The sequence below is a fragment of the Centrocercus urophasianus genome, unplaced genomic scaffold, assembly GCF_019232065.1.
Source record: "Centrocercus urophasianus isolate 14NV4802_14NV808 unplaced genomic scaffold, USGS_Curo_1.0 seq_36, whole genome shotgun sequence".
Classification (NCBI taxonomy): Eukaryota; Metazoa; Chordata; class Aves; order Galliformes; family Phasianidae; genus Centrocercus; species Centrocercus urophasianus.
The window spans coordinates 4,276,937-4,402,816 of NW_024884933.1; the positions used below are offsets into that span (position 1 = coordinate 4,276,937).

The following is a 125,880-nucleotide window of genomic DNA, read 5'->3' on the forward strand; positions in this document are numbered from 1 at the left end:
CGCTCGTTCTGCATGCAGTGCCAGCTGTCACAAGGCACGCTTCGCCTCCTTTGGCTTTGTGCAAAACTTTTATTCTCCTTTTTCCCCCCCATCCCTTTCCCTGATGGTGCCGTCAAGTGAAGCTCGCTCTACAGCGGCGCTGCTCTGTGCTGCTCTAGCATCTTTCATCTCAGGATTCAATGCTGTACTCAGACATTCCCTGTGAACCGACTGCATTTTAATTTCTCTTCATTTGGTGGTTGGGCGTGCTCGTGTTCCTTAGGTTATTCTGAGATATTCAGTCTAAAGCTGCGCCTTCGGAGACTGTGAATGAATTTCCCTCTGTGAAGGAGTTTTCTACATTAGCAGACAAAGGACCACTGTAGTTTCTGTAGCAGTCTCCAAGGCGGTGGCTTCCAGTGCGGTGTAGGACCACAGCCACGATGGAGATACAAGGGCAATTCATTTCCCAAGTCACTACGTTGAAGGTTCCTGGAATGACAAATCTGTGTTGCAAGAAAAATAGGTCAGGTTTTCCCTCAGTGTAACGCCTTTGGGACAGGCTGACATCTGAGATCTGTACGACTGATGTCCTTTATAACAATAAATTGTTTCTATTGGAAAGAAGGATCAGCGTCGGTCTCCCGCTGGAGAGCTGAGAAGTGTAACTTTGCTAAGCACACCTCTAATACTGAACGTGCAGTTTGTAAAGTCTATGATTTCCTGACATCTGCCAGGTTGGAGAAGATATTTTGTGTTTTTACTGTTTCTGCTATTTGGCATTCAGATGTGCAGTCAGCGAAGCACTGCTTGGTTTCCTCATTTGAATGATCCATGCAAAGTTGATCTCTGCTTTACAAATGGCATTTTGCTCACTCTTTGCTGGCTGTGTTGGTTCCAGAAGCTCCTGTAGAACTGCAGAGCTGCAGCGCATGCTCTCTTCCTGCAGGCATCATCCACGCTACGTTTAGGCCTTCTTTCAAGGCTTTCTTTTTTGACCCCTTCTCTGAGGACAACGCTTGATACCTCTTACCCTGACAGAATTATAGGACCGCTCAGGTTGGAAAAGATCTCTAAGATCAACCAATCCAACCACCCACCTACCACCAGTACTGCCCACCAAACCATGTTGCCCTCAGTGTTATGTCCACCCTTCCCTTAGACACCTCCACAACAGTGACTCCCCACCTCCCTGGGCGGCCTGTGCCAGTGCATCACTACTCTTTCAGAGAAGAAATTCTTCCTCCTATCCAACCTGATGACACGCTCACTGTCCCAAAACTGTATAAAACAGATCTCAAAGGCACCCTGTCAGGTAGCGTGCTTGTCCCGCTGTGTACCTGCCTTGCTACTGCTGTTCCATGGCAGCAGGCAAGTCTGTGTGGAAGAGAAATGGTCAGGATAATTGATCATCCATTCATGTGTTTTCGGAGTTACTCCACATCTCAGGAACTCTTTCGGGATTCCAGAATTGGTTGGCCTTACCTAAGCCTGCTTTACCTATTCAAACAGATGCTGTTGCCAACAGCGTGGATAGCAGCAGGTAAACCAGGGTTCATATGGAAAGAGAGGCCTTCTCCCATCTCCATCTTTACATTACAGGGAGGTTCAGATCAAAACTCTCGTTAGGATCTCAACAAAGTTCAGTCACCAGCCATGAAGCAGCGCCTGCGCTTGATGTTCCCGAGTATTCACAGCATAAAACCTCTGCCTGTGTCACACAAGCAAAGGGACTTGGCAGCAGGGCCCTTGGACTGAGCTCCAGCTGGTCCCTGGGCACAGAGCAGCGGCTGCACGCCGTGATGCTGAGCCACAGCAGTGGGATGCTCTGAGCCAAACAGGTTTGCGTTGCTCAGCAAAGTGACCTGCGACTGACCCCTCCAGACACCGTCTCTGCTCTGCATGCTCACAGATTAATGTTGTTTAGAGATTGGCCGAGCTCATGAGGTCATCTCATTTTTACAGACGCTGTGCGTGGCACTGGCAAACGGGCTTTGAAATACCCCTTGCGTCCCACTCCCATGAAGAAGGCTCCATTCCCAAGGCCAAGTTCTCTGCACTGCTCTGTGGGTTCCCTTTCTGATGGTGGCTGCTCCGTGGCTGCTTGCCCACCCAGATGACTCCACGGACGTGGATCTGCACCGACCTCTGCCTCAGCGTGCAGGTGAGTGCTGCAGCTTCTGCAGATGAGAAGCATAAGGTCTGCTCAGCTCTCATGGCTCTAGGAAAACCCCAGCATGGCTCAGGAGGCTCGGATTGGGCCACTCACTGTTCTTGCAGAGCCCTCCTGCCCTCGCCACGCAAACCCCAGCTCAGCATGACAGCACCTTTCCTCGCCCCAGACCGGTAATCAAACAATCCATGTGCATATCCAGCCCAACCCAGAAATAATTTGCACAAAACAAAGCAGCGGAGTCACCTGTCCAATAAGGCACGGCAGACGGTTTGGATTTCTTCAGTTTTAAAGCGCTTCTTAGCAGTTAGGGCTGAATGCAGTTGATTTTTGCTCATCGAAACAGGAGGTAGGTCAGGGTGTTCCGTCTGTTTTTGCTACGCAGTGGTCTGTTGTTTTAAACAGCAGTCTGTTGTATCAGACCTGAGTGAAAAAACCACCAGGAAACAAGAGGTTTAAAGCTGCTGAGGAAGGCGGTGTGTTTGTTCAGCACTGCGTGGATTTCTGTGTCAGAGAAGACACAGAAATCTGGCTCGTTGCACGCATCGAGCCAGAAATCAGATGAGGTTTTGTTTCTTTTGCTGCCTCATTTTATCATCATTACTAATTGCAGGGTCAGAGGTTTGAAATCGCTCAGTTGTGTTCTGTTGCAAGGGACAGGAGGGAGGTGCGTTTCTTTCAAGTAATGCAACTGGTTTCTGCACCTGGTGCTGCAGAGTTGGGGTCAGGTATTCCTGCAGCTCTGGAAAGCTCTGCAGGTACGTCTAAGTGTGATGCAGGCATCGCCTTCCGCTGTGGCTTGGCATGTGAAAGCGGCACAGCCAAAATCCTGGCAACACAGACCAGCAGCTTAGAGATAATCCTCAAGGACCCCGTCTTTAAGAAAGGGGTTCATTTTTCCTCTCAGTTGGTTCCTGCAGGTAGGAAATACGGGGAATTGCATATCAATGACAGTCAACCGTGTTGTAAGTGTGAATCACGGCTCAGCAGCGCCCAGGATGTTTGCTATTTGAACAGGGAAAAGAGCAGGGAACTTCTCAGAACCCAGCTTGGCAGACTTGTTGAGGACCTGTCTCAGTGCAGCTGCCAGGGCCCTTCCTGCACGTTCAGAGCTGCTCCAAACAGAGGAGAGAGCTTCTGCGTGTGGTCTGAGGAAACCTCGGCGAGGAAGGTGCAACGAGCCTTTGAACTTCGTGGGAAAGATATGGAAAAAAGCAATGAGGGACTGAGCAATGCCACGGCCACGAACCAAACTGCAGTGTGCAGGGAAGGAAGCAGCCAGCCTAAGCTGGCCATCCCCAGACGTGCTTTCCTAAAGATAACAACCAAACTCCTGCAGTCCTCAGAGGGAGCAGGTTTGGGTGTAATAACGCAGCCAACAGCGTTCAAAGTAAGATTTCAGGTGGGCTTTTTCCCACTGGTCCCAACAATCTAGAGCTGTTTGGGGTCTTTTTGTACGTTTTGGATCTTGCAGTCGGCTCTGCATTGCGAGATTCTGCTCCTGCTCTTGCTGTGATCTGGAGCTTGCCTGCTCTCGGGAGTGAAAATTATGCCCATTGTTCTACTTTTGTGGGTACTTGTGCTGCAGTTCACTGACTTGATCTGCAGCAAACCTGTTTTTAACAGCAGATCTCAAGTGGAAGATTGTTCAAAAGGAAAGGCGTGTCTCTCTGATTAGCTGAGTTGAAGTCACCTGACCCTGAACAAATAGTTCCTGACCTGCATTTTATGTTGACTTTATTTACTTAATATAGAAACGTTAAAATTGGGCTGCAGTGAACCGCGTGTCTTTAACCGTTTCTTTTCTTGGTACTGTTCGTAGGCTGATGGAGGATCGTGGTGCTGTGCCGGGGATGCGGCGATGTTGCTGCCGCATCAGTTTCCCTCCATGGATTCATCAGCTTTGCCAGGTGGGGGGTTTCAAGAAAGCAGGTACATGCAAAGCTGTTGCAACATGTAATGGAAGCCCAATGGGAGGGAGCCGCTTACTCATGGAGCCGTACCATGGGCTGATGATTCAGAAGCCCGCATGCCACCAGCTCTGCACAGCGAGAGGAGGAAGGTGCTGACTCTCCTGGTAGCACTGCTGGCACGAGGCGGTGGTGAAGTCAGGGCTCTATTTGCTCTGTCACGCGATGCAATTAGGAAAGATCTGCTCCTTCTGTGACTGCTGTCTGAACCAGCAAGCGCATATTGGAATGGAAACCGTCTCTGTGTGGGCAGAGATGTTGACAGTGCCACTTGGTTGCCCAATAGGTTCCTGATTACACATTAAGCTGGTGCACAGGGAGAAGGAATACTGCTTGCTCTAATGAAAAGATACAGTGGGCGAGGAGAAGGTGAGGAGGAGTGAGGAGATCAATGTTCAGAGTTTCTTTGCTGGATGTGACAGCTGGAGGAGCTTGGCTGCTGCTGCTAGCTCTTGATAGGCATGTATAGACAAATAGCATGTGAGCCATTCTTCCTCCTCGTGTGATCTTAGCTAAGTTTTCTCTCAGCCTCCCTGCACCCGTAATACTTGATATAGTCTTTGAGGAAGTCAGCCCGTCACTCCAGTAGTAGCATGGGATTTGCAGCTGTTGCCTGCATTTAGACCGCGGTCCTGGGGTTTGTCCACATGCCCTCTTGCAGGCTCGCCCAGCCCTGCCAGACTTGGCCTGTCCACTTGAGCAGCTCACAATCTCACTTGGTTCTAGAAATCCATATTTTCAGAGCAAAGGCCTGTGTGAAGAGGAAGAGTGATGAGGGAGACAACGCAGACTGGAAGAGCACACAGAAGGGAGAACATTTGTCAGCGCTGCTTGCAGAGGCGCAGCCGTGGCCACCAGGCTCCATTTACCTGCCCAGTTGCTGGGCCTTCCTGAATGTACTAGAGATTAGCAGGGCAGGAAAACACCTGCTTCCACTTAACCGATCCGAGAGGAAACAAAAGGCAAGAAAAGCTATGGCCTGTACAACGCAGGACTGGATGAAAGGTAATATGCAGCTTCAGATTGGCAGTTGGCAGCCATAACCCTCAATTTAAAGCAGCTGAGAGTCCCAGCTCTTTAGATCTGAAATCTTGCTGCTATGAAGATGAAAGACTTTGTTTTCCCTCCTTTTTTTTTTTTTTTTTTTTTTTTTTCCCCTCCTCCCTTTTTTTTTCTTCTTCTTTTCATTCAACTGTGGCCAAATGATGAATAGGCAGATGGGAGTCCGGGCAAACCCAGGTGCCAGGCTGCTGCGCTGGATAATAGGCATCAAGGAGGGGCAGGTAACTGCCAGAAGGAAAGACAGAAGCACTCAGATGCTCATACGCGAGCACAGGGACCCCTTCCACTTTCCTCTGGGGGAAGATGAAGTTGGTTGGATGACCACAGAAAAGGCTTCAGCGTAGACACGGGGCTGACATTCTGGTGATAGAAAAGAAGGGAATTGAGTTTGGCGAGGGTTGGTTGCTGCTCAGTGCCTCCGCAAGCAAGGCTTTGAGGAAGGCTTTTCAGGTTTGATTCTCAAAATTCACGTGTCAAACTGACCATTCAGAAGGCGAGCAAACCGGGGCTTAGCATCGTTTGAAGTACACTGTCAGCAGGCTCTTGGTTTTCCTCCGTTTGCTTTGACTGGAGCCAGAAAGCTTCTCCTGGCTGTTAACAAACTGGTTACACCAGAGGTACCCACCACAACACCGCAGACTGGGCCCCTTGAAACGATTAAAGGAAGAGCCCATGGGGCTCTCTTTGGTGCCAGGGTAAGGTTTTTATGCTTGTGCACAGGGCAGGGCAGGGAGGACGCCTTACCTTTCCCTCTTTCACCAGCTTGTGCCCCGCGGAAGCGTAATTTAAACCCAGGAGATCGGACGGTTGGCCTTAAGTTGGTGTGTTTACAAAGAGGGGGCAAACGGAAGGTAAGGACTGCAAGATTATAAAACTTTCTTTCCGTGTTCAAATAAACTCGTGTGAGCCCGACTCGCCTGCCCACAGCCTGTGTCATCTCTGCAGCAGTAAAGAAACTGTGCAACGTACCTGTGACCTTACGCACCACCACTGGCAAAACGTGTTTTAGCTGCAGCGTTTGGCTGCATGCAAGCTGTCCCTCCAGGTTATTGTACCGCTGCAAAGAGCAATGCACTTCTCCCCTCCTCCTTTGCTTGCTCAACTTGTTAAGACATGGAAGGTTCCTCCTGCTATGACTCCTATTCCTGACCTGACAGGTGGTGCCTTGAGCTGAACTTTGCTCTCGCAAACACGGCTCAGTTTCACGTATCAGCCTCCAGTGGAGTGGGCTCGCCCATCTGCCCAGAATTTAGTGATTCCAGCAAGGTGTGCTGCAGCAACCGTCCCCAGTGCTGGGCCGAGCACAGGCACTCGCTGCACAAGCAAACGAGGCGCAAGGATTCCGTGTGCTCAATCTCGTGCCTCTAACTCCATGGATTGTGCAACGAGCTGCTGAGCACAGGTACCGAGATGAAAGAGATGGAGGCCATGCAGGAAGTGATACTGCTGTCTACAGCCCTCAGATGAAAAGAGTGAACACCTGTATGGATCTGCCCCGGGGTGACCCCTTCCTGCAGAGCTGCGCGAGGAACAAAGAGCTGTAATATCGGATCAGAAGTCCAGGGTGCTTGGCAGCCTGTTTTCCACAAGTACATAATTGGGACTTATCGAGAAGAAAGAGGAACGGGCTGCTAAGAAGAATGGCTGTGAGATGGTTTGTTGACAGGAGACGCTTCTTCCCAAAGCAAGCAGTGCTCCAAGTTGAACTGCGTGGTGAGGAGCGATTGCATCCTTTCATTATCCGGTCCAAAGCCATTCCCCACAGCAGTGGTTTGTGTTTTCATGGGAGCATCTGCTTCCTACCAAACTTTTGGTGTCAGTGACATCCTGTGGTGTAGGGCTGTATGGATCTGTATCTGAGTTTGGGGTGATTTTCGGGGCAGGGTTCCTGTCTGCTTTAGCTTATCTGCATTTATCTGAGGAGGAATTATTCATGTGAGCATTTGGTGTGCTTGCTGCCCAGACAGAGCCCGTTTGTTCCAACAACCACAGAAACAAACGTTTCAGCAGTAGGTGTAACAAGCTGCACATTAATCTTTTTAAAGATGAAAAATATGCAACAAGGTCTTCTCTGCTGTGCTTCATGGAGGTTTATGAAGTGGGGAGCCAACACCTTCAGCAGGAGTACATCATTACAGCGTGCCAGGAATCAAATCCCGTGTCTTAGGTAGCTTATATTTCTGGAATTGTAATAAATGAATAAATAGATACAGAAGGCAGGCAAGGGTTTGTCCAGCCTGGTGGGGTCACCTCTTGTGTTGCAACTTGACTTTCTGAGGCCATACAGCAGTTGTGAAATCTCACTTCAGCATACATGGGAAACCATTTGTTTACTATTGCTGCATTAGAAAAGAATAGGAGAGGCTCAGCTGGCTGGATCATTATAAGGCACCAGTGGGTATTGAATGGCTTAGTCCTCTCCTTCGTGTTCTTACGCTGTAAATCATTTATTGGGAAGTTGGGTACGTCTGAGTCCAGCCAGTGCATAACTATTTCTGATATAAATGGACTGTTTGGAGTGAAACAACTCCTGAAGAATAGAAATGAAAACTGTTTTCAGTTTCACAGGCTTATATGGCAGTGTAATCCTCTGGCTGTAAATAGCTCTACTGATGGAAATAGGAAGGTATGAAAAATCAAAGCACTGGGCTGGAACGTAAAATCGCGTGGATGTTCTGCTTCTGTATGATGTTAAGCAAGCCACTTCAGCTCTGTTAATCTCTCTGGTTCAATTCCTCCCACAGAGAACAGTGTGCTCGTTCCTTACAGACGTCTTCAAGCCAACATCATGACTTTTGTGAGGTATGCAGCCGATGGGCTGAATAACACCCCAGACACTAAGCTGAGACTCATCCCAAAGACGGATCAGAGGTTCGTGGCATTAACACGCATGAGATTGTCAAGGGGGATCTTCAGGGATGTCAAAGAACAGAATCACCATCGGTCTCATTACAGTGCCAGATGAAAGTCTCCCTGGCGTGCAGCTTCTAGTGTGCAAAAGATGAGAGGATCACCAGCCTGAAGCAAGGTACAACAGCCACGCTCGGGTAGGACTGAGATGATAGAGAAGGGTTTAGGATTACCATCAAACAAGTATGTCACATGTAAATATTCTCTGTTTGCAAACAAATGGCTCTTGTGTACTAACCAAGGCCAGGGTGTAGATTGTTGCTGATAATAAGTTTTTTGGTGCTGTTGTTGTTGTGATAACAGAGAGGCTCGCTTGCAGGCGTTTCTGCAGAACGATATGGTTGATTTATTCTGTCACAAAACTCAGTCTTCTGTGTTACCCCTAGAGGCCAGGTAGAAAGCAATAAATGAACAGAGGACAGAAAAATGCAATCGTGGGGAAATGGGGTTTGGGTGGCAGAGTGGCCAAGCATCCCAGTCTTTTGGGTTGGAACCCTGAGGAGTTTATTGACCGTCACTCAAACCTCGGATTGGCTTTGATAGGACCTGAAAAAAAAAAAGAGAATGGGAGTGTGTGGCAAAAGAGTGCTTTTCCAGGCTTTTAAACAGATAGGATGGAGATGGAAGGGGTGGCTTGTGTTGCACAGAGGGGGGAAAGATGTGAATTTGGCTTGGTTGGCCTGAGGGGGGGTGAGATCCAGGTTTGCATCACACCTGCTAACAGAGCTCAGCCATGCCCCAGGGCCTGCGTCCCACCTCCCAGTCACGGTGCATTTATCCCACTGGGGAACAGTGCTGAGGAGGTTGGTAGTTTCCTATAGATTATAGATGCTATCTATGCTAACTACCCCTGCCAACGAATCGGATGCTGAAATGCTGTATTTGGAAAGCTGTTTATTAACTTCGGCTTTTAAATTCTTCTTAGAGTGCACAAATGCAGGATCAGATACTGCAGGCATAAATTTCTCCTCCAGATGCTGTGGGCTAGATTCGTCCCAGCTGACAACGTGTGTCCGGAAGCTCCAGCTCCAGCAAGGGAGAGAAGAAAAGGAAAAAGGCAGCTCAGAAGCACAGCCAAGAGCATAATCAAACTGCAAACTGCAGAAACCCTTGCAGGATAAATCAGTCTTCTGCATCTAAAGGTTTCCAAGGTTTCTCTCGAGTTAGCCGTGAGGAGAAGTCATTTCTTAGGGGAATTCTTCTGCCAGTTGGGTTAATTAACATGATAATGTGTTGTTTCATTAGCTACATCTTTCATGGGAAATATGAGTGCTTCCTTCATAACAAGGAGAAAACATTTCCCTTGTTTTTCTTTTTTTCACAACAACGCTGCTGAGAATTCATGGAAAACTTCCTTGAAAGGAGCTAAAAATGCTACGTAGAAAGTCACTGTTTGGCTTTGTTGTAAGTGCTGTTAGCAGTCAGTCCTAATGCTCAGCCCTAATCATGTAAACCCTTTCTGCACATCCCACCACACTTTCAAAACAAGGTTATGTCGTGGAAGAGGCTCCACTTGTCAGCATCCCCTGTGCAGGGAAGGGGAAGCAGGAATTTCTGTCAGCCTTGAGAATGGAATTTCTACCTGACTGATCTGGGAGTGAATACCAGCAGAGCTGATGTGTGCTGAGATCGTTGGGTTTTAAGTCACGGTACCCCTGAAAGGATGTAGGAATTCAAGGATAGGGGGATGGGGCCCTGGGCAGCCTGAACTGGTGGCTGCATCCTTGGTTGGAGCCGCCTGATCTTTAAGGTCCCTTCCAACTGAAGCCATTCTATGATTTTATGAATCCAGCTGTGGGCCTGTGCTATTACTAGCCTGCATAGCAGGGCAGCGGAGTTCTGGGCAGATTCTTTGTTAGTTTCTGGAACTATTCCTTGTGCCAAGACTAGACGGTGGTGGGATCCACGCCGCTGTTTTCAAAGATAAAGATATAATCAGCTCTTGTGGATTCACCAGCGAAACCACGGCTGTGTCCTACAGAAAGTCCCTGCACCTCTTTGTGCCTTAGGCTGCCCCTGAGTGCACGTCGCATCCTTCCCTCGGGAAAGCGATCGCCAACCCACCCGATGTGCTGCTGCTGCAGGCGAGGTGACCCAGGTGGGTTTCGGTTAAATAATCGAATCTCTCATTCAACAGGTTGACAAACAGTCCTGCAGTATTTCTCAGCACCGAACCGGTAGCTCCACATCACGCCAACATTCGGGGCGCCGGGGAGGAGCACGAGGTGGAGCAGGAGCACCAGATCGGAGCCCACGCTCGGTAAATAATCGATTCTTTGTTCCAGACAGCAGCGGGGAGGCTGAGTGCCCCTAGAGAGGCCACCTCGGCACAGGGCTGAGGCCCGGCCGGCCGCTCCCCACGGAGGACACACCTGTTGGGGGCCAGCGGCCGCAGATTGGCTGGGCGCAAGGAATGCACCTGCGCAGGGAGGGGTGAAGGACTACATGTAAGACGAGCCCGTAGACACTCGCCGTCTCTTCTCAATTCCAGCTTAAACAAGCAGCAGAGCTCTGGGCTGCGAAGAAAGCCACGCGTGGTTTAATCCTTTTTTGCTTTCCTTTTTTTTTTTTTTTTTTTTTAAATTCGGTTAGGTTTCGGTAGGCTGATACCATTTTGAGTTGTGTTGGTTTTTTTGTTTTGTTTTGTTTTGTTTTCAGGTTTAGTTCTATTTTATTATTACTATTTTTTTCCTCGGTTCGCTGCGAACGCCTCTCGCTTCGAGTTCGTCTCTTCCAGGACACGGGGAAGATCAGAAGATGATGAAAGCCCTGCCCTGCACCCGCGATGCTCTCTGCGTCCCTTTGGTTGCCCTCTCGAAGGCTGGTGATCTTGGTTTGGGAAAAGGTGCTGTGCGTTCAGCACCGAAGTTGCATGAATGCTGTGTGTTCATGGTACTGGTAAGCCACGGTGTCCAGGTGCTGTGGTAGCAATGATCTGAGTAGCATGCGGCATGACTTCTGCAGTGCTTTTCCTGCCTGTGTTCGTCCTCTCCACTTTTTCGCAGGGCTCTGTCCTCTTTTCTCTTCCTCCTTTTCTCCCCAGGTGGATTAAAGAGGGTTTTGTTGTCGGGATCAGGTTTTGTCTGCTCAGTTCTGGGGGAGGGGGAGCGGCGCATGAATCCAGCGTTCATTTTCCAACCAGCCAAACCAGTCAGGGCAGGCAGAGCAGAACCAAGAAACCAAATAGGAGGGAGCCATGGGGGAAAGCCAGTTTCACCCAGGTGTCCTGGAGAGCTTGGAAAAAAGACTCCATTTGAGAAGGCTTACGGGAACTGAAAAGTGATGGTGTAAAACTAGAGAGGTCCATCCAAGCAGACTCACTGCATTTCAACGAGGACCCAGCTTGGGCAGTGCTAACGGTGACCTTTGAAATGCAGCACGCTCTGGGCTCCTTTTCCTTTTCTTTGTGGCGATGGCCATTTTTCAATTTGATTCTAAACCATCTGCCATCTTAATGTCTTTTATTGCATTTACAAAACGCCCGACCCTCTTGTTTTAGCCGTATGTGTGTTGGCTCTTGGGAGCCAGAATTAATTCCTCAGCTTCTGCGCTGCAAGTGAAGGAAGGAGATTTGGAACTTTGCAGACCACCTCGTTGAGGTGGAAGGAAAGGGAAGGTCTCTCTCTGCCTCGCCCATCGGTTTCCGCTCACGGAACACAGGAGCCATTTTAGGTTCGTTTTGTTTATTCTTTTCTTACCCGAGGCTTTTTCGTGTGTGCGTGCACGACCAAACGAGCACCATTAGTGCTCCTCGCTCTTGCTGCAGAGGGCCTGGTGCCAGCCCAACCAGCCCCTGCTTGCACTGCCTGCTCGGACACCGGGGAGCAGGAGACAAAACAAAGCTCTTGGCTGCCTGGTGAGGCGCGAGCTTGCTCGTGGGCTGCTCCCACAGACAGGAAGATGGAGGCACCCAAAAAGCTCCTTTTTGACTCGTCGTTGGGCTGGCAGCTGGCGGGCGACGCTGTTGACGTGGTAGATTTGGATGAGGAGAGAGAGGGGTGTTGTAAGCAAGCAGGCTCCGTGTGCAATGCAGCCGCCCGGTTCAGGAAGAGGCGCTGGGCTGGCTTTGCAGACACTTCGCAGTCAGCAGAAAATGTTTGCTCACGCGGTCCCTCCACCCCTCCAGTCAAACGGCCTTCGAGAAGGTTCTGTGAGGCACCGAGCTGGGCCAGCCAGTGCCAGGGGATGGGGCTTGACCGAGCCAGGGAGCTGAGCCCACTCTGACTGAATGCTGCCAGATTGGATTGGTTTCTAAAAGGTCTTGAATTTCTGAAAAAATTTGTCAAAATTGCAGGAAATGCTGCCTGGTAACTTACCCCTCTGTTTCACTGAGGCTAATTCTTGACTTTTATTTTTTCTTCTTGCCTATATCTTCTCCTTGTAATTGCAAATATTACCTAAATCATATTCCTTTCAAAGAAAAAGTTAGAGGGCTTTGCTTTGTTCTAGGCTGCTCTGACAGAAGATTAGCTTGTGCTTGCTGGAGTCTCAGGGAACAGCGTTATGACTGAAAAAAATCATGCCATATTTATGCACAAATACCAAGCCAGATATGAGCTTTTATTCATTTCCTATTTACTTTTCAAATTCAGTACCAGTCTCAGTCCTTTTAATTGGTTTTGATCCCTTTTTTAATTTAGCTGGCATTGCGGCTCAGCCCCCACGTGGAGGTGGAGGTGGTACGTGCAAGCCTTCTGCAAGTACCTTCACTCGTGGGCGTCTTAAGGGCTCTCAAAATTAATTAATTTAATCACTGAATTATTAGAACTCATTACTGAATGAGAATCTGAGCTCTTAAAAGGCACCGTTTGACATACGGGCAACTAAATTGAAGCAACTAGAAGAAAAGCAAAGGAATGCCAGGATTTGGGAAAATATTAGCTATATATGAATTCTGTCACCTCTTCCCATCCTGCCCTACAAGCAGTGAGCCTGGTGAAGGCATAGTAAGTTCTCAGAATAATTCTATTACTCGCCATTACGATCACGGCTGTATTAGTACATTTCAGGAATGCTAGCAGTCAGAACATACAAATCTGGCACCTGAGAGCTGGGGCTGGCCAGCAGCAAACTCCATCTGCCAGACAAAGTGATGCCATACAGTATTTCCAAAAGATCAGGGGCTCAGTGCTCCTCCTGCCCTTGTTAACACCAACTGCAATGCTGCTCTGTGCATGGAATGAGAGCTCAGAGGGCTCTGGGTCCCGCAGCTGGCCTGACCTGCTGACACAGATTCACCAACGCAGGCTGCTGTATAAAAATGGAGCTAAGCTTCATTTCAGAATGAAAAGAAAAATCCTCCCCAGAACACTGCTTTTAATTTAAACAGGCCCAAAGTGAATGAAAGGGCACATTAAAATAAACTTACATGACCACATACCAGCTGATGGTAGCATTTTGAAGTCGCTTCCATGAGATAGCCGTAACGCTGTAAGAACTCTCCTAGGCTTTCCCTTTTGTGTGGAGGTTTGCTCACGTAGGAAACAGGGTTTTCTTTCTATCCTTAATCTGGGGAAAAAAAAATGTAGAAAGTGATAATTTTCTACATTTCTAACAGAATAAAGCATGTAATGGGATTTCAAATTGAAAATAATAATAATAAAAAAAAGCAAACTGGACGTAAAATATGAGCGCAATCAGATGTTAATTCGTTAGACGTTTTGTTTGCAAAACGAGTTAATTAGAATCTCCTTACCATATTTCGGGCAGGGGAAAGTGGCCTGAGGAAATCACATTTTACAATCGGGACGTGCAGTTTGCGTTCATTAGTTTTTCTTTTAAAACTGTCTGTCGTTCAGAGTCTGATAAGTCAGCATTAGAGGCTTACTTTTGTATTTTAATCTGTGGTGGCGGCGGAAGGAATGGCGATCAATAAGCCAAGTGAGCTCCTGAAACAACTTGGATCGTGCTGATGCGTTTAAGCTCCCAGCTAAGCCTGGCTGTCCTTTCCAGCTCCAGGTACAGCTTTTATCTGATGGAGCTCGAGATATAAAGGCTTAAGTTTCACATGCTTTGTTCTTTTCATCGTCCGTGCCTATTGATTAAGGCTCACCCTGCAGGTTAACCAACAAGTAATTTTTCCCCCCACTGGAGCTGCATTCCTTTCAGGACCTGCAGCTGCCCGGGCAAAGCCGGGCACCTCCGTGTCCCCCCTGGCATATCTGATACCCGATTAATGGATACCCCATTGTTTTAGGGCTGGGGGAACTTTGAGAAGCAAGTGGGGGAGGCGGTAGGAAGCAGAAAAGGGGAGGAGAAATAGAGGTAATGCAGGTACAAACCTTATTGCTCCTGATGTGTTAAAAAAAAAAAAAAAAAAAAAAAAGGGGGTGGGGTTCTCTTAAGTTTCTTGTTTTCCACTCCTCTTCAGTCATTCTTTCCTTTTTTTCTCAAGGCCTGAACATTGGTAATAGTGGTGATGATTAACTAAATGAAGTCGGTAACCTGGGCGACCATGAGGGTGGTTTTATATTTCATGGGTACCGCATAGCCGGAGGAAGCACTCTACCGAGGGCTCAGGAGAACGCGATGGGGCGTTTGGGGTTTTTCGGTGCTGGTTTGGATTTTTGTTCTGGGCTCCTCTTCGGATTGCGCCGCGTTGCTTTGCGTCTTGCGCCCGCCTGTTTCACAACGGTAAGGTCCAGCCGCCTTCCTCCGCGCTTCCCTTCCGCTCCCACCTTGCTCCTTCCTTCTCTTCACGACCTGTTGCTTCTGAAAGATCCTGGCTATGAGCAAAGCGCTCGGGCCCACTCAGAAAATACTATCCAGGAGAGAAGGAGGGAGGATTTATTTCTCAATAGATCAGATACACGGTAGATTAATCGCCTTGGAGATAGATTTATTTCTGATGATGCGCCTCAGACTGGTCCTGCCTCTGCTGTTACGAGTCAGTGCTATTCTCTCGGGACAAAGCATTTAATTTCGTGCTGCCACCACGTTGCCTCGAGTGCACTGAAGGCAGGCGTCGTCTTCTGCAGAACAAGAAGTTCTCCTAACTCTCAGGAATTGCTCGTTGCACCGGCAGTGGTAATGTAAGCAGCAAGCTGCTGCGATGGCTCACACCATTATTTGGTAAATGTAAATAATTTATGTGCTCTGCAGGTACTAAGTAAGTCTTGCTAAAAGCAGACAAGAAAAACGAGCCAAAATTTATTAGTACCGTGCGGAAGGAGGAGGCTATCAGTTCCTAACAAACTATTTCTATTTCGTGAACTAGACAGAAAAAAAATGCGTGGGATTTTGCATTTTGAGCTGGTCACGAAATCCCTGATTCTTCTGAAATTTGGGCCGTGCCTTTTGGGGGCTCTGGCCCCATAGCTGCTCATTGCGAGCGCCGTGTTGGCTGGAGCAGATGGCTGTGGTGTGCATTCCAACCAGGGCCAACTGCTGGCAGCTCTTGTAGTAAAGAAAAAGAACTGTGAATGTTCTCTCTGTCCTGCAGACAGGTTGGCGCATGCTGAAGTGAAGATCCAAATGCGTTTATCAAAATATCACACAAAACTGCACTGAATCATTTCAGCCCGTTTTTATAAAACCATTTTCCTAACTCGTATTTGTTGCTATTAAACTTCTGCAGTAGCAGCTACTCCAGGCATTAAACCCACGATAAGGCGATAAGTTAATTTTTGGCTCTCAGATCTCTGATGATAAGAACTGTGTAACCTCTTTAGCTGTTTTGAATATCTTATGTATATACGAACACTGCCTTTAGTTTGATGCTGATCCTTTGACTGCCACTGCAGCCACAAAATCCCCACATTTTTACAAAGTGGATATTTCCTTTGCACTTGTTCTCTACAATTCACTTTTGAAACTTGTTTTCTACATAAAGTTTCTCTAATGGTTCTAAGGAGGAAAAGAAATGTATGCAGTATTGGGTAGAAGGAAATACAAGGATTGCTTTGCATCCCATTAGTGGCAGCTCTTGGGCAAACCAAGCAGACTACTGTTATTTTAATGGTGGTCTCGGAGATTATTTCACATTTTTTGTCTTCTACAGCGTTAGATTTTCTTTTTTTTCCCCACAGCACCTCCCACCTCCATCACACAGTGCCTATGAGTAGGTCATAAACGATAGAAAGTTTTAACAAGAAAATTCACCAACCGTTGTTGGGTTGATCAATGATTAACACCAGATCAAGGCATGAGGATTGTGTATTAGAACTACATTATGCAGCTAAGAAAACTGTGCCTTTCTGGTAGTCATCCAGGCATTGCCCAGCTTGTTTGTGAATGCTATGCAGGGCAGCAGAATTTCGTCGGCTGGGTTTTTGTCTGTTGAAGCCCGGGTGTGTTGTGCTGGTTGGCTCAATCTGCAGGTGTTTGGCTGTGGTGGAAGTGACTGCTGAGGATGTCAGCGTAGCACGGGGTGATGCGTGGTGACTGCGGTGCCTGCTGCTCCATTGGAAGTGCCACGTTGACAGAGTGTGCCGACAACGCATTCTGTTGATACACTGCGCCCCAGCACAGTCTGTGTTTTTAGTAGAAACTGAGCTGGAGGACGTTACAAAGAACATACGTAATGCAAGGGCTTTCAGGATCCCAGCCTAAGGCATCACAGGACTTTTGAGAATAGACAGCAGATATGAAAGAGGCGTGCAGGAAGGGCTGCATGGCTTCACACGTCTGCTCCAAGTTCTGGCTGCATAATATTGCCCCTTAGTAGTACTGGGAGTCGAATCCTGCTCGGGGCCGACATTCCTGATGTGGAATGAATAAATAGTAGCAGAGCTGGCATGTCAAGAAAAGGATTTTAATTAAAAAATATTTTCCCATTCTTAAACGGAGAAGTAGGAAATCAAATAGTGAACTGGGGCTTTTCACTCCTCCACGGCAATCCAAACTGGTATTATGTCTTTTACCTTGTGCAAAGGGAATTGGTTGATCCAGTTGTGTTTCTTTAAGGATAGGTAAATCACAGCAGCACTGCCCTCACAGACTTCTTAACCTTCTGTTTGCAATTGCAAAAAGGAGGGTAAGAAATGAGGGAGCTTTGAATGAAGGGGGAAAGCCAGAGCTCTCCCCAGGTCCTTGGAGAAGTGCCCGAACACCTCACTGCTATCTCCGCTGTGCCATTGCCCCCCTCACACACCTTGCTCCTGTGGCCCTGAACACATCCAATGCACTCACCTTGCTTTACGGAAGAAACTTTGACCTTCTGAGCTGCATTAGTGAAAGGGCAGTTCTAGTGAGAGCTGGAGATAAGCTGAGAGCTAGTTTGGCCTCAAGGAGCTTTTTTTTTCCTTATTGGGAAACGTGTCAAAGTCAGGAGGGTGAAAAAGGCTTTAAAAGAAGTGGCCTTGAAAAAATTCCTCATTTCCTGTCCCCTCTGACTTTCCTCTTTGCTTACACTGTTGTGGAGAGACCCATCCCTCTTCATTCTGGATGTGCTCCATCTCTGGCAAGCAGGAGGGATGTGGGAGCTGACATAATGCCGCTCCCCAGGTTCCATCGACACCAGTTTGTACATCTGGCTACTCAAAGAGGTGTCCTGTTGAATCTCATGGCGAGATTTGGACTTTATACTTTTTGAGGAACTCATTCATGGCATTTATGTGCACATCTTCTGGCTTGAACACGTGTCTCACTCAGCGTAACGTCTCCGAGATTGTTGGAAGGTTTCAGCTGTAAGAAACAGGCTTGGGAGAGATCCACTGAGCCCAGGAGCACTGAGTTGTTAGCTCAGAATTTCTGGTATATCTCTTGTGCAGTTTTGCTGTTGGAATCACAATATGTTACCTCGTGGCTGGGCCACAGATGAAAATCTTCTGGATCAGGTTAAAACATCCCTGGAACCTTCAGAAAATGACAGGATCGCACCAATGTCCTTTCCTGCTGGGTTGATTCCCAGAGCATCATAAATGAAATGCTGACTGACTTGAGTTGTCCTAATGGCATCTCCAGATGGCATCAGAAACACAAAGCAGGGCTGGCAAAGGCCACCGAGGCTGACGCAGAGTGAGAGGGGTGGACTGGGGCCTTTTCCAGCTGAGCGCAGACAATCTGCAAGGATCTCACCATTCTGTGTAAATTCCAATATGTGATTCCATCCCTCCCTCTGAAATGATAAGACACATCACATAACAGTGCATATTCGTGCTCACGAGCTTTGAGTCTGATTATCGATCCCTTTCCTTCTCTGAGCAGTTTATGAAATCAATGCCATTGAGTTTTCCCCCCCCCCTAATTATAACCAAGCGTCAGTTCTCTAAACTGTGGTCATTCAAGAAAATTTTTGCTCTAATATCAAACAAGCACAGTTTTGATGCACAGCAACCAGATCTGTTAACGCAGCCTAAGGTTTTGTTGTCTGGAAATCCTCCATTCTAACTATGACATCTAGGCTGCTTCAGACAAAGAGCTATTGTTCAGTTCCTCTTGTTGACTTTCTCCATACCGTGTTATCGAAGCAGAAAAGACACTTTCTTTTGTAATGGTTAAGAAGAGCACATCTGTTTGCTGGCTGCCTCAGGGAAGCTTTACCTTTCCTGACACCTAATAGTGCTGCCTTGTTAGAAATAACAGAAAAAAACCAAGCACAAAATGAAAAAGCGATCCCAACCTTCCTCCATTCCCCCAAATTCTTCAGCAGCAATTTTTTAGCAATTCCTAGAAAGTCAAAATGGAAGAGGGAACCACAGATGTAATCGTATTCAAATGCCAATACAGGGGCACGACCTACAGAACAAGACTCGAGAAGTTGTGCAGGGCAGTCTCAGGTTAAAGCTCTTGTAACGCAACTTGTTTGCATCAGACTTCGACTTGACTTTCTCTTAAAAACACCCTGAGGAGATGTTAAAGGAGCTACAGTGCAGTGACCCACCTGTAAAGTCAGCTGATGTACAGAAAGACGTGACAGATGGGCGCATCTTAAACTGATTCCAGTTGCCACAGTGGCTTCCTCGATCATTTCATCATGTTTTGGTCCAGCTGTTTTTCTCTTCATTTTCACCACCTTTCTGTTCTGATGTCCGGTGGTTGCAGTGCTGCTGCGAGGTTGGGAATGGCTCTCACCTTCCTGAGGCTTTGAGATCCCTGGCAGGTTTCAAAACGCAATGGAAGGTGGTTTGTCTTGGCTTTGCAAAGGTATTCCAACGCTGAGCCTCTTTGTGCTGAAGAAGCACGATAGTGGTGGTGCATTTGGCTGCTGCAGAGATCTTGCTTGAGAACTCGGTGTGTTTTTTAACACTCGCCTGCGTTGTATTATAAAACTCTACACCTGGAAAGATCTCGTGAGCAGGGAGAGGACGGAAGCTCTCTCAGTGTTTAAAACAACATGGTTTCCTTGTAATAACTGTGCTCTGTAAGGTCTTTGGATTTCCTAAGAGAAACAAACCTGATTAAAAGGTGACTGAAAGAATCAGCAAACGTTACTTGCGTAATAAAAACGTAGATAAAGCTTGCACAGTTGGAGGTACTGGAAAAAAGGTAAGAGTTACATATGCCTAAGGTTGTAAGGTTGCGTTGCTTCCTGGATTTTGCTTTTCCCCACCTTCTTAATTTGCTGTAGCAGCGAGGGCTCTGACTGCCCAACCCTCAAATGCCACCTTGTGACAGTTGGCAGCTGATGGGCTCGTGCCATTAGGTGCAAATAGAAGTGAGGACTCTTCTTGGTAAGTGACAGCATTTGATAATTGAGAAGATCCCAAACGAAGGACAGCTGTAGGTTGTATTCTTTTTTTTTTTGTTTGTTTGCTTGTTTTCCCTTTCTCTTTTTTCTTCTCCAAACAGCGAGGCTTTCTAGCTTGTGCTATATCTGCTGCTTGCAGACCATGATCCTGAGATGCCATTACCATCTTACTGGGCAGCATTGGATGTTCTCTGTTTTTCTAATACTGCCTGGTAATGATGATTATGGTGTTTCGTGTACAACGTGGAAAAGTTCAACAGCGAATTTGGAAGCAGAGGTCAGTGGCCAATAGAGAAACCCAAGTGTGATTTACTGCCCATAGCTGGGGAGATCTGACAAATTTATGGTGAAACGCTTCAGGTTATAGAAGAAGGGGTAAAAGCAAGTATAAGAAAGTCATCTTCCTGTAGAATTATGAATCTCAGAGTGAGCCTGGGAACAGAAAATCATGCAGAATACAGAGCATAGCACGTGTTTGATGTTGCAATGATAGAATACATTCACATGAAAATGCTGAGCATTGTAGCATTCGGAGAAATGCAAGTGCTTTTCTCCAATTGTGTTCTATTTACTTCCAAGCCATGTTAGCTTTCCAGAGAACAAAAGCAAACATTTTATGAAAATTACCATTTGAGTTTTCTAGTTTATAATTTTCCCTCCAAACCAAAATGTTTTTCTAATCTAAATATAAGGCAATTTAAGGAACAGACAGCCGGAATCAATAGCGGAGTTCAGTTTTTCAGCCTTGCTATTGTCATTTGCTCTGTCCTTTTCACATCAGCTCCTCTAGACTTCTCTCCTCCAGTCGAATGCTCCAATAGCAAAACCATTTGTTTTAAAGCCTTCAGCTTATAAGTAACGGGTTTTTATTTTTATACACTATATATATTTATACATTATATATATTTTAATGCCAATTTCTAACTTCCTGGTGAAAAAGTGGGGCTGTTTTAAGTACCATTCTCCCTGATTATTTTCATTATTTTGGTGGGCTAACTTAACAATCTGTTTTAAGGCAGGGTGGACCTGACTCTTACTCTGCTATTTCTTTCCATAAATCGATGACACTGCTTAAAGCCATTTGGAAAGAACTAGCTCAGTCTAAAAGAACTTACTGTGAGAACGTTGTCTTCAGTGGTTCACAGACGCTTTTTGTTTCTTCCTGAGAATTAAGGCAATACAGGAAGCTTTACTCCCCCAGTTATCAGATATTGGAGGCGCAGCATGAAAGCTATCGCCAAGGAAGGACATCACTGCTGATAGGTGCTTTTGTCGGACACGGGGTGCTGTGGGCAGGTGTGTCAGCGTCCCTGGCAGGTAGGAAGCACTCCAGAACACAGCAGCCCCACACACATCCCCAGGCTCCTTACAGCTCCTGGCGTGCTGTGGTGTTTAGATCCTAGCACAGAAGGCTGCTTGGTTTGTGAACGCCTATCGGAGTGCAAAGCCATCCACAGACACACAGCCCGGGTGAGACGTGCTGTGTGACAGCTCAGATCTATGCAAAGCTTGCACGTACTGTGTGAAATGCTGCTACTGTGTGAAACGCTGTGCTAGGGCCACAAAGGCTTGCAGGTACCTCAGGGCTATGATAAATATGCATGCAGCAGAGCAGCACGGCTCAAAGCAAAGCACTCCTGCTATCGAACCACAGTGCCTGAGAGGTATAGCCAGCTCCAAGGGGACAGGGAAGGAGCAAACCCTGCTGCCCCTCCTGCATGGGGAGAGGGTCAGCAACAGCCAGAACCCCAGCATCCCTACCACAACACAGAGCTCTTAGGTGAGGGAACGCCTCATGGCTCAGAGCTGGGCCAGATTTCTGCTACAGCAAACTTCTGGAAACAATAACATGAAGAAAAGCAGGCAGCTACCCTTCATCTTCATCATTAGCATTCATTGTGCTTAATTACACCACCAACAGTTGCAACCAACAGTTGTCACTTTGATTTAAGATTCAAATTTGTCTGCATCCCTTCAAGTCACGCCGTACAACAAAGGATCATCAATGAACTGCATTGAACACTGGCCCACCTCTGACACTTTTTTGTGCCCTTCTTAGTGCTGATTTGTTTGTACACCAGATTCCAGTTTGTCATCTTAACTGACTGGAACGACTTGGAGTGCTGGTATTTCTGTGAACCAAAAGGGAGAAGGGAACGAGGAAACTGAGAAACCAAAGGAAGGAAATCTGCCTGCTCTTACACTGTAATGAAACAGGACCTAATCTTGTGTTTCTATTTTAGATTTTTAATACATCAACTTTCTGCACCATCTTTGTCTCCTGAAATCCACCACGAACTTCAAATTGTCTTTTAGTACCAAACATCTTCCTTCTGCCCATCTCCTACCTGGTAAATTATTGACGAGCCAGGTGATGTAAGGCAATCTTTCTCAAGCCACTTTCATTAGTTTTTACGGACCACTGACATCGTGAAGAATGTGGAATCATTAAAATAGATGCTCCATTTCTCCAGCTGCTGGACAGACAATGGTCCTCTGTGGGCATCTTACTAGACAGTGCTGGATTTCTTGGATCTATTCTAACACTGTCTGGTAACGATGTTTAAAGGGTGAACCAAACAACACCATGCATCAGGAGGAGTTCTCAAAGAAAGACACTGTGCCACAATTTAGGTCGAATTGGAACATTTGGCCAAGAGGGTAAGGATGTTGGCTATCGTATTAGTGAGTATTTTTAGACTTCTGAAATGGTTATGATCATAAATACTTATGACAAAGAAGCTGCTGCAAACCACCCTGCTGGGTGCTCCTACTGCAGTAAAGGAGGTGAGAAGCACGCCAGCTCTAGCATCCAAATGCACACCTCCTCAGAGGCACAGCACTGCACAATCCCTCCAAACAGTGGGGTTAGGGCTATAGGGTATTTGCATGGCCCAGCTCTTGTCCAGGGGACTGACAGATTTGCTAGCAGCCAGCCGTGCTTGGCTGTGAGAGGTGCTCAGGGCAGGACGCTGGTGGTAAAGGTCGTTCTTCCCAATTACAGTTCAATTACTTCCACGGCTGAACAGCCTGTGAACTTTCAACCTTCTAACCTGCCCCCATACAGGCAGCGCTGGCAGCATATGGAGCAGGTGGGTTAATCACTCTAATCATCCCATTAAGAAACAAAGCAATTTAACCCAGGCAAGGAACTGAATGCTTACCCTGCTCTACCTAACCAAGCAGAGGGACATGAACACATGTCACAGCCAATGTGAGTTAATGGTACTGCAAGAACACGTGCTGATGTGCAGCCTCGTATCTCTGCTTGGGTCCTGCCTTGACACCCTTAGTTGTACCAGTATGATGGGGCAACTGGACTGGGCCCACTCAAAAATGAAATTCAGTCTGCACTCAACACAGAGAGAAGGTGAGTCTAAAGCCTGGAGCTGCCCAGACCTCAGGATCATATCCCACATGATCCTTCCACATTTAAAGCACTGATTTCCTTTGAAAGAGGATTATCTAGAGCAGTAGAGTTAACAAACCAGTAACTTTGATATAATTCAAATCTGGATGAAAATTGGAGCATGGTTGACCTTCAGAGAATAAGAATTCACATCGGGCCTCATTAACAGGGCACTGTATGAGCTGACACTCACCTTTTCACAAGGATGGTTGGTGCCTCTCAAATTTTGGGGTTCCTGGGGACCCGCCCTGGTCTGGGACAGTGCACAGACCTCATGCTGGTTTTTCAGAATTGCACCCACTGGTTTTCAGCTCCCTGCTGTAAGAAACATAGGGCAACATTACACACAAGCTTGGACCGTGCTTCTCCCCCCAGTGCTTTACATAGGCTCGCAGGACTGCTCTATGCTGGAATCACAGCACTGAAACCTTTTCCTCATCCTCAGCTTAGTGCTAATCCCCTCCCTCCCTCCTGGATAAAACAGGTACAGCAGCCCAGAGGCACGCAAGCGAAAAACTCTCCAACCTTTCCTTTCCATGCCTTTCCAACCCTGTCCAGTGCAATGCCATACAAAAACTGCCATGTAATATAGGAACAGCAGAAAAACAAACCAAAGGCAGCTCCCACAGAGCTGCTCTTGCCCTTGCACGTTGCAGTTCTCAGGAAAACAAGAGCAGGAGGGAGCAGAGGAGCATTCTTTGGTGATTAGCCTCTGTGTGACTTATTAACTGGCTCACAAGGGATTGAGGAAATGGTGTGAAATTTGAGTGGTTCTGCAAATTAGCTTTTAACAAGCATTTAAATAAGATGAATTGGAACACGCACCCAACTCCCATCCAACTTCTCTTCTTAAAACTCAATACGGATGCTAACCTTGGATGGATTAAAAAAAAAAAAAAAGATGATAACAATAATTGGGCATCCCTGGCATGCACAGGGATGTCACCTTAAGTTAATAAAAAAGGAATGGAACCAAGGAAATTCCCTTGCCCTCCCCCAGGCTGATTTATGCTTAGGAAAGCGTCCGCTCAGCCTTATCTAGGCAAGAACAGTGAGTCATGGGAGTCAGGAGCAACCCAGCGAAATCCCCTCGGCCTCAATATCTTCCCCTCCCTCCCCATCTCCCACCAACGTTCAGTTTGCTTAGCTCAGTTCCACAGCAGAGCGATTCCATGGGCAGCACTGATGCTCACTGCAGTAGAAGAGCTAAGACCCGGCCTGCCCTAGGCTGAACTCCATCTAGGGGTTTAATATCGATGAGAGCACAGCTGTGGGGTGCAGCTGAACCACTTCTGCATCCCTGCTGGGTGACGGAGCTGCAGGACACGGGGATGGTGAGCGCCTCACAGCAACGTGGATGCGGAGGATGCAGCCGGCGGTAAGTTCAGCAAGTACTGTTCAGTATTTTTTAGTTCTCATGCCAGAGAACTGCAAACAGTTGTGTTCTCACGATTGTACTGCCTGTACTTCAAGTTAAATATTTACTGGTTACTGATGTGTCTACGGGAGAGGCCCTCAGCCTTTCCCCGCCCCATCACTTTAGCCCTGGAGCTGGAAGAAGTGCTCTCACGTTGGTTTCCTTTAGCTTGAGCGCCTGCTGATTGCTGTCTTACCAGGCAAAGTTAGATCTAGCTATTTCTGTCTAATACTGTCTGGTAATGCCGTCAATCGCATCGGCAAAAGTCTTCGCCTTGAGAGAAACACGGAGAGAAAAGCTTGCTTGGGTCAGAAGAACCAAGGAGGTTTGGTGCCTGGGCTGGAGGCTCACCCACACGCACCGCTTCTGCTCACAGCCGAGGTGTGCTGTAACAAAGTGCAGGGAGAGGAGGAAAGTCAAAGAGCATGCAGTCAGCACGCAGGCAGGGCGGGCAGGCAGGCAGGGCAGGCTCCTGTACAGCTAACTGTACGTTGGTGACTTTTGGACCCGTTATCAGGTCTCTCTGAAAGGCGATGGGCAGAGCTGCACCAAGCCTGGAGCACTGAGAAAAGCCTTTCTCCAGGAAGGACAACCTGTGAGAGCATTGCTTGAGGACGCAGTGAGCACAGCTGGGCTGAGCGCTCCCAGGCTCAGCACAGAAAACACCAGGAGGTGCTTCAGACATTTGTCTGGGTGACTTCAGGCCGATTTGCCATCTGACTTCACTCTCTGTTTAAGCGGCTGCTTCTGTTAGGAAATCATTTGTTAAATGAGCAAAACTCCACGACAGATCAGTCCGTCGTGGTACTTCTGATAAGGGTTACTTAATTTTTATGCCGATAGAAAAGTGCTTCCTAAAAGTGCCGTTAAAAAAGGGGTCTGCAAAGCCCTCAGTTCAGCACATCTTCTGTTTGGGATGCGGTTAAGCTATAAGGTGAGCTTCCTGAAGGGTGCTCTGGTTCTGCTCCAGCCAAAATTCGCTCTGCCCCCAGTGAGAGCAGCCATAAGCCGTGCCAGCAGCAGCATTTCAGAGCAGCACAGCAGGATGCACTCCCAACCTCACCTGAGCAGCACTCTGAGGCACGACAACGAGGATGGCACAGCTCTCTCAGTCAGCCCAGTCTCACTCAATGGTCAGGAATTTGCCATGAGGAAATCTCCTTACCCCAAACTGCTCAGACAGTGCAGATGGTATCTCCGTCCTGCTTACCGTGACTCATGCTGGCAAGTCTCATTTTGCAGGGTACTAGTGATAGCCCTCTCCACAGCACAGCTCTTTCACAGGAACTTGTTGCTTCCTTTGATATATCGCAGCGTCTCCTCAAGACAATTTTATACACTTGCAGTGCTATTCCTGATCTGCAGCTGCTGGACTCTTTGTTTTCCTTTCGTCTGCGTGCACTCCTCATCCAACACCTCTACATGTCAGAGGAGTTGGAGTTTCTTATCGAGGATCCCATTTCTGTTTCTCTCTGGTGCTCAAGCGTCCTTTTGGAGTTCAGGCATTTTCCTTGAAGTGAAACAAGCCCGATTTCAGCAGCACTGCCCTGGGCTGGTTATCTTTAAAAGAACTGAAAACAAGAACTACCTCCTCTTCACAAAATGGGTTCTTGGTAAGTTGGTAATAACAAAAACCAAACAACACAATGTCCTGGTTAGGTGGTTTCAAAGGGTGACTATGGACAACACGTTCTCAAAGAGAATGAAGATACAGCTACAGTCCTTACTGCTCTAAATACGTTCACATATTTATGTTACTAATTACTGTAATCACAATGATGAGTTTTTTATCATTAGAATCCACATGTGTGGATAAACACTCCAAGATTTTCTGCACAGAAGCAGGAATAAAAGTTTCTGGCTGCTATCACATAAATGCAGGCGCATATCCTACGTGCCACTGAACTTGCTCTTTCAATGCCTTAGAAGTTATGTTGTGTTTTTAAACTCTATGTTTAATAAAAGGCTTATTTGGAAACAATACAGAATTGTGCTTCCCTCCCACCATGCATATGCACTGGTGATGCTTCCTCATGCTGCTCATCACCGGGAAGAAGGGCTCAAGAGCAGGCTGTGTTTGCTGTCACAAGGCCATGCAGAATGCCCTTCATTTCACCAGACCAACACACTGCACACATTGCAATCAAACTGCCGAGTATTACCTGCATGCTACATCGGGAAAACTCAGACACACACAGCAAATAACTTGTTCAGGCAACGGCAGGAGGAAAGAACCAAGAGACTTTGTTGTAGACTCCAAGTATTCAGGCGTCTCATTTGGCTTTAACTTACCAACATTAATGTTTAACGTACTGCCATGGCAATGCGTGCGCTTAAAAGAAAGTTCTGCATCTCCTTTCCCCTCCTTGTAATTAAGGATTTTAAAAGCAGGTGAAAGTAAAACAGGGATTTCTAAAAGGCAGCTGAGAAAAGGCAAAGAAAAAGCGTTAATTACCCCAACACTTTGCGTGAATCAAAACATTTAACTGGAAAAACAGCTTGAACTCTGCTAAATACTCGGTGACTCATCATGGAGCAATAAAAAAAAAAGTTCAGTTCGTTAAAAACAGCTCCTAGCAACCATCAGCACGGGGAAAGCCCAACCAACACCAAGCGCTGCTCTCGGTAGGGCACACGGGCATTTCAGAACCCAGAGCAGCCCCAGGCTCCCTGCAGGATGCTGTTTGGATGCCCGGTGCCATTAATGCTCCATGCCTCCTTCAGGAGCTCTGCTGGGAGAAGCACTTTTCTTTTCCCTTTGTCAGTTTATTTCAGGTGGGTGGGGTGAGCTGCCAGGGCTGTAAATTTAACGAGCACCTCTTGGCACAACCGCTGCAATCCAAACTGATTCGGGAGCAAAGTTCAGGACATTTACACTACAGAAACTCCAAGTGCATGATATGATTGTTTCGCTCAACTCAAGTAGATTCAAGCACAAGTTCCTTAAGAAATAACGTGCTTTTACCAAACTATCTGCCTTTTTCAAGACAACGGTGTTTTTTTTCCCCAAACCAGGTAGCACACAGGATCAAAACTACTCCTAAATTCAGGTTACAGTGCCCCTGGGGCCAGCAGGGCACACAGGGTGGGTCTGGAGGGACCAAAGGGTCTGATATGGAGAAAGGTTCCCCTTTAATCTCGGTGTCTGAAGGCAAATCACTTAATGGGCTGTGTTAAACCATTACCTGGATCCCTGCAATTGGAAGCCAACACTGGGGAGAGGCTGAGCAAACACTCTGGGGAGAGAAGCAGCCTCATTTGGATTGCTAATTTTATTTGCATACCAAACACCACTTTAAACAAACCGTTTGGATTTCTGTGTGCGAGCCTAACTCGTTATTCACTATCTGCTATTTGATGACTGTGAGCCTACCCTTTCAATAAACACTTGCAGCATGCGAGAAAAAGCTCTGGCTATAGGGAGCCATGAACAAAAGTGGGACACAAAGTTAAAAACACATCGCTCAGCTCGCTGCCTCCTCCTTGGCCTTTATCTCCTCAAAACAGGGCTTGGAATCAGGGCTCTAGAACTGCTGGAAACAAAGGCACTGCCTGTAAACACAGACAACAGGCAAAAGACAAGAGGAAGCTTGAGCTGACTGCAGTAGAACGCTCAACAAAAGGAGCCAGCACGTGTTTAACTCTTACCTAACAGCAACCGAGAAGTTGGGAGTTCCTGGGTCGGTGGAAATAGATGCTGAAGTCATTTTTCTCCCAGCTCAGAGGTGAACAGCTACTCATGAAACCCACAGCCATTCCACATGGAGGCTATCCGCTCCCTTTGGCCTTTTATTGCTGTTTAGTGACCAGCTGAGCCCACCGTGGCCATCAACATGTCCAGCTGAGCTGATGGGGGCTAACTGAGCATCTTATTAAGATGCATAACAAGGGGATCTTCCTCATCTGAAGCTGCAAGAGGCAGGGTGAGCGGTTCCAAATGACCAGCTATGCCGAATAAATGCTTTCCGTGGTGAGAAAATATAAATAGCTCTCAGCACGGCCCGTGGGATGGTCCTTGTGGTTTGTGCAAGTGGTGATTGACAACATGCATGAAAATTTGGCCCTGTCTGACGGTGTGAAGCAACTACTTTTGTAGCCCGCTTTGCAAGGAACTCACAGCAACAGATGGGGCCCTGTCAGGGTTTGAAGAGCTTCACAAGGCAGAGAGAGAGAAATAACCAGGCTGACACGGAGCCAACAGCAATCAGGTTGCCCCTACACTCCGCTTTAAGGGCTTTTTTTCCATCTTGAAATGCTGTCCATCTTGAATTCTGTAGGAATTCTGGAAGTCATCTCTCCTGGCAGGAAACCAGCACTGTGCTCCTGTGATGGGTTCCTCCAGCTCCCACTGGTTTCTGTGAGTTACTGCCTGCTGCTGTTTCCTGGTTTTTCTTCTGGCACAATGTAAGGCAGGCAGGGTAAACAGGTGGCAGGTAAAAGGCTGATCGATACTGGGCTTTGTTGTGTGGCACAGAACAAAGGCTGTGCTCACAAAGGCTCCTATCCCTGGCGCATAGCAGTGTCACCAAGCTTCAGGCTTTCAATGGTTCTGTGGCCTTTCTGGGAGGTAGGAAGAAGTGCTGGAGGCTGGCCCTGGAACGAGGTCAACGCTGTGTTTCTGTATCACTGGGATAAAACGTTGGTTCAAGGCAGCAACACTGTCAGCAGTGGTGCAGAGCAGAAAGTAGGTGTGTTAGCAGAGTGCAGCGGGCAGAAAAGCGAAGAGCTGTTCCTCCTGCCTGCGCCACTCCTGCTTTTGTTCAAGCAGAACATTCACAGGGCTTACATGCAGCCTCGTGTCACTTTTGCCCCATGGCCACCAAACGCAGAGGGTCTGCAGCGTTACCAGCTGGTTCCACTGAGCTGCAGAGCAAACATCCTGCCCTCAGCAAAGCACACTCCTCCTTCATTGCAAGCAGCCCTCTGCTTTGTTCTTCACAAAGCCATCTGCTACGCAGAGAGAGCTCCAACACAAGTGGATTTTGTGTGCCACTTGCAGCCAAGCACCTGCAGCAGCAAAGAGCATCCACAGCACGGCCAACTGGGAAAAAAAATGCAGTGGGCTCCCTGCGGTCTTCCCACAAAGGATCTGGCAGGTCTTCTGCAAGCCCGGGGACCAGGGTAGGTTGCAGGACCTTCCTCGGATGCTGTGCTCAGGAAAGGTCATGCCAATAAATGGGAAAAGCCAGGGAAACAGGAAAGGATTTCGTGTTTATCTGGGTGGGAGCTGGAGGTGTCTGGAAGGAAATGGCTGGAAGGTGCTCAGGTGGAACCCTCAGTCTATTTGTGGAAAAGGTGAGCAGACTGTGCCCTGTCTTCCTTGACGCCTACCAGCAAGTAATTGGCCAAAGTCACACACAAGAGCTGTTTGCTTTCCTTCTTTCCCACCTTTCTTTCTGCCGCTGCCACACCTCAGGGGCTGGATTTGGCTGGAGCCACCTGTCCCTTCTTAAATCACAGCTCTGAGTCAGAACAAGAGCAAGATGTCAGGAATGGGTCAGCACAAACGCAAAGCAATAGCAATAAAGCAGAAGAGGAAGGTACATTTTCTAGGACGTATTGCCAGTTTTCTCAGAACACCAACACAAAGCCAGCTGAAACCCAGGGAAGGTTCCCTGGGCTTTGAGCCAACCTCCTTTCCCCACAGTTGTAGAATCTGTCCCCTTCTGGACCACTGAGCTCACGCCTTTGCTGCTGCTCTCAAGCAAGACTGCAGGTGCCCAGCAGTCATGGAATCATAGATGTTGGAAAAAACACTAAGGTCATCCAACTCTCAGTGCCGAAAGATAGCCCTGCTATGGAACTATAGAACCATTTAGACTGGAAAAAAAAAACCCCTTAGATTATTAATTCCAACCATCAACCTAATGCTGTGATAAATCTGGAAGCGCTGTGCAGAGAATTCACCTACACAACATGAGTTCTCATTCAGCAGCCAGCACGAGAGCTTGGATTGTCGTCTTCTCCCTCCACAGCTCTGCTAAGCATTCAGTCTGGGGTTAATCATTAATTCCCCCAAGTCTGCAGCCCACATGCCTGCTGTGCTGGGAGCTGGGAGCAAGGCAGGGCACAGCCTCACCTGTGCTTTGTTTTGGGGTGGGTGGCACAAGGATGCATTATTTAATAAACACGTCAGAGTAGTTCACAATTATTCATTATTGTGAAAGTCTACAATACAGAAATACCTTTCCATCATACAGGTGAGAAGACCAAAGCTTGGAAAAGTTGTATGCATTTCTTCCACCTCATGTTGGCTTCTCCTTTCCTGATGGTTCTGTAGCTCCTTGGCAAAGCACCGCTACTGCTCGAAAACAGCAATGAAACATTAGGAGGAAAAAAAAACCCCAACAATAAAGACCATACAGATCAACCACATCTTGGCTCTATGGATACTCTGGGAATTGTTTTGTGTGCGAGAGCTTGGGGGGGCAGCAGCCTCCCAAACGTTGTTTGCTATTCTGACCATCAGCATGCAGTGGCAAAGGGCGCTCGGTGCACACAGCAGTGCATGAGTCACTCCCCAGGCAGCTCCAAAGGCAGGAGATCGCCCCCAATGGAGCCTGATCCCACGGCTCAGCACCGTCCCAGCAAGACAGCCTCAGGCCTGCACACCACAACCAGGAGCCAGGGGAGCTCCAAGCCTTCCCTCCTCAACTAGCTGTAGGTTTCCGCCCTCAGGTTGCATCCATTTATAGCAAGAAAAGCCCAGAGCAGAGGGTTGGAACTGAATGATCTGTAAGATCCCTTCCAATCCATGCCAATCTATGGGTCTATGACAAGTGTGACGTTACTGTAGTAATACTCACTGCCACGTTTGTGCATCGTGCACTCTGGCAGATGCAGCCATTGGGTGGTAATAGAGGAAGATGCAAAACCTCCAAGCTCTGCACTTGCCAAGATTGGTTCCCTGTCCTTCATGTGGTGCCCATAGGGTTTCCAGAAACCTGATTCCCAAAACCGAGGACTCAAATGCTGTTTATGTAGCAAATCACAGCACAGAAACTCCTTTGGCAGAAGAACTGCCTTGAATTAAACATGTGCAGTCTTAGCATAGCTATAACCGTACCTGTGCCAGCGACACGCGTTCTTTTCTATTGCACATTAATTTTTGAGAGTGGTTTTCCACCATCACAGAGGATTATGCAGTCACTTTGGCTGTCATTTCTGGCGTTTAAGCCGATTGGGCAAGTTGTGAAAACTCAGCAGATTTTGGAGGCATTGCATTCCTGCAGGCTGAGCGACAGCAGGGCTGAATGCCTCCAGCTTGCCCAAAGCAGCAGCCACAACTCTCCCTGCACTATGGTTAGCACTCTGGTCCAAACAGCAAAGAGCAGGAAATCAGGCCTCCAAAGTGCATTTAAAATCATCTGTGTTAGTCTCACAAAATACAGAGCATAAATAAATCCTCCAGGTTCCTCTGGTCATAACCTTTTAGTTCAGCGCCTCCTTCATTGCAGCCTCTCCCTTCCAACAGTGAGGCAACATTTCCTAGAGGGTGTAACGATGGTTGGAAGCATTGCAACACGTCCACCCTCCTGCTGCACATTGCTCCCTGGGTGACTGAGCTGGATGCCAGAAGGAATACAGGAAGGTGGAAGAGACAGCCAGGACAGGACCCTGCCCTGCTCTGCGGGAGCTCCAGAGGCATTGTGTGCATGAGCAGGAAAATACAGAGAACGTTCCCGAAGGTCGCAGTGACACCAGGACGAGTGCCAGTGTATTCACACTGCCTGGAGAGGGGCTGACACTGAGCCAAACCCCACCTGCCACCCTTTTTATTCATCCCTTTCTTACCAAGGAGGCAAGGAGAGGTGTCCTTACATGGAAATACTTTTTTTTTTCCTTGCCTCTCTCTTGGTTTTTTTGCTTTTTGTGGCACTGCTGTTCCATGGGAGCCCAAGAGCAGAGCTGTTGTCTGCATTCAGTGCAGACCTCGCGTGGTTCTCTCTGCTGGTGCCAACCCTACTCTAGCTGAGGTCACAACAAGCAGTCATTCTTTGCTCCTACATCTAAAGGACAGAGAGGAGTTTAAGGCTACTTAAATTGGCCTTTCTGTCTTGATGCTGTTAGCTGAGGCTCTGCGAGTGCCAAATGCTGTTATTATTGCTGGTTTTGTGGCACACAGCAGCTGCCCCCCCAAAAAAATAATCAAGGGCCCCATTGTGTCAGCCACTTTTCACTGCACTCAGACAATTCACAATTTAATAAAAACAAAAACGTAAGGGAGGAGACGCTCCTGTGGTAACAGGGATTTGCCAAAGTCACAAAAACAGGTCATTTCACCATAAAACTGGCAACTGCGTTTGGTTAGGACTTGGAGAAGAAGCCAAAACCACGGAATGGTTGCTTTTCTTTACTTATCCAAGCATTCCCAGACTCCTCGAAGAGTTTTGGGATGATGTGGGACTGCAGGACTCCTCTCTTCCTGCCTTTCTCTCCTCCTCCTTCCCTTTGCATCCCATTAATCCCCACTTACTGGAGGCTGCAGCTGGGTGACAGAGTACAACTTCCACAGGGAATCAGTGACCAATTCTTGGCAGTCCCTGGGGAGAAATGTCAGCTCTTTAGAAGTTTGCTCTTTAGAAGTTTGCAGAAGGATTTGCCTCCGTTCGCTACGGAAGCGAAAGGCCTAAGGAGGATTTAGAGCACTGATTTTGCCCTGCTGGCAGCTTTGATAATTTGATTTAAGTCCTGACAAATTAAACAGCACATGCTGCTCCGCGTATTTGTAGAACCCTCCAGGCATTCCAGCAGCAGAACCCCTCACCAGGCAGCTGTTGCTAGGAGCTGGGCTGTGTTTGTAGCACCGAAGGCTGCGGGATGGCGGAGCAGCGTGGGTGTCTGAGCTGCCCATGGGGCCCCACCACCCCTCCATCAATGCCAACAGGCCACCTGCGCTCCACTCCAGAACCTGTTCCATCCCAGGACTCTTTTGTGCTTCCCAAGCTGCTTACGACCTGTCCAGAAGTCAAGTGCACGTCCTCCAAGCTGAAGAAAGGACAGGGAGCAATTAAAGCACTCCTAAAATACTTAGAAACCGCTGAGCGCAGGTTAGAATTTCCATTATTTTTGGCAGCACAGGGTGTGGGTTTGGCCCCTGTGGGAAGGGGCTGAAAGGCAGCAAGGTGGGGCTGTGCAGAATGGCTCCCTGATCTCCGTGCAGCACCTTTTACACCTGTCCTTGTGTCAAACAGTTGCCAACCCTGCATCCAACAGCTTTCCTGGGTTGTGGCTTCTGTCTCCGCAAGGAACAACTCGTTTGCTGCTTTCACATCAATTGCAAAGACCAAAAAATGGGTTTTCAAGCTTCAAAGCTTCCTGTCATTGATCCCAAAGCTGAACACTGAGCCCTAGAGCTGCAAGTTGCACCTGCAGCCTGAACCTGCAGCTCAAAGCCACCCAAAAGCTGTAGGCAGAAGCTGGAGACATTCCCAGTTAACATCAATAACAAAATAAGGGGAAAAAAAATCTGCCAGACATGGGGAGACGGATCAACAGAGCAAAGACAAGGACCCCTCACTTCCCAAGTGCGGACCAGGATCTTTCCTCTTGCAGCCCGCGCTCTGCAATGGCCTCTGTGCCACCCAAGAGGAAGAGGAAGACCAGAGCCAAGCGACAGGGCCGTCACCAACAGCAGGCACCATCCTTATCCGCCAACAGAGGTAAATCTTGTGCCCTCATTTTTAACCATTAGGTGTTCTAAGTCTTATAGGTCGGAGTTGATACTGTGATCGAGAAGGTTACGTTTTCTGTACCTGGCCAAAGTGCTGGCCACCAACTTACAGCATTCTGGCACACAGTTTATACCTTTTTCAGGTAAGCCCCTTGAAAATATTTCTCCTACCTCTGAAGTGAAGCTTGACAAAGCCAGGCCTCATGAGAACAGAACGAATGGTAAGGCAAACCCTCAAGAAAAGCAGCCAGAAGAACTGATACGACAAGTTCCAATGGCATCAGGACCATATTTTTATGTCAGTGGATCTAATGGAGCAGGACTGTAAGTAGGTCCTCAGCAATATATGACCATACATCAAATTGCACTGCATCATCCATCAGCAAAGTCAAAAGGAAATGTTTCTATATGTACTGTCAGAATGACACATTCCAAGAATAGTTTAAGAACAATTCCGATGGAAAGTGCTTAATGGAAGACCAACTATAGTAAAGTAGCTAACTGTTACCTTTAAGCAAGAAACTGAACACTTCTACTTGTTTAATGGGAGTTCTCTGGGTTCCACGTAGCAAATCTGCCAGCATCATTGCAAGCTCTAGGCACCACTGCAGTCGATCGACCGTTCGTTGCCCTAAATGCACTACCAGCAAAAATAAGAAGACATTTATGCCCAAGAAAAATAGTCAGATCAGCAGTTCCATCTTTCACTTCCCGACTTCTTTCCAGTATATTGACATTCTTCTCTAGATGTTGCCACCAGCAAGCACCACAGAATCTCTATTGTTAGCAGCACATTCCTTGCTACTTTTCCAAGCTTTGCCCACCAGCTTTTCCTATTGCTATCTGTCATCTCTTCCTGCACTCAGCAGAGAGGCTCCTTAATGACACTGGACCATAATGCACAACATTCCTATTCCGTGGGTACCACTTGCATCCTAACTGAAACAACCCTGCTGAGAAGGTACAAGTTCTCATTAGCACTGCAGAATTACAGCATCCTGAGCACCCTCAGTCGTGAGTTCAGAGCAGCAGGTCCACTTGCAGCCACTCTAATTAATGTTTCCCCCCTTATTCCCCACCCAGGGGTTCTTGGGGGCGTTAGGTCAAACTCCCAGGGAAGTTGTTAGGAGTTCAGGGGATGTGAGCTAACTTCATTGCTGGAAAGGAAGCTATTTTGCTATTTTGTTTTCCATACGCAGTGTGAGCATCTATTGCCAGAGCAGAGGCTGGCAGCGTATCTATGACAACAGAAGACAGGATTACGCACTGAAATGGTGTGAGATCAAGTGCCGAGAGACCTATTACCATTTCAAAGAAGGTAGAGGTGCCAGTGGGCCTCGAGTGGGAGAGGGCAGTGGGAAAAAGGAGAGAATGCTGGACTTGTGGCTCCCAGGGCAGAGGTCACCTGCGGGGTAGGAGAAACAGGTAACCTCAACTTCTTGGCAGACCTCAGTGGGGATATTGGAGCTGGATTGCCATGGTGATTAAAGAAAGGGTTTTAGACGAGAGAATGGCTTGGGGAGAAAAGATACCATTGAAATGAACTGCGCACAAAGCATCCTAATCACTTTTGAAATGCAGCCCTCCCTCTGCGGGTTGGAGCTCGCAGGCAGCAATAGGGCTGACACTGTTCTGCTGCACAGCAGCAGCTGGCACCTCACCAGCCTGGTCAAGGTTTTGCATACATACAGAGAGTGCCCCACATACACAGGCACCCCCTGCTACTGCCTTCAAGTAAATTGGTGAGAGTCAGCAGCGCCCAGATCAGCATCAACCTCCAGGTTCTGCTGCGTGAGACAACGAGGGCAAGCTTTCTTTTCTCCTCCTCCAGGAGAGCAGCTGCTCTACCAGATTCCCAACAACAGTGTCCTCACCAGCAAGACTGGGCTTTTGTCCTGCCTGCGAGAGCAAGAGCGAGTGATGAAGAAGATCAACAGGAGCTCTAATCCCAGGTAAGAACTCTCACCTCATTGCACCTTGTGCAGAAGCACATGCCAAGCAAAAGAGAGAGTGTTAAAAAAAAGAGGACACAAAGGATAGAGGATTCTTTCTTATTGTCTAGAAAAATCATCTCCCCAGAGGAAAGAATGTGTCAGACAGGGTTTTCAGCCTGTATTTGATTCTTTTGTAGGTTACTGAAGATGAAAGAATTCTTTCCAGAATCTTTTCGCCTGGACTTAAAAGAAGAGAGAAATGCCTTTTTTGAGCTTTGCAAAGGTGAGTTGACTTAATCAAGGTAGCAACCAGCTGTTAAAGAGCTGTCTGTCCCTTAAGCCCATGAATATATACGGAGTGATACTCCTTGATACGAGCTGTGTCTATCGATGATGTACACGCAAAGCCCACTGACTGGAGCGTTTCACACCCCACGCCTCGCTGTAACAGACTCATTCTCTCTGCAGAAGAGGAGATTTGGATCTGCAAACCGAGTTGCTCTAACCAAGGGCGAGGAATATTCCTGCTGAAAAATCCCGATGCTGTCACCACCCTGCAAGCCAAGCTCTGCAGCTCTGAGAGAGACCTACCCAGTAAGAGGGTGCCCTGTGGGGCTCCCCAGACAAGAATAGTGCAAAGGTAGACATTGAAGCCTGGCAAATGGATGAGTAGCGTGCTTAATTAAGCCATTAAGCCTCCATTTATTATATTGTTCCGTCGGTATTTCATGTGTTTACACCACATCATCAACCTATACGATTTTGTTTAGTGGGAGACGCAATTTCTCTGGTTAGTCTGTCTTGTATCCACACTTCAGTCATTTCAGGGTGGATCTTTGCCATTAGAAAGATTTGTTTACCTTTGTCTGGAAATTTAAGGGTGACTTCAAAAGGCCAGGTGCTACTGTTCCGTGCATGACAAAAGCCTCGTGCAAAGTTATTTAAACTAGGTACTATCCCACCTTCTTAGACAAAGCAGGCATTTTACAAACCGTGCAGCTGTTCAATCCATTCCGCACAATTTAATCAAACCTCTCAAATATCTTCCAAAATCTGCCCCATTGCTATGGAAGCCTCGACCTCCATCAGTCGAGGCTAGCAGTCAATAGAACCCTGGATTTGGATTGTTTGCTTCTGCGTTCCTTGCAGGAATGAAAGAACCATCCAGGTTCTTCTTTGTAGAGCATGACATCGCTGTGGCCGTAAAAGCAGCAGTGCCACGTGCAGGGCTCTTTGCGCCCTGACATAAACTATGTTTACTCCCCAGCAAATATTAGTAAACCTTTACTTACCTTCCACTCCAAAGATTCAGCTCTATGCCTCTAGTCCATTCCCAGATGTTCTGGCTGCTCCTCTGGGCTCCGTCTGCACCTGAAAGAAGGACAAACAGCTTTGTTCTATGGTGCAAAACCAACTGGCTGCAGGGTTTTGTGTGAGCTTTGAGCTGCTATGTCTTACAGCTGTTGGTGACACGTCTTGACACCCTCACAGGTACATTGACCAACCTCTGCTCCTGGAAGGGAAGAAGTTTGACGTCCGTTCCTACCTCCTCATTGCCTGCACAGCACCGTATGTGTTGTTTTTTGCCCAGGGCTACGTCCGGCTGACCTGTAGCAATTACGATGCCACATCTGATGATCTGACTGTCCATCTCACCAACCAGGTAAACTCAGTGCATTTAGTTCAGAAGAAGAGCGGAGGAGTTGACAAGGAAGGGACGCAAAAGAGACTTTTGAAAGGCTGAAAATGTGCTTCGTGTAGGCAAAATCCATGCACCCAAGAAATGGAGGTGGGCTTACGGTCAGGCATGGCACCATGGCAATCCCCTACTGGAGGGGGTTCACTCTCTGCAATGACCAATTCTCTCTTTATGCTGACCATTTCTGTCCCTGGACCATTTTTCCTCCAATATTCTCTCGTAGACTATGAGTCTCTTAGGAGAAGCCTTTGCCTGTGGCCTACCTAGAACCAACCAACCTTAGTCTTGGCTGAAGATTTGGATGTTCCTCTTGTGCTAATTGTGATAATAATCATAATGGTGTAAGGTGCAGATGCGTTCTTCAGGAGCCATCATTCTTAAATCTCTGCCTTGGCTTCCCTTCCTTCTCTGATGAGGTCTATGCAACAAAACTGTTCTGGCTTATATTCCCATCCTACTTCTTAGGAAGCCTTTCTTATTTAAATCTACCTGAGTTTTTTGCCTTCCTGTGAGGCTCTCCAGTATTTAGAGAATCAGACAGAAAAATGGTTTGCTCGTAAAGCCCCTCTCCCACTATAATGCTGTGTTTGGGAACTGGCAAAATACTTCTAAGGGCAAGATATGCTTCAGACAAGCCCACTTCAATTCTTGTTGGAGTTTTATGGTTCCTGTACAAGTACAGTTCAGCACGGCAGATTATAGTTGCTTCCTGCAATATATGCTATTATCAGTGTGCTGCTTGTTTTCCTGGAATAGTTTGTTTGCTCAGGTAGAGAGCTATCCACACGGGAATTCAGGTGCTCGGGTAGGATCCCATGGCACAAGCCCTATTAAACAAAGGACAGGTGTTTATCAGCAGAACATGAATTATCTGGGAGGAGGGAAACAAAATCTACAGGAGCAGTTGGTAAGAGGCCAGGCTTCAAGTCACAGTTGATTCTGCCCCCGTTCCCTTCCTACCCCAGCAGTGATAAGTTCCATCTGACCTGCGGGTTAATGAGACAGAGGAACAGGCACCTGCTCAGGGTTAGGTCTGCTGCTGCTTCCCTCCACGTCAGTAACGTGATCCTGGCTCTCCCCAGCTCCATCCCTGGAACAAGGCAGGGTAGAGGGACGCCTGCCATCCATGTTTCCTGTTACTCTTTAATCCTCCCCTCGCTCTGCTCCCCACCTTGCAGTACGTGCAGAAGAAGAACTCCCTCTATGGCCAGCTGAAGGATGAGACAGTTTGGCAGATGGAGCATTTCAACAGCTACGTTAATGAGAAGTTTGGGAAAACCAATGGCCTCCCACAGGACTGGGTTTTCACTGTGTTTACTGTGAGTGCAAGCAAGTTCGTGGTGTGCTAGTCTGCCTAGCCTAATTAGGGTGATGGGAATAGGGAGAAAAACCTCCAGTTCAAGGGAGTCCCCAAGGAAACGTATGTACCAAGTGAGAAGGCATCGATGGTCCCATGGTAACTATTTGCCTGCAGATGATAAACAGAAGTCAAGACAGAGTTTAATTTCAATGGTTAATAAAATGGGTAAAGTGCTGGTAAAGGGAGGGGGCTTCCTTCAACTCAAAGTGGACAGACATACAGTTTCCAAAATACAGCCTCCATCCAAGTCTAGAGAGGAAGAAAAAGTGTCCCTAAGCCAAGAGAAGACCAATGACTTGCAGTGACTCCTGTGCCCTTGGCACTGGCAATGATTAGTTATCCCTGATCCCTATCTTTCAGAAAAGGATGCAGCAAATCATGTTGCAGTGCTTCCTGGCAGCCAAGCACAAACTGGATCGTAAACTGGGCTACTTTGATCTCATTGGCTGTGACTTTTTGATTGACGAAAACTTTAAGGTATGAGTAAAATATTGCCAAATACTAAGTATGATATTGGCCAGATGTCTAATGCCAGCAATGTAGGATGGTTGACATTGACTCTGGCACTAGAAATTAAACAGAGCATTCACTCAGCCGGCCATGAAGGGCAGGATTCATTTCTTTCTCCAGCTGCATTTTCCAACATCCAGATATGGCACCTATGCAGCCTGTACATGTATTGCACAAAGAAACCCTGGCATTAGCAGCTCAAGAGGGGAAGAAAAATCCTTAACTGCAGCAGAAATTGCTCTGTGCAGAATTTTCACAGGGAAATGGAGTAGTGAGAAATACAGGAATCTTAATATCTACTCAGTTCATAGAGAAAGTAAGGGAATTTTAATGCCATTCAATATTTTTCACTCTAGAAACCAAACATGACAGATAATCAGCCAGCATAAATCAGTTTGTAATGCCTGTAACGCCACACGAAGAATGCTGATTTACACAAGCTGAGAATCCAGGAGTGAATTTGCCATCACCACCCTGCGGAATCAGTCATTATCGATTCAGGTGTCAGCATCAGCACCTCCACATTCACTGCAGGTTTACCATTTAGCAAGAGGTTAGCCCGTCAAGGCTATAAAACCTGCTACGGAATTACAGCTCACACTCGTGAAGAGTGAACGAAACGCAGAGAAGGAAAGCCAGAAGAAAGGGAAATGTTCAGTGCAGTGATTGGACTGCTCTCAGTGCAGGCAGTCCTTCACAAGCACCTGGTCTAAACATAACAGAAAGCCATCTGGCAGATTTTGCTGTTGCTAAAGCAGAAAAGAACTCAAACTTATTCCAGCAAAGTGCAGTGGGAACAGCAAACCCAATGAAAGAATGGAATTAATGTATGCAGCACTGGGCAAGGCACGCAGACAATGGCCTCCTTTGTATGGGGAAGTCAATGGCAATGGGGAGCAAATGGGAAAGACACAGAAACTGGTGCTTCTCAAATTTCAGAAGCAATTGTCTTTTGCAATGTTGGCATGCAAAGCACTGGCTGTGCAAACTTGAAGCAGAATGGAAGATCCAATATCACTCTATTGTGGCAATCCCTACCTGGCCAGTTAAAAACTTCAGTAATTAAAGACCATTACATGCCCATGCATTTTACGTATGGAGAGAAAAACAAAATGTGTCTCTTGACAAGTATTTTGTAAAAACATGATGAGGATTTCAGGACACCTAGTGGTGATGTGGTCAGTTGGGACTGCCATCCTATTTGATGACACGTGTAGAATTTGCTTTGCATTGATTTTGCACGGCCTTGGGTTTGGTTCTATGCCTCATCATGCTATTCCCTCTTCTTTATTTTCCTGAGATAAAAGTGCCCCCTAGTATCACTCCTGATAATTTCTGCAGGCCCTGCAGCATTGCAATCTAGTTCTTGAAGGTGTTTTCCTGCCTCTCAGTTCTTAGGAGCATGGACCAAGAAAGCAGAGCCTGCAGAGAAACCACAGCTTACAGCAGAGCTTTGCAAACTTCATGTGCAGGATGAGAAGAGAAGGAAAGAGAACATGAATGATGGATGTGGTTTTACTGTTACTTTTTTTTTAACCCCCCCCCTTTCTGGTTTCTGGGGCTTTCCTGTGCTGCACTGTAAATGCCAAAGTTAATGCACAGCTTAGGACGCAGCCATTTAAGTGCCCAAGGAACCTGCCTTCAGAAAGCATTGCGTCAGCTGTGCAAAAGGGCTCTGCAAAGGAATGCTGGGAAGATAGATGCCTAAATTTTTTATCAGCCATAAAGGGATTCGGCTATCTATCACCAGACTGAACACAGATAAGCCATTGGCCAGTTTGTGACAGGTGCCTATAAAATAAGATAACCCTTGTTAAAGTAGGGATGGTCCCTTTGATTGGAATGACGCAGCTTTTCCCTCACCCCAGCACTATCAGACACCACATGGATGCTGCAGAGCTGGGAGTGCCACTGCAGGTCATCAGCATGAGAAATCTGACAAAAACCAGAGAAAACAGAACCCCATTGGTTACCAATGGCTTACCAGATGCAGGGAGGAGGCTCAGGTGCTCAAATCCTACATGAAATCCCCATGAATGACACGATATGCTGGATCTTGACTTTATTCTCTGTGTTCTTCCTGAAACAGAACAAAAGAGGTTAAGAGCATTTAAACAACTGTGACACGCTGTGGTACAATAATAGGGAGTGTAGGAGACAGACAGCATAATAGATGTGAACACCTCCTCCTGTTTGTTTTGAAGGAGAAGAAATCAAAACCTAGTCAAGACAATTACAAAGGTTCACTGAGTTTGTCTGTCAGCAGAAAACCTTCGCACTTCTAATAGGAAAAAGGAAATTTGCTCAGAAATAAGGGAGTTTGCCAAGAAAAATAAATGTGACTTAGGTGCCCTCTGTTGGCATCTGCAGAGCAGGTTATTTCTCAGCAGTTTCTCTCTGGAAAGAAAAAAAAGAAAACCCACAGACATTTCAGCACCCTCACTTACAAACCTTCTCTGAAATACGGTACTGAAACAAATGTGAAAATTCTTGTTGCATTTTATTCTCAGCAAAACGAAGTGCAAAAGTGAAAGCGGTCCTGTTGCCAAAACCTACCACCCACATTTCTCAGTTACTTGCAGGCAAACTCCCTGCTGCTTCAGGAAAAGAAAAACAACAAAAAAAGCACGACCGCAGTGTATGTGTTTTTAAACATCAATTAAAAGGGAGTAAAATTCGCTTGGGGCTGTTGAATGATTAAACATCCTTCCTGAAATAAACATCAAATAGTTCCTATACGTCGTCTTTGCAAGACGCAGCACCATATGGCAAAGGCAGGAAGCAAACAGATGAGTTTCTCTCGTGGCAGGAAAAAGAAATAGTAAACAGAATTGCATTGAATTCAACCGTTTGCTTTCACACAGACCTGCAACTGGGCCATCACGTGCCACAGCTCAGAGCTGCAGACTTCAGCGTGTCAAAGTAGAGCTGAAATGGGTGTTGGTGTGCAAATCACTTGTATGGCTTCTACCTAAAACCAAAGCTTACCCAGGAAATCAAGGCCAGGGGTTAATTGAGAGCTTGGTGCTGTGTTTGCTTGGTCTTGACCCCATGTCCACCCCGAATCAAAGACATGACTACTAGATTCCTTGTAACTTCCTATAGAAACTGGCACGATAAGAGACAGAACAGTGCCTTAGCACACCCACAGAGCAGGAGTCTAACCTGAAACATAAAATAATACGTGGCGTTACTCTAAAGTAATGAAATGTAATGATTCCTCCAGTCCTTGTGAAAATGCTGCCTCACCTGCACTCCGTGCTAGAGGATCGTGTTGGGATTTATAAGTACTCCTGCACTTCCACTGCTCACTAAGTCAATAAAATGGCATCACTGCAGCTCTGAGGAGATCCAGCCTGATTTCCTGGTTGCCATTCACCTTTCCTAGGTCTGGCTTCTGGAGATGAATGCAAACCCTGCATTGCACACCAACTGCAAAGTCTTGAGAGACATCATCCCCAGCATCATTACCGAGAGTCTCGGTAAGCAAAGAAGTCACAGAGCGGTCAGTAATGAGCAATCACATCACAACACTGCTTGGCAGAGGAAAGGCTCCTGTTGATACCATTTGTAGCTCCAAAATACAGAATATAGAGATCTTGCTGCCGAGTTTGTTGCTGATACAAAAGGCAGTGAAAATTCTACCCAACGCAGACACAGGAAAGCTATGGTCTCATTAGAAATAAGTGGTTCCTTTTTTAAAAAATATTATTTTTAGGAATAATATGGTGAGTTTGGGTGCATGTTGCCATCAGTCCACTTTGTAACTGCAGATCTCTTCCAGATCTGGTTCTCGAGATCTTCACCAAGTGCCTCAAGGGACAGAAGGTGCTGCCTTTGAAGACACTCTGCCACTTTGTGCTTCTCTACAATGAGGATGCTGCAGACCTGGGCCAGAAGCAACCTCTGAAGCTCAGCACCAGGTCGTTCACAGGAAGGTACCTGAGGCCACACACAGACAGCACCAGGCACTTCAGGTACAGCCCTGCCAAAACTGCAGGCCTGTCCCCAGCAGCTCAGCTGCTTCAGAAGAAAGAGTGCTTTGCTGCCTACAAAGGGCTGTCGGCGAGCTGTCCTAAACATGCTGCACGTGCAACAGTTTGATCTCCACAGATAACCACACTGAGTCACAGAGCAAGAGGGTTTTCACAACTTCAGGGAGACAGGAAGAAAATAAAAGTTAAGCTCTATGTGCTATGCATGTTATGCTCTTTTTCACCCGGTAGAAACAGACTGGTATCAACCTCAGCTAAGAAAACCAGTAACTGTGAGTGCCAATAGTTCTGTAGAAAGCAACGCTTCCATCAGTCAGCCAACAGAGAAGTTACAGAAAACGAGACACGCCAAACCCCATCCTTCCAAAAGCAATGCTGACCTGACCCTGCAACCCAGAACACTCAATAAAGCCCTTTTATGAAGAGGCAAGGAGAGCTGCTGAAAGACCAAATCCAAGGCTTAGCGCAGAACCCCCTCAGCTGGTCCTGCAGCTGCCCATAGCTTGTCTCCAGCTGCACAGCCAGCTCCTCCCTCACCAGATGTTCCTCACACATTTAACCTCATTTCACTAAGAACTCTTTCGGTTTTTGTTTGGCTGAGGTGACAGCTACACAGCAGCACACGCTTATCGCATCAGGCCATCGGCTCTGAAGGAAGCAGCGACGCCTGGGGGACCTAGGAGACAAGAAGGGGGGAGAGAGCTTTAAAAGCCACAGGAAACGCTTTCACATCCCGGGTGCTGCCACTTCTAAGCTAAGAAGATGTAAATGAACAGCAAGGTGCATGCGTGCTTCCTTCCTGTGCTCACCCTGCCTGCCATTCATGCCATCCCTGCGCTGCAGCAGCGCTTTGAAGACAGCGCCGGAGGACGAAGCGGCCGCTGAGCCAGCATGGGATGCTGCAGCCTGAGAGCCAGGCATGCTGGTTCTGCAGGAGAAAGCCAGGATGAGGTGGAGCTGTTGAAGACAGGCAGGACCAGGTAGGGAGCAGGGCTTCGAGGGGTGAGAAACACTGACGGTCTTTGCGCAAACAGAAGGGCATTTATTGCTGGCAACTGTGACCCGGTGGCTGTTTTTGCTTGCTAAATATGACTCGCTTGAGAGCTTTCTCTTCTTCCCCTTTTCTAGCCAGAATTTACAGTAATGCTAAATGTCAGATACTTCTTCTCAACAGAGCCTGCTTCCTTCTCCTTAACAGGCCCCATTAGGTGACACAGCCTCATCTCCTCCTGCCATGGAGGCAACCCTTCTATTGGGGCAATCACCACCACCCCCAGAGCTCGTGCTCTGTTGGAAGCAGATGGTTTTGGACCCCATCACACAGCAGGGTCAGCCTGCAGGCCTGGCAGGAGGCTCAGAGCCATCGGCAGCCTCAGCCCTTCCCACATCTTGCTTGGCAGATGCCCTGAACTTCCAGTCACAAAGGTTCAGCAACATCCCAAATAAGCCATGGTTTCTCCCCCTTAGCTAACCCCCAACGCAGATGAGGCCGTTGTCTGTACCTCCTTACCTACCACAAAGACAAATAAAACACATTTCCCCTCCTCTTTCTTGTGGTCTTTTACATCTACACTGAGCTGCATTTCGTTCCATAATTTCACCAGAAACTGCTATTAAGGCAGGTGCACAGAGTGCCCTCAGCATCTCTGCAAGTCCTTCCCACACAATGCCAGGGGAAAGCTGGGAGTCTAAAAGCTCTGATGAATTTTAGGCCATGATTCTTGCTTAAAGTAAAGGGATCTTTGACAGTATTTTCATTGTAACTTCAGCTTTGCTATCCTTGACATGCCTGTTTTCCAATTCTGCATCTGCTGCATTTTTTTTCCCCTAGATTTCACTGAGCTGCACCCAGCCGGCATTCCAGCTTAAAATAGAATACTCTGTAATACACAAAATTCACGCCAGAAATCCAGAAGTGTGTCTGCTGACTGAGCATGAATTATTCTCTCTTTCAAACAACACACGTAAATGCTTTCCTATGCCTTTCCACAATCTCTTCCATTACAGAAAATGGTCCATTTCAGATGGCCAGAGTGAGGGATCCCTCCAACCTAAGGACCCTGCAATTCCCACAAAGACAGAAGGGGTGAGTACGATACACAGGCAAAGATTCATATGTAGTACACCAGGGAAGAAATCAGTTTGTCTCAGTTTTTGCTCAACAAATTCACGTGCGAGAAAGTCCATCATCATATTTCCTAGGAGCGTGCTTTATCCTATTGCTGAGAGCATGCACTGAGAGAGGGAATGTTCTATAAAGGCACATATATATGTCAACATCCAAACCTCCTGTGGTCTGGACTGTAAAATTACCCATTCTCTCTTTTACCTTATTTATATATCAGCATCGCTTGACTCTAGATTCCATTTTTTCTCTTCTGATTTTTCTACAGCATGATTCCCAGCATGATTTCAGGAAGAAATACTCACTATTTTGTCTTTCTTTTTTTTTCCAGGCAGAAGCACTGTGGGGAAAAACACAGGAAGAACTGCTGGACTTGTTGATCGCTCAGCCCATCGCTGGCTGGGAAGGCAGGAAAATCCTTTCTCCTGGGGAGATTGTTTGGTCCTCCTGGGTTTTTCTGAGAAGTTATCACATGGAGGTAATCATCATGACACTACGACCACGGTAATGTGCAGGGGATTTTTCACTTGGGAGACAAAACATGAGCTACATTTGAATTTCAAGTATCCTGTCCAAATTACTGTCAAACCAATGCTTGACCAAAGCCACAATTTGCCCTGGCTTCCCCCTGTTCCCCCCAAAAGTTAACGCTGTTACATTCAACTTTCATTCCACCAGTGGCAGCAAGAGCTGAAAGGATCTCATAGCCACTTGCTTGAGCAGCATGACTTTTTGTTCATTCACTCTGATAAAAATGCCCTTCTTGTCAGAAGGCTTTTTTTATTCTTCTCCCCTAAGAGACAACATTGTGATGGTTGCAAATTTGTACGTGTGACGCTCAAGCCCCCTCCACGGGAACTGGAGCTGAGTGGTGACAGCACTGAGGTGTGACAGCCATTACAGTGGTGTTGCAACCAGAAGAGGGAACTGAGACCAGTCCTGACTTTGCCATGGACTCACGCCTCTTTTAAGCACATGCTCATTTATCTGGGAAGACAAAATAAAATTACAAAGAAGAGTCATAGAATCATTTGAGCTGGAAGGGACCTTTGAAGGTCATGTGGTCCCACTCCCCTGCAGGGAACAGGGAAACCCACAGCTAACTCAAGTGCTCCGAGCCTGGTCCAGCTCAATCTTAAATGCTTTCAGCCGAAGTGTGATGTAGTAGTGCAGGCCAACCCAGCAGTTAGACACTGCAGAGCTCCCCATCAACCTGCAGACAGCTGTCAATCAATCAGCACTGCATGTGGTGATGTACCAATATTGCATGAGGAGAGAGGAAGGGAAAGTGGAGAGCTTTGAAGAAATGCAATTTCCTTTTCCTTTAAAAAAAACAAATATTGAAATGTCGTGGAGGAAAGATGTGACTGGTCTTATTCCAACAGGAGATGTCTGAACGCTACCTTGTGCTGACCTCCTTCCACTTGCTGATTCTTTCTGTGGATCACACAAAGAAGGCATTTGTTTATGAGGTAAAGCACAAGAATCCTTCTGTGTCTTGCAGTCACGCTCACTGTCAAGATTTCCCAAATATCTCTTTGCTCACAGCTCTAGCATATGCATGGCAAAAGGAAAGCTTCCTTCTCGGTGCTGTGCCAAGAGCAAGGCTCAGGATGGAGCTCACATGTTCTGGCCCCATCAACTAAGGCAGACACTTCACTGGTTTCAGTGGAGTTTTGGCATATTTTCTAGGACAGTAGCTCAAAATTCTCTATTTTTTTTTCAGCTTATTTTGAGTAGGGAAGAGCGTCTGCTCCAGAGATTGAAGAGGAAGTGCCAGTTTCTATTTATATTATATTCTGTAATTTTAGCTGGCCTCTTATCACAGCCATTTTGCTTCCCCAAGGAGAGGGAGTGCAGCTCCCTACCAGAGAGCTAAGCATCAACCAGAAGGCGTCAAGAGAAGGTGATAAGAACAGGAGGCGACAGGAGAAGGAGAGTTAGGAAAGGTACAGGAGTGGGCAGGCACAGGGTAGCAGAGAGATGCATCCAGGAGAGCAGCCCTCAGCACTGCAGTGCCTCCCAGTGGCGTTGGTACATGTCCGTGGATCCTAAATGTGAGGGAAAAAGACAAATTAAGAGACTGCAGGAACTGAGCTGTGTAACAGTGGAGATGATAAAATTCCACGTCCAGCTGAGTGGAGCAAGAGGATGGCACAGAAAAGTGATCATGTAATGAAATAAAAGACAAAATGAGGACAAGGTTGCTTTGTCCTTAATATGAACAGCTTCTTTTCTGGCATGGCTGGGGAGCATGGAGGAGGAATTAAAGAGGCCGCAAGGCAGATGAAATCAGATCTAGCTCACACACAGTGCTTTCCTACATCATTCTTGGCTATTCTTACCAATTGACTTTTAACACCTTTCCCATCACACCAGGGTCTCGTTCCTCTTGCTGGGATGCACCTGAGGGAGGTTGTGACTGCCATCAGCTGCACGTTTGAAATTTCTGGTAAGCCTGCTGGACAGCTTCTGTAAGGGCTGCAACAGTCACAGAATTCACCCACTGGGTTCAAATGCCATCCTTCTTCAGAGGCAGGGCACGTTGTGTCTTTGCACAGGGCCCATGATGGAGTCCCGGCTCATTTGCTGCCAAAATTCAGCCGACTTTGACAAATGGATTCAACACCTCCAGAACCAAATCAAGATGGCAAATGCCAACTACTCAGCCAGTGCCACCAATAATATCTCTTTCCTGGTAAGTCGGTGGGGAGTAGATGTAAAGAGAAGGGGCTGAAAACAGGAAACTGTGGCAGCTCTGGAAATGGATTTTCAGAGATGTTTAGAATACGGGCTGAAACTGAACAGTAACTTTATTCAAGAATGCTGTAGATTCTATCTGGGCTAAAATAAACTTGCTACCCACAGCGCTTTATCACCAAACACTTGCAAATGCTGCTCTAAGTTCAGGAGAGGTTTTTGACACGCTGCTGATTGTTTTTCTTCATGAGATGTAGCTGCTACACTGCTAATATACATATATATAAATGTTCCTTTTAGTTACAGCCAAAAAACACCAAAAAGAAAGACACTCTTCAATACATGCTGTGACACAGACTTATAAATACATACAAAACACACTGCAACATCCACAAGAGTCACAAGATGGCAGGATTACGCTGCGGCTGAGGGTGTTCAATGCCCTCCCCAAAGCTTTCCTCGACGTTGTTCTAAGCTCAGGTTCCTAAAGTGAGCGAATTAATTGGAAAGGCAACTTGCCTTTCTCCCTCTTCCTCGTGCTATTTATTAACAGTGCAATTGAGGTTTCCCTCTTAAAGTATCCGCTCAGCTGCCCTTGATGTCTAGCATGGCACGGTCTATGGGGCAGCGCTGTACTTCAGCCATACCTATCTTCTGTTTTGGATAACCTAAATATTTTTATCACCCTATAATCCTGATAAACATCATACTTTGTCTTTTATCACCCTTTGCTTCATCTTAAAAAAAAAAAAATCATAATAATAATTGATGAAGGTGCCGTGCGATGAGCAGTGGAAGAAAAGAGCGCTGATGAGACATCTCTTGTGCAACACCATTCTGAAATGGGAAGGAAAACCAATTCAACACCTGGGAAGGATTCAGCATCTGACCATGGTGCAGATGGCTACTGGCTGCACAGAGGTAACATTGTGCTCTGATATTGGGTGGCTTTGGCCAGGTTCAAACCAGTCGAGGTTTCGTGTGGGACTGGTGCAAACAATAATAATAAAAAAGCTATAAAGCGTAGTTCCCCAAAAAATGTTTTGCAGCATTATGACTGTTGTTCCTGGTGCTGTTACGCCTTTGGCAGGCTACAGAAAAGGTAGCATAAGGTTAATTATGCTGAAAGTCCCGCGGCATTAAACAGACAAAAGGAAATGCAGAAGGGTGTTTTTCGGAGAGCCACTTCTGAGAACTCTGTCCAGACAGTTGCACTCAACTTCCAAAGAAACTGGGAGGGGGAGTCCATCCCCTTCCCATTACACAGGAAGGACAGAGTTTTCTAAACATTCTATTATGGGAATGTATTTCTGAAAAATATAAACAACACAGCTCATCCTGTGAGATCTTACCCAAGCTGACTGACACAAAGAACAGTGTCTGGCTGGCACAGTAGCTAAGGTGCTGCAGGCAGCTCCACATTTTGAGGTGTTGTCATGACGTCTCTAATCACCCCTTTTCCACAGGATCCTAAGGAAAGGCTGCTGATCCTGTTCCCAGAAGACCTGCTTTTTCTCTCTGTGGATGAGGAGAGAACTACAGTCACGTATGAGGTAACAGGAAACAGTAGAAATGGTCAAATAAGTACAGAACTGAGATCTGGTGAGCAGCTCTGGGTGATGAAAATAAACAGCAGGGAGAAAAAGGAAGAACGCATAGAAAAGCAGTGTTTTCTTTTCATTTCTGAAGGGAAAACTCCCCTTGACGGGAATCCAGGGAAAGGAGAAATCCACTGTGCTGGGGAGGTTACAGCTTGAAATTACAGGTAAGTCCAGTAGCAGTTTCTGGAAGGAAAGACTGCTTTTATAAGAAACAAAAAGCCTTCCAGTGCCCACAGATTCAGCACAGAATCCTCCTCACAGATGTGACATTTGGATCTACCACAAGAGACAGTATCTGGTTCAAGTCAGATTCCACTTCGAGCTGCAACCAGACAGATGCTCTTTACGGGCTTCTTAGGTTTCTGGCTGCTAAGCTGTAATAGCTCTCCACATTTCCCTGCTCAGTCCAGCAGCCAGCGCAATCCCAGACCTCCATCTTTTCTATCATGGGGAATCTCAGCCTTCTTGTGGTTAAAAGCCAAATCGACTTGGCAGTAGGATGCTGGCTGTAGGGAGAGGATCTAACCTTGTGTGGGAACAGCCCTTGTGACTTCCCTTGCCATAGGCGTTTGCATCCAGCTCCTAACTGCTCCCTGCTGATGTCTTGCAGGAAGCCTGACAGAACCAATCCTTATCAATTGTTCCACAGCAGAAGATTATGAAAAATTACTCTTCCACCTACAGAAGGTATTTTTTCAGGCCAGTTTGTGTCTCTCTAGTGTATAAATATTTGGCAGATAACAGTCACGTTACAAATAGTATATTCACATGACAAAAACATGTTCTGGCTATCTGTTCCAGCCAGAGAAAAACCTTGATGCTGTGACACTTCAGCCACCACCAGTCATCCCTAAGAAATCCTGGCATCATCATCAGGACGTCGGCATGCAGTGACAGGAAGAAGGTACCTGAATACGATCCCAATAGAAAGTGAAGAAGCTGCAACAATGAACAGGAGGCGATTAGAAATTGGAAACCAAGCTTCTTTCAGACTGAGAGGTGAATAAGGACCTGCAGATGAATGAGTCTTCACTGGCTGCTGCTTTGAATGAGCCACTGCAATTGATGCCTTGTGATTCTGACCTCAGCTGTACAGATGCCTCAATGAGAAACCTTTCTCAATTTGCTTGCTATATTTATTGCTTGATCCTTTTCAGGAAAAGAAAAAAAAAAAGAACATTGTAAAATACTCTGTAAGTAATACAAATAAAACCATGTGCTTAAACCATGCATAGAAAGCAGCATTCACACTTTACAACTTTCCAGCCTCATTCAAGTAGGCATTGCTTTGAAAAACCATGGCTTTTCTTTGGATGGCAGCACAGAGCTGTACTCTGTGGTGAATAATCTCTTGCCAATTGCTTTTCTTGCTTGCCCTAACCAAGGACATGTCCCCACATTCTCCTTACTGCCTTCTGCCCTCCGAGACAAACAACCCGAACACTTCAAGTGGGGCCAGGTCAAATTACATCTATTCATTTTGATCCTTTCACAGTATTTCATTTAGATTTTGAACACCTTCAGAATCATCTTTACACTCTACATCATTTTCCTGCAAGGAAAATGAAGCATTGCTGCAAACCAGAATAATTAAGCATTTCATTTCATACACGTGTTCTCAGTTAGCTGCAGGCTGATCACCCAGGGGATGTCTGCAAAGCCACCTGAAAAAGATTTGCATGGTCCCATGGTCCCTACTTTATCCCAGCTTTCCATCTATGCAGCCTACACTGGCCTCTTGTAAATCAAGAAAATGGAAAGCTGGCTATACTGTAAAACCAGATGCATTGACAGATGTGGGAAAAACGAAGAAAAGTATGTCCACAAGCAAAATAAATTATGCCTCTTTCTCATAAGCTTTCCCAACTTCTGCCATGTTGGACCGAACCTGGGGAAAAAATAAAATCAAAAGTTATTCAGAAAAACAGGTGTAATTTCCCTTTCTTTGAGAAGAAAACAAAAAGAAAGAAAGAAAGAAAGAAAAAGAGGAAGGAAGCCCTGTGAAAATACTTTCTTTTACCTTCTCCAGTTTCAAAATCCTAATAATTTGCAGAAAACACGAGCAGACAAGTCAGCATAACAAAACACCGCATGCACAAATCTTTAGTGACTTTCTGTTTGAGCAAAACCTGTGCTATGAGAATACATTTCTGTACCTCGGGCAATTCTCTTATCCTGTTACTCTTTCACTCTTTTTTTTTGGTTTTTTTTTTTTTTTTATTGCAGCTAAAATATTTAGAAATCCCCAGGGCTCAGTGGGGCCCCAACCACCTCTGATCATCTCTTATCATCAAATCTTTTTGAGCCTGTATGTGTAATGCACACAGCAGTTTGAGATTAAGCAAATGGCTGCAGTAAGGGGTATTACCTTGTCCTCCTAACTGCCACCCTGCGTTTCCTAAAACTGTGTGGGAAGGTCTTCAAGCCACTTCTAAGTATCAAACTTCGTCATAGTTAAAGTTTAAAAGCTTTTTGTTGTAACAGGGTGAAGTTTGTCACACATTTACACTTCTTCAGGGCTTTCTCTGTGTAGATTTAAGCGAAAAATCTAGCTGTAGACATTCTGTGGATGCGAATGATTTGAGGGAAAAGCCTCTCTTCAGCAAAGCCCACATCAGTGATCAAGCTGAAGCTCAACTGAGAGCTTGAGAAACTATAAACACTGGGATTGAGCTGAAAATTAGGCTACGGTTCAACCCAAATGTTACCAAAATGCTACAAGTGAGCACTGATAAAATGAACCTATGGTTCTTTCTGAATGGAAACTGAAACAGTGATTTCTCACAAGCTCACTCTTCTGAACTGGTAGCTTTCATTTTCTTTGATGCAAAGTACAGCTCCTTTACTGGAATGCTCCAAGGCTTAAATGATTCACACTTTGGGTTTTTCCCTTTTAATTTGAGCTCTAAGAAGTCAGGAAATCGGTTGCTTTTTCCATCAATTACCAGCCATGAAGGCAGGTGGTTAGGTAAGTATGAAGTAGAACTGCTCTTCAAGGTAGGCATAGAGAAATCAGAGAGGCCACTGTGCAAATTTCCCGTGCATATTATGGCTCTGTTCATCATGTTTCAGTATTAACTGGCAGCAATTGTTGGCTGTTCAACACCCACAGCCCAGGAAGTCTTCCACTCCTCACCAGAATTTGCCCAATATGTTGCCACAGGCAGGGACTTCATCTAGATGCTTGAATCTTTCTTCCTCCAGACGGTATCTTCTGTCATTTGTTTTGCCCATAATGTTGCTGTTTCTCTGGCATTGTCAGCAACAGAAAAAGTGGCCAGCAGAGTTTCCTGTTACTTTGGTCGCTGGTAGCTGAAATTCCGGCTTAGCCACCAGTCAGGAAATGTTAAGCCACTTACTGATAAAAAGGAGAAAACTCACAAGTTCAACCGTCAGAAATACGACAGAGGAGTTTGGGGATACGCTACTGCAATAGCCAAAGTTCTGCAAGACAGAAGTGAGATGGAAAAGTGAAACTGTATTACTGTCAGGAACTATGAAATGACCTAAAGATGAAAACCTTTTCTTTCCAGTTTGCTTAATTATATCGAGTACACACTTAATTCAATTGTTGAGTTTATTTTACCTTCACAAAGGGTCATCACCCAAAATCTGATTGAAAAACATGCTATATTAAAAAATGAAGGGTCCATACAGAGCAGAGAGTGAACATGGCCAGCACAGGAGCAGTAAGAAGAGCCTTGACCAGGAGTTCAGACTTCAGAAGTATATTAAATCCCATGGAGCACCTGCTTATAAGGCAGAGCCAATCTTCCACTTCAAACTAAGTGTAAAACTCACACATCAAACTAAGTCCTGTCTCATCCAGTCCAACGCTTGGCACCTTTCACGAATCTCCAGTTCACCTCAGTTAAAAGTCTGCATATTTCTCAATGCGATGGAAGAAAACACTTTTGAAATGAATTTTACATGGCAATACCTACAGGAAAAATTATCAGCAATGCACAAATTAACAGCAGAAGGATCAAAGAAGGCAAAAATACACTGAAAGTACTAATTAAGTTTCACAATAGGCTTTTAAGAACTATCACTCTTCCCATTTTATATGATAGGAAAGGTAAGGTAAAAGGACATCAGCTGTCCAACATGGAATAACAGGGAAGACAGAAGATTAAAACTGGAGCTATGAAGGAATGCATTACACTGGGTAAGGATAACCCTTTGCACTTCATTTCCCCCTACAACTATTTCACCCAGTTGTAAGATTTCATAGTGCACAACGACAGAAAGTAACAGCAACAAGATAACTCCTCTTGATACAATCGCTGAGGAAATGTTCAGCAACAAAAGAACGTCCATAAATCATGAAATTAATCCTTTAGGTCTATTCAAGCTTGCCAAGAAGCTCCTCCTTTGAAGAAGGCTTCAAGAAAGACCAAATGGAAATAAACAGCCTTGGAGCAGATTACATGATTACATGATTAGGTCAGGAAGGAAATATTCCACTGTTCAGGACCCTCTTTTCAAGAGATCATGCAACCCACACCATGGAGACAATACCTTGTAAGGGCTGCAATATGAGATATTTATAAACTTTCACTTGAAGGTGATTCAGACTCCTTTTTGACCAGAATTGGTTTAGCCACCAGCCTACTCCAAGCAGCTTTCTCCAGAGTATATTAAGTCTTGTCTTTCTCTAAACAGCATGATTCTCACTGGAGTCTACCAGAAGCCTCTTTTATTTAATTCATTATTCCAGGTACCAAAGGTTGGCTGAGCTACAGGGGAGAACAGGGATAAAAGTTACTTCTGTTGCAACTGGACAGTGGTCCATGGATTAAAATTAATGGCCCTTTGCTACCTAACAAGGAGGGGCCTATGGGTGATACTATATTTCCTGTAGCCCTGGAGGGACTGATGGTGGAACATCGGTCTTTTATGAACCTGTCAGTTCATGGGAGCACCACACAAGAATGTGCAGAAGATGCAAAGTGGAATAATAATGACAAAAAGGGCCCCTGGTCCCAAGCAACATTAAAAAGAGCATCAACAACAACAACACCAAAATTAAAAACAAACAAACAACAAAACCCACAGCTCAGATAAACTTTGCAAAGCAATGCAGCTGAACAGAATGTCGGCCTGACTTAGCAGGTTCTTTGTTTCTAAATGCTAGGTTTGTTAAGAAGAATCAAAGCAAAACATGGTCCCACACCACATCCTTATCTCTAAATTGGAGAGAGACAGATGTGAAGGGTAGACTATACACTGGATAAGGAATTGGTTGATGGTTACAGCCAGAAGGTTGTGGTCAGTGGCTTCATGTCCAAGTGAAGGCTGGCAATGAGTGGTGTCCCCCAGGGGTCTATCCTGGGACCAGTGATCTTCAGCATCTTCATCAGCGGGATCGAGCTCACTCTCAGCAAGTTTGAAGACAACACCAAGCTGAGTGGTGCAGTTGATATGGCAGAAGGAAAGAATGCCATCCAGAGGGACCTGGACAGGTTTGACAAGTGAGCCCATGAGAACTTAATGAGGTTCAACAAGGCCAAGTGCAAAGTGTTGCACTTGGGTCGGGGCAATCCCAGCTACGTGTACAGACTGAGAGAAGAACTCAATGAGAACAGTCCTCTGCAGAGAAGGACTTGAGGGGTCTAGTGGGTGAAAAGCTGGATATGAATCAGCAGTGTGTGCTTGCAGCACGGAAGGCCCCATCCCTAGAAATGTTCCAAGCTAGGCTGGATGGGACTTTGGGCAGCCTGACCCACTGCCTGATTTAGTGGTTAGCAACCCTGCCCATTGTAGGGGAGCTGGACTAGATGATCTCTCAGGTTCCTTCCAACCCAAGCCATTCTAGGATTCTTTGAAAACTTACCCCAAACCCATTCCTTATTTCTATGTACATAATGATGCTTATGCACCCAGTCCCTCCCTCCTGTTTGGTTTATAGCTGAGCTCAGCTCCTCATTCTCACAGCACGTTGCAGTTTGTCTGTTCTCAGTGGAGACTTGGAGGTTGGAAGTAGTAAGGTTTCTCTTCCAGTATTTTGTCTCCATGTTCTTCTTCTGGGAACTGGCAGCTGTAAGTCTCTTCTCTGTGGTGGGATGGTTGTGAAGCCAACGGCAGCCTAGAGATGTTACGTTCCACATCTGCAGTGAGAATAAGCAAAAACACTGCACATGCAAGAGGCCTTCATACAGCTCATTCGCCCCATTACCTTTTCCAGCACAGACCCACTCTGAGGAGAGGGGCAAAGATACAGCTGAGGCACTGCATCATAGCGAAACCAAGCAACTAGTCCAAAAATCATACAGCAAATCAGTATCTACTCTATTTATTCAACTTACTCTCTTCTAAATCTGGAGCACGCACTGTTCTCCAGTGAAAAACCACAGGGAGGCCCACAAAGCACACTTACTGTCAGCTGTGGGGTGTTTTTCTTTCTTCAGCGACCAGATGCAGAGATGCAAGAAGAAGGTCAGCAAGATGAGAACAAATAGACCCACTGCTGTCAGGATGGCCAGCATGGTGGTGTACCGAGAATCATTTGTAACATTGTCTGCAATTCAATATACAACACAGAATAAGAAAACGCGTGCCCAGACAAATGCCAAAGGAAAGGCTGTGCTTCCAAGGAAATTTCATCATTAACTTCCTCTTTCTGTGGAAATTTATTTGCCTGGGGTAAAAGCAGTGCAGTTGTTTGCAATAGAACTCAGGTGCTCCCAGGCAAAGGTGCAGTGGATCACTATCTGTGGTAAAAAGCATTCATGAAAAAAGCAGCACTGTCACTTGCTCTATCTACTCTGTTTTGATTTTTGCTTTTTAGGGGGATTCACCTTCAATGATTTCTTGAAAAGCAGTACAGTAAGCCAAATTTTCACACTTCTGACAGCCTCACAGAAATTAAAAGTAGCACCTTTCAGCAGTTTCTCTCAGCAGCACTAATAGCTTCTCTAAATGAAGGGCCCAGGGATCTGAAAGGTACCTCTAGGGATAGGGGAAAGGTAGAGACAGAAGCTTTCTCTGATATTCAGTACCTGCAAAGCTTGCAAACAGTCATTCCTGGGCAGTTTGATCCACGAAGAGACACACAGTTTCAGTTCTGAGTGTTGTGGACTGAACAAATACTTGTAAAGGAAGTGAATGACCCACTCAACTATTGTCTTCTGAGAAAAATCTAGCTAAGCAGCAGAGTTTCAGTGGAAAACCGAAAGTTTCCTAGCTGTGCTCTTAGGACAATTGCTGGTTGCCTGGGTCAACAACTCTAACCTGTCTTATACTGGCATAAACACAACAGTCATTTTCAAAGCAAGCTAGCATGATGGCAAGCTCTGGGTAGCACCTATGCAGGAGGGCAGCAACTGCAGACACAGAAAGAAAGAGGAGGCTCAAAGAAACAAAGCATTGTGAGCTGATACCTCGGTCCAAATATTTAACCAGGTAGCCACATAATGAATTGTGTGTGCTGTTGCCTTGCTTGATTGTTAGGAGGCCAGAACTTTCACAACTAGAAGAAGAAAGAGTCATATTTAGAATGCTGCTGCCCTTTCTTTCATTCCTCCCCAGCCTTCTTCCTTGGCTTCTTATCTTCCTTCCCACTGCTCTTTCCTTAGCTCATTTCCTTTGTTTCTTTTTCATAGCATTGCAGGTAAAATTAAAGCTGCCCCTTAAGAAGATAATACCAGATCAAAATTGTCTCCATATTTAATTTTTGGTACAACTGATGCCCATATTTGGCATAATTTTGCATCAGTTTGTGCTGGACTTAAAAGCAGGCTTAATACATAGCAGCTTACTTTAAGGTTTGCTTTGAGATTGGCTAAAAAGGCAGAAGATAAATTTGTACTGCTGAATTTAAAAAGCCCAATCATTTAATCTCACTGGTGATCTCGTCTCTGATTCAATTTCCCCATCTGACATATTTGTCCTGCATGTCATCATGGAACAAAAATATCAATACTTACTCAGTCCAGCTTTGGCACCAGCTGTTCTTACCATTAGAATAGGTTCCTGTCTCACATGGTTTACATGAATACGTATAGTGAATGATACCTAGGAGAAAAGAGAGCATGAATTGTTAGTGGTCAGTGCCTTTAACGAAAGACCCCGAGGTACAACAGCTTAGAGCTCTTTCTGCTTTATGAATCACACTCCTGGAGAGATGTACAAGCAGCTCTTGCCAGTTTTGCATCTTTGGGTGCATAGGGGTTTTAGTCACTGAAGCCATGATATAGACACCATTTCTCTCCTCTATATCGCAAGCATTCCCAAAAGTGGATTGAAATAAGTGAATGGAACTGTGGCTCAGCAAGCTATTTGTATTAAGCTTTGCCTTTTAGAGACATTTGTGTTTCTTTAGTTACCCAGCCTAATCAGCTCCTTGCCCTCTGGACATTCAGTTTTCTTGCAGGAGGAACAGGACCTATCAGTACAACTGAATCCCTGAGGACACTTGCAGTCTGCATCCTTTGCTTCTTCACATGGGCTGTTGTCCCCTGCAATGAAGAAAGAGAGAATTTAGAGTTGCCTTTTAACTGAAATGCATTTCACCATTAACCTGACTGGCTGATACACACGAAACACATTAATAACCCATCCAGTCAGCTCTCAGAATGCTGCCAGAGCTCTTCTCAGCCAAGCTCAACATCATTAAAGCGGAGATGCTCAAAAGACCATTGGCCAATGAAGACCAAGTTCCCTTTCCGTGCTTTTCCCAACAGCAGCTGTGACTTTCTACACTCTGCTGGAAGAAGGGAGTCTAAATCTGAGCCATAAAACCAACATGCTTCCTATTCTCTGTTTCCAGAGGAATTCTACTGTGAACTTTGCTTGCTCCCCACAAACGTCATCTCTAATGGTGAGGTTCCTGGGTTCATGAAAGCAAAGGAGTAATTGCATCTACTTGATCCCATCAGCAAACAGTTCTATCAAGCAGTTCTTTCAACAGTGGGAGACCAGTTAAAGGAAAATACTATTCAACTCAAAGGTTTTGTGACCCTAAAGAAAAAAATAAATAAATGAGGGAAACGTTTGAAAACCCACAGCAAGTTGTGAAGATCATTTCCTGAGATTGGTGATGGAATGTACGGGTCTACCAGGAACTGCCCACAGTTTCCTCTGCTCACCTCTGGCCTCCTCTTATTGGTTTTGGTAACGTAAGGAAGGCAGACAAAAAAAGAAATAGCTTCAGGATGCTTCTCTCTGTGTATTATTAGTGGGGGATCCTGGAGCAGATCCAAACAAGCAATGACTCTCCTTCTGCACCCTATATCACTTGATGTCAATTGGAGTAGAAATACCCTGGGGTCCTCATAGCACCTCTGGCAAGTGCTATGTGAGAGGGAACAGCCTTTCTGTCCACATGGAACAAGAATTCTCCAGCTACTGAGCAGAGGCAGCCCATAAAGCAGAAGGGATCCTCTCCTTCACTATATTCACACTAATTTTCTGCGTCCTTTGCTGACCTGAAGGAGCCTCAGTAAGGAACTGAATGACATTGTTTCTAAAAGCTCATTCAGCCACTATCTCCTGCATGGTCACCACCAGGTCCAGTGTCCTACTTGCCACTGTGACAGTGAACACAATGCCTCCTCCAGTCCCTTTCCTACTTCAGAGCAAGAAGCACAGGCACATAAATTTTCAACACACGTCCACTCTGCAGCTAAAGGACACTTTGAATTTAGTGGGGCAGAAAGGAAATCCTCGTGGTTTTGTTTTGAATACACAATTACTCAAAGCACACACACGCACCTGAAAGAAGACAAACGTATTCCCTTACCTGTGCTGGAGAGGCATTTGGGGCAGCATTTCTTTACATCCTTAGCAATGGCTCTCAGCTCACCATCAGGGCACGATATTGCCAGAGTCTGTTGTGCCCAGTGCCACAGGTACATTGCCAGCAGCAAGCGAGCTCGAGTATTGAGGAGACAGACTTCTCTTCTCCGTCCAGTCATGTCTCAAGCTCTACAGCCCCAAAGCAAGCGAGGGTGGGCTTCTATCAGGACTTCCCCTGCTAAAATTCTCCTCCACCTGAGACTATGGGAAGGTACTGCGCTTTTTGTAGTGGTGCCTGTGGTTGCTCTTCCTGGTTCTTTGAGGGGCGGGGAAATGCTTCTGCTTTGCACCATCAGATGCTTAGAGGGCTAAGCAATCTTGTGCCAGTGACTTGAATGAGGAGAGGAGTAAGATGCAGAAAGACATAATTCGATTTTCAGTGGGTTTTGCAAGTTGATATACAATTGATAATCAATGCAAATTAAAGCACAGCGTGAACTTCAGACTATTTAATTCTGGCTTATAGCTCCTAGAGAATTCAGAAACACTCAAGGATTTAGCTATGGGATATGCAATGTACATTAAGGCCAAACATTCATATATTTTCTTGATTCTGTTCACTGTTTTCAAGTCCTTCACACTGGAGCAGACTCTTATTTTCATGGCTGATGTAACTCCATACAGACACCACGAAACCAAGAGGAAATAATATTGCTCCAAGATCAGCCCTGATGCCATAATTGAGAGTAGTTGCAGGGACCCGTGCAGATCCTCTGTCCTCACTTTCCTGGGATGCAAGTAGCAGAAAACAGCTCCTCAACAGAATTGTACTGAAATTACACATAGGTACAGACATATCACCTGTAATCATGCCTTGCTGCTGGATTTAAATTTCACGCAGTCTTGTCTTATACAATCACAGACACAACACTGCTTTATGCTTAGATAGCTTGCTTTTTTGTGGTTACATTTATGTGCATAGCAAAGACAAGCTTTAAAATCCAATCTTGTTCTCAACTGAACTGGTGAATTCAGACACAAAGAGCTCGGAATGGATTCTGTTCCACACTGCATATGATGACACATAGGTCAAGGCAAAGGAGAATGAGACTTGAGAAATGAGTTCCAGTGGAAAATACCATACCTTGGCATTTGACTTGCTCTTCATAGGGCTTGCTATATTGTTTCTTTAGTTTAATACAAGCCAGTGATGCCTAAATAAGTTTCCCACACAGATCCTATCGTTGTTCCTTTGCTGTGTTCTGTGCTTTCTTCCTGAAGATTCATCCATATTGCTCACAGAGTGGTCAAGCAGCAGGTGCTTCACTTGGTCCTTGATCTATTCATCTATCTACCTGTGTTCCTGTCACGAGCTGGAAGCAATCAGATAAATTTGGCATGCAATAGATCCTTCTAGGTGGAACCTTTCTGCCAAAAGCTTGCATCCCATCTAGCTGCTGCCAGGCTAAAGGTCAAGAACCAGTGGTTTGATTTGGCTTTTTTTTTTTCCTTCCCCAGAAAACCCCCTCAGAAGGCCAACTGTTGTTCTTCTGAAACTGCAAGCCTGCTAGTTTGTATGCCAGCCACGCAGGAGATCCCCTCCTCTTCCCTCACTGCACTGCTCCTCATAATACTGACAGCCTGTGCCACTCATGCTACACAGAAACCCAGAGACACTCAGCCTGCTGCTGCCCAGCTGGCTACCAAGTGCTGGCACCCTGTGTTAGGGTTCCTGCCACCAGTTCATTCAAACAGAATCATGAGTGTTGGGCAACGCACAGAAAATTACAGGTAGTGACCAGGGAGCTTCTCTTGGCTAGAAAACAAGGTGCAGTCAGCAGCACACAGACCTCTACCTCATCCTCTGAAGACAGTGAGGGACACAGGAGTCTACAGTCTTACAGTCAAGTCAAATTGTTAGGCAAAAGCACTGAGTGCTGCAACATGTTCTACAGGCTAATCAATTATGACCACTTCTGAAATGCACACCAGCCCTGACCACCTCTGCAGATATTTACATTATCCCTAGCTTGTGTGATATAGGGATATTTACATTATCCCTAGCTAGAACAGGATGGGAATACAGAGAATTTCTTTATGGTTAAAGAATTTCTTCATGGTCAAATTCCTGACCACGGTTACGTTAAGATTCGTCCCAGGCCATTCTAACAGCAATACTGCTGGTCTGTATCACAGTAGGAATCAATTGCTTGTTTTCCTCCAATTTTTGGAATATTGGTGCTTTATGAATTGGTCTTCACATGTCCTCATTCTTGCTGAACTACTGCAGTTGGGTGCAAGCACTGGCAGATGATGGAACATTACAGTCAGAAAACTGACAAACACAGCAAGACTAAACCACTAGTGTCAGCAGTGACCTTTTAGAGGCAACTCAATTGTCTGTCTTCAGAATCTTTGGGGTTTTTCTGAAGCTAATCTTACCTGTCTCCGAGGTACTGACATTTCATCTGCTGACTCCTTTCTTGCTCAGTCCCATGTGTGACATACGTTGATGCTGCCAGGCCTCACGCTGGTACCTGAGCCAGATCTGCACCTGTTGACAGAACAAATGAGACCACTTCACTAATCAAATCAGCACTAGTTCTTATCTCCTCACCTTCAGTTTGGTGGTTTTATTAAGAAGCTAGAGGATTAACTGGACAACATTTGACTAAAACTAGACATTTTGGCTACCAGTAATCCTCACAGTCTGCAGTTTCCTAGGCAAGCAGAGGCCTGCAGTTTCTGTCAACCTATATGACCTGCGTTCAAAATTACAAGGTCATAAGAAGCAACGTGGTCTTCACGGTTGCCTGAGCACATTTCACGCCATGCTTTCTCTTTTGCATGAAGTAAAAAGGCATAGCTGGCACAAAACTGTCAAGAACAGGTAAAGAGACGAAGCTGCCAGCTGAGATGCTCAGAAATACCTTGGGGTTCAGAGTTTGCTGCTGCCATGGTCCCTTCAAAGAGACACTCTGCAAGGAACCATACTGGAATTCAAGCTGAATGGTCTCTGATGCTCTGATTCCTCAGCCTTGAATGAAGGGGTCAGTATTTTAGGACTGTCTTCAATAAAAGAGCCTCTATTCTGAGCATGGAGCCACAATGCATTAAGAGTCCTGGGAAAGACGGATTTCTTCTTTGGAGTCAATGGATCTACCAATCTGCTGGCTGGGGGTTGGGAGGAACAACAAAAAACAAAGTAACCACTTCTCAAATGTAATTATTTCTTGAAAGTTCAGTAGCTCTACTGATGCTGCTTTTACCAGTGTTATCAATGATAAGTCAGGTTTCCTGACATTGACCAAAACAGCAACCTATGTAATTCTTCAAGTAAGAGGTTATTCACATGAAATCTATGTAATTTCTTGAATGACTAACGATAGATCAAGGTAGATGCTGCCTTGTTAGCTCTCTCTTATCAGCTCCTTTTGTCCCACGGTAGATAACTCCATCATAAGCTAGAGGATTCACACTGTTTTTACAGAATTTGGCTATAACTATCTGCCAGTCTTTATTATAGAGCCCTCTACTATGCCATGACGGCTACAGGAGGGTTATCTCACATGTGGTTGCATGACTTGCTGTGCCAGGGAGCCCGGGCAGGGCAGCAGCTCTGGAGGGCTGCAGGACACGTGAAGAAGCAGATGGGGTACATGGTAAGCCTGGTGTCACAAGGGCATTCATCTGTTGAGTCCCTTCTTGCTCAGCAGGATATCATATGACATAGAACAACATCCACAGACCAGGGAAGAAAAAGCTCACAGAACAATAACTCAGCTGCAGTTGGAAACTAGAAAACAAAACCTCACATGCTCCTTTCAGTTCTGCTGGACTAACTTTAACTCGGACTCAAGACTTCGGACTAAGCAGAGCTTGCACTACTGGCAGCTCCCAGAGCCTGGGGTACTTGCAGTGTGCCTGTTCAGTGCCCGCCCTCTTTTGGCCCATGGGGAGCATTACCGTCCTGCAGACCTGCGACAATAAGGCTGGGGCTGTAGCAATGCAAGTGGTTCACATGGAGCCAAGTGTGGCTTTCTAGGCAAGTTGAATTTTCCTCACCTGGAAAAAGTTATCCAGACTCCTGGATCCTACCTTTGAGCAGCGCTAAGGAGCCTGGTGCACACACAGCAGAGCCCTGCTTTAGCCTACGAAATGAGTCACCTCTCTGGGTTGCCTGCAGCCTAGCCACCAAAAGCAGCGACTCCTGGAAAAGGTAGGAGCAGAGGCTGTAATCTAACAGTGACATTTCATAGATGGAAACTTTATGAAACCAGACAGAGGCAGAAAACTCACACTCCTTGACGTTACCAAGCTGTGCCTTTGCTCCCCAGCTCATCACTGGGCACGGTACGTTATCAGAAAATGTGATCTTTCTGAAGTCTCTCATGGAAAACTTGAGTCATTTTGATACGCTTCCAGGTCAAAGGTGATGTGATAACAACAAGAAAGTGCATGATAGAAGGGATCAGCAGTAGCCACGACAGTGGGCAGTCGTCATATATTTTAGGAGGAAAAGATAGAGTAGACAAAAGCCCAAGATTCTTTTCCTCCTGTTTTCTGTAGCAGTCTCATGACCGAATTTCTATCTCTGCAGGGGAGGAATTTCAAACAAAAAAATGTAATATGCTGGCCCCAGGGCCTGTAAATCATGGTTAGTGCAGCTAAATAGTGTGCAGTTGAATTATTAGTGGAAAAACTGGCTTTATCTTCACTTCAAAATGCAAAATTATAGGCATTTTAGTCTGTCTTACAGGTGATTCTTAGGACAATCAACTGGAGAAATTTTAGTGACAATATTCATGCAGAAAGTTTTGCAGGTGCTTTAATGTCTTCTCAAATCAGGGCTCTATGCCAACTAAAATGCATTTACCTTACAAATCCTGTAACTTTACCAACTGCTCTGCCAAACAGTTCACATTAAAAGCGTGGTTTGCAGAATTAAAGAAGCTAACTGGTACCCTAGCAATTAGAAAGAGAGGTCTGTAGGAAAGAACTGTGTTATATTGGGGAAAAAAAAGTAGTATAGCCTTATTATCAGCATAGAGGAGTAGCACAACTCCACCTGTATTTCCGAAAAAAGGGGAAGTCTGACAGTTGAAAAACAGGAACTCACTTTGTGACAGCAGGCTCCTATCTATGAGAAGGGAAAGTTCCACTTCTGGCACGTAAGGTGACACAAATGTGGGCAGAAAGCAGCACCAAGGTGTTCAGGATTCAATACATATTATTAACTGGGGGTTTTACAGCTTGCTTGTTCCACAGTTTTCATTGTGGAATGAGAAACCCATTCAGAATTTTGACAAAGAGCAACAAGACCTAACGTGCTATTTTTCAAATATTATTATGCTGGATACAGAAATCCTACAGCAATACAGCCAGAACAGGTGGGCTCATATTGTATTAGCATAAAAGCCTTCAGACACCTGGCATGCTGGATTTCCTCACTGACGAGCAACTGCAGGTTGTGCTCAGCTGCCCTAGCTTGGCTGTGCACTTCCAGAGCCATCAGAATCACACAGAATGGCCAGGGTTGGAAGGGACTTGAAGGATGATGAATCTCCAGCCCCCTGCCACACGCAGGGCCACCAACCTCCACATTTCACACCAGCCCAGGCTGCCCAGAGCCCCATCCAACCTGGCCTTGAACACCTCCTGGGATGGACGGGGCATCCACAGCTCCTGTGGGCAGCTGTTCCAGCACCTCACCACTCTCATAGCAAAGAATTTCCCCTGATATCCAACCTCAGCCTTCCCACCCTCAACTTAAAACCATTTCTCCTTGTCCTGATGTTATCTACGCTTTCAAAGAGTTGACTCCCCTCCTGTTTACAGGCTCCCTTTAGGTACTGAAAGGCTGCAAGTCCTTCTCCAGACAAAACAATTCACCTAGGCCCTGGTTTGCAGGAAATCTGATCAAGGGTTTACAGGAGGGCACAAGAAACTAGTGCACTTGAGCACGTTCCCATGCAGCTCAGCCAGAGGGCAGAAAATAAGTAAAATTCACCAAACCAGCTGCAAATAAACCCATGCCACAGAGCCTCTCTGGTCCCACGGCAGCACCTCTGCCAACTCCTCCTCTGTTCCTGTGGGCTGCATTTTTGCCATTAAGCCAGAGCTCATTTGCCATTAAGCTCATTAAGTCACAGTGAGCTCATTAGGTATTTGTGCCTCGCTCAGTTATGCCGAAGGCATGGTACTAACGTTATTGGCTGCCAAGTGCAGCCTACAAACTCTCCAAGTGTCATTTCTGAGAACTGCTTGAGTGTTCCCAGGAATCCTCTCTCAGCATCATTCACTGCACCCTGTCATCCAGTTCACAGTGAGATGATGGTATCTAAACCACAGTGCACTCCCAATGACCTCCACATTCAGAGCTTGGGCTCTAAGTTTTTGAAGGGTCTGAGGCTTATCTCCAATCTCCAGCAGCTCTCAGGCCAGACTGCTACCACGTGCGATTTGCAGAGCAAACCAGCTTGCTTGCTTCACCCAGACAGCCAGAAGTGAAACAGCATACTGAAATAAAGCCTGCTATGCCACAGGTCTGACCATTTGGCAATCCTGCTTTTTGTATTATACTTGAAGCAACTGCATCCCAAAACCATTCTTGCATCTTAGGGTCACTGTGATCAGATCTAAACTACACAGTAGTTTTTACTGTAGGTCAGGGTCCACGGGATCAAGCCACTGCAATCAGTGGCTATGCTGGTGTAACAGCAGGGCCTAGGTAAGCTTAATTAGCAGGTAATAGAGCACCTCCCATTGGAGCTGGTAAAATCACAATATGTCACTCCAGGTCAGGATGAACAGCAGAGTCTCAAAGGTCCCCAGTGTGACTTCAACAAAAGAACTGGACCATAGGAATTTTGTTTAGCAATCAAATGCCCCAATACAGAAACCTACCAAAAAGTCAGTGCACATCTTATGCTCCCATCCAGAACCAGTCAATGTATTCTACAGACATACAAGTCATCCATGCACCTCACCACAGCCACAGTTTATTTGAAAGTCACTACTACACTTCATATATAATACAAATGTTTACATACATTGTATACGCACTTCAAAATAGGAAGCCAATAAGTATACCATATGTATAACATATAACAAAACATATGTTTAAAAACATGAATCACAACCAGCAGTATTCTTGAATACATTTCCTTCTGCATACTTTGGCATATGCTTTAATACCATGTGTATAAAATACCTATTACATCTAACAAGTTACCTACTAAGGAGTATGTGATGTGAAAAATACATCTGAATGACATAAATCTCAAGTTCACTTAAACTTTTTACACACTGAGGTATTCAAATTACAGCAAAAGCTATCCACAGTAACACGTCAGTTTTTTCCTCAGGCATTACATTTTCAATGTGCTGTCTGAAGTGTTCTCTCCAAGACAGATTCTGATTCACGTGTGAAGAAAACACCACAACAGAAGCAAAATTCATTTCATACAGCATGCAGGCAAACAACCAGGCCTGCTTCAACTGCACACAAGCCACGTGAAGAACATTTCTTCAGTTCTGAATGGAGGTTCCATTGACAGCACATTCAAGGTGAGCATAGGTGTATGGTTTGTGCACCTATCCCCTGTTACGTGATCTTCATACACCTTTGCTACAATGCAACCCTTGTAGATCCGTATGCACAGTGCTGTTAAAAATTCAGCTCTTCTTATTAAGAAGTGAACATCCAGGGAGTTACTGTCACTAGGTTATCACTCACCAGCAGAAGTTCTACATGTCCATGTACATGCACTCAATTTAAGATATAAAAAGGTTTTCCCCAAACCCAAATCTACTGTCTGGAACCAAGCTTGCTCCTGGGTTTCTCCCTGCATCCACATTACTTTGAAGCAATCAATCAAACCCCACAAAAGCAGTTTAAAGCATTTTACTGCAGAGAAGTCAAAGCTGGACTGAAGCAGCCTTGCTGGGGACAGCCACACCAGGGTGTTCAGCACAACAGAACATCCACAGAGAGGAAGCAAGAAGTACGCTGACTGCACAGAGTTTATAGACAAAACATGAGTTATTCACAGCTTCTGAAGTCTAAAGCACAGACAAGTTGTATCCTGCCTTTCCCCCTACTCCGAACTACAGTTTCCATTAATAACATTCTAAAAGAAGAAACCATTCCCTTTGCCTTCTGGCAGCAATCACACAGATTTTACTTTTGATACGCATGAGAATGTCTACAGATGTTCTGAACAATTGGAGAGCTTGAGCTGTTTTGAAGTCATGAATAATTCTATTTGATGGTCTATGGGGGTACTGCTCAATACTTAACATGACATTCTCTCAAGGTCTGCCTGGGAGACAGGCAGAAAAGAAAGAAGTGGCACTAAATAGCCATTTATCAACAGTCACTTAAAAACCACCACCAGAATTGGCAGCTGTGACAACTGCCTCTGGAGGCACGGATGCCATGTATTGCTCATTTTGAGTGAGAAGCAAAAAAGCTGAAAAAATGGAAGCACAAAAGAAGCTGGTTAGGTTCATTTGTGGAGATTCTCCACCTAAAAGGCAAAGAACTCCATTGGGAGTTAGCCTGAAACACTCAAAAGGGCTGCACTGAGATGTGCTCTGCTTAGCATCTCAAAGTTGCAGGACAAGACAGAAGTCTAGTTATTAAAGCAGGTCTTTTGATTTTCTGTTTGTCCATCTGCTCAGTGATTACTGCTTACTGCTTCATAAAGATTTCCTGCTTTCCAAAGACAACAGGCTCCCATTACATATATGATTGGTTAGAAATGCACAAAGGACTGTAGAAACTCAGGCTTGGCAGCAGCGATGCTGCATGTAGGAGCTAAGGAGAAGGAATCATGGCTCACTAAGAACAGCTATGATGCCTAAGGGCCACTCAGGGAGACCCAAAGGAACTGAAGCACAATTGAACAGTTAACACCCACCCACACATACAGCAACTGGAAGTTCTGTCACATTCGTTACGATCGACTGGCTCAGAAATACAGGATGCAGTAAAGTGATGTGGATTCAGTTTTTTATGAGACTGGAATTGGAGTCAACTTGTTCTTCCTGGATAGGAATTCGAAAGCTCCTTTCTGAAAGACAGAAAACAGAAATACTGTACAAAGTAGAAGGGGAAGGAAAAGGAAAGTCACGGACTTCCCTGGTTTCATGGATGCATAGGCAGCTATAGGTGACATTTGGATCAGAGGTTGTCCTTCCTGTCTGTCCTAGCAAAGAATAAGTGTAGGAAACAAGGAAAATACACTTTACCACTGCTCCATGAGGAAAACAAGGCAAGAGCCAGACTGCCATTTAATTACAAACAGAGGTCAGTTCTTCTCAGTCAACCTTTCCTGTGTTTGCAAGAGTCACATGAAGAATTCACTGTCATGTAGGCAAAATAACTACAATTTGCTCCCTAAAAAACAAACTTGCTTTTGGATCCTCACTGCTCTGAATAGAATTCCATGCACAGACTGATTTCTCTTTTTGATGTTGGTGGGTTTTTTTTGTTTGTTTGTTTTTTGTTTTTGCAGGGACAATGGGGGAAAGAACATGAGATAAAAATCAGAGAGGAAGAAGAACACAAATCAAGTCAAACAGGTAATGATGTAAACGCTCCAAGGATTCACACCAAAAGCTGTACAGGAACAATTTCACACCATTTCCATCCGCACACTGTAAACTCAATCCTTCTGCATAGCAACAGAAAAACAAATCTCTGCTTTATAACACCACCAACTTGAGGCTGTATGTCCTCCAGCACATCAGGACTAACATTAAATGTGGGCATTAAGCACAGATGATGCTGTCCTACTCAGCCAAGTAGACTTCATGATGGAAATGATCAAAGTCCAAGCAAAGGGCCCTGATTATTCTCTTTCCTATATATTTTTCTCCCTAAAGAGCAACTTACTTTGATGGTCGTTCCTGCAAGGCCTCCTCTTGTTCTCCCTTTTGGCTGCTTGGATAATCAACATGAAAATGGATATTCCAGATACGATAAGCAGTATCAGACAAATCAGGATAAGTGATAGAGACCCTGCAAAAACAAAACAGAAGAAAAACAAAATATTAACAAAGACGATTTTAGATGGAATTTCCACAGCTTTCTAGCTTCAAAAGAAGGAACCTGGAACTTCAGATCTCATCTAAGCAATCAGCTAGAGCAACAATAACCCTGAACCACAAAGCCCAAGAGTCCCACATATCGAGAACACTAGCAGATAGTCTGGAACCCTGTACAGCCCCTCCTTAAAGACTGTGTAGAATACAGATAAGTGTTCTGAGAAAGACCGATTTCTGATGAAATCAGCTTCAAGTGAAAATTCTCAACCAGCTCTCAGAGTGACTATGCTCAGTCATTCCCTCTCCTTACCCCAGTTAGTGCCTGTGGGGCTCTTTGCATCCGGGCAAACAACAAAAGGGTTCACACTGGGTCTGGAGGGTGAAGGCACTGCAGTCGATGCATTATTCCTGTAGTAGTTGGTGGAAAGATGCAAAGTAGGTGTTGCACTTTGAGAGGTAGCTGGCTGTGTCCCATTGTCACTGCAAACAGCGTTATCTGATTTTGTCCCTGCTCGAAGAGTCTTTTTCCCAATAGCGCTGCAGCTAGAGAAGTAAAATACATTACTTAGCTTTTCAAGTAGTTGCAGTACTGACTTTATAAGCCACCTCCGTGGAACAAGTGAATGAAAGCCTGTGAACCTTGTTTTATCAACGCAAACTTGGCCTTCAGCTTTTCTAGGTTCTACAGATATGTAAATAAGAATTAAGTTCATCAAAAGCTATTAGTGGAAAAAATGAAGTGCTGCTTTACTGGCCGTCTGTGCACTCAACAGCCTTGAACAGCAGCATTTGGCAAGGGAACTTTCTGTTATAGACATCTCTAGATTTTAAAAAGGTGATTTTTTAAAGGTGATTTTTTAGATTTTTAAAAAGGTGCTCCATGTGAAAAGAGGAAGGGGCAGAAGGTGGATGGATGCCTCAAGTCAGTTCACAGACCGCTCAAGACTCCTGGGTGACCAGCAACACAGTTTCACTGCATCCACTGCTGGTTTATTGTACAGATCATGACTTGAGCATTAATTGCTACAGAGTAAAACTCAAACTTTGTTCTGAAAGTGTTGGGATGAGCAATACATACTTAGTCCAAGGCCGACAGCTTTCATTTCCTCCTGGGGAATAAAACCCATCAGGACACATTAAGCACACTAAAAGAAAAAAGCAGAATTTGAGTTCAGTTAGCAATGTAACTGTATAGCAGCTCTGTGGTAGTTACACTAACAGCTTCTAGAACAGATCCAACAAAACTCACAGGCTACAGAAACAGTGATCTACCCTGGGACAGAAGTAACACAACATGCTCAGGGGTTCATTTTAGTCTGCGACTCGCAAGGATTTCTCTACAGGCTAATTATTGATATTAATGGACAGAACATTACAATTTCTGATAGCTCAGTAGTAGTTTGCACAACTGCCCTGCTATAATACTTACTTTGAGATTCCCATTAAACAAATGATGACAGCTTTTGTGCTAGAAAAAGCAACATCTGAAGTGGAGGCAAGAAGTCAGTCTCATACATCCCTAACTTACCACTTCCCAGTGCATATCTGACATCTGGCATGTAACCAGGAATACACTTGCAAATTCTGTCAGAGGTCTTCTCACACTTCTTCACTTCCACGCTTCCCTTCTCTACGAACAGCAGAATAAAGGAGAAAGGAAAATTGAAAGCATCAATTAACCACCACTCAGGGCCTACCAATTGTGTGTAGAAACAACCTGCAGACACTGCAGAGGACAAAGTTCGACAGCAACACTTGAGATATCAGTTTTCAGGCAGTACAAGCCTGCTTTCCTCCACCAATATCAACCAGGAGACATCAGCTATTAAACTGATAGCCCATCAAGTTTTTGGACTTCGCCTTCTCAGGAGACAGGCTGTATGACATCAGCCTTTGGGAAGCTCAAGAAGATGAGAAAGCATATGAAGACCAACTCCCTCCCAAGTTCACATCCAGAACTGAGCACAGTATAACTGACTTACTAGTGTCACAGACTGTGCAACTCCTGCAGAAGCTGTGATTGTGCTCAGTGCTAAAGTAATTGTCTTGACAGGGGGCACAAACTGTGTCTGCTGTTGCTGTGCAGCGGCTTCTCATTCTTTCACCTAAAACACAGACAATATAGAAGGAAGAACTGATTGTTATAAGGAGGAAATCCTCTTCGTTATCACGCACTAGAACAAATTGTCCAGGAAGTCAGAGTTTCACTTACAACTCTGACTGAAACATTCAGCAGATTTACACATGCCAGAACCCCTAGAATTGTTGCTCTATATAGCATCAGCTATAAATTAAGCAGTGAAAGCAGGCTAGTAGAAGCCAGGCAATTTGCTAAGACTTGAGAGCACAGATGAGTCTCCCAGTGCACTTGAAGCATCATTTCTCCAGATCACTTCTTCATTCGCTACTGGAGTTTCCAGCCAGTGTCAGTTGGAGAAAGCAAAAAAAAGAAACACATTTTTTAATCCTAGTATCATCTGTTATCTGTGTAAGGCTGTAGCTTTGTGTGACAGATCCTGCCTTCCATTGTGAGACAGCTCATGCAATTCAACTCAAAGCTGGCATTCTTAAAGCACATTAGACATGAATGAACGGGGCTGTATTTTGATTCTCATCTGCATTAGCATCAGTAGCAAATACATTACCAGCTCCACTTCATACACAGAGACAGAAAAGATGGAAGGCAGGCATTTCTTGCGACTCCAAAGAGCATAGGTGCATTACACACTGCGTTTATAACCCAGCTAACACTTGCACCCATAGGTACTAATCAGAATCATATCAAGCACAATTACAGAAGGTCAGATTTATGCACTGGGATGCCAAGGTAGGCAAGCAAAACCACTTGCCCAAAATGAAACAGCAGATTAACAGCCAAGTTCAGAGAAGGAATCAAATTCCTCTATCTCACTAATTTCTCTTCATACAGCATAAGCTGCAGGAACCGTGATCAGCCTGAATGACCAGGAGTCTTCCAGCTGAAGTTAAATACTACCCTTAACTAATCCTTATCCTCACACATTGTTTCTTTCATTTTGATCCTCCACCTTGCAGGTCAAGGAGAAACAAAATAATTGAGATATAAGCAATCTTGTGTATCTGCATGCAAGTATAAATTTCCTTAAACTGAGCCCAAAAACACTCAGGTTTCCATAGTTTTGGGAATAAGGCAGTAATGAGACTGCCTCAAGCTTTAAGTTTCATACTGAAGGCCAACTTATCGCAACTGGCATCTGAAGACAACACCATGTTCAATTTCTACTGCAACAGACTGCATAACATCGATTTCGTGTGGTAGACAGTCATGAAAATAGAAAGCACCTTTGTAGAATCCGCTCACAGACTAACAAGAACAGAAAGTTGGGTGTTTCTCATTTATAGTTCTTCAATTTTTGTTTAATAGTGTAGCTTTTTCCTTAAAAAAAAAGAAAAAAAAACCAACACCAAGCCTTAAGTAGAAAAAGCCTTGCTAGAAAAACAGTTTCTAAAGCATCCATAGCAAGAGAATAACCTAAAGGTTTTTTTTGCCATTATTCAAGATTTCTGGGTTGAAATTCTTTTTAGTAGGTAACTCCTACCACCTTTTCCCAGATAACACTCCCACAGTGAAAATGCACCAAACTGACACAGGAGGGAAACTGAGCCACAGCAATGAAATGCTGTATCCCTAGAGAAGGTTCATAAATTCAGTAAGCTACAAGATAACTGTCCTCCTAAAGCAATGAACATTCCTCAATTAGTTTTTTCCCCATGTTTACTTCCTAGTTTGAATATTTTCATCAAGATATTTTCTATCACTTGCAAGTTATTAATTGATTGATATCGTATCAAACAAGTACCATAACCATACAGTGAAGGTTACTTACCAGGTGCACAGTCCTTGCAGCATTTTGTACCAAAGGGATATTCATGTTCTTTGCATTTCGAACCCAAGCAATGGGTAAAAGTGACCACCAACAGCAAGAACAGAACAGGAGAAAAAGGCAAGTAAAAACCTGCAGCCACCATCACGTAACCCTACTGTCCTGGGAAAGGAAGCTCTGTTTTCTCAGCAGCAAACTCTTGGAGGAGCTGATTGCAAACCACTGGCAATCAGAACAAATTCTTATGTCAGCTGCTGGGAAATTCCCAGTATGTGTTCCACGCCCTCACGTTTCTTCCCACCCCCTGGCAAGCCCATTTTTTGTAGTTCAGAACTGTATTCAAGGGTAGAAAGACAGCAAGCTAAGTAGTAGTATTACAAGAAGGCTATAGCTTAGTCTTAAAAGAGCGTGCCTCTAGCCTCGTACACATCTCTCTGCCAACTGCTAAAGCACAGTTTGAACATCTGGAGAAGTAGAAGAGACACTCCTTGTTATTGTGAAGAGAATTAAAGCAATAGAGGCAACACCAGAAAACCGTTAGGTATCAGAGCCACAGGTAAAATGAAACAGCACACAGAGACTCACTCCTTAACAGGCAAGTAACAGACAGATTCTGTGCCCTCAGTGTCACGTAACAGCAGATCTATCACTTCTACTCCTGCATAAAACCCAACATTGTTAGTACCTTTCTCTGCTTAGGAAGTCACCTCCGTATCATCCTCCAAACTAGCACAAGCTGTGAGATGCACTTGCACAGTTTTCATCTGGACTTGCAACGTCACACACCCTGCACTGCCATCGGAGAGAGGTATGTATGCTGCTGACTCAAAAATAGAGACTGGTGTCACTTTTACCATTTGCTCCAACAGAGGGAATTTTTTTCTGGTAGAGGTGTGCTCTGTGAAAGCAAAGGATGCAGTATTTACGTACCAGCTACCTTTGATGCCTGTTTTTACACAGCACAGGCACTGCAGTCCACCTCCCACCTAAAGAAGGACACGTAGTAGAGAATAAGGTGATGGCACTAGGAAATTCATGGCTCTCATTTTTGAGGTTCATTACTGGAATCTTACTAATACAGGACCCAAATTTAAAGGTCTTCCCCATGCCAAGAGACTTCAAACAACTCTTACATAAAGCCCAAATGAGACATTCCACAGTGACTGGGTGTTTTATTTTCATCAGTTAAGAACACATCTAGACTGCCTAAAGGGGATCTATTTCTATCTACACGTCAACATGAAAGACCCAACTGGAACAGACTTATACTTGGACTCCCAGCTGGCCCGCAGAACCAGAAAGGTCTGAACAGCAGCACCCTTGGCCTATTTTAGCTGGAATGCTGCTTTTTCATTTCTTCAATTTCTGTGAGTCTGTTTAAACGTGGCAGGGAAAACAGAACACTAAGGCAAAAGGGTGATTTGCTACTTCTCCTGCTTTCCAATCATTCTGGAAAACAATCAGCGTGGAAAAGAAGTCACAGCTGAAAGCCAATCCTTCCAAAAGGAAACAGAGCTGAGAGGGAAAGTAAAGCAGCTGAACTTTACCACCTTCACACTCAATCTGCATGCACGAGATACCCAGATCTCCTTCTGTAGTATTGCACTCAGTGCCACCTCAGTGCCTCTACGCCTCATGACTCAGTTATTCCCCCAGCAATATTGAGGCTTTTTTTTCCAGTAAGAAACTGAAAATGCAAACTCATGATATTCAGAAGCAAGGTATGGTTAAGAGTCTGCTACCTACATTTAAACTGAGAACTCCTAAAATGTTACATCAGCAATGAAGCACTCACATTCTTGTTAAGGATGCTTTAATACAAATGAAATTCTCCTCTGGTGGGTTTCAACTCTTCCCATTCATTGAGAAACCTAAAACCAGAACATTTCCAAACCACAAAGAAAAAATACAAAATGATGTATGTATATAAAGACTCTGAAACAAGCCATTTAACAGAAACAAACCAAATAAAAAGTAGGGCATATTGAAACAGAAAGATGGTAATACTTATATTTACATTATATTAAGAGAATAAATTTACTCAAATATAACATCTTAATTGGATTTTTCAGGCAACCCTTCAGAAAGAGGGTTTTAGAGTAAAGATGAAACCAGCGTAAAAATACTTTATTTAGACAGCAGTGGGAATGACCTTCGTGCTGCACGAGACTGCCAGGGATGACCCAAAAACAGACTGATTAAAAAACCCCAAGTGCTCACTGCACTTTGCTCTGTCAAAAGCCATTCAGAAGCAAAGAACGTTTTTCTCCCAACCTTAACGTTCACGAGCTCATCAGCATCACTAATTTGCACAAAAACAAGCACCTACACCAGTCTCAACAACCACTTTTAGTTCAGCAGGAATCATAGATCTAGGTGAAGCCCTTTGCTCTGTGCAACCTCTGAAATGCACACAGAAAAAAACCCAGCACCAGTTTAAGTAGATGCAGAAGAGATTCTCCAACATTTAAAGCAAGCTCTTTTCACAGCTCTTAAAATTCCATTATGGCAGGAGAACCTAGATTAAATTCTCAACAATGCATAGCTAGGTTGAGATGCCTTGAAAAACCTACTGGATCATCACGGATGAATGAGGAATCTCAGGAATATGGCTATCATCTTTTCTCCTGATTCATGAATACCTGCAACAATTACTGGAAACCAACTGTGAGAACAGCATTTGCTGGAACTAACTCCTGTAACTGCTCAACAACAGTGCTCAATTCTTAAGTGAAGTAAAATCCAGTAAGAACTGAACCTCAGGACATAAACAATGACAGTAACCAAGTAAGCCATTGATACTGAGTACAGATATCATTAAATGTGTATTGACTACACAAATCAGGGAACAGTAAAAAAAGAACTGAACGTGACTGGAAAAGCACACACAGCAAGAACAGCCCAGGCAGTTGCATCCTGATACAATTTACTGATTTTCTTAATTAAAAAAAACCCACAAAACTTTGAAATGGATGTGACCATAAACAAAATACAAACAGATGATTTGCTGAGCAAAACAGAAGTATTCCCAATCAGTCTATGAATGGATATCGTCACGAGGTTAGAACACTTATCTGAACCGCAGTCCCCTTTACAAAAGCCAACATCTTTCAGTGTTTATTGGTGATTTCCCATGGATCAGCAGCTATGAGGGCAACAATATTTAAGATGCCTCCATCAAATGCAATTAGCCAAAAGCAGCTGGAACTTCAGCTGGATTAACTGTGTAAAACAGAGTGAACTCGAGCAGTCCAGTACCTGCCTCCTTATTTTTGGACTTGGTTTTTCATTTTACATACCAAAGGCAACAAAAGCTGCAGATCTTCTATATGGACGGAAGGTTTTTTAGTACAACACAGTACGCATATAACACAGATAGCAGCAAGGAAACTTGGTGAGTGTTGGGGTGTTTTTTTTCTTTTCTGTTTTTCAAAAGCAGGAAAGTGCTTCAGAGCTCTGGAAAAGCGAGCAAGGTCAGAACTCCTCATGGACGTTACGTGCATAGTCCATAAGCTTGCTGCCTGTGAAGTATTCGCTGTATTTCAGGATCTCCTCCAGCTCTAAGTGATGGTTTTGATTTTCATCTGCGACTGCTATCATTTGCTTCGCCTCATTTAGAGCATTGTATTCATTCATAGGATCCATATATTCCTAGAACAAGAAAATTATCAGCAATCACTACAAACGTGTATGGCTTCTGGTAGATTCTTCAGAGGTATTTGGAAAAAATCCCTACATCCACATACAAGTCTAAATGCCAGGAACTAAAATCCAGACTTAAAAACAGAGTTTTCAGGTAAGAACACCCTGTAAAACAGGATATCTCTGCTATTTTCTAGTCTGTGAGGCCCCAGGGCTGCTTCATTTTACTTTTGATACTTTTTTTTATTATTATTTTTAAATGAACACGCTGCCAGTTACTTGTTTTGTAAGTATGACTCATTGTCCCATTAAATGAAATCGGTGGCTTCTTTTCATGCACTACAGATCCATAAAAGCATCTACATTACAAAGAAAACAAACCCTAAAAGCATACCTATGAATAATAGCAATGAATAGCTATGAATAATAGCAATGCTAGGAGAAGTCCTCCTCCTCCAAGAAAAAGCATTACAACATCCTTCTTCCAAGCACCACTGAACAGTATTACAACCCAAGATTTGGTAGACTGCTAGCTCAAATATTTCTGGACTTCATGATCTCTAGGTTCTTTACACTATGAGAGTGGTGAGGTGCTGGAACAGCTGCCCAGAGAGGCTGTGGATGCCCCGTCCATCCCTGGAGGTTGGATGGGGCCCTGGGCAGCCTGGGCTGGTGTGAAATGTGGGGATTGGTGGCCCTGCATGTGGCAGGGGGCTGGAGATTCATCATCCTTGAAGTCCCTTCCAACCCTGGCCATTCTGTGATCTCTAAAGCAGTCTCAATCCTGTACTTAAACACCTGCTGATTTTAAGAACACTAGAACTATTTGATGGAGACTTACCTCCAGCTCCTCCATTGTGACAATACCGTCATGGTTAGCATCAATGACCTCCTCAAATTCCTTCTTTCTGTCCTTTACCCAATCATCATCAATGTCTTGGGCTTGCTGGTTCTCTACAGTACCAACAGGTAATGAAATGAACTCTGAAAGGGTAAGTTTCTTATCTCCATCTTGATCTACAACAGAAATACACAGTAACTGAAACTTACCTGTTTAATGTCTATTAGAAATGAGATATTCCTTCACATCAGTGATGTCAATAGTACAGTTGGTTGGGTTTCCACAGACCACAATCCTGTCTACGCAACAGAAGAATTGGCTACCTTTTATACCTTTGGTTAGCAGAAAGCTCAATTATGGCACCCACACAGTGTTTTAGAACCTGTCAGTATGCAAAAAACAAAGTACTCAACTGTGTCTGAAAGATACACCAGCTGGCAGGCTGGAGATTGATTTTATAGTTGCTGTTCATTTCTATTTCTTTATTTTTAATTGATCTGCTGCAGCCTAAAGTGTTGGACAGCTGCATCCAGCCTCCTATCAGAATTCAAGTAAAACTCCATCTTTATCAAATCAACTACTCACTAAGCAGGAGTTCATTTATTTATTCTTTTTTTTTTTTTTCCCCAAGTATGCCTAACTATTGACTCCATAGGAAAAATAGCAGTGGAAATGTCAGTGAAAACCTCAACCACGTATTTCCACTTTCAGCAGCATATATCAAAATTCTTTCACGGCTGCTACGCTGCAGAAATATAAAGCAAGCATTGCCTCCTCACAGAGCATTCACATCAACGTTTTACAATATTTTAATATTCATCAGCTGCTTTCTCCTATTGCTACAGAGACCCTACAAAGCAGCAGCACTGTGGTGTGAAGTGGTGTCAGCTGAGCTGCTCTGTAAGAAGCACTAAGAATGCCTTTGTAATATATGATGCTGTGCTGCTCTTTAACAAGCAGAGGTTAAATCTAGTCTTGAATAATATACAGGACAACTCCACAGAGATGCCAGCATTTATGCTAACGGTGTATGCAGAGAGCAGAGTAAACAGCACATGCCAAACTTCCAGACTGAGCCATGACACTGCAGTGATCTAACAAGAGCTCCCAAGAAAACATCTATTAACATGGTGTACCCAAGTCTCGGATGATTTCTTTGACCATAAACTTCAGCATTCCCCTGCTGTGCTCTGGATGAAGGAAGGACAAGAACTCTTCTTCGTTCAATAGCATATCAGGAGGTGGGTTGTCAGCTTGGTACCACCGATCCTTCAGGTTATCCAACACTTCTTGTGCTAGAAATTGAAGAAGATTAAAACCATACATTTAACCTATTCACAGTTGTTTTTTTTTTTTTAAATATACTGTCACCTATTCATTATTGTTTAAACAAGGATGACCTATGAACCAGTTACTTCATATCTCATCTTCCAAGCAAAACTGAAACAGCTTCCTTCAGCCTAAGCATTTGAATTGTTGGAACTGTGAGAGATTTGAGAGGGTAACTCCACAAAAAAAAATACAGATGTTATACAAAGCACCAACAAATCCATTTGGTTTCCAGTTAATTCAGGATATAAGCACTCATTACTCCTTTTGGCTGCCCTGTCTATTCTGCATCAAAAAGCAGGGATTTTGGTTCTTAGCAAAATGAAGATAAATATTTCTGCTACAAAGAACAAGCATAAGTCTAAGCACCCACGTACAAATAAACACATCAGCACCAGTAATCGTTTCACAACTCCACCAATTCCACCTTACATCATACTAAGAAGCATTTTTTAAGTGAAATTGTCCTAAATTCAAATGAGCTTCATAATTTAAACATGAGTTTCCACTAAAACCACACCAGTGACTCAATGAAAAGCCACCCTGCAGCACACAGCACAAACACTGCATGCAGCCGTGGTCCTGAACGTAACCAAACAGGAAAGCAATACCTGTGCAGAGCATTCTTTCTCTGGTGTAGGCATTTTCTAAATGACACATTGGAAAAAAAAAAATACAGTCTGTGGCACGCCATATCTGTAAGATGTACTAACAAACATGAAAAATGAAGCACTGGCATCTCACAAGTCGTAAAGAGGCTCTGAAGGACCACAGTCACTGCATAACATACATATATTTAATTCAATAAGCTCTCTTTGATATCTCCAGCATGCTTTTGGTTGCATGAGTTACAACAGAAAGAGAAGAGGCATGGTAGCATCTACACTTCTTTTGAAATGATAGTTGCAATTACAAGTTAAGCCTTCAGTACGTGGTGTTTTTCTTTTATGTGAAGAGTGAGGAAATTCTTTGGACTCCTAATATGAATCTCAAAGTCAGTCTGTAAATGGAAAGATTTAGTTATTTCAAAAACACCAGTTAGCACTGGATAATCAGATTATGAAACATTAGAAGTCATAAAGACAGCCTCCCCCTTTGCCTGCTTTTCAAGTCCTTAATGAAATTCAACTGCCACTGATCAGTTGAAACCGCAATTATCTGTGTAAGTTAAATCAAGTTGAGTCCCCAGATTTGATCTGACTTCTAAACTGCAACGTGCCAGAGATCACTGTCAGCTTCCTCCTCACACCCAGACCGTGCCTTGATTCCCATGTTCAGTTATTTTCTATTGTACAGACATTAGAAGTACTTTCACACAGCACTAGAGAACAAAAACAAGTTTTGCCTATCACCTTCAGCAAGCAGTAGAGTTAATTTAGTTTTCCCAAATAAGGCTTGTTACCCAGGTAGAAAAATTATATGCATAGTTCCCATATTCAGTAAACCTTTTATCTGATGAGCATTCTTGTAAACTGTAGCTATTAACCACACTGCCATAGAACATGCTGCACAGGTGTTTTCCCTGCCACAGAACTCAAAGGCCCATTTGCATTTTAGTTGCTTTTTGATAAGTGGAAAATAAAACCCATTTTTAAATGACTAATTCCCGCAAGGAAAGGCTAAGGCTCAATGTTTTACTTAACAATAAATTTGAATACTTTTAGATGTGGGCAGGTTAATCTCAAGCATTGCCATGTTTGTAACAAGTCAGATTCAAATGAAAGTTTCAAAAGCAGTAAGGAAGAAATGATAAATCTCACTAATCTGAAAAATCTATCAGTAGAGAACTTAAATGAAACATGAAACAACTGTTAGGTAACCTGCTACTAACTTCCACAATCCTTTGCAGTGCCTGTTTAAACAGAACACCACCTGACATACATAGATACCTGAGTGTGTATTTCTGCATTCTTACTCCTCAGTTTTACAGCAGAAATCAGGCATTTCCAGCTACTTGTCAGCTGAAGCAACAGGGAAGCTGGTACTCCAGGTAACAGTGCAATGGCCCACAGATAGCACAGGTTAACAAACTTCAGCAGACCAAACACAGATACCTGGAACTGCTCAAATAGGAAGCAACAAATAAGGAACCAATGTTTTCAGCGTTGAGTATTTGTATCAGGAGTGCTGGGAGTGCAGATTTGACTTAGAAACAACTCTAGTATTTCTGCCTTACACATTCTACTTCAGCAACAGGCTGCAGAACCAAAATATTAGTCCAGTTCTGACACTCAGGCTCTAGGAAAGTAAAAGAACAGAATTCAAACAATAAACCACACTCCATCAGTCTCCACTTACTTTCTTCATCTATTTTCAGCTCTTCGTTGTTTTTGATCTTCTCTGCAATCTCTTTCTCATTAAGCCCTTTACTTGCCAAAAATTTAATTTTGTATTCATCCCAGGAAACATGACCTGTGAGAGAGAAGCACACCTCAGACATGACTTCGTATGTTCAAAAGTGGGAACTTTGGGTCTCATTTCATTAACAAGACCATCACAATAACCTTCATGAACAGTAACATGAGAACCACCACCTCATTCATTTTCCTGCTTCCTCACAGCAGAGAAACCTTGTGAAAATAATCTATTTATGTCAGAAGCAGAGGAAATACTTATCTTACCATCACCATCAGGGTCCACAGCTCGGAAATGCATTTTATTCTCTTCCACAGCTTCCTGGAAATGTTCATCTGTCTTTTCCATGATCCAGCGCTGCATCTCTTTAGCGCTTATCTTTTTATCATTATCTATATCCACCCTGTGAGAGATCAGCAAACAAGATTTACTTCTGTGTTTTTTTTTTTTTAATTGAAGGGATTACATATAGGATTAATGCAGAAGACTGTACAGACTCCGGGCTCACAGCAGAAAAGCACACAAGAGAAAGCTCCCTTGTTTTTCACATCCATCTTTCTACAAGCAGATACAGCTAGCTAACTAAATTGTTCCAAAACATCCCACCATGTTTCACATTGCTGTAACTTAACTCATTTTCATACTACGTTTTTGAGTACATTTTTAGAGGGAACTACAAATAGTGATGATACCCTACTGGTTCAGAATTGGCACTGCCAGCTCTTGCACACTTTCACTACTGTGACAAATTTCTACCCTAAAAATCTCCCAAACCAGTAATTCCCTCTCAATTCATCTTTCCAAATCCTTTTTTCCATGTTTCTCCAAGGTCTCTGAAGCTGCCTTTACATGTCTGCCTCGATCACGTCGTATTTTCTGCAACCATTAAGAACAATGAAAGAGTAAGGTGCAATCCTTGGTGCCAGGACTTCAGAATTTCACACTCTGTACGCCTTCTAAGTGGGGGAAAACAAAAATCAAGTTGCCTTGAAGACTCCTTGATCTCTGGTAGCACACTACAGGTAATACACTTTAATTCTGAAATGGGCACATGGCTAAAGCTTCACACATAGATTTGTTCCCATGATGTTAGTGCTAGCAGGCTCACTTTGCTCTGTTAAAATACACACCTGTACAGTGCTGTTGAGCAACACTGCTACACCTGTTGAGAAACACATGCTGACAATTTAGTCAGTGAGATGAACAAAAGATGTGGCCAACCTGACAACCCACTGTTCTGCTCCGTGTACTGGAGTACCAAGACAGACAGAGTGCCAAATGAGGAATGCCATTAATACTTAATTCATGAAAGAGAACAAAAGTAACAGTTGAACAAAGACAATAACCTGCCACCTCGGGGTTTTTTGTTTTTTTTTTTTTTTTAAGCACGTGATTATTTAATTACAAAGAAGGTAACAGTGTTTAAAACTGAAATCAGTAACATTTAAAAGGCAAGATTCTATTTAAAGCAAAACAAAACCACTCTGATTCAAACAGATAAAGGCTGCCAGGCTGTTGTTTCTTTAAATTGAACTAGTCTTAACACTATTTGAAGCGTTATCACTGAAACTCAAGCTATTAAATATGAATGCATTTAAATGTCACCTAAATGTTAAAGGCTGAAGACAAATAACAACCCCAGCATCTGATCTTCTGAAACACATTATCACTGTTTTTAAACCTTGTAAACACGTCTCGACCTATTTACGCACAGGCTCAGCACCTTTTCACCAAACAACAGCAAGATCAGTACAGTGGCCACGTTCCACTTGTGTCATCTTGCACTTGCCAGGTGAACAATGGGGGTTTTGATACAGAACAGGTGCTACCAAATGAGAAGGGAAAACAAAGCGTTTTCCAGCTCAGTGTTTTATGCTGTAGTTTGATCGGATCAAAGCTCTTAAAGTTGTTGCTTGCATGATGTAAGTAAGAAGAAAGGTAAAAAGAAAAACAGCCCATTTCATGCTCTTCTGGCTCACGAAAGTACACCACTGCTCTGCTAGCACAGTACAAATCAGAGCCAGAAAACAGAACTCGATCACGCTTCCTGTAGAAGAATGATCAGTAGATCTCTGATTGAAAGCACCATCTCAAGACTGCAGGAACCTTGGGCTGTCTTACACTATTTCCTGACCCGGCAGATAAGGTTTCTACAAAGCCCTTCTTTTGATACAAAGAACAGCTGTTCAACACTTGTGTCTCATTTCTTAAGCACAAGCCATTAAAAATGAGACTTCCTGGTGGCCACCTGTCAAAAGCTCTGAAAGTTCCATTAATAAACAGCTGGCCACTCAGATGTGCAGATTCATGCTTTCAGGTTCCTCAGGGGCAACAACACAACATGGGGGGAACGGGGCAGCAGCTCACCTACAGAGCTAAAGAAAAGGCATGCCTTGATCACCGAGTACAGGCTGCTTGACGCTTGGTTTCTGCTGCATCCAAGTAATGAAAAACTGATCCAGAAAACATTTTTAAAACCTGGAAGTCAAAGGGAAGTGCTACTTAAATCTAAGAGATACACAAAAGTAATCAGATGTTTATTGCCTGATTTGTACTTGTAATTTTGTTAGGAAAATACATTACTTCAAACCTTCCAAAAGCACAAAACACTCTTTTCTAACTGAACAGTACTTAATCAAAACAGAAGATATCTACAACAAGACAGCTTAGGACATTCCCATTAGGAAATGCAAACTCTATCATGCTATGAGACAAACTTGGAACTAGGCAAGGGAGCATGGGAAAGAGGGACGTGGAATGGCAGAACCAGCACGCACAGCCTAAGAAATACATCAATTAACATTAAATAAAGGAAAAGCGTGTCTGCATGTGGTAGCAGTTAACAAGAAGGTGTATTTAAGCCTTTGACCTCACCTATTACCATCAAGACAAGGCACTCTACTAACACCAAGATTTCTGCTTACAAACCACAAAACTGGAGCTGTGAGGCACTGAAAACATCAGCAAAATGCAAAGCATAGAAGGGCACTCATCTTCCAAACTCATAAAAGCAACTCCGTCACCAAAGACACTGACTGAAAAGCCATGCATATTACACAACTAAACCAAACTCCTTAATTTATCAGTTTGAATTTATGAACTTGAATTAGCACAGAGGAGAGGCGACTCAATTTACAACCTAACTTGCCCTTAAAACCAAGGCTCACCAAACTGAATTCCAGAACCCAACGCTGTTGATTTCACAGAGTCAATGAACACCTTAGATTGGAAGCAACCTCAAAATCACCCAGATCCACCCCTGCTGCTATGGGTGAGGCTGTCAACCACTGTATCAGACACTAGATCAGGCTGCTCAGTGACTTAGTGAAATCAACATCACCATAAACAGATTCAATTGCTTTCAACATCCTTCCTCTTCTTCCTTTCCTCCCATAAAGGCCCACCTACGTATGCCAAGCTGCAAGAAAATTATTTATAGATTTCCAGCTCATTTAAGCAGAGACTTCAGCTTTCCTTCCCCTTCCTCACGTCACTTCAGACCCTCTCACTCACCTGCTTTGTCTGAAGGTACCAAACACCTGCCCTTGGCAGGGAATGAAGACTACAAGATGCACCTCAGGTTGCACCATGCCCTAGCTTCACAGGGCTACGTAAAAGTATGCACTCACTTGTAACAAGTCACTTCTGTAAACAACTAAGGCTTGCCCTCCCAGTAAACAGTGACTTCTGAAACTGAAATACAGAATTACGAAATGCTCTTGCTCTTCCAGTAACACGTAAGAGCTTGAAAAACGTTTGGGAAGCTTTTCTTCCATGTTTTGCCCTTATTTTCACTCACCCTATTAGATAAGGCTTAATGCTTTGAATTGAGTTCCTTCTCTCACACTGGCACACCACTACCAAAGCTTTCATTAACTAAAAAACAAGTGGAGGTTTTCTTTAAGCCTTGAAATAAAACATTCCCACAGCACCTGTACACCTGTGACTCACCAGCTTTTCCCAAACGCATTTCTCTTCACTCAGCTCTTAAGAGAACACTTACAAAACCAAATTCCTCACAATGTACCTATGCATTTCTAATTATCTGACAGAACCAAGGACATGAATTAAGTCAATCTGAAACCCAGATGGATTGCTTTGGCTGTAAGCTGCCAAAAACAACCTCTTTTGTAATACACACACACACAGAAATGAACGTAGCTTGTAACTGTAATGCCATATTACCTGAATGTTTCCAATAAACATAGGGCAGTAAAGAAAGTGAAAGCTTCTCACCACAGTCTTGCTATTCACACCTGTATATGTCCTAACAATAAAGCCAGCGGTCTGAACACCAAACCACGTGGCAAAGAACTGCAAACAGACACGGCAGCCTGGTTGTCCTACTTGCTTGGATTGTTTTTATTCACGAGGGCACAAGTTAAAAAGAATAAAAGCTTAAAAAGCAGAGCTGATTGGTCCCTTTTTCCCTCTGCTAATAAAAAGGCTGCAGAACAAAAAAAAGTTCTGCTGAGTCTTCTCACTTCATCTCAAGTATACAAACATCCCATCAACGTTAGCAGGGTAATCTGTTATAAAAATAATCCTCAACAGCAATCGTGGAAAATAAAGCTAGCTCTGCCATCTAGTGGTGCTGTGCTTCAACCTGGCAGCAGCTCAGCACTGCACACCTGCTTGCTCATTGCCCCCAGGTGAGATGGGGAGGAGAATTGGAAAGGCAAGAACTCATGGGCTGACACAAAGACGGTTCAACAGGTAAAGCAAAAGCTTTTGCTTTTTTTGCACACAGGGCACTCATTCAGTACTTCCCATCTGCAGGTAGGTACCCAGCCTCTTCCAGGAAAGCTGGGCTCATTGCACACAATAGTTTCTTGGGAAGACAAATACCATCACTCCAAACTTACAGCAGAGCAATGCAGTGTATTATTGCTGCACAAAATCCTTTCTCAAGTCATTGCACAGGCATCCTACCATTTAGAAACTCTTCCTTACTAATTCATCAGTCTACATTACAGATGTAATACATTATTCAATAAGAAACTAGGAAAAAATAATACTATTTTTCTTATTTAAAGTACCTATGCAGATATTTCCACAAAGAAACAATACATTTATTCATAAATTTCACTAGGTCACAGCACCAATCCTGAACGAATACCGCTTGCAACTCCCAATGCTGACATTCTCAGTCCTACAGATGCTTTATACAAGCAGGTTACTACCTACAAACACGCTGCTCACAGAATAATGCCTCCCTCACCTATTATTACATTTCTTAAATATACAGAGAAATTTACAAATTTTACTCTGAAGCTTACTTGGAAAAGATGACCATGAGCTTCTTCCTGTTTTTCCTGGGTTCTGAGTCTTCCTCAAACTCTTCCATCTCTTTTCCCAGAAAAACTTCTTGATGAAATTCTTTGTTGAGATGTCCATCCATCTCCATTTTGACCCCATTCAGGTGATCTGGAGGCAAGATCTCATTCTCATCCTTACTGTCAGCTGGCTTCTCTTTGAGGGCCGAATTATTTGCAGGCCTTGCATAAACATCCATCAAAAGAAATACAAACAGAAGGGACAAATACAGAGATCCCAAACTGCAGAGGAAGGCCTGCCTTGACATCATTGTTTCTCCTTTTTATTCAAAATATTGGCTGATTAAATAATCTAAAAACAAAAAGGAAAAAACACATGCAAGTTAAAAACTGCATCATGTCATTAATAAAGCTTCTCCACAAGCTCAAAACAACACATGGAATCACAGAATGGCCCAGGTTGGAAGGGACCCCAAGGATGATGAATCTCCAGCCCCCTGCCACACACAGGGCCACCAACCTCCACATTTCACACCAGCCCAGGCTGCCCAGGGCCCCATCCAACTTGGCCTTGAACACCTCCAGGGATGGAAGGGGCACCCACAGCCTCTCTGGGCAGCTGTTCCAGCACCTCACATCCAACCTAAATCTTACCTCTTTCAACCTCCAATGTTTACCCTCGTCCCGCTATTATCTACCCCTTCAAAGAGTTGAAATTCTTTGTTTGTAGGTTCCCTTTAGGTACTGAAAAGCTGCAATAAGATCACGCTGCAGCCTTCTTTTCTCCAGGCTGCACAAGCCCAGATCCCTCAGCCTGTCTTTGTAGGGGAGCTGTTCCAGCCCTCTGATCATCTTTGTGGCTCTCCTCTGGTCCCTCTCAAACTGCTCTCTGTCTTTCCTGTACTGGGGACTCCAGACGGGGCCTCACAACAGCAGAAGATGAACAAATATATTGAAAGAATAGATTCTCTGGGGAGAGCTCTGGGCTCACACTGGGGCCCTGGGCAACCCGATCTGGTGGGGGGCAGGGGTTGAAAAATGGATGGGTTTTAGGGGTCGTTTCTAATCCAAACCATTTCAAGATTCTGTGAACATGAAGCCTTGTTAAAGGAAACATATACAACAAGAAACTGAACTGCGTCAGATTTCAGCCCGCACGGCTGTAATCTCGATCAGAGGACTTTGGATTGCTAATGGCCTCACTGCTAGGAGCACCAACCCTCAGGTACTCTGGAGGAGCTGATCTGAGAGCTCAGCGCAGAGGCAGCTCGGAGCACGGTGGCCTCAGCATCACCTCTACAGAAAAGCAGAACGGCGGAAAGGTGTTTTTTGTGGGAACACAGCGACAAGCGGCCGCAGAGCAGCAGCACGGGGCAGACACGCCTCCCGCCACCTGCCTGCCACTGAGGGAAAATCGCTGCCACGTACGAGTCCGAAGGCCTCAAAGACAGGGAATAAACCCCACAGCCCTCACACGGACACAGAACCGCGGGGCAGAGCCGGAGGACGGGCAGGACTCGCGCCCTGAGCGGCGACCGTTAAATCTCCACAGGAGGAGGGCGCTGCCCTAACACTGCCATGCCTTCAGCACCGTGACAGAGCGGTCCTCTACAGCCTCACCACCCCCCCAACCACCCGTCCCACAGCTCCGGTACCTGTACGGGATGCGACGGCTCCTCATACCCGGCCCGTCTCCCTCCGGCACAGCAAAAACATACAAGCAAACCCCCGGCCCGTTCCCACCCCCCTCCCCCTCAGGAGGTTACAGCCACAGAGAGGCGACCGGGACGAACGACCGCTGCGCCGGAAGTGCGTCACACGCCGTGCGTGAGGGGCGGAGGCCGCCATCTTGGAGCCGGGCGGGAGGAGCGCTGAGGGCGTTTCGGCCGCCATTTCCTCTCCTGGCTCAGACCCCCGCTGCCAGATTTCGAGGGCTCCATAAAGACGGAAGGCAGAACCCTTACTGCTGTGGCATTAAATGTATTATTCATGCGCTTCTGGTAACTCTTGTGAAACAAGACCGCCGTTTACCCAGCTAACACACCAATGAGCTCCGCCCACCCCCTCAGAGCCCGCCTCAGCGGCCTACGTGGCACGGCGCGCCCTCAACCAAAATGGCTGCTTCAGGGCTTCCCCTGCCCTGTTGCAAGATGGCTGCCACCGTGCGCCGCCGTGTGTGGGCCGGGGCGGGAGGCGGGGCCGCGCCACACGACGGCGGCGGGCGGAGCGGCAAGGGCTTCGCGCAGCGGGGCCGCTCCGAAGGCCCGGCAGGTAGGGTGGGCCTGGGCCGGTGCTTCTCTGATTAAAAAAAAGAGGCTGGAAGGTGCCGTGAAGGGCAGGCAAAGCGCGGTGAGGGCTCCCGCAAGAAGCTTGTCCCCTCTCGGAGGCCGTACCCCGCTCAGCTGCTGCCGTTCCCGCCTAAATTTTTTGGTGTGTGTGAGGGGGGAGTCCGGGCCTCGAGGCCTGCAGGCTCCATGAAGCTGCTGCGTCTGCTGTGCCGCCACAAGACGGCCCTGGGTCTGGGCGGCCTGTCGCTCTTCGCCGTGGTCCTGCTCTACCTGGCCAAGTGCACCTCTGAGGGCCTGCGGCCGCTGCCAGCCCCCCGCGGGTTGCCCCACCAGCAGCCCCCTCTGCCATGGGGTGTCAGGGGGCCGCCTGCCATCCCGCCGCCCTCCCCTCCTCAGGAGTCGGCCTTTTTGGCGGTGCTCATCACCAGCGGCCCCAAGTACACTGAGCGCCGCAGCATCATCCGCAGCACCTGGCTGGCAGCGGCCGGCCACCCTCCTCAGCACAACATCTGGAGCCGTTTCGTCATCGGCACAGGTGGGCTGGGGGCTGAGGAGCTGCGCAGCCTGGAGCTGGAACAAAGCCGCCATAGGGATCTCCTTCTCCTGCCGGAGCTGAAGGATTCCTACGAGAACTTGACCGCCAAAGTGCTGGCCACATACGTCTGGTTGGATCTGCACCTTGACTTCCAGTTCGCCCTGAAGGCCGACGATGATACGTTTGTACGTTTGGATGTGCTGGTGGAAGATCTGAGAGCCAAGGAGCCACGTCGCCTCTACTGGGGCTTCTTTTCCGGCCGTGGGCGAGTGAAATCTGGTGGGAAGTGGAAAGAGAGTGCCTGGGTGCTCTGTGACTACTACCTGCCGTATGCCCTAGGTGGAGGTTATGTGCTTTCTGCAGATCTGGTGCACTATTTGCGGCTCAACAAAGACTACCTGAACATGTGGCAGAGCGAGGATGTCTCCCTGGGAGTCTGGCTGGCTCCAATTGATGTCAAAAGAGTGCACGATCCTCGTTTTGACACTGAGTATAAGTCACGGGGTTGCAACAATAAGTACATAGTAACGCATAAGCAAAGCATCGAGGACATGCTGGAAAAGCACCAGACCTTGGCTAAAGAAGGGAAGCTCTGTAAAGAGGAGGTTAAGCTCAGGCTTTCTTACATGTATGACTGGGGAGTGCCACCTTCCCAGTGTTGCCAAAGGAAGGATGGCATCCCCTGAAATTCCGAGGAAGGAAAAGGCAGATTATTACTGGACTCTCTGAGCTGGGTTACTGTTACGTGGAGAGAATCCCAATAACTAGGGCTTAAAAAATTAGTCAAAAGATTTTGCACGATTCATTATGTCACAATCAATGAAACCCTGAAATTCCTGAGAGCTACTGCTGTGGCATGATGTAAAGTTGTTTATAGAAGAGAAAGATATGACAAAAACCTGGAAAGGCTCACGTTACAGGATTGAAGGCAAATAGTAGGTTGCGAGGTGGATAGTACAGAATTCTGGGGGAGGTAACTTGGATCAAAAGCTGCTAGAAGATTTTTAACAGATTCTATGATATATCTGCTAAAGATCATGGCAGGCCTTTACAGTATAAGATTGTGAAACTAACATCTGATATTTATTTATTGGCAAAAAACAATTGTCAGTTTGGCAAGGTTTGAAAATTCGAACGCGGCTGCAAATTGGTTGCTTTTGCCAGTGGGAGCAGGTGTCTGTCACAAGCATTCAAGTAAGGAGAATGATTTTGCACCAGATATTCACGTTAGGGGACAGAGAGAGTCTGTTCTTTGGAGAGTGCTCTGATTTACAAGAATAGAATTATTAGACCTTTCTATGTAACTTGTCTCTTTTTGTTATTGTTTTAAAGATATCTTGTACATAAATTATCTGGCAGCTACAGAGTAAATCTGTATGTAGAAAGCTGGATGAGTTACATACAGCATTTGGCAGGTAGAGTGTATTATTTGGGGGCACGTAGTTATGCTACAAAGCTAGCTTTCAGTTGTTAGGTATAGATGGTGTTCTTAGCTTATTGTCCAAACCCAGTACGTCTGAAGCATTCCACCCAAACAGCAAATAATCCTACTGCTGCCCAGTCAGATATTGTAGCCTTTGGATTTATATTATTCTAGAGCACTTGGGTACAACATACATTAGCAGAATTAGGTCAGTGGAGGGTATTCAGAAGTCAAATGAGATTGCCCTAAACTGGCTAGCTCAGATAAGAAAGCAAACTACATATAGTCAAGATTATCCTTTATAGGCTGCTCTGGTCATCATTTAGAGAAAGGGTGTTGTTTTTCCCCTAATTGCAGCCCTGTCTGAAGACAGCCTTTTCTCTATTTCTGGAGCTGCACAGTGCTCTAAGGAAACAAATTCCCTGACAGTCCCACTCCCTCTTTCTCCCCAGCAGTATCTCCTAGTGGAACAAAAATAATTCTAGTGAAGGTCTAAGTTACTTGCTCAAGTGATATGTCAGTAAATAGGATTATTTCCCTTTGTCCTGTCTGCTCTACAAAGAATTCTAGCCCTGACAGAACTTGTCAGCATGGAGTACAGTACTGAGCAGTAAGCACAGACTGGACTTTCTTGACTTGTAGAACAAATCATTGGACAACTTCACCCTCAAACTTTCAGGCAAGCATGTAATTCTAACATTTTTGATGGCAGCTGCTCTAGTGCACCAATATTTTTTCCAGTAGTGCAGAGCCACTGACTTCCAATAACCTTTGTCAGCAACAGATCCTTCAGTATGAGCAGTATTTACTTCTGTGCCTGAATGGCATGTTCCCAACCATCAGTTTTACTGGTTGTTGCACGCTGCACTTTCATACAGTTCCCATGATCTCCTCCTCTCTCGGGGCTAGTGTCTGCTCTCACCTGCAGGAAGGCACAAATTGCAAAGGAAGAAAACAAATCATTGCCAGTATCTTTGGCTTCATTTCTTAAATTAGCAAGTTAGCAATTTGTACCAAAGGAATAGAGGATGTTATTTTGTTATTTTTTTTCCTGTTTTGATTAAATTATTGGGGATTAAGAGAAGTCTTCTGCAAAGGATGATTCTCTAGTAGGAAAATCCGAATGAATCCAACTTCCCTCTGAAACAAACTTAACAAAATAAGATACTGGAAATAAGTTACTTTAGTGTGTGTCCATTCCAATGCATGTCCACGTATTGACAAGCAGATGTGCTTTTCAGCAAGTTGTATCATTCCAAAACAACGATTTAATGCTAAACAAGATTACAGGAAATTTAAATCGGTTCCAGCGTTTTATAAATACCTACTTGTTATTTGGAGTTAAGCAGTATTTTGTGTATGTATGTGGTTAAATGCTTGTAATGTGAGTATTTATAAATACTGAGACCATGTTATGTGTAGGAAAAGTAAGGTAGTTAAGTGTCATATTTTAAACTTGTTTACAGAAGTACTTCAGTGTCCATGGGAATTGTGTATCAAGCAGTGCTTGAGATTGTTGGTGTACAGGCTGTTGTTTCAAGTCCTGGGATCTGAAGAGCGGGCCAGAAATCTGCTGCGTGTCTCTGGAGCTGAGGAGAGCGTGCTGCTCAGCACCTCAACCACATCCATGGTGGTGGGAGTTGTTTACAGTGCTGGCACTTACTGCCCCTGACACTTGTGACGGGGGCAGCATTGTAAAAGGAGGAGTGCTGAGTGTCCTTCTGATCTCTGACCATGGAAAACACGATGCACGCAAATACTTGACAGTTGTGAAGTTCTCTTGGGCAGTTTCTTACATCTTTAGGTAGCTGGAAATGATCTGATACTTGAACAACCACAGTGTAACTGTTGTCTCTCTTAAGTCATGAGGGTGGCTGACCTCGGTGGGTCTGGCAGCTGGGGGGGTGTTTCTCTGCTTCTGGGAAACAGTTTGTTGGTCTGCATCAGCTAGATCAGAAGTTCTGTTGCAAAACCTGAAAACAGAATCACCCAGAAACAGATTTATTTTTTATGGCATTCCTATTGACAGCAGCTTATTGGTACGTTGGCTTTTTGTTTTTTAAGTCATGCTTCTGCTGGTTTCCCAATTTTCTATTCATAAACACTTTGTGCTTTTAATAGTATTGGTAGTGTGCAGAACAGCGAGCACTTGAGCTTTTCTGGATATCAGTGATGACACTGATGCATTCTCATGCAGGTATGCAGGGTTTATAAGTTCATATTGGTATCCATACAGGACTACCACCGAATCGATCTGCAAGACCATCCAGCTGTTAATTATCATCAGGTTCTTCAAAAAAATAAATAAATCTGGTATTTAGCCTTCTTACAGAGGCAACAAATACAACAAGAAATTGATTGTTTGTGAGATATTTTCTCTGGCTGTATCTAAATCTTGATACTGATATTTAAAGCTGACAATGGCATAAACTCAACTAGAAACTAGATTTTATTTGGAAGTGGTACAACACCTCATTCTCCTTTAGCGTGTAAGAAGGACTGGCTAAATCATTCATTTCAATATTAAATTGTTCCACAAAAGCCCTCGTGTTTCCAAGAATTCCTACAGTTTCAATTAAGAAGCCAAACTTACAAATACCATTCCTCAAGCTGAACATTTCCTTTCCCAAAGTTCAGTCTTGTCCACGTGACGTTTGCTCAAATACAGCTCCTGCATGTCATGCTTCTGACAAACGTTACGTTTTCTGTAGTTGAAATACCTCATTTTGAACATTTCAGTCTGTATTCCTTACCTGTTAACGCTATGCTTGGGGGTGGGGATCTCCATTCAGCTCTAGCTTGGCAGATTAAAGAGCACAGCAGGGCAAGGTGATTCAGGTTTGCATTTCTATTCCTTACTGTTCAGCTCCAGCATCACAGTTGAAACATGTTCTTGCCATCGCTGCCTGCTCGACAAACTGTCAACACCTTTACTGCTCCGTGTTTAATTTAGAACACGCTGCCTGCAAGACTCCAATCTGTTGCTACACGTACCTGTGCAAGATACGCTTTTGCCCTGGAACTGGATCTACTTTATGCCAACATAACATGCCTGCTGTTCCTTTCTAATACAGTCCACTTAGGTAGTGTCCAGTAAAACATGGAGCTAGAGCTGTTCCCTGTAGCCTGCGTGAAGCTGAAGGATGCTATGTGATAAGTGTGCCTTTATGAAAGGGAATGGGGGTACTGTGCTGAGTATATTTTTAACAGCTGAATGAAATTGCACTTTTTTTTTTGCAGCTATAAACTTGCTGTTTGGAGTAGGGAGTGGCACAGTATTTGCTCAGCATTTACATAGGGAATAAACTGCTAGAAACCTGCAATTGATTGTGACAACATTGGTAACTGTGTAAGTATACTGTATAGGTATTTATGTCCTTCCATACGTGCTGTTACTGGCCAAAGGGTCTGTGTGCTGTGATTTTTAATAAAAAAATACTTTTGCTGTAGAGGCGACTGCTTGTTCTGCTTAACAAGTGTAACACAATGCTAGGATTGCTTAGTAATACACAATCCCTTTTACAGAAATAGTAATTTCAATGGCAAATCACGTCAAGGAGATCTTATCCATTGCAAACCTCGTGCAGTTGGTGAAGCCACGTTTGAATCCCCATTTGCTGTGAGATACGTATTGAGCCCATGTTGTAGCATTGAGCCTGAAGTCACAGCAAAAGAACAATCTTCACTTATTGGTCTCCATCAATTTCTGATGAAGGCGTGGAGAAATGGGCTGCACCAACGATGCTGCTGGGAAGCACAACAAATTATGCATTATTAGGACCTAGCCACAATGTCTTTAAATTCCTGTCTCTGGGACACAGCAGGATCTCATTGCTCAAAGCCTCATTACAAGCACAGTCATCCAATTCCAAAGAAAGCTACTTCAGAAACAGTTCCAAGGCCAAACGAGTCAAGAAAGGCACGACTGCAAAGCCTTGAACCTAAGATGAGGACTTATTTTGCTACATGAAATTAGGCGTTGGAGCTCCAACGCAAACGATCCAGTTGCTGTTGAAGCGAGCATAAGGAAGAGGAGACTGACAAATAATGCAAGTCAAGGGAACTAATCCAAAGCACACCGCCCAGGTCATCTACCAAACCAGATAGACATTGGGATTTCCTCCAGTTACCGAGCAAGTTGCCTAAAAATAGGATTTATGGATCGCAGAAAAATAGAGGAGCAGTCAGTGTCCAAGGGCAGGCAGGGTTTTGTTTCACAAGGCAAACACGCCAGCTCGGGGTGAAGGGACTGCTGCTGGACCACACAGGGAGCCTGCACAGGCTGAAGCTGGAAACGGCTCCCCTGGCTTATCCAGAAAGCTGCTGCCTTCCCCTGGCTGAGGAGAAAGCTGAGCAAGTCTTAACGCACAACCAGTTACTGTGAGTTCTTCCCTTCGCAGTGAGGCACGCCAGAGCCCTACAGATCCATCTGATTTTCATCCTGCTTGTGGCAGCAGAACTGAGCCATCCAACATCACTTTCTTACAGCAGCTTTGCCTCCATCGGTAGCTTCCCCCTGGACATTTAAGGCACTCTCTGCAGACTATCAGAGAGTTACAGTGGCAGCTGTCAGCCCCACAGCCATAAAGCAAGCCCTTTGGGTTGGCTCTCCATCAAACGCTGGGGTTATTTGCCCCAAACAGGCACTCACAGCAGGAGGGAAGCAAACAAACAGGGCTGAGGTGACCGCACCTGCTGACTGCCTGCAGCCAACGCACAGCACCTGGAACTCCAAGCAAGATTTCAGAGAGATTTTCTCATAATTCAAGCCTCCGGAACAGAAACTACACATCGTGTTTCCTCTAAATGCAAACCCACCTCTTTCACAAGAGCTCAGCTAGAGGAACACCACTCCAGGCCCACCATCTGAGCCCAAGCCCGCCCTCCCCTCTCTCCCTTGCCTTTTTCCACCAGGCCTCGCGCATCACAGCCATCTGCCCCAGGCTGCTCCCAAACTGATGTCCTTATCACCACCCAAACACTCCACATAAACAAACAAACTAGACCAAAACAAACAAGAAACCCACAGAGCTTTCCCCTACTGCTTCTAAACCCCATCAATGCCCTCAAGGAGAGAGCTGGGGAGGAGCCAAGGAGCTGCAGATGTGGACCAGCCCCAACCGTTTCAAAGGGACATTAAGTAACGTGGATGTTGTCCATCTGTTCTCCTGCGTGTTGTGAATATTCTTAAACGCGTTTTCTTCCCAACTAAAATCTCTCACAACCTTATAGTGAGTTCACTTCTTTTTTGCACCTTTAAAAGAAAAAAAACAACAACTTCAATTTCTGATAATAACAAATTAAAAAATATTTTTAGTTGCTCAAGTCAGAACTGAGAGAGAAAAACCTGTTGGGAATTCCTGTTCTGTGAGTTGCTTGCCCTATGAGATTCAGTCGCTAGATGTCACCATGCATCTTTTAGAGCACAAAAGGGGACGAGTTCCTTTCTTAATTAAATAAATCCAGTTTTGGGGGGCCTTCATCAAGAAATGATGATCAGCAACCTGATAGAGCTGCACATGTCTCTGCTCAGTGCAGGGGAACTGGAGACCAGAGGCCTTGAAGGGTCCCTTTCAACTCAAACCATTCTATGTAATAAAGGTGGGTTTCACCAGCTCAGAATGCAATAGATTTAAGTGTTCAGATTTCATTGTTTTAAGGGAAATTCTCCTCTAAAATTTTGAGGACGAATTTGGTTCCTAAAACGTCCTTCCTGAACTTCTTGTTTGATGAAAAGAGATGTAGAAAGACACCATATTGAGACTTCCCAACACACTAATTGAATGTAGGAGCTTCTCAGGTGAGACCTTTCTGGAATGAGGAAATAATTGCTTGTTACATTTATCTGTCAGCTCCAGAGCTTTGACAGGAGGAGCCCAGGATGAGCAGAGCTCAGGTGGGGCTGCATCCCAGCGGTGCCAGACCTGACCCACAAATATCCCACATCTTAGTGGGATGGAGTGGTTTATCTGCTGTTGATGTCTCGTAGCTTCATGCCTTTAGACTCAAACATTGCTTAAAACCCAAACTTCAGCCATACTTTCCACATCCTCTCCACCTTTTTATTATTATTATTGTTATTATTGGGTTCAACAAAAATGTGGAACAATCTATATGCTGATTCATCTTTTGATGACAGCTCAACAAGCCACATCCACCCCCTGCTGCCTGCCTGCTGCTGGCTCCTGATTTCTGGAGATGCTAAGATCACCTCTGCAAGGCAGCATGCAGGTTGATGTAGGGACTAATGGACACTTCCCCACCTTCTGCTGGTCCCTCTAATTCCCTGCTTTGCTTGACAGCCAAGACCAGCGAACGTGAGCCCTATTACAGCATCTGTTTATTTTCCAGGCTGATGTGCAGTACTGAAATCTGAAGTGTTGGGTAAGTGGAGGAGTCCCACACCAAGTGCCTCCAGTGCAAAGTGCGCTGTATTTAAACAACAGCGGGGACTGGAAAATTAATAACATTGCCTTTTTTAAATAAAGAGAAAGGTTGTTGTTGCTGCTGGTGATCAATTGATCTGGGATGGTGCCAAATGGCTCCGCTTGGCTTTGAAGCATTGTAGCACAAGACGCTGCAAAAACATTTATCCAGAGCAGATCCTAGCCACAAGAGTTACAAATATTTACTTTATATATTTACTTTAGGGAAAGACTCAAGCCAGAGATAGTAGATCTTGATTGCAAACACAGCAGCAATTGAGGTGCTAAGAATTGGAGTTTGGGGTCTAATCTTTCTGATCTTATCTTGTCTAATAAATTTGTCTTTCTTTTCATGCCTTGACCTCAGTAAAACAAATGCTCTGCACACCAGAAAACACCCATGCAACGGTATCACACTGTGCTCTGCTACGATCAAGGAGCCAGGAGCTAACCCAGACTTAGAGAAACTTCTATATCTTTTGTCACTCCTTGGCCTGCAATGCCCTGAGATCTGTCTGCTATTCAGGCAAACCCAGCATTGAAATGGGCAAACCCAGTGGAAACGTGTGTTGAAATGGAAGCACCAACTACTCCGTGCCTCAGTTTCTCTCTCAGCAAAGTAATAACAGCGTTATCTCCTCCAAGGGCATTGTGAAGCAAAGCTATCAAAGACCTTCAGCATCCAGGCTCGGCTGGATGTGGGGAAGCGTGTGGTTATCTTACGCCTTACAAAAGGCCAATCTGACTCCTGAAAAGCTCCATCAAAGCAAAACCCAGAGCTTGAAGGTTTATGAGGACGGGGAAAGGGGTAAGAAAACAATGACCAAGATCTAATTTCTTAGGAGTAACGGATAGTCCCGGGAGGATATAATTGAAGTCTGTAATAGCTGCAGATAAGATCAGGCTGAGTTACTATTTTCAGCCAGTCTGAGACATCAGGACTGGAGGCACCGAAATAAATTCTAAAACCTGAGACAAATGAAATGCAGTCACCAAGAATCTGCAGGATCTCAAAGAGAGAGAGAGCAAGAAATACATAAATATTGCAATGTGTGGAACTAGCCACCAGGCAGACTGTGCTGCCCCAGCTGTCCCAAGTGCTGGGGTCACTAAGGAAGCGAAAGGTGTTTGTTTGGGGAAGGACCGAGATGAAAAGGAGGAGCCTGATGGGGTAAAATGACCTTGATTTTCATTCCAGCTGTGGCAGGGGGAACTTTATCCTCAATACAGGGCACCAGCAGCAGCTCTCCGCTCCATTTGCTTTTGGAAATGAGCAGGGCACAACAACAAAAGAGCCAAGCTGAGAGCAGGGAGTTGCACCGGGCTGATCTGTAGGAACCCACAGAAGTGGGCAATGGCTGTAGGAAGAAAGCTTCTCCTCGGGGGAACCCGGTCACCATGCCATGATCCATAGGCCTGGAAGCGCCCATCTGAAGACCCCAAAACACATTCCCTGCACTCCAAGGCAACAGGGCATGCCTTCAGCTGCCTCTTTCCAAACAAAAGCTAAGGACCCAAGGCAATGGGCTCGTTTAGGCTCAAGAAGAAAAGATTGGGAGGACCTAATAGCGAGCTACCAGTACCTGAGAGGTCATCAAGAAGACAGACCTAGGCCTCCTGTAAGGCAGGAGGACAAGAGGCAAACGGGCCTGAATTTTGAGTGGATTTCAAGAAAATTTTCAGCATGCCAAAAGGGCTGAAACAGTTTGTAGAGCAGTCTCCATCTAGGGAGGTTCTCAAAAGCCAACCAACCAAAGCCCTGAGTAACCTGGTGTGCCCCCAAAGCGGACTCATTGGTGAGCAATACATTAGGCTGGAGATCTCCTGAGGTCTTTTGCAGCCTGACTTGTCTTAGAACTGACAGCATCTGCCTCCACTCATCGTTGGCATGCACAGAGATCAGCCTTGGCCAGGGCACATGACAAATGGGAGATTACATCACCAGGCAGCGGAACGCTTGGGATACATCCCATCATTCCCTTTACATCGGTTCCACATTGGTTTGTGCAGAGAGCACCCCACCCAACCCATGTGGATCTGCTCACTTCCTACCTCTGACAGCTTGTTTATTCAAAAGCATTTGGCTCTCAATGCCTTGCAGATGAAATAAGAGATCAAAGGCCCTAATTTCCTTTCCTCCCACTGCATTCCCCTTCTACATTCAGGCAAGGGTTTACACTGACCAAGGAGCTCTTCATGGCCTGAGAAGCACAGCTCTGAAGAACCCCCAGCAAAAGAACGGCCGCTTCCATTGAGCTCAGGCACTAATTAGGGACCCTCATTGACGAGAACTTCTCAGGCTCTACCTGCCCTGGCCTCAATCAGGAGCCTTGGTTCAATGGAGTGATTTCAGGAAGGAATATCATAGGAAGACCACGATGACAGCACCACAGCATCCCTCACATCCCAGCACGCTCTGCCTCCTCCATAAGCTTGACACGACTGTCCCACGTGCCCACTCCTTGAACTGTTCATTCCTCTCCTGCCTGCAAACAACCTGTGATTCACTGATTTCTTTCTAAGCAAACACGCAACCCCTTCCGTGCAATCAGAGGTTGTTTACTTCCCGGCTTCCCCTTTCATGTGAGGCCTGTGGCTTTCCATTTCTCTTCAGGCATCAAGCACTAATTTCACTTGGCTTTTGTCAGAGAAATGGGCTGGAACAAAGAGCCATAAACAACTAGATCAGTAACACTTATGTTTATTTAAAAGGCAGTTTTGTGGGGGTTTTTCACTGTCATTTTTTTTAACCCTTGAAACCTGGCATATCTGCGTAGCTTCTCTCTTCGGCTTTGCAGAAAGAGAAACTGAAGGAAGCAAATAAGCATAAAAATTTATCAGCTACAGAATTTAGGATGATATGATCGTTTGGACTAGATGATCTTGCAGGTCGTTTCCAGCCTTGTGATTCTGTGTGTGTTTGGTGCTCTCTGATCCTGCACTTCACCAGCACAGTGCACACCTGTATTTGGAGGCTGGTGCCATTATTGCCAATTAAGAAGTTAGATAGCAGGTTCTAGGGGAGGAAATGAGAAGAACACAGTTGCTGGGCACAGCTAGAAGAAACCAGTGAAATGAGCTTGGGCAAAATATGCTTTAAAGTAGCTGCCCTGCTAACAGTCACACACTGTGGGTTGGGCAGGGATGAGGAAGGACCTGAATGGCACAGCCAGAAACCCAACTGGATCTACAGTCAAAACTGGAGATGTTTTAATATAATGATTTTCCACTGAACATTTTGTGGCCATGAAGGTGTTCTCCTCATTGTCACAAAGCAGGTGGAAATGAAATGCCCCTCTCAGGTGGGGAATTGGGGCCATTGGGACTGTTTTACCTTGGCTGCCTAACAGAGCTGAAGCACTGCTTGTGCCCAACCCCAAATCAGCCCTTGAGCTCTGCATGGAGAGCACTGCAGCATCCCACTGCTGAACCCTCCTCTTTCTGAAGCTCTCAGATTTGCACAGAGCATTTTTTTGTCCTTGGGGAATGTTGGAAAGAAAACAGTGTTGTCGATAACTGTGAATTGCACTAATTGGGATATTTAATACTTGGTTGCAATTGCACTGGTGCTGAAACCTTTGTACCCCGGCTATAAAAGACCCTAGTGTCAGAAATACAGTAGAGTTTTTCATGCCAACTGCTGTTCTGGGTTATGGCTCCAGTCTGGCTGCATCGCTCGGTGAAATATGTTATTAGAAAATTAAACCAACAAAGACAACGTTACAGCAATGCTCAGCCTCAGCCCAACCCACAGAGGGCTGAGACATCCATCACAGAGCAAGGGATCTCATCCCAGGTCCGCCTCAACGCTGGCCTCATCCTGCAGTGGCACAGAAGTTTTTTGCTTCCTCTCCTCTGTCCCTGTTCCCAGCAGCGTGCTGGGGCTCAGCACCCTTTGACAAAGCTCCTGCTACGTGCCCTCCTCTCCACTCAAGGCCGCTTGCAAGAAAGATGACATCAGCCACTCCTGAGAGCCCATCCAAAATACAGCAGCTATGCCAAGGCCACCAGCAAGGAAGAAAGCTTCCCAGTCCTGATGCCTTTTTGTTTGGACTGGGCTCGTTTTTGGACTGCCTACTGGTGACAGAGGCCTCGCGGCCCATTGCACTGAGTGCCATTTAAGTCCAACTCATGCCATGCTGACTCCAATCACTGCAGCTCACACACAGGGCTCTCCTAGCTGAGCCAAAACCCACTGGAGACGCATGAAATTTCACGACCAGGAATGAAAAAGAGAAACATTGCCACCCCACGTGCTGGACAAAAGTTGATTTTTGCAAGCTACAATTTGTTAGCAAAGGGAATTTGGGTGCTGGGGCAGAAGATCAGAATTTGATGAATTATTTCCTCTGTCAAGAAACTGAAGCGATCAATCCACTTTGCACCTGACTGATCGTTTGGAGTTTTCACCTCGTTAAATGAAACCAACTGATATTCCTTTTTCCTCCTGTGTGCTTGCAAGAGCTGCAGAACAACAGAAAGAAAGCACGACTGTCAAACCTATGAGGCTTTCCCCCCTCTGATTCTACACTGCTGCTCAGGCAAGCTTTCTGCAAATGGGCCAAGCCAGAGGACTTTCAGTGGTAACCCAAACTCCATCCCAAGGGGGTTTATGGGCAAGCCAACACCAGGCAGTGTCCTCTGTGTCTGGTGTGGCACTGCGAGCGGGCGCCGTGGTAATGCTGTGATTTATACCTTCATTTCCTACTCTCATCTGTGGTTTTAGGTCCCCAGCTCTGTAGCAGCATGTTCTGCACGAGGATACAGGCTTGCAGAGGAAGGATGGAATAACAGCGATGTGCGCAAAGCCTTTTTTTTTTTTTTTTTTTTTTTTAAGGAAACCACAAATTAAAAAATAAAATAAAAAACCACCAACCAGAAGAAAACAAAACTGCACACACGACCCAAAAACAACCGATTTCTTTTTTGCCCTATTGCAGCTGCAGGAGTTGCAGTCAAGGAGAGGACAAATTAAGAGCAATGGAAGCCTCTGGCTGTGGAAGAGAAGGAAGCAGAGCAGAGGGCCACGTTATGATGAGCACAGAGGAAGAGTGCAGCGAAGCTGCAAGGGCTCGGCAAACATAAGGCAAGCTCTGCAGATGGCTTGCTTACCGCTGCTGAAAGCCTCCAGAAAGGGAAAGCAACAAGTTTCCATTTTATTCAGTTGCCATTCCTATTCTCAGAGCTTCTATCAGCATATTTCCCAGCTTAGGAACTGCCTTGCTGCCTGTTGGACCAACTTGAAGGGCTGCAGCCGCCTCCTAAAATCACAATACACCAACATACTTCAACTTGCTCATCTCTGTGGAGTTGTTTTTCTGCTTACCCCATGATTTACACCTCACCTCACCTCACCCTGCTTTTGCACCGACTGGAGAAACATCTGCACCCAGTGATGTTGATTTAGACATGCTGAAATTGACCATTGTGAATTCATCCAATCCTCCCAGAAATCAGCTTGAGAATGCCTTTCTTTCACGTGCAAAAGGCTCATCCATTTGCAAAATGGTGTGTTCTGGTGCTTCTCTGAAACAACATTCCATTCAGAAGTCTATCTGCTGAATCTTAATCAAAAAAAGCAACGATGGGAAGAACCCTAACCCAAGACAGCGTGTTTAATTTTCTCCTGTTGTTTTGTCTCAATTCAAAGTAAATTTTTTTTTTTTTCCAAAATTCCCAGTGAGTCAGGAAACAGAAAGCACAAATTCTCATGCAGTTTTGCTCTACATCCCACCCAAACCAGAAAACTGCCCTGTACTTCAAGTGCTGGTCTAGCTGAGCCATGATCTGCTACAGAGTCATCCCTGCAGCATGCACAGAAATTAACTCTTCTTTGCTTCAAAACATAAGAAAAAAAAATAACGTAAATACCAGGAATCTCAGCACTGAACAAGGAGCCAGAGCAACTAGGTGTTGGAGGGAAAGAGAACCCCAGAAATACAAGCTGCAAAATGAACCATGAAGCAGGCAGAACACCAAGAGCAGCACCTGACTTCGCAGCATTCTACTTGCATAAGGCCTCAGCCCCTTTGTTTCCTACCCGAACCTTAACTTCCTCCAACATCACCCCTTTATTTTTATCTGCTAAACAGAAAGAAAACCAAACCAACCAACAAACGCTGGATTTGTTAAACTACACTCATTGCTCTTCATCCGTCAGAGCTTTTCAAATACTCTCTTGCTCCAGATGTTCAAGCAGCAGTCATTTTAAAAAGCTCAAACTGGGATCTCAGGAAGGTGAGGAGAAAAAGATGCTGCAATGATGTTTGTCTCTTACAATGTTTCATGCATTTCATAGATGGTTTTCAACAGTACAAAGGAACGTGTTGCCCCACTGTACCACAGTGCTCTGAGTGAAGGATGAGCCAGACCTTAGAGAACACCTTCTGGTGCTAAACTGCCCCATGATCACGTCCTGCTTCATTAGGTTGGGTTCTATCTCTTGTTTCCTGATACACTGGGTGAAAGCACAGACATTTGAAGGACCTGTAGCATATCCTACACAGCAGTAAACTTAGAAATGCTGCTTTAACCACTAGCAGAAAATGAGGTTGTCTGGTTCAGGTTAGCTGAAACCCCAGAATCCTTCCCAGACAATGTAACAAGTTGGGTTTTTTTTTGCCATCTGGTGTCCAGAGACCAAAGGGAGATGTTACCACTAATCAGAGGCTTCCAGATGGTCACCAGCCTCAGGATGTTTGTCTTACACCACTCTGCAGCCAACATCCAATGAGCTCCTCATCACCACAGTTCAACAATCTTACTGAGGGAAATACCATCTGTGTGCTCCCACAGGGATTGAGTTAGACCCAACTCATCTGGAAGGAGCATGGTTTGGCATTTGGGAAGCTTCTTATCCTATCAAAGATCTCCAAGTGCTTTGATAACGTGAATCAAGCCTCATTAAGCCTCATACGCACATCTGCAAGGCAAGGAAGGATTCCTCCTGCCTCAAACACAGAAGAAAAAACTGAGGCATTGCAAACCAAGGTGACTTGCCCTGGGCACGGCTGTTGGATCTCAAGACACCAGCATGAATGCTGTAACATATTACTGATGCAACATCGTAATTCTGGGGTCTCAAACCTTAATTTTTGAAGGCTTGTAGAAGGCAATGTGGCAAGTCTGTTGTGAAGCCAGAAAAACGAATGAAGAGCGCAAACTTTCATTTTTCATTTTAAAGTAATCACTCCAATCTCACCACAAAGACACAAAATAGGCACCTTGGCTTGCTGCAGGTCACACTCTCTCCAGCAGCCTCCGATCTGCACTGCCCTCTTATTTCACGATCCTAAACCATTTGCTGGTCAAAGCTTGCCTACTCTCAAATGGAAAGAGATTTCAAAGCAAAGGCTTGACCCACGTCCTGTAGGGGTCTTCCCATGCAGATTGTGGGCATGCAACCAATCTTATCACAGTTGATTCCAAACAAGATGAAGTTCAGCTAATAAGCGTGTACCTACTACTAGGGGATGCAGGCACTGTGCTCTTGGGAAATACGTTGTCACTTTTTTTTTTTTTATTATTTTTAAGTTAGACTGAATTCTATGCATCTTTGTTATTTCCTTTGTAGTTCGGATGATCTAAAAACTGCCCAAGCCTCCACTGTTTACTTTAGAAACAATAGAAAATGACTGGCTCTCAGTCACATGTATCCAAAGACTTTTTTATTGAGCGCAATTAGAGTTCCTTCCATGGCTAATTAAATTCTCCAGTGAAGGAAAACAAATTTCCTGGAATGAGCATCATCTTGATTCACTTTGGGCAAAGCCAGGCTTACATGCTTCTCCCACTCTGTTCTCAGAGGGTGTTGGCTACATTTCTGAAATCTTCTTGTCAACACATGACAAAGCAGAGGAATAGCCTAGTGCTGGGGTCAGTGCACTGCACTGCCATACATTACATAAAAATATGTGTCTACCTTATTCCTCTTCTCTGCTTTATGTGATTTTATGGAGTGCTCTTGTCCCCCTCATTAATCTTTTTTTTTTTTCCTTCCCAGAATGGTCATAAGTCTATTCAACTCCTCTTTATACGTTACAGTCTATTGTATAGACACCTGTCTACTCATCTTAGTCTTTGCTGGACCTTTTCTAGCTCTACTCTATGCCTGTAAGCATGAAATGCTGTCTGGCTCCTATAATTACTTCAGTACACTAAGGTATGAATGGTAGAAATATGCATCCCTTTCTTACATACAGAACTCAGGCTGTTGGCTCACCGCACAGCTTGTCCTATCATCAGCCATTTCTGCAAACTTCTGTCTCCCTATTAGGAAGCAGTCGATGCCAATAAGCAGTGAAGTCAGAAATACCTTTCTGGCAAAGGCAAAGTCCCAACACCTTGCTATTCTGCCACCTTTTCCTTCCAAGGAAGGTACCAAAATGCCTGTTGGATGTTCTCATGTGGTGAACAGGTGCATAGCTGACTTTTAGTGTTCCAATTTCCCATAATAACAGCTCAAGAAAATGGCACCCTTTAACTTTACACGTGGTATAAGCTCACAGTGATGGAGGAACGCAGTATTTTCCATGATCCCATTCGTTTGAATTTGAGAGCAACTTGCCTAGGACTTGCTGAAGACCCCCAAGCATCATTTTGCAAGCCACTTTGGGTTTGAAAAAGGGCAAGATTCTTCCCAGTGCTGGTGAAATCAACACCTGGCAATATCAGCTCCTTTCCTATGCTCGTTCCCTGGTTGTCACTTCCCCTGTGAGTCTGTATTTCATACTGCATGTTCCCCGGGGCAAGGCAGGCCTACACTCCGCATTTGGCAGTCAAATGAGGTTACAGTCAGCCCAAAGCAGACAATAAATCATTATCGTGGTTAAACTGTGAGCAGATGCCCTTGGAGGCCATCCATTCTGAAGGCAAATTCCTTCCCTCTCTGACGTTTGCTTTCCTGTTTACCCCTTTCTGAGCCTCCAGAAATGGTGCTCAGTTCTCCATCATCCTGTGACACCGAGCTCCTCCAGCCCAACTGGCCTCCAATCGTCTCTTGATGGTAAACACCACCAAGTTCCCTCATATGCTGGAAATTCTCCTTCTTCAAACTCGCAGCTCTCTGTTCCATCACTCAATTTCCACTGGCCCAAGCATTGATAAATCAGACAGAAAAAAGACCTCACATCACAAGCTTTTCTAGGAGGCAGCCTCAGAGGTCGTACAGAGCACCGTGTGATGTCTGCTGGGGCATTCTGTCAGCTTGGGTGTGTGAGCTCAGATAGCTGTGACAGCACATCACTGTTTTACCAGGACATCCAGGCAATGGGCAGCTAGTTGATGGTTACATTCTGTGCAGTCTTTCCTCTGCCATGCTGCAGTGATTGGCGGTGGGTGCACTCCAGGTTTAGAGGCTGATCTGCTCCAGGAAGAGATGAAGGTTCCTGACTTGCCCAAGGCTTAGGAAATTAGAAGGGTCAAATGCTTTTTTGAATTCAGATTCTGAGCACACCTGCAGCTATATAGTCTATTCTGCCCACACGGTTATCTTAAAGCACAGGACTTTGGGGACTCAAACATTCAGGTTTCTTTTTTTACAGCTTTTGAGACTGGAAGCTGAGGGTTCATATTTCCAACCAACAGCTTTGAGGAAAACATCATTTCTTACAATAGAAGCCACAGGAGTTGCTAGCCTTACAGTTCCACATCAATTCTGCTTTGAAGATGGAATTGCTTCCTAGGCATTGCGCCCAATCTTAGTTAATTGTGATCAGTTCTAAAGCTACACGGTTTTGATCCAAGTTTTGGGATTAAACCCCTTGTACTTGGAAGCCTTCCCTTACAAACTCAGCCCTGGTTATTCCCAGCTCTTTGCTAAAATTATGTAAAACAATTAGACTGCTTTCACCTGCATGTCAGGCCAATGCAGAACAGAAATGCTGTGTTAGAAACGGAATGGACATGATCTCATCTTAAGAGAACTGCAGTTCTTGAACTGCTATTGTTTGCTTAGTAATGTGCGAGTTGTTACGTGTGAAATTGCTGGTCTACTGAGTCAATTAACTTCATTATGCCATGAAATATTGAAGAATTTAATAGTAGAAGGCTGATTCTATGCAGTGCTTTATGTTGCCAAGAAGTTAGCTTGTGTACATGCTGAAAAACAGGATGCAGAAAGGCCCAGAAGATGGGATGGGGCTCTGGACAGCCTGATCTGGTGGGAGGCAACCCTGTCCATGGAAAGGGGTTGGAGCTGGATGATCTTTAAGATCTCTTCCAACTCAACAGTTCTATAATTCAATGGTTCTGTGCAACCAGTTGGGAAGATACACTCCTATGTTTGCACAAATCAATGCTGACCTCTCCTGTGCACTCTATGTTATTCTAGATTTATCATGACCTCTCACAGGATCCCTCTCTCACTAGCATAAGGGCAGCGCTCCTATCAGGAAGGATGCCAGAAAACACGTGGGGCTCTGGCTTCAATGCAACCAAGTTGTTTCTCTCCCATCTGCAGCTGACAAGGATGAGGCATCCTGTGTGCCAAGCATGAAGAACGCAGTGCAAGGTGAAGTCTGTACTCATGATAACTGAAGGGAAAGCCCTTTCCCCCTGCTGCCTGCCTCCCCTTTCCCCAGCTTTGGCAAGCTCTGTAGTCAGCTCCCACTGAAGCCCTGACTGAAGGAGAAAGAAACACCACTTAAGCAATTTTCCAAGCTGCAACATACAAATAAACACATTAGCCATCTTTTCCTCAGCAACCACAGAACATCCTCCCAAAAGCAACACAGCAAGTCACTTATTAGGGATTTAATCAGCTGTGGAAAAATAACACTATTCATTCTCAGCTACTTATTCTCTGTCCTCTCAGAAGCCATAACTCAGGCCACCACAGAACCACACAGGCAGTGTATAAACTCATGGGCACAGACACAAGCACACTTCAGCACACGAGCTTCCAAAGAGCGTTTGCTGGCCTGTAGCTTTGGCTCTGACCTGGTTTGACTCCAGCTCTGTTAGCCCTAAATCCAACTTGGATTGAGCTCTTGAAAGCTATAAATTACGACCAGAAGAATGGTGGGAAGAGAAATCTCTTGTAGCAGTAGGTTAGCTATACCTCATCCTTACTTGGTAAGGACTATACCTATTTCTACAGTACTTTTTTCCCCCCAGGATCTCAAAGCACATCATGAAGCGAGACTTACTCATATGTCAGAAATCCCTATGCAAGGGAATTATTTGTTTTCTGCTTCAGGTTGTTTTTCTGGTCTCCAAATAGAAGCTGATGCTCACATGAAGAACACAAAAGTTGCATTCAAATAGGTTTTCTTTTTCTTACAAATTAATTTGGATGCATCTAATGATCTTCAGAAAGATTCCAAATTTCCTGTCTAAAATAATCTGGAACACGGGGTGGGATGAATTCTCTGCCATTCCATTAAAGATCCCCATACTCGACACAAGTCAGATGATGCAGGGACTGAAGTTGGTCGCAATCACACCTTGAAGTTTAGCAAGACTTGCTTCCTAATCTGCTTGGTTCAAAGAGCAGCAACAAGCTAACCACGAATATCAGCTGTTTACTTTCTGCACACGGTCTGCTAATGACAACCTGCATAAAACCACAAGTTTGTCCAAAGGCTGGTCATATTCCATCACTTCTGTTTGCAAAGCTGAGAGCACCTGCAGGCTAGCACTGTCACTAAGAGCCCTTTTTCCCCCTTCATTTGCATTAATTATGCATACACCACTGAAATTCCTCAGACGATTAACCCTTCTGTACCCTTCTTGAGGGCTCTGCCCTGCAAGACGATGAGATCTGAGCCTACAACATACCTGGGCATGTACCTGAACCCCCGCATATGAGCAAGCTTGCTGTGCCCAACACAAGGGGCCAACTATCAGCCATGGCCAACGTTTCCAGTAATTGCATCACAAAGAAACACTTTCCCTTTGCACTGAGCTTTTCTGTGCTGTGAATAGAGCTTTAGGAATGTGTGACATTTTTCTATACTTTGGATCTTTGAATATAAACCAAATCAAAGGCTTCCAAAGCAGAGCCAGTCGCTCTGTTTTATAAACCAACTTATTTCTGGAATTTGCACTCTTCAGAAATAAGCACTTGCTAAGACTTGTGAAGATCCCTGGGTTCAGAGCACTGATTACAAGGAACTGCAAAACAGCATAAAAAAAACCCAAAAACTCTGACAATTCTTTCCACCAAACAGGAGCTCAATCACTCCTTGACTGCTGTGACTTTGTCACAGAGAGGATCGTAGGGGATTCTCTGCACTGCGCCCTGCCTGGCACAAGCTGCATCACTCATCCATCCTGGATGAGCCACAAAGTCAATTTCAGAGGAGTGGCAATCGCAGCCTGAATGCACCCAGAGCACTGAGCTGGTTGTAGGCCTGTCAACCTGCCTAGTAACCCCCAGACAAAAGAAATACCTATATTTATTTTTCTGCACATTCCAGACTATCAGATTTCTGGCAGTTTGACTTCAGCACTCTAGGAATTGAGAGCCATGGGCCAAATACGACACTATCTCTCTGCTCTCTTAATCTTGTTTTGCTGGGAATTGCTGCTGGCCTCAGGCAGTTTCCAAAGAATCAACTCGCTTTCTGACTTCTTCTCATGTCACCCCAATGGGGTCTGACATCCCAAGCAAGTTTTTCATCTCAGTGTTGCTATCTGGCTCAACGGACACAAGGAATTGTAATACAAGATAAGCAAAAGAATTTATTCTCCGAAGCACAAGAGAGTGGGTCTGAAGCATCCAAGTTCCCAACTCTGCCTCTCACAAGCTGATCAGGAAGGTGAGTAAAGAAGCAAAAGAGAAGCAAATATTCACTAACTTGTTCTCAAATGCCTCAGTTTTTCCAACCAAACATAAATTGATGATTTTCTCAAATAATATCAGCAAGCTTACAGACACATACAGCTCAAGTCAAAAGAAGCTCTAGATTTTGGGGAGCTTCTCAAAAAATAAAAAAAATAAATAAAATCAAAGCTCAGAACACACTGCAGCCACACTCATTCCCCTGCAGATGTTCTGAGAAAGGAACTGCCCTTCTCTTGAGTTCAGATACGTGGCTGGGGAAGTATCAAGCAGCTGTAAGTGAATGCCAGGGAGCTGGACCCAAGAGTCTGCAGAACGATAAAAGCAGATAGATCTGAACCTCAAAGGGACCAGCTTTCCTTTATAGGAGTGCCAGTGCTGGCCCAAGGAGCTCGTTTTGTGAACAGAGACTTGGCTGGCACACTACAGACCTTCCCAAATTATCCAACTCACTTTTCCACATCCAGACGAGCTTTGGACAGGTGCTCAATAGCTGAGCAGAGCTAATTAAAACCACGCTTGCAAAATCTGAACAAGGCCAATAAAGCGTTGACGACCATTCCTCCAGAGCTCTGATAGAGTCTTAGGGCACCCCTAAGACTCTATGAATGGTCCAAGTACCCAATGCCATTCTGGGAGCTGGGGAAACCAACTCCCTGGAGGCAAAGGATGCAGACCAAAACCACCATAAAGCCTGGAACCTTTTGTTTCTCACCAAACTAAGGAAGAAGAGGCAGCTTTCACTGCTGTGCCTGAGGCTGATTTGTACCACAAACAGTGACAGAGGCTGGGGGGTGCCTTAAGACTCTACACCTTCTAAAAACCACACTGTATTTCCAGGAAGCCTGGTCTGCTGGTTGGCAACCCTGCCTACAGCAGGGGGGTTGAAACTAGATGATTTTTGAGATCTCAGGCTGTTCCATGATTCTATGAAACATCCTTCCAGAATGAAGCTTGCTTACTGCAGCCACAAGCACCTATAGCTGCAAACTGAAGCCCCAGGCAGGGGAAGACACTGGAGAAACCCAATCCACCCTTGGAGGAACCCATTTAGGCCACACACTGCCAACGATTCGGTCCTCCAGTCACAAAGCACTGCTTCTTCTGAGCCCTTCCTCTAAGGATTTCTCTCAAGAGCTTAAACAGGAGAGAAACACGAGCAAAGCGATAAAAATTGGAGGAGGTTGTGTTTGTTTCTCCAGTCAGTTAAGCGAAGGGTAGAGAGGAGCTGCCAGACCACACAGTTCTGTTATTCAGGTATTTTCTTTTTTCTTTTTTTTTAAAAGAAAGAGAGACAACTTCGTTTTTCTTTCTTTGCTTCGTAAATACAGCGTGTGTGTGGTCTCCAGAGGAACACAGCAGCCTGGGCTTCCCCACTCCTTGCCTCTTCCCAGCGTTTTCTTGCTGCTTATCAACCTGGTTGGGATGGAGAATCCTGCACATGGCACAGCATGGCAGCCTCGCTCTTCAGAGAGCCCAGCCTCTCTTTTCTCTTGCTGTCAATGCATTTCCTTGTGCTGGCAGTTTGAGCCTGCAGTTCAACACCCACATCCAAGGCTGGGGCACGCCAACGGGTCAGGCCTATGGGGTTGGTGCATGTGCAAGGGCCAGCCCTGCCTAAAAGCCAGCTCTTCCTTTACCACAGGCCTGGGAGAAGCATATTGCTTTGATTTGCAAGCAGGGACCGGCCTCCTGCTGCCCTCTGTGCACGATGCCCAAGCTCAAGGCAAGCAGAGGCAAAGAAACAAGACCCAGGCACTATGAGGCACAAGGTCCTGAGCTCCAGCTTGTTTTGCTGCGTTACTATAAAGCATCATTACTATGTCAATAGATAATAAATGCTGTTATCAAATATAAATGCTCAGATACCACCACAAGCAGCAGGCTTGCACAGGTTCTCCGTGACTGCATGCTGCCCTGTTTAGCTCATTTGTGCTGTTTTGCCTGAGACATCAGCATGCGTTTCCACTGCTTCTGGACTGCTTTGTTTCTGGTCCCAATCAGCCATCTGCTCTAATTTTCATACTTAATGCAGAGCAGAACAGCCTCTAGTCCTCTCTATGCAAGCCGTGGGACCATTCCTGCCTCCCCACCTCTGAAATGTAAAAAGCACGCAGCATAATCTTCCCTTCAGTCATGAAAAATAAAGTATAATCTTAAGTAAATATTAGTGTTCCACTTATGTAAATACAAACTGCCATTGAGGGCTAAAGCACTGATCCTGTCAAAACCCCTGGCTGAGGGTATTTCTTGGGGAAGGACAGCGAGGGTCAGGAGTGAAAGGTGCTTTGGTGTTTGCTGGGAGTTAGGGGAATGGTTCTGGGAAGAGAAAGGGACAGTAGGCATGTTCAAGAAGACCTGACACCAACTGCATGCTCACTGAAACTGAGCTTCACAGAGATGAGCACCTGTCAGCACCATAAAACAAGATAGATCTTGTTTTATGGAATATTATTCCACCTCTTCAAACAGCTTTAAGGAGGCAAAGGGAAAAAAACAGCCAGCTGTCTGTCAGTATCTTGTTGAGCACCAGCTCTTTGGAAGGTCTGCTCCAAGTCTCATTAAAGATAAAGGACTTATTTAGCTAACTTTACCATAGATCCATCCCTCCTTAAGACCTTAACCGATCACTTCCCAGTTTCCTTCAGCATCTCAAATCCATCTCATCCACTCAGCTCGGTGTATTTGTCTCCTGTAGTCTGGTATTTTAATTTTCATATCTCCCTGCATACAGGTATTTCTGATAAGTCCATCCATCACAGAGGATGCTTTAAGGAATTGGCATGGTTACTTGCATCTCCCATTGCAGTGGATGATGGAACACAAAACCTCTCAGGGCTGTAAATTACCATTGATAACTTGAATCTGGAAGCCCTGGGGACACGTAACATCTTACTTCCAACTGAGCTAAAAGATATGTCTAGTTCCAAGGAAAAACTTGCCAGAATGGGATAACACAAACTCTGCTGATCAAAGGCAAATATCCCTTGGCCCTCTCAGGCTTCCCATCACCTACTACAAGCAACGAGTCCTTGGAGATCAAAGCATTTCATCTACACTACAGACTGAGTCACAGTTTGAAGAAGGCACTGTTATTCTTCCCATTGTACTCGGGAGTCCTCAACAGGAAGAAAAGCAAAGCAGCATGCCTGAAGTCAGCCAGGTGCTCAGAGCTGGATGTAGGACCTGCACCATTTGCTCCCAGTCCTCTGTATATGCCATGGTGCCCTCGTCTCACAGCAGAGGGAAGGCTGGATCCTATCACTGAGCAGACTCGTTCTGTCAATATTTTATTAGCCTTCAAAACATCAGAGACATTCCACACTTGGAAGCCCCACTATTACTTTCTCTAAGCATTAATTCCAGGCCTGTTTATCTCATGCCCTTTTTTCAGTTCTACTGCTTTGAGCCAAAGCCCTGCTTGTTTCACAACTGCCACAACTTTGATATAACATTAGATTTGAGAACGCAGCTTTGGATAAAAAAGTTTTCTGGTTATTGCTGGCATCAAGAAATCCAAGCATGCTGTGCATCTCTGCCCTCAGGCCCCTGCAGACAAGGTCAGTATTTCTATTGCAGCCTTGTGCTGCAGGTAAGCACATAAATGAACCAACTGCTTTCACACAGAGCTGTGATCTTAGCGTCCGCTTGTGGGAGAGTAGCAGCAATCACACCCAGTGGAGACACTGGAGGACATTCAGAGAATCCAAATCCTCCTTGGCAGGTTTGGCCTCCTGCACGATGATCTAGGAGACGCTCAGGGTCCTCCATACCGCTTCCCTTCCTTCCCAAGTGCACTGTGCTAACGCAGCAAAACCACAAGGGCATTTAAATGCCAAATCCCCACTGGCCTCGCTGGGATTTAGACTCCCAGATACCTTCATGAATCTGCAAGTCGACAAAACGCCAGGAAACAGTGATAAAGACAAAAAGAGGGGGAAAACAGATGAGCTCAAGCTCGCAGCCCTGCAGTCAGACTAAACCAACCCAGCTCCTTCCCCAGCTTGCCATCCTAATGCACACAACTGCACTGCAGAATAACCACCTACATCCAGCTCCTCCCGCTAAGCTCTCCCCCTCCCAGCTCCACTTTATGACACTAAAAGCACGCACAGCCCATTTTAACATTTTCCAGCCCGAGAGCTGTAGTCCAACCAGGGTGGGCAAACAAACGTCTTGTCACCGCCAAGTATGGCCCAACATTGGCTCCGGCGAGAAATTTCCAGCCACTATGGAGCCAGACACATTTACATTCCTCTATTTGAAGTAAAACCCTAATCCTTTGGAAGATTTGCAGTCTGAGCAAGAGCTGTGCTCTCACCCATGCCTTTGAGGTCTCCCTGTCTTGCAGCAAGGGGCAGCAGCAGGATTCCAAAGGAAGAAAGGGCTGTGAAAAATAATAAAAAAAAAAAAAAAGAGTGTTTTGCTCCCCAACCTCTAGATACTAGAATTGTCCTAAATGCACCCAAATATGCAGCATGCATGGAAGTCAGAAGGAAGATGGCTCCAGTCAAACGAGGGCAGAACCCAGCCTTGCACCCCAGTAGTCAGGGCCCCAAATGCATTTTTGCTGTAGAGCAGAAGAATGGAGTCAGAATCAACATTCCCTGTGAACACCTCCTGCTTTTTTTTTGTAACACATCTACCTCCATTGAATAATAATCCAAAACTGGATGTTGCAACAGCACCACTTTGCTCAAATGTAAAGAGGACAGAGGAAAAGGAAGCAGAGAGTCCATCCTAAAGGATTTAAGAGGGTCCCAGGACATAGTCATAAAGAATTCCTCTCATCTTAAACAAGATTGTATCCTTCTATAAATATATCAGACTGACGGGTGAGATTTCTGAGCCCTTCAGCTGCAGTTCTGGAGCTGCTGGAAGCTCTCCATACCCTGCCTTTCCCTCCAGTTCAAGGCTGACAAGAACAGCTCTCAGCATTTTCCAACACCTCCTGGGAACCAAGGCAACCAAATCAATGGAGGACACAGCTCCATGCTTCCCCTCACCCTACCCACTCAAACAATGGGCCAGAAAAGCATCCCAGCAGAAAACAAGGCAAATCTTAAGCACTGAGCTGAGTGCCTACAGCACCAGATGTTAAGATTTTCCAGGCAGAACCAGCACTAAGAGGGCAAGCATCTAATGAGCATCTCTACCACGTGCAAGGTTTCACCATCCCCATGCCACCGTATGTCTGCTCCCAGCCCAGGTGAGGCTGCACCAGCTGCCAGCACAGCCTGTGGGGCGAACACATGATGGTTCCTGCCCAGGCTGGACATGCAGGATGTGGTTGTGGTCTGGAGCTCAGCCTCAGCCCCCATGCAAGATCACTGTCAGCTGAAGGGCTCCGACTTCCTTCCTGGCCAAGCTTGAGGATCAGAAGTTGTCTCTGAAGGGGTCAGTGAATGGCTTCTCACTCCTGGAATTCCATAAGGATTATCTAGCAAACCATAAATTAGCCCTGCTTCTGCATTTCCAGTCAAGGGCTTGGACTTGCTGACCTGGGCTCTCGTTTCTTTCAGCACAGACATTGTGAAACTCCAACCTTCCTGTTTTCTCCCTCTTTCCCCAACCTTAAAGGCTGGCCAGCCTCGCACAGCAGCTCTCCAAGCAACATTACCACAAAGGTTTCTCCTTTCAAAAGTCAGAACCAACACCTCTGCTTATTCAGTGTCTGCAGACTGCTCATCTGCTCTTTTCAGGAGGATGAGGGAGTATTTGATGTGGGGAACAAGGGTAAAAAACTGGAGGAAAGACAGGTTAGCCATGTGCTAAAGCACTATTCTGCCCTCACTTTCCTCAGATCACCCCACCACTGCCAAGGCAGCTGTGAAAGCATTAAGTAAACCTGCTGCAAAGCTCACACATGGCACTCCAGATCCTTTAGTGCAAGAAAGGTTTTCTGGCAGCAGATCTTCGGCTCACATCAAGGATGTGGGTTCTCCCATCATAACTTTGGGTCCCCCTGTTTCCCTTCCTGATAACCCTTCTGCAAAAGGCTTAAACTTGAAGATACATATGCAGAAGCCCACCCTGTGGGCAGTACTGACCATGCCTGTCATCACCTCCTGCTTACAAACCAGCCTGGCCATGCCTCAGAAGCACTACAGCTCCCTGCAGCCTTTTCACTGCAGTTCTTATCACTGGATACCTCAAGCTCTTGAATAAAGCAGTGATTTGTCCCAGGTCTCATCTGTGAGTACCTCTGGAGGCAGAGACATTCCAACAGGATTACAGCAGAGGGGTTAATAACCTCCAATGAGGATCATTAGAATCCAAGAGAAAAAAAAACAAACAAACACAAAACAAAACAGAGGAAGGGGAGAAGGGAAAGGCAAGCTGGATCTTGTCCCCAACCCCATGGCATCTGCTGCAGAGCAGTTCCAACCACACAAAAACCCTCCTGAGCTGTGCCTTTCCAGCCTGGCTCAGGGCTACTTTTATCTCAGGTTCAAGCTAAGTACCTAGTTACTAAAACACCAGGTCCATTTCAATGGCTCTCCAAGCAGGATGGTGCTTATACCTGTGGAATACCACCAGGAAGGTCTTCATGCTGCCCACACAGCAGTTTGTCTGCAAGGGCTCCATGGGTTCTGGCTGGGTGATGGAAGTCAAAGCAGAAGGTGGTGCAGGCAAGCAATCATCTCTTCCTCTGTGATCCTTCAGTTCTTTGCTTTGGTAATACAACAATGTCAACAGCTTCTTTACAGCACTTTCCAGAAGACTGAAATGAGATTCAAGTGACAAGCCTCGAAATTCCTATGAAGTTCCTCTGTGTGCCATTGCAAATCAGGAATTTGCTGTCCCGACCACATATATTGAACTGGCTCTGATCCTGCTGCTTTGACATTCTGATGTGTTTTCCTTTCACCCCATTTCATTCCCTTTCGCCAGCTACAATTGTTCCATATCTGTGAATGAATCACAGCTTCCTAATCATCAGGGTCGACCCACTAATAACATTATTTGCATGATACTCAGCCCACTTTGCTAGACATCAAGCAAAAATGTAGAAAATGACAGACCTTGCTTCTCAGAGCCTTCAGTAGAATCAGATGTCTGCTCCCTCCAGCACAGAGCAGTGGGAGGTTCTTGAATTCACTCCTGTTTGTTCAAGGGCTGCCTCCTTCCATTAACTAGCTTCCACAAGGGTGCCAAAATACCACCCTCATCACTGGTTTCCTCTCCCATCAGCAAAGAGGCCAAGAAAGCAACAGGCCACGAGCGTTGAGTCATCGTCTTGCTGCAAGAGATGAGGAACACACTCTGCTGCTGTTTGTGCTTTTGGGATTGATCTGGTGGGAACAGAGCTGTGGGAGCCCTGGGAGCTGCCGAGCATCCTCATCCTTTGGAGAAACCAAGAGGGCTGAGAAGCAGCCTTGGGGAAGCAGAGTAAGGGAAGTTCCAACAGAAGTGAACCTCCATAGAGGTGCCACACTGATCTGCAGACCCCCTGGATGCCACCCTCCTGCACGCTCACATCCTGCCCGCTTTGTCTTCTTGACAGCTGCCTTTGTAGAGCCACTGGCATTTTTCAGAGCTGTCAAGAAACGCAGTTTTGCAGTGCTCATAAGCACGCAGATGATGAATGTTCTGCCTGTGTGTCCCTCCCAGCTCCTGCCATCCATCTGACATGGACCAAGACCATGCAAGCTACAAGCATGGTCTACATCAAAGTGAACTGCAACGCTTGAAGTTTTAGCATCATCAGGCTGAGCAAGACAAGATATTTTGGTCATACCTTCCCCTTGGGTAGGACTAATATGGTACTGCAGAGAGTCATGAGGGAAAGCTGTTAATATGCCCATCCACTGGGTACCACTGAAAGGAAATCTGTGCTTTCAACTTGAATGTTACACTCTTAAAAGTACAGCACTGAGCACTGGGCCCAAGTTCAAGCTGTGGCCACTCATTGGTATAAGAAAGGGAAGTGTGGCCTGGCTGATACGGGGAGTCAAAACAAGTGGTCTGACTTTTGAATGAAGCCTCATATCCACTCCCCAGCTGACAACATTTCCGAACTCAACTTCCTCAGACCCCAAACATCTCTCCAAAACCCCTCACCCTCAGCCTACCATACCCTCTCCTTCCCCCCTGCTTTTCAAGCCATGCACAGCTCTGAAATAACCTATTCCTATATTAGGCAAAACAGCCTCAAAACTCGGTGCTGAGTGCTTCGGAGAAGCGTCGCGTCGCCGATCAGTTACCACTGCCTACATACTTGAACCCAGAGGCACGAGCTTCTTGCTGGCAGACTGCGGAAATTTGCTGAACCCCAGCCAAGAAAAGAGATGAGGCAAGGGGTGTTAAAAGCTACTGTCTCGCCTCTTCGTACACATCACACGCACGAGTGCCTTCAGCACCCAGGGCCCGGAGCCCAGACAATTCGTTGAAAGTCTAATGCATTTCAGATAAGGCTTTGACTATTACCTGGATTGACAGGCAGAGAATGGGAGGAAAAATCTCGGCTCCGGACCACTCAGCCGAGCAGAAAGCATCCCAGTTCACGGGCTAACCTAGGTCAAGTGATTTGGCGCCTGTGGGGTATTAAAGCTATTTACCAGGGAGGGATCCGCGCAATCTGGAGGGAGCCAACCCTCCTAGTGAAAATTATTATTGTAATTCATGATATGTCCTGGCTCTGCGCCCGCAGTCAGGCTTGGAAAGGCGCTGTCTTTAGCAGAGACAATGAAAAAACAAACAATGTTTATAAAGAAGAAAACCTGCTTTTTTTTTTTGCATCCACCCAGCTTGGTTTCACTCTACGAGCCATCATCATAAAGCTGGTCCACCTGAAAAGTTCCAAGTAGTTTGGAAATGGGAGCAGTGATCCTGCCTAGGGCTCAACTCCTGGAAACGACGCACGCCTGCTGAACTCAGCTCAGCACATCACCATCTCCTCACCACCCATGTTCTGCATGACGCTGTCATCCAGCAGAAAAAACAGAGGGGGAATTACTCCTGAAGGAACTGGATGCATCCTCCTTTGGAGCCTTCAGAAGCTGCCTTCTCCTACCTCTCCAACCCCCCCCCCCCTTTCTGTGCTGTTTGTTGGGAAATCCAATATTCCGTGACCAACTTGCCCCCCACCTCTGCCCATCCCCACCACCTCCCATGCCCCTCTGCTCTTTGATCCAAAGATCAAAGTGAGAAAAGGGCACAAGCTGGCGACAGCAAGAAAATCAACGTGCACTTGGAAGGAAAGAAAACACCTTCCTACAAAAAGGGGCAGCGACATCCATCCCTCTGCTTCTGGCAGCCCCACATGCAGCTCTGGTCCTCCTTCTGACCTTTGATCGTCCCTCTGACCAACACACACTTCATGGAGTTTTTGGGATCCCCCATCTATGGGGCTATCATCCAGAAATTTATGTTTTTCCTCTTAAGAAATGTCACCTATTTCTGCGCAAGGCTTCAGCTCTGCCACCTCCCCCCAGTGCTGCAGAACCAAAGAGCAGTGCTGAGGGGTTGTGAATCAGCTGCAGGGGGAAAACCAAGACCCAAAGCACCGAGCTGTGCTGCCCAGGAGTGCCATGGCACTGGGAGAACTTCTCCAAGCCCTTCTCACAGAATGGCTTCGATTGGAAGGGACCTTAAAGATCATTAAGCTCCAATCCAGCATTGCCAACCACCCAACCAGGCTGTCTAGGCCCCTATCCATTCACCCTCACAGAGGTTTTTGCAGTGATGGAATGGATAGTTTGGGTCTGCCAGGAAAACAGCTCAGTTTTGGGGTTTTTTTTTTCTTTTTCCATTGAGAATTGCCTAGTAATTAAAATAGAAGGGGGGTGGAGGGAATGGAGGGACACGAAACGTCAGGGGAATTGATGCTGCCTTGCCCTAAAGCCAGAGCTAAAAGCAGCATCCCTATGGGCTGTCAGCACTGATCGGAATCAGCTGGTCACTCATCGCAGGAAGGCGAGCGGTCAGGCACAGCACACCCATAGGGCCGACAGGCTAATTATTATAGCCAGCCTTACTGGGAGCAGCCTGCTATTAAGTTCCCAGAGCTGAAATGTTGTCCTCCAACAACGTCCCTCCGCGACACATCCACGTCACGTGCCCGTGTTTTAAGACAGAGGAATAACAGCAAGGCAAAGAGCAAGGAACAGGGCAGATCAATTAAGAGGGCACCTCGTTTCTGTGGGTCCTGCTGGCTGGGGGCCAGGCTGTCACTCAGCAGCAGCCTGTCTGAGCCCCCCTGCCATCAGCCTGGCGCCCGGCCCCCGGGGGAGGACTGTGTCTGGTGCAGGGGAGGATCTGATCCCAAAGAACTCAGTGCTGGAGGGGAACGCTGCAGACCAGAGGGGAAAGTGCAAGGGACAGGGCAGCAAATGGTTTCCTCTTGCTCTGTCCCCTCTGTGCATTCCGTGGGTTAATCACCAGCCCCTCTGTCTCCATACACAGTCCCCTCTCAGCCTCTTCCTCACCTTTTTTTGCAGCTCCTGGCTTTGTACCTACTCTGCACGCAGTCTCCTGCTCGGCGTGGCTCAATGCAGCTTTATCTAGCATGTGGTAAACAATTTATTATTCATTCAAGAAAGGTGTAGATGTGGTATTTAGGACTTGGTCAGAGGGCAACGCTGGCTATAGGTGGACAGTTGTACTAGATAAGCTCAGAGATCTTTCCCCACTTTAAAATGATTGCATTTGGAGTGAGGTGGTTCCATCCTGCTTCCCACCAGCATCATGAAACTCCATACAACTCCAGATGCATTTCATGGGCAACCACAACCCTCCCAAACCCTGCTAGCCAAATGCAGAGCACTTCACCCATCTCCTTGCAAACCCCACTGCCCCATCCCTGCTTCTCTCTGCCAAGCTACATCCTGCTTTTTTTAATCTCCCTAATTCTCCACGCTGCTCCGCGTCACATTAAAAGCCATCACTCGGGGCTGTGTCTGCTTAAAGCAAAACAAAGCACAGAAACATTGCTCCCAGCTAAAAGAAACATTCTTCCAATGTTATGTCACCATTCCTTTCCACCACATCTCACGTTACCATCCCAAAAGGAGAGCGTTTCACCTGTGAGCAGCAGGTGGGTCTGCCTGATTCCCCATAGCAGCAATGGGGCAGAACGTCCACCAAGAGGTGGAGAATGAGCTCAAGTGGGAATGCAGAGCAGCTCCAGGGCTGAGGAATTGCAGGAGATTTGGGGATGCAAGGGCAGAGCAACCCTTGCAAGTTCTGCAGTGCCCAGGATGGAGGATGCCAGATGCAAGATACCTCCCTCTTGTTTAAGCTTCCTTTTCACAGCTTTATTTGCAAAGATACTTGAAGGGGCATCTTCAGCATGGACAGACCAGCCTTTCCCTTGAAATACTGTCAATTACTGTCACCTTGAGTTAACTAAAACAATCAGCCTGCGTTAGTGCAGCAAGGTCAGAGCCTGATCAGCAGCCAGGTTTTTCTGAACCACCAGGAGGCTGTTTAACTGTTGCTGCTTAATCATATCTTCCAGCAAGGAATTTTGTGCAATCTTCCCACAGGAGGCTGCTGTCAAATCTGACCCTGGAAGGGCAGGGGAGAGGGCAGATCCTCATCCCATCATGAAAACAATTGATGGTCAGCTGCTAACAGTTCAGGGCAGGGCAGGAGCACACTCCTTTCCATGGGAATCTGAGATGAAGTCCTTCTCCACAAGCCTGGGGGCAGCTTGGAGCACTGAGTGATTCAACCTTGGTGAATCCTATTGATCCCATCCCACCCGGACCGTCCCACTCAACATGTCAAATCTGACCTAGATGGATGGAAAGATGCTAAGATTCTTATCATCCATACCAGCACTGAGATTCTCCTGCCCTTCCCTTGGCTGTGGTTGATGTTCCAAACTGCTCTGCTCCGACATCTGTCCTTTTTTTCCTACAACAAACCCAAGTAGGTAAGAAGGTTTGTCTGCTTCACTCAACTCCTGCTCACTGCGAAGGGTGAGGACTGAGGTACCAGCCTGCTGCCTAAAGGAGGATGGCATGCTTCTACAGAGGAGCATCCTAACCTGCACCCTACAGCCACCTGCTGTGTGGGTGCCAGACAGAGATGATATTGAATAAAACTCAGGCACCAAAATTAACATACTTCTGCTAAGCCAATTTACATTCCTGGCTCTGGGCTTCTGGAGCCAAAATAAAAGGAATTTTTTTTTTTTTAATTTTTTTTTTTTTAAACAAAACGTACTTTGGATCCAGACTTGACTCCGTGGCTCCAGTTTGCCTAGCATTGCTCTCCAGAACGACATTCTGGCTCTCAGCATCGTGTCCCAGAAGTGTCCCCAGTGGGCATTGCACAGTCTGTCACAAGAGCAGACTGGGAACAAGACAGCAGTTATGAGTTCGTGATGAAAAATGATCCATTTGTTGTGTTGCCCAACTCTGTTCCCATCCTTGTCCTCCAGGGCTTCTTTGTAGACACTGATTTGCTTTTTACTTTTTTTTTTTAATTACTTTTTTCCCCCCTCCACTTTCCTGAAGCACACCATATGGGACCCCTCCTGCACTGCACCCCTCCTTTAACATCATTCTCAATGGCAGAGCACACTAAACCCATTCCTTCCCCCTACCCATAGCAGCCTGGCAGCCCATTGCACCCAGTGTAAAGCAGAGCTCCACAACCCAGCATCAGGTTATTCTGATACTGAACATTACCTTGATGTAACAATATCAAGTAACACAGGACACCACCAATGTGTACTATAATACGTGATATATCCATTCACCCACTTGTTTTGTCTCTTGCAGCAGTTTCAGGAAGGCACCACCTTTCTGTAATGCTATATTAACACTGAAGTTACTTAACAATGTAAATATTTCTCAGTGTTTAGACTTCTCACCAGGACCTGGCACGGTCCCCATCGTCCTCCGCAGCTTCTAACCCAAAGCAAAGGGTAAAGGCTGAGCTGAAATGAAGGCATGAGAGCGTAAAGGCTTCAACTTCACAAGCAGAAAAATGGCAGGAATGACCACAGGGCTGGAAGGGAATTACTTTTTTTGCTTGTGCTCTCTAGCATGGCTCCATGCGGCCCATGGAGGAAGCAAGAACTCCTGCTGCTCAGGCAGAGCTGACCACAGCTCCATGGGCAAGCACTGCTAGAAAGCTACTCGGCACGTGGCTTGCTTCAGTTACAAGTACAGACAAGCAAAGGAGCTCTCCCTGCCTTTCATTATCAGCTTTCCCCTCCTGCCATATCAGACAGACATGAGAAGTGCCCAGCAGGAGAGATGTGGGCTCCTTATTGTCGCCTCACACACCAGCACCCACCATCCAGAGCAGATGCAACATCTCAGCTCATGCCTTCGTCCTTACCAGTGCAGGAGAGGAGCTGTCAATCTCTGCAGGCTCACTGACACTTGTGCTAGCAAGTTCAAAGATCACAGCAGGTGCAGTAATCCCCTGGGCTTTGAGCTGGTTGAATAATATTCGTGTTCAGACACAGTGATAAGAGAGGACTGAGAGCTTTCCAAAGAGCGACTTCCTGAGGGAGACCTTTGCCATTCTCATGCAACACGCACTTACTATGCTGGGCAGCAAGGTGAAGGCCTCAGACATCAGCTTTTACAGATAGCTTCCCTAGCACAACCCTTGCAGGCTGAGGTTCATCCCCCAGCTGATAAGAGGTGGACATCAGGACACAGTTCTTCCTCTCCCCCCCCCTGCACCCAGCCCTGTTATCAGATCCTGTCCATTGAGAGGGTTAAGCTAACAGCTTCCTCACACACAGCCCAGAGCACTGTTATCAGCCAAGATCCCTATTGCTCTCTAATACACCTTAAGGCTCCAGCTCCTATTTGCTTAAATTGAGGAGAAAGAAAAGAAGAATGTAACCCACTGAGCCTGGAGATGCAGCGCTGAGGTGTCTAGTGCCACTGTCCAACATCCTCACCCTCTTTTTGTGTCACTTTGCTTCACAGGAAAGAATGAATACATCAGCACAGCCCAACTCCATAAATAACAGGCTGCAGGGATGCTTTCCATGCAAATAATCAGCACTGCTTTGGGCTCCTGAATCCCACCAACATCTGATTCAACAGAGAAGAGCACCCCCAGAAGCATGAGGTTTGCTATCAAACAACACGCATCCTGTCCATCTTTCTTTCCCCCAACTAAGCAACATTATATATTCTATTACAAAATGGGGTTTTCGTGTGCTGGATTTGGATGCCATACATACTTTTGCTTCTTTTCTTTGGATCTTTTTTTGTTAATTGATTTAAACGTTCCTTTTAACGCAGCAGAGAATTTAACCCCTTCCTCTCCCCAGGCACTCAGAAGCTCTGGCAAAGCAAAGTGGAAAATAAACTCTTCCCCAGTCACTCTGCAGGTCTGCAGTGGGAGGAAATAAGGAACCCTGCACACCCCTCTGACTGCATTAGTCAGACACCACAGCATTTTTCAAATAGTCTGTCATTAATCACAACAACACAAGGGAGTGAGAAAGAGATCAAAGAGGTAGGAGCCTGAAATTCCAGTTACAGATTCTCTGAATTAAGGTAACAACAAGGCTAGGAGCCAGCAATAAGCCATCCCAATCCAGCACTTCTGTATGGCCCCTGCTCTTAGTGGAACACTACTGGTGTAGCCCAGGTGAGGATCCATCCACACTGATTTATCCAAACCACAGAAAACAGCAAAGCAGGACTGGAATCTTCAGAGAGATGACATTTCCAGTAGCTCCTGCCTGTGGTTGAAACTGGAAATACCATCCTCTGAGGTCACCTTCGATGGAGGAGCACCTCTGGCAGCACGAAGGCAGCAAGAAAATGCAAGGGGAAAAAAACACCCAGACAATAGAAGTTATCCAGACAGCACCCAGAAAGGCTTAGAACAGACATCCCACCACCACCAGGGGAGATTTTCAGCTGATTTTCATCAATAAAGTTTCAGGAAGGGTGATGACCCCTTCTCTGAGAAGAGGGAGCCGAGATCCTTCAGTGCCAATACCCAAGGCCTGAGGTCCTCTAATTCCTTCAAAGGCACGTCCTTCTCAGCAGCAGGAGGAAACCAAAGCTCTCACACTCTTTTAGCAGGAGATAACCAAGCTTATAATTGAGTTCTCCACAAAGATAACGTTCCTATTAGTGTACAAGGATACCAAGTGATACCCAAAGGGAACCAGGGTGAGCTCCAGCACCCATTAACCTTGTGTTAGCCCAGCAAATGAGGTGCTGGAGCCTACCAAAGACCCTCAC

The 125,880-nt window shown here is 45.5% G+C and overlaps 5 protein-coding genes across 13 annotated transcripts; 3 read left to right on the top strand and 2 right to left on the bottom strand.

The window, feature by feature from the left end:
• The first annotated feature begins 22,232 nt into the window (after window positions 1–22,232).
• Window positions 22,233–43,804, top strand: TTLL10 (tubulin tyrosine ligase like 10). Its single transcript, XM_042831523.1, is given in 13 exon segments — window positions 22,233–24,510; window positions 34,105–34,211; window positions 34,366–34,546; window positions 35,422–35,540; window positions 36,054–36,174; window positions 36,354–36,439; window positions 36,625–36,796; window positions 37,648–37,819; window positions 39,034–39,174; window positions 39,576–39,692; window positions 43,114–43,207; window positions 43,510–43,728; window positions 43,731–43,804. Coding segments are annotated over 13 exon segments (1,923 nt in total). The 5' UTR covers window positions 22,233–24,190.
• Window positions 43,805–44,322: 518 nt separating this feature from the next.
• Window positions 44,323–51,356, top strand: LOC122167153 (probable pleckstrin homology domain-containing family N member 1). Of its 2 annotated transcripts, XM_042831524.1 has the most exons (11): window positions 44,323–44,700; window positions 45,728–45,806; window positions 46,177–46,323; window positions 47,231–47,317; window positions 48,225–48,297; window positions 48,407–48,543; window positions 49,320–49,466; window positions 50,012–50,098; window positions 50,235–50,310; window positions 50,757–50,833; window positions 50,948–51,356. In XM_042831524.1, the coding sequence occupies exons 1-11, from the start codon at window positions 44,612–44,614 to the stop codon at window positions 51,038–51,040; spliced, it is 1,092 nt and encodes a 363-aa protein (XP_042687458.1). In that variant the 5' UTR covers window positions 44,323–44,611; the 3' UTR covers window positions 51,041–51,356. The 2 variants fall into 2 exon arrangements, with proteins under 2 accessions (XP_042687458.1, XP_042687459.1); XM_042831525.1 differs by lacking the exon at window positions 50,757–50,833 and having other exon boundaries at window positions 50,948–51,058.
• Window positions 51,357–55,907: 4,551 nt separating this feature from the next.
• Window positions 55,908–75,507, bottom strand: TNFRSF4 (TNF receptor superfamily member 4). Of its 8 annotated transcripts, none has more exons than XR_006170971.1 (10): window positions 73,804–75,507; window positions 71,920–72,042; window positions 71,466–71,567; window positions 71,016–71,082; window positions 70,248–70,480; window positions 69,786–69,911; window positions 62,815–63,058; window positions 62,327–62,438; window positions 61,029–61,257; window positions 60,059–60,274 (listed from the first exon to the last, which is right to left on the bottom strand). XR_006170971.1 is itself a non-coding variant. In XM_042831537.1 (9 exons), exons 4-9 carry the CDS (start codon window positions 60,061–60,063, stop codon window positions 56,105–56,107), a joined length of 777 nt encoding a protein of 258 aa, XP_042687471.1. In that variant the 5' UTR covers window positions 60,064–61,257; window positions 62,327–62,438; window positions 62,815–63,058; window positions 69,786–69,854; the 3' UTR covers window positions 55,908–56,104. The 8 variants fall into 8 exon arrangements, 2 of the variants coding, with proteins under 2 accessions (XP_042687471.1, XP_042687470.1); XR_006170973.1 differs by adding an exon at window positions 68,819–68,961 and having other exon boundaries at window positions 60,059–61,257; XM_042831537.1 differs by lacking the exons at window positions 70,248–70,480; window positions 71,016–71,082; window positions 71,466–71,567; window positions 71,920–72,042; window positions 73,804–75,507 and adding exons at window positions 55,908–56,256; window positions 56,526–56,666; window positions 57,529–57,617; window positions 58,075–58,162; window positions 58,474–58,605 and having other exon boundaries at window positions 59,889–61,257; window positions 69,786–69,854.
• Window positions 75,508–75,596: 89 nt separating this feature from the next.
• Window positions 75,597–89,011, bottom strand: SDF4 (stromal cell derived factor 4). Its single transcript, XM_042831526.1, has 7 exons — window positions 88,899–89,011; window positions 87,247–87,595; window positions 82,234–82,370; window positions 81,911–82,024; window positions 79,420–79,578; window positions 78,284–78,459; window positions 75,597–77,451 (listed from the first exon to the last, which is right to left on the bottom strand). Exons 2-7 carry the CDS (start codon window positions 87,552–87,554, stop codon window positions 77,275–77,277), a joined length of 1,071 nt encoding a protein of 356 aa, XP_042687460.1. The 5' UTR covers window positions 87,555–87,595; window positions 88,899–89,011; the 3' UTR covers window positions 75,597–77,274.
• A 460-nt stretch (window positions 89,012–89,471) lies between these two features.
• B3GALT6 (beta-1,3-galactosyltransferase 6) lies at window positions 89,472–94,030 on the top strand. The gene has a single exon (XM_042831785.1). The coding sequence runs from the start codon at window positions 89,718–89,720 to the stop codon at window positions 90,750–90,752; it is 1,035 nt and encodes a 344-aa protein (XP_042687719.1). The 5' UTR covers window positions 89,472–89,717; the 3' UTR covers window positions 90,753–94,030.
• Window positions 94,031–125,880: the final 31,850 nt, after the last annotated feature.

Bases quoted from the DNA above. Each gene is read 5' to 3' on its own strand.
- LOC122167153 (XM_042831524.1), top strand. From the start codon at position 44,612: ATGGGATGCTGCAGCCTGAGAGCCAGGCATGCTGGTTCTGCAGGAGAA. The intron at 46,324-47,230 runs GTAATCATCATG...TTATTCCAACAG, and splicing joins TGAGAAGTTATCACATGGAG to GAGATGTCTGAACGCTACCT. The intron at 47,318-48,224 runs GTAAAGCACAAG...CCATCACACCAG, and splicing joins AGAAGGCATTTGTTTATGAG to GGTCTCGTTCCTCTTGCTGG.
- TNFRSF4 (XM_042831536.1), bottom strand. From the start codon at position 73,945: ATGGTGGCTGCAGGTTTTTACTTGCCTTTTTCTCCTGTTCTGTTCTTG. The intron at 72,043-73,803 runs GTAAGTAACCTT...TCTGTGTTTTAG, and splicing joins CTGCAAGGACTGTGCACCTG to GTGAAAGAATGAGAAGCCGC. The intron at 70,481-71,015 runs GTATGTATTGCT...TTACTTCTCTAG, and splicing joins AGCTGTCGGCCTTGGACTAA to CTGCAGCGCTATTGGGAAAA.
- SDF4 (XM_042831526.1), bottom strand. From the start codon at position 87,554: ATGATGTCAAGGCAGGCCTTCCTCTGCAGTTTGGGATCTCTGTATTTG. The intron at 82,025-82,233 runs GTAAGATAAGTA...TCTCTCTCACAG, and splicing joins TGTGGACCCTGATGGTGATG to GTCATGTTTCCTGGGATGAA. The intron at 79,579-81,910 runs GTAAGTGGAGAC...TTCAATTTCTAG, and splicing joins GCTGAAAATAGATGAAGAAA to CACAAGAAGTGTTGGATAAC.
- B3GALT6 (XM_042831785.1), top strand. From the start codon at position 89,718: ATGAAGCTGCTGCGTCTGCTGTGCCGCCACAAGACGGCCCTGGGTCTG.